Here is a 141,766-nt window from a genome sequence, read left to right on the forward strand (position 1 = left end):
TTAGACAGATTCTGTCAGGATCAGTGGTCCTCAGTACTTGGTGTTATTAACAACTGTTTATTGTGTGTAGGTTGTTATTTAATAAGTATAACGGCTCAAAGACTTATTCCACCGGATATCTCGCTATTGAACTTGTCAAACACGTGGTCAAATGGCTGTAACACGTTTAGTGGGAGAAGTGGCGGATTTATAGGACTTCTTGTTGTATCACAAATAACTGAGTACCGAGGATATGTTATTCTTGAAGACGTGTCTGGATCAATTATCCTTCTGAAGAGTTCCAGAGCTATGTCAGGATCATGAATCCTCGGTATTTGGTGCTGTTAACGGTTGTTTCTCATATGAATGTTGATATTTATCAACATTAACGGCTCCAGGGACCAAGTCTGCCTAAACTTTCGCTACAAGACTCCTTTATGCACGTGGTCAAAGATATGGAGTGGCTAGTGGAGGAGTTGCGGATTTTTAGGACCTGTTAGTTAGTTAGTTATTAATTATTTTCTTTATATACTGAGATTATGATCGATTAGGAGATTCATTCATTCATCACTGTATACACACACACTCAGAGCAGAACCGAACACTCTCTTTACACATTAGCAATTCTTGTAACATCGATCTAATCTCCACAACACTTGTAACCGATTTTTACCATTAATAAACTTGACGGTGATAGTTTTCACCGTACGGGGGTTTTTTGTGCCGGAGATTACTATAATCACGTACTATCCGACCAAAGGTTACCTCGTTGATCCTTGACTGAAGTGATTCGACCAAAGATTATCTTGTTAATCCTTGACCGAGGTCATCAAAGATTGCCTTGTTAAGTTTTGACCGAAGTAAGATTATCGTAATTAAGGGTTTTTTCCCTCGTGATCAAATCACGGTGTTCATCTCTATTTCGTTCATATAATCGTTGTTATCATTTTATCACTAGACCTCACAATTACGAATTTGGATACATTATCCTTAGCAGATTTTTGTCCAAAACAAAGACGGATTTGCGTAATCATTTGGGTGACGGTTATATGAATGATGCTTGCATTTGTTATATTGAAAAAGAGTTATTTTTCAAAGTCGCGTTGAAAATATCTTATTCAAAACATGAAGCGCGTAGAGAACAATAATACTGTCTCCGTCCCTTTTTAAGTGTCATAGTTTGAAAACACAAAGTTCAATGTGTATTGAATGAATAGTTTTTTTTTGCTTACCAAATGACAATAATACCCTTGAAAATTGAGTCCATAAATATTGTTTATTAATGCTAGTTGTGTGTGTTTAAGGGTAACGTTGGTAATTGACTAATATATTTTGAAAGTGGACACTTGTAATAGAACAATAAAAAGAAATACGAACGCTTTTATTGGGACGAAGTGAGTAATATGTAATATCTTTTTATTTAATATGACTTTGTATTTTATTGAATATTAACGATATATGTTTGTCATGGAAATTGTATTGCATTTTATTTATCTGACCGAATGGTAGACTGACCCGACCCATTCGGGCCCGAAGACTTCGTCACTGGAAAAAAAATCAAGCATCAAAAAATCCCGAACCCGTAGGAAAAAATTTATGGCTCCGCCACTGGTCCTAACATGCCCCCTTTCAAAAGTTTAACCCGTACAACATCTAAAATACTCCTTATTAAGAGATAAGGATGGAGAATCGATTACGTTATGGAATCAGGAAGCAGAATTGGAAAACAAACAACGCAAAACCACGGATACTTTTCATCAAGAACGATAGCGGGAGGGGGGGGGGGTTGTTAAGTGCTTGAAGATCGGAAAACACGATTTCTAGAATTCAGTGGTAGATGACACTCATGACAGTTATATTCTATAGCTACATAATTGTAACGAGAGAGAGTGAAACTATCCTCAACTGCTGCTTACAGAAGAGCTTTAACAACTTTATATGACTGAGATAAAAAGTTTTAAACGGTCAAGATTGTTCCAATTGTTTTTTCCGGATCCATATCCGGAAACAATAAAACATTATACTGGAAGCTACCTCTCCTACATAAAATAAAATCAAGTAATCAATCAAACATTCACCGGCACTAAAAAGGAGTCCAAACCCTATTTGTATTGCATTCACTTGGGTCAAGGTCAAACTCAAAAGCAAGTTCCGACCCATCCCACCCCCACTCACTCCACCGCACCCACCCAGATTCATCATCTTTGACTACCGTTAATAATAATAATAATAATAATAATAATAATAATAATAATAATAATATTATTATTATTATCATCTTTGAATCATCAATCAAGCAGTACAATTTAGTCACCTCAATCAATCAGTCCTCATGGCTCGGGACATCATACCTCCTCTGCTACTCATCATACTAGCAGCAACCTTCACATCTCCGGTCACTGCCAATTCCGACGGCGACGCGCTTTACGCGCTCCGACAAAACCTCAAGGATCCAGATAACGTCCTTCAGAGCTGGGATCCCAATCTCGTCAATCCTTGCACTTGGTTCCACATCACCTGTAATCAAGACAACCGTGTTACTCGCCTGTAAGTTCTTCTCCTTTAAAACCCTAATAATTTTACCCCCAATTTTAAGCTTAGGGTTGTAATTGAACATAAAGGTTACTTTTTTTAACCTAGATATCACTTATTTGTTGTTGTTGTTGTTGGTGATTTTAATTTCGTAGGGCTATTTTGGGTAATTAGGGATTCACTTAAAACCGAATGAGATATAGAATATACGTTGATAAGTGCACACTTGATCAATACTATTTTAATTGCTGGTAAAATCGGGTGGCTTGGCCGGTAGTCATGGAGGTTATAATCGTTACCGGTAATTACAGCGGTATATAACATTATAATTAGTACTAGCTGACTTTTCGCAGTTATATAAGTACCATGGGTATTTATGGTGGTTTTAATCTTATATTACTATATATGGCTTCATTTGGTCATCTCTCGTGCAGTATTGTTAAAATCGCTAGTCGGTAGTCAGGTGGTGGGGTGACGACCATCGATTAATTGGGATTAATCGGATCGAACTTTAATGCATATTTTTCAGTTTTATATATACACGCACACATTTTTATATGTAGTTCTCGGTTTTATACATACACAAACATATTTTGGCCAGAAATTGACTGGACTCTCACTGGAAACCGCTGGTTTATTGCTGGAATCTCGTCGGAAACCACAGATTTTGGTCAGAATCTCGCCTGAAACCGCCGATTTGGCCGGATTTGACCTTTGACCAATTAACTAGCCGACTAGCCAAAAATTAATCAGTGAAGCGGGGACTAGCGATTAATCGGTGCCTAGTCGGGATTTTTGCAACACTGCTCTTGGGTACACTCCGGTTCACACAATTCACAAAATACACATACCCGCTTATGTTAGAAGTATGCGTTTTATTCAATTGAAAATTCGGGAGAACCATCGTATTATTTTGATCTGAAAGTGTTTCACAACTCTCTGATTATCCAAGTGTCACGAATCCCGAATCCACAACATTTGTTAACCTAACCATTAATATGAGACCTATATAGTTATGATATTATTATTTATTTACAGGGATCTTGGAAATTCAAAATTGTCTGGCCATCTTGTGCCAGAATTAGGAAAGCTTGAATACCTGCAGTATCTGTAAGTTATTTTTTATTAGCTTTGTTCATTTAATGAATTAGTTAAATACTCAAATTAAATATATAATTAAGTACCATTACAGTCATGGTTTATGATATATCATATATGTAAATTAATTAATGCAGGGAGCTTTACAAAAATAATATTCAAGGTCCGATTCCGGCAGAGATCGGTAACTTGAAGAACCTCATAAGTTTGGATCTTTACAACAATAATATCACTTGCAATATTCCATCGACACTCGGGAAATTGAAATCTCTAGTGTTCTTGTGAGTCTGGCTATTTACGTTTTACAACAATGTCGATGACTTTATTGTAAATTAAAGTTGTTGATTTATCAATCATAATCTGCAGGCGACTTAATGATAATCGTCTAACTGGAAGAATCCCAAGGGAACTTATTGGTGTTTCAAGCTTGAAAGTGGTGTATGTATTTGTTCTTTTGTCGGTTTAGTATGTTTTATTATAATATGAAATAAAACAATTTTAAAACATGTTGCTTGCAGGGATGTTTCAAGCAACAACCTCTGTGGAACAATTCCTACCACTGGCCCGTTTGAACATATTCCTTTGAACAAGTAAGTTTTTTCCCATCTTGACGATAACTTTGGTTTTTTAGTATTTTTTTAATAACTGAATGGTGGTTGTGTTTTGCAGCTTTGAGAATAATCCTCGTTTGGAAGGGCCTGAGTTACTGGGACTTGTAAGTTATGATACAAACTGCTCGTAGAAGCGTGTTCTAGTTGCTTTGTATGTCAAGTTTGCTGATTTTATAAATCTGTTATAAGTTGCAAAACTCTTGTGATAACGTATAACATCTGGGTAGTTTGTGTTATTGTATGTAAAATCTATGTAACGAGTTGGGATTTATAATTTTAATATAAACTTTAAGTGGGACTTATAATATCCAAGTTATGGTTCGTTCATAGCACATTCATGGAACATTAGTAGTATACTTGTTGGTTATAATGGCAACATGAGTACTTAATGCATGATTCGAAAAGCTGAGATATTATAGTCGTTGGACAGCTTATTCTATTATAAAACCATATATTGTGCCTGACAGGTACTCGTTAGTCATTAACCATCGGGTTTGCAGGTATACATGTTTATGGTCTTATCTTCGTTAGAAATTACTTGTCGGGATGTCTATTACCATGAATTTGTTCGGAAAAGTCACTTTTAATGTACGATTTATTATATTTTTGAGATTATATAACATACTACTATGATACCATCTTTGTTTCGGTGTGGATACGAGTTTATAACTCACCCTGAATATTATGAGTTTTGTGTTTTTCTGTCGGGTTCTTTTTCCATTATGTGGCCTAGAAAATAAACAAAGCACATTTGTAATAGAACTTTTGAAGACATGCTACCTTTTAAATAATTATGTTTAAAGGTTGTAAACTAGTTAAGCTTAAGCTTGTCTCTGTTAAGCTTAATAGAGCTTGAGCTGTATTATCATTTGCCAAACTCGGGTTTCACCCGTTTATTATTTATTAATAATTAATTGACTATTATGTTAACAAACATGTATAGTTGTTTATATATATTTTATAGTTATTGTTTTCTTATAAATATAACACACATGTATAATATGGCTATAATTTATTTTTATTGTGTTACACACACACACATATCTATTATGTTAACTTATAGCTATTTACAAATAATATGTTTGTTTAAGCTCACGACATAGTGAAACTCGGTATATGAAGCTCAGGTTTGGACTCATTTTGTAAAGGGGTTTAAATTTAGGCTCAAACTTTAAACTAGGCTCTATTCAAGTTCTCGCTCTGATATCTTGTAACTCATGAATGGCTCGTCTTGTTTACCTCAAATAATATTTGCTTGATCATCAAACTTTTTAAGTGTGATATAAAGGTTTTTCATCATCTATATTGCAGATGGTTGTGGAATTATTATGTTGGGAGCATGGGTGTAACATCATTTGTTTTGGTCGAATGCAATTTACTTAATAAATGTAGATTAATACTTTAAACAAACACACACCACTAACCAAATTACATATAAAATTTTCTTACGTGATTAAGGCTAGTATGCGTGATGAAAATGTGTCATTTTCAATGAGTTTGAGAGTTTGAGTCTTGTGATAAAAATAAATAAATATAGATTTAGGAGTGAGTTTACTATCATGTGAGTTGACTGTTAAAAGAAATTATTCTTTTACCATTTCACAGTTTCTTTCTTTCTTTCTTTCCATTTTTCTTTTCATCTCTCAAAGACTCAAAAACTGGTTTTCTATAACCATAATAATTGATTAAGGTATCATTTTAAACTTATTTTAATCTTGATGGAAATCTCACAAATCTAGAAAAGAAAATCGATAAGAGTTATTTAATTAGTTACTTAAAAATGAATAAACAAACAAATAAATGATGCATTTTATAAAAAAATATGCTAAATGCAAGCCGAAAAATGTAAAGAACTTTTCAAGATGATTAATATACAAGATGATGCTTACATTTTTTCAAATACAAGGTATTCGCTCAATAATGCGTAACCCTAAGCCAATAAAGTACATGTATTGATAGTACATGTGAGAAATAATATTTGGTGGGGACTCTTCTCAATGGCTTGATAGTGACTTCTCTTCTTCTATTAGTGAAGATTTTCACTCATTCTTTTTGCCTGTGCCACGTCAGCTTAAATGGTCCTCTTCTATAACCGTATTATTCCTTTAGTAATGATTACCTACGACGTGTATATCATATCGTTTGAAACAGCTTCACAAATAATACATACCTTGATTTGTGAAATCTTATTATTTTGTAAACTAAAACATTTATGGTATGCAATATAGGCTAAGTGTTACATATCAATCTAAACATGACACATTTAGCTACACCTAACCCGAAAACAACCTTAATCGTTTTAAATAAAACAAAAACACAAACACCTAAATTCGATGTTATGTTCTGTGTCTTATTAGAAATTCAAGAAAGTCGGTGAAACACCAAGGGAGCAGTTTTCCGTTTTCAAGAATCAGATCGAATGATTTCTGTTTTTCCAATGTTTCTTTTTTATTATTAAAATCAAAATAAAACATCAACTTCCCAACTCATCATCTTTCCACTTGCACATTTTAATTCCACTTATAATATTATTATTAATTCCACCATTCTTTGTTCTTTGAGAGTACGAGAATCTAGAATGCTTCATGTATGTTGGATTACTCACATTTAACCCATTTCATTAATGGGTTCAAAATTGCTCACTGCTGCCATTATTATTATTATTATTATTATTATTATTATTATTATTATTATTATTATTATTATTATTATTATTATTATTATTTTAGGGGTTTTGTGTCTCCAGTGAGTTCTTCATTTTCCGATGATCATATTGTATTCATTTCATCAATTCTTGATTAAAGATATTATCTTTTTAAGTAATTAGTTGAGTGTAATAATAACAATGGGATCAAACGGTGAGCCTAAATCTGATGGATTAGGCAGACAAAGCTCAATATATGATCTAACATTAGATGAGGTTCAACACCATTTAGGTGATCTTGGAAAACCCTTGACTAGTATGAATCTTGACGAGCTTTTCAAGACTATTTCGAATGCTGATGTTCCGGTTTCGGTTTCGTCCCTGGCCCGCCAGTCGAGCCTCAGTCTCACTCAAGATCTTAGAAAAAAGACGGTCGATGAGGTGTGGCGAGGTATACAACAAGGTAGTCAAAAGACTCAAAACAATAATAATAATAACAGTAGTAGCGGTAATAATAATAATAATAATAATAATAATGATATAAGAGGTGATCGGGAGAGACAACCGACGCTAGGTGAGATGACGCTGGAGGATTTCTTGGTGAAAGCCGGGATAGTTTCAGGGTCGGGAACGAAAAATGTGGATTCAAATCAACAGTGGATGCAGCAGTATCAGGTTGCACCGATCCAGCAGCAACAAGTGTACGTGCCAGGTCATCATCCGGGTGGTCAACAATCTTTGAGTATTGGGGCGAACCCGATGATGGATTTGGGTTATTCTGAGACGACACAAATGACTTTATCTGATACGCAGACACCAGGAAGGAAAAAAGTTGTGTCTGGTGATGTGACGGAGAAGACTGTGGAAAGGAGGCAGAAGAGGATGATTAAGAATCGGGAGTCCGCTGCGCGCTCACGTGCGAGGAAACAGGTGTGGTTTTCGTAATTGAGTTTGATTTCGAGTAGGTGCTGTGAACATGTTGTAAAAGGTTATTTTTTGGTTAATAGGCGTACACACATGAGCTTGAGAACAAAATTTCGCGGTTGGAAGAGGAAAATGAAAGACTTAAGAAACAGAAGGTATTTTTTTTTATCTTAAGGAGTGTATATTTTTTTATCTTAAAGAATGATAACTTTTCTTTCTCTTAAAATATTATTGTTATTGCCTTTAGATAAGTATAGTTAGGATACGAGGTTATCATTGATAGTTACGTATTTTGCGCTGACACTGTCAGTCGGATGGTCTTTCCTAACTACTGTGGGTCCCATGTGCAGGAGGTAGGGATGGTAATGCCAAGTGCGCCGCCACCTAAACTGAAGTACCAGCTCAGAAGAACAAGCTCGGCTTCTTTCTAACAAGATATTTTTTGGAGTATTATTATTATGTTATTTAGAGGCGTTTTTTCAGTTTTACTTAGGAGACATGGTTATGATGCGTTGGGTTTGCTGCCGTCGTTTCTTAGTTGCCTTGCATTGGCCCATGATTGTGATTATGATTGTCATCGCGATTACTAGAGGACACTTTCCATGTATGTATTTATCTCTTTAATGGTTATTTGAGTTTTTTTGCTAACATGTTCCTTTCTTCCTTGATTCTGTAGTTAGGTTTACTAAAACCATGTTTTAATGCGACCTCTATTTAGTGAAATGAATCCGTATGTTAGTGAAATGAAATGGTTCCGGTTACCTGGATAAAACCATCTTCCCATCTGTTGGAACAACACAAACCATCACCACTCACCAACTAGAACTGTTCCGTTAAACTCTTAAAACTCGATCGGCTGGACTTTGTAGCAGCAACAACCATTAAAACTCTGTATGCCCAAATGACAAATCATCCCAAAACTAAAAAGATTAAAACTTTAATCAGATTAGAAAATCATCCTTGTCATTAAAAACAGCCAAACAATTTACAATGAAGTGGCAGGTAAACGGGCAACAAACTGCGCCACAACCCCCTTTTGGATAGAAAACCCAATCCTAGTAAGAACAAAGTTTCGGTTCTTATGGGCCGATAAGTTACTATGCACGACTTTCTGGACTCTATTCAAAAGGTTCACGGCATCCGGAGCTAAGAAACCAAAGGTGTCAAAGGCGAAGGGGATAAAGACGTGTTGATTCTCCAAACAGGCTTTCTCATGTTTAGAAAATATATAAAAAAGGCTAGAATCTGTATTACTGCTGAAGGCAGTTGTCACTGCTAAACTGAGTTGCACTAATCTTCACTATCAATAATGATCAGTAGCGACTTGCTACTAATAACCAGTATTTACTTAAGCCGATTTTCAGGCAACTTTTTATAAGCCATGCAAATCCGTAGCAACTTCCACTGATGATTTAGTGTTACCCCATCGCCAGGATCACAGCTCCTTGAAATCCCATGGTCTAGAGGTTCACTCTTAGAACCCTTGGTTCTATGTTGCCAAAATCAGAATAGTTCAGAACGAGTATGTACTTCACACCATCTCTAACCCCTGCTGAGACATATAGTTATGTAAACTTTCAGTTGGTGAAATATAAATAGGAGGGGCGTTTGTGGTTAAGAGATCGAATTCTAGTTTTGTTATATATATTGTCTGCAATGTATTTGCACATCTTAGATTTAGCATTAATATCCATTATATTATAATAATGTCATGGTTTCATAAAAGTAGACAACCATAGTACATAACTTTCAACTATATAACTTTACACTCGACTTGGACACCCCGACGGTCCATAAACCCCAAACAGCCCTAACCTTAATCTGGCAGGCTTTACATTCAAACCAAAATTAACACACGCACATGGTTCAAAGACGTGAAGAACCAAGAACCAACCCCTTTTTAACACCCGAAAAAAAAAACACAAAAAATCACTTAAAAAATTCATAATTTCAAACCCAACTGCAGAAAGCCTGAAGGACCAAAACCCAAAACCAATATAAAATAGCTTAGCACATAATCTTCAAATAATCTCATTCTTTATCTGTAATACTTGTTGATGCATTCTCTGTTCCATGGTTAACTGTTGTGGCGTTAGTTGAATCAGCCAAAAATGTAGTTGACACAGTCTCTTGGGACAAAACCACTTCATTGACATCACTGGCTACCTTTGACCCGGAGGCTACAGCTTGGAAAGCGCTTTCTACATTGACGTTGCTGATGTCATTCTCGTTCTGGGACTTCATTACTTCTGCATGATCTTGATCCGAGACATGTAGGTCCTGTTTCATCTCATTGAAAGCAGATTCTACATGCTTGGAGTAAAAGTTCTCATCTACAGAATAGAAAGTTTCAAGACGATGCTCCAACGCGTGTGAGCCTCCTTTCATCTCACTGAAAGTGGTATCCAAATCCTTGGAGTAAGAATCTTCATCTTTAAGTTGGTTGGTTTCATGATCATGATCCGAGGCAGGTGGGTCCTGTTTCATCTCATCCAAAGTCGATCCTAAATCCCTGGACTTGGGGTCGGAATCTTCATCTCCAGAATGCTTAGTTTCAAGATCATGACTTGAGTCACGTGGGTCCAGTTTCAAATTATCCAAAGTTGCATCCTTGGAGCAAGAATCTTCATCTTTAGAATGCTTTGTATCCTGACTTGATTCATGTGATTCCTGCTTTATCTCGTCCAAAGTTGCAGCCATGGAGAACGAGTCATCATCTTCAGAATGCTTGACTTCAAGATCCTGACTCGATTCATGTGCGTCTTGTTTCATCTCCTCCAAAGTTGCATCTTTGGAGTGAGAATCATCATCTTCATAATGCTTAGTTTCAATATCTTGACTTGACTCGTGTGGGTCTTGTGTCTTTTCAACCAATGTGGCATCCTTGGAGTAAGAATCTTCATCTTCGAAATGCTTAGTTTCAAAATCATGATCCGAGGTACGTGGGTCTTGTTTCACCTCATCCAAAGTTTCTTCCTTTGAGTAAGAATCTTCATCTCCCGAATGCTTGGTTTCAAGATCATGACTTGATTCATGTGGGTCCTGTTTCACCTCATCCAAAGTTGCATCCTTGGAGTAAAAATCTTCATCTTCCGAATGCTTGGTTTCAAGATCCTGACTTGATTCATGTTGGTCCTGTTTCAGTTCATCTAAAGTCGCGTCTTTGGAGTGAGAATCATCATCTTCAGAATGCTTAGTTTCAAGTTCATGATCTGAAGCATGTGGGTCTTGTTTAATCTCTTCCAAAGTCGCATCTTTGGAATAAGAATCTCCATCTCCCGAATGCTTAACTTCACGATCACGATTTGAGTCATGCGGGTTCTGTTTAATCTCATCCAAAGTTGCTTCCTTGGAGTCAGAATCATCATCTTCAGAATGTTTACTTTCAACATCATGATCCAAAGCACGTGGATCTTGCTCCATCTCTTCAAAATGCTTAGTTTCAAGATCTTCATCTCCAGAAACCATAGTTTCAAGATCATGATCCACAACAATCGGGTCCTGTTTCGTCTCTTCCAAAGCCGGTTCTAAATCGTTGGAGTCAGAATCTTCATCTCCAGAAAACTTAGTTTCAATATCACACTCATGTTTCATCTCGTCAAAAGTTGATCCTAAATCCCTGAAGCTAGAAACTTCATCTACATAATGGCTAGTTTCAAGATCCGCATGCCTGGTTTCAAGCTCATGCTCTGACGTATGTGGGTCCTCTTTCATCTCATTCAAAGTTGACCCAAAATCATTAACACTGAAATCACCAACAGCATCCAGTTCCATTAGTAAATCTTCATCAATCTCTTTAATCTCCTCCGCTTCATCAACGTTACTTTTAATGCTATGAGTGTCACTTGCACATGCAGGAATTTCTTGTGCTTGGGTTTCAATATCAGCAACTTCAACCACATCAGGCTCTTGTATTTGCAGATTGTCCAAGTTGTTGCTTGTGATCTGCACCAGAAAAGAAATTTATTCCAATGACAGTCAATCTCCTATGTGTGATAAAAATATCACAAAACCAATTTCAATAATATTTAAAAAAACCTTGAAGTTACAGTCTCACCTGCACAGCTTCAGGGTTATCTTCTGATGGTTCGTTCACAGATGTGTCTAACAAGGGGACTTCTTCTTGTGGTTGTGATATATCTTCAATGTCACGAGCCTGTTAATTCATAAAGAACTTCAAGATATGCAAATTGAGTATACTGTGTATCTAGATAGCTCCTAACATATTTAATGTTGATTTCATATAATTTTAGCCCTGACTGACTACTTTGAAAGAAGTTTTGTCGAACTTAAAGCTCAATTACCAACAGTACAGTACATAAATAAAAGCAGCGTGCTAATGTGATTATCGTCAAATAAATCACTTTAATCAGTCAAACCTGTTTTGGTTAAAAAAGATAATTTTTAGTACAAGTCAAAACGGGCCAGGTTGACCGTTGATCTGCAGACACTCTTTTGTCCTGATTTTACTACTACAAGTAACTAATTAACGAACTATGATTGCAAAAACAAGATTACCAGAATATAATCAACATTGTTGAATAAAATGATTTAGAAGAAACCAGTTTGACAGTTAAGATGTTCCATTTATAAATAAAAATTATCTGACCAAACAGGTCAAAATTTCAACCTGTGGAAAAAACAATCATACTCTTAATCTTCAAATATTACCTGTAGGTCTTCAAGATCCTCTACCAATGGCTTATCATTAGATCTCGATTCATCACCTGGTTGAGCCATTACATCTTCTTGGTGAAAGCTTTCATAGGATCTTGCAGCCAACACATGTTCTTCATTATCTGGTACAGCTGGCACCTGATTTTGAACATCAGTGTGCTGAAAGCTTTCATCTTTATGCAAATCAATAAGGATTGAAGAAGACGAGAGGTTTCTTGTAACAGATCGAGGGCTTAAATCATATACAGGCTCATTCGGCTGACTCGCTTCCACCAACAAACTCGTGACATCAGTTTCAGTCCTCTCAATCGAGCTACCACGATCCAAAAAATAAGCTGTTTCCGAAACTGATTCGGGTGCCACCTCATCACCTTCTTTCTCATTATATACTTGCTCACTCGCTTCATCAGATGATGACGAACTCGACCCACTGCTGTGCAATTCTTGCTGATGTGTCAGTGTCACACTTTCTACACTTGTTTCCGCCTCATCAGCTCCTCTTGGATCTTCTAACGAAATCAGATCTGGTTGTTGGGAAAGGTCAATATGGTCTTTATTTTCAACATCACCAACTGAAGAAACCGACTCTGTATCAGGTTCTGAACTCACTTTCGACTCACTAACTTCACTCAACTGTCTTTGAAAAGAAGAAAATCTCGTTTCGTCAACATGTTCAGGTACAAAGTATGGTCTTGCATGACTAACATGATCAGATTCATGCTCTTCTGCCTCAGAACCGTGTTCCTCTTCTTCAACATGATCTTTATTTTCAACATCAGAAGTAACCGACTCTGTATCGGGTACTGAGCTCACCTTAGACTCGCTAAGTCCACTAAACTGTCTTTGAAACGAAGCAACATGATCAGAACCATGTTCCTCTTCTTCACCATGATCCTTATTTTCAACATCAGAAGTAACCGACTCTGTATCGGGTACGGAGCTCGTCTTAGACTCACTAAGACCACTAAACTGTCTTTGAAACGAAGCAAAGCTTCGTTCGGGAACAAAATACGGCTTTAGCCTACTTTCCTGCCTCTCACTTCTAGAAGCCCCAAAAGAAGAGGGCCCCACGTTAAAACTTTCATGCCTACGAAACAACGGTTCTTTCGGTTGAAAAGTTGTGAATTCTTGTTGGAAAGTGTCGCCAACAAGATCCGGTTTTTCTTCACTTGAATCGTATGGAAGATCAAACGGGTTTCGTCTTTGCAATAACACGGATGGAGCGGACCCCGGGATGTCATCATTTGCATCATAATCAAAAGGGTTGTTTCTTGCAGTTGAAATAGGTGGAATATTCCACGCAAGGTCGGAACTTTCTAGATCAATTAGATTCCTTTCCGCTTGCATTCTCATGGTTTTCCGTGCCCTTCGTCTTGCAATAAGATTCTCCAACCGCCGGTTTCTTTCCAACTCCGATGTTCCCAAATTCATGAGATTCTTTTGATCATCTTCCGTCCATGTCATCACATCATCTTTGTCAATGCTTTCTTCATCTTCCATTTTCAAATTTTCATGGTTTTCAACACCCGTGTCTTCTTTCTGTGCCCTTCGTCTTGCAACAAGATTCTCCAACCGTCGGTTTCTTTCCAATTCCGATGTTCCCAAATTCATGAGATTCTTTTGATCATCTTCCGTCCATGTAATCGCATCATCTTTGTCAATACTTTCTTTATCTTCCATTTTCAAACTTTCATGATTTTCAGCACCTGTGTCATCATCATCATCATCATCATTAGACTCGCTACTAGTATCATCTGATTCAAGCGAATGTTCTGAAACCGCATCACGTGACACGTGAGACCGTTGATGCGTTTCTTGCTCTTCCGAAAGAAGCGGATGAAGCTCATCCAGCATCGGAATGATGTCAGCCATTGATGCATCCGGTGAAGAACTTTCTGCAATATCAGATCCCGAATCCGATCCATCATCATCCTCATCATCATCCTCATCGTCATCATCATTACCACCACCGCCACCACCACCATTAACTTTCCACAACAAACCAGAATTCGAATTCACCGGATCGGTCGAACCCTCCCACAACTTATCACTCTCCAACACAATATGCTCATCCTCCGACTGCTGCAGCGGCGAATACCGACTCCCCAACACCACTTTCTCCTCATCAATCTCCCCAAACCGCAACAAACCATCATCAACCACATCACTACCTTTCGCCAACTCCTCAAACGACTTCTCAACAACCTCAACTCTACTCCCATTCACTTCCTCACAAGGCAAACTCTCAACAGTTTCAATCCGACTCACACCCTCACTCTCCAACTTCCGAATCCGGGTTTGTTCCGAATCGGGTTCAATTTCAATTTCAGGCAAGTTTGGGTTACCAAAACTCAATAGGGTTCCAAGCAAAACAGCAGTGGAGACAAGAACAGGTGAGGCAGATACCAAGATCGAAAATAATAAAGGAAACAACTTTTGCATCAAGAAGAGAAAAAGAATCATACCCACAAGAAACGGATGATTAATAAGTGATCTGTAGCAGATAATGATTGAACTGGTGGCATACTTCCGGAACAAATCAGTACCCATTTTAAGTTTGTATGAACTGATGCAAGATAGATCGATCAATTAGTAAAGATCAAACAGTTGGTAGCTTAAAATTGAAAGATTTTTGTTTTGGGATTTTGGTGAATTAATTCACAGGTTGGCAATATGAGTGTTGAATTGTAAAGGTCATGAAACTGCGTGGGGCGGTGCCGGTAAAAGGATACCATTTCATTTCAATTCAATGTTTTCTCTTTTGCTTTTCAAACTTTTTAGAAAGGGTCAAACTACTAATTTTCATTTTATTAAACTATCATTCTTTGTTTCGCTAAAATTTTAGCGTTTCGTCATGATAGTGTTATTTTTACCGTTACGTAGACAATGGGCTATTGGAAGACAATAAACGATGTCCTTGGTTGAGACTCATTGGTGTAGTTATGATTTTGTGTGATGTGAGCCTTGGTTGGTCTTGGCTTTGTTCGCTCCGTTCTAGCATCTTGCGAGTTCGGTTTAGCCGTTTTAATGAAATTCCCCATTTCCACACAAAAAAAAAACGTAGGCAAATGGGCTTTCACTAGTTTTTTCATTTAAAACGTGTAATGGTTAACTAACAACACAATTATTATTTACTTTCTTTTTTCTATAAAATCCTGTTGGTTGAAAATCTAGCCAGATGATGATTATTAAGCAGGCAGTGGTTGACTTGATTCAGGATGGACATTTTAAGAAAAAGCTTGTCCATGGAGATTTTGTTTACTTTGACTTGTAAAGTGGACATTTTCGTCATTCTCCCTTTATAACGCTCTTGATCTTCTTTACTAGAGATAAGCAAATGGTACACAGGAATGGGTACCGAAATGGGTACCGGTTCGGTGCAAACTATTTGAGGTTTAGGGATCGGTACGGTATCGGTATTTACCGAATTTTGTCTACAATATAGGTACTGTATCATTATCAAACCGAACATTTTCGGTATCGATACCAAGTTTTTGAAAAATTCAGGATTGATACCAGTATGATACCGAGTTCATCCATATTATTTCTACTGGTGTACCGCATATGCATCCATTTTTACTTCCTTTATAGCGATTTGCAATATATTCACATGCAAAATGTTATGAATTTTCAATGTGAGTTACATTTAAGTCTTAAGTAAATAAAATTAGAAATATACTTGTTAGTTGTTACACACAACGTTATTTAACATGTTCAAATATTAAAAAAAGACGTGAGATTATTTAAGATTGGAGAATATAAGATAGAAGGATCTGAGACACAGATTAAATAGACATAAGTTTTCACAAATTTAGAAATTTTGAACGAGTCATTAGGCAACAAAATGTCGTGTTCGTCAATTCTGATGGTGCAGTGAACTTTTAACATGCTTCTTTTCTTTATACATTTGAAGTCCAAGTTATAAAACAAGAACTAAATGGGCATATGGCTAACAAAAATTTGTGCATCTTCTTCCTCATAGCAACAGTAGTGGCTCAATCTACTTGGGTTCGAGCAACGGATCTTGTTATACAAAGCTGCGGCCCACAAGATGGAAAATGCGAAGAGGTAACGGAGCATGTCGTTGGAGACGATAAGTCTTGGACCACAGGTGTTAATTATGCAAACTGGCTCAAGGATAAGGAATTCTTTGTGGGAGATGTAATTGGTATCTATATATATATATATATATATATATATATATATATATATTCTTATACATGATTTATTTGTTGTTACATATTATGCAAGTCTTTTATGTCTTGAAATTAATTAAACTATATTAATTGTTGATGTAGTGTTCAATTACTGCCCGAGAATACATAACATGGTGATAGTCGATGAAGCCGGTTATAATACATGCTCTGCTGAGAAGCCTTTGATGGAACTTAAACAATCCGTACATATTGCGTTGACGTTGTCAGCCGGAGGGACCTTTGGGTTTATTAGTAGCATGGGACAGGATTGTCAGAATGGCATGAAGCTTCTCATCAGAGTGAGGGAAAAAAATAAACTTACATAGGGACATGACATTCTGTTAAAAATGGATTAGACAGTATTATAGAAATATATTTAAGATTTGTCATCATTGATATCAATTGTTGAGAGTTTTCAGCATTTGTTAAATTAATGTTACAAGATTTTATTATACTTGTTTCAAACAGACATCCAACAAATATTAAATTCCAAGCCACCAAGACTTGTATAAATTCCTTTTTGTCTTCAAATAGTCATGTAAATTTGTATTCCACAGATAAACCGATCGTTGACAATTATTGAAACTATGGTGCATTTCTCTTAGATAAAAACGACAACTTGCAACCGTAGAAACTGTCTCAAAACTGTCACAATTGTTCCTTGGTGACAGGTTTAGGCAGTTGATAAAGCTTTGGCTGGAACTTACTTTTGTGACTCTTTTATGTGATCAATCTAGCGATCAAAATTTCGTCTCAAAATTAACAACCATATCTGTTTTGTGTCTGAACATATGTTCATATAAGCAACATCTTTTGCAGCAGATTATTTCAGTTACAAATATATTCAAGTTTCAAAAAATATATGGTTTGTTGGTGTGTTAGAAAGGCGAGAAATTAGGCTATCTTTGAAGATAAAGTAGTTGTGGCGTCTAAGATGATGAAAGATATCAAGTCTTTAGGTTTTGTTTGGATAAAATGTGGATCACCTTTTAGAACCTTAAACCGGATCGATTGGTGTATATTTTCCATTTACTTTGTTTCTATGTTGATGTTTTTTGCTCTAGCGTTTTGCTAGTTTGCCGGTTTACTAAAAGTTGTCATTTGAGAAAGAAAACTAATACAATATTGTTGCAGTGTAATTAGATTAATATATAACCACATAATCCACTAGTAACTGCAAATAATTTACACGGCAAACCTAAATAATATAAAAAATACATTGTGTAATTGGTTTTACAATTAGCTTAGGTCCTCGAGTATCTTGATCTAGTTGGAATATGCTTATTTAATCAACCTGTCAACATATATCAGTTAATTAGTATTAATAGTGTTGCAAACCCTACGAATTTCCCCTTGATTCCCAGTTTTTAACTCAATTTTACTCATCTTCACCATTGCTTTCGCGAACATCTTGTTGAATGCCGATTGATGCGATCTCCTAGTTTTAGTAAATCGTTGCGCATACTTTTGTGTCCGTGCATCGGTCCACAACATTGAATCAGTTTCAAGTACTCCTCGTCCGCTCCTTATGTTGTCGAAGAAAGAAGTATCAAAAGTGTTTACGCTATTTGTATCTAAGGCCACTCGCGTTGCTTGTTCACCACCAAGTGGACACAGGGTTCGGAGATGGGGAAGAAATGGTTGGTCAATAGTTGGGTCGGGTCCGTTGGTATTGCTGTAGTTGTATAGCCTGTGAATGAATGTACTGCATGCAGCTGTCCCAATCGTATGTCCTCCTGATACCCCAAAATATATATACAAGTTAAGTTCTTACGCATGGGTAGATCCGACCCAAATAATTAGAGAAAACTACGTACCTAAATAAATGATCTAAGACACACTAAAATGGACAACGAAAAAAAAGCAAAATAAGCATACCTATAGAATTGTGACACACAATCCACTGTCACAACTAGGCACTATAATAGCTCAGACGGATGTTCAAGCAAAAGTGATTTGACACCTCCCTTATATGACATTTAAGTGTCTCAAATGGGTCACACAAGTGCATAAACATAAGTCAGAGTCTAAGCCGGGGCCTTACCCCATTCCCAAGGAACATAAAAAAATGTGTCCGGCGCTAAACATGCTCAAGCAATGAAGGTGCGACACAGCATGAGCCTTAGGCTATGCGTAGTGGAGGGGCTACAAAATGGGGCGTTTTGCGCCGTGTGGCGCCCAGTGAGCAAGGATAGGCTTTTGTTTTTAGAGTGTAATGGTGTTGTAGACCGATATATATATATATATATACATATATATATATATCCCTCTCTCTCAATACAATATAATAATAATAAACAACACATTTCGCTCCCCCCCAACAAACAACACAATCCGGCGACAAAAGCTTGGCGCCCCCCCCCCCCCCCCACCCCCACAATTCGCCCCAAATTTCGCCCAGGGGGCGGTGTTGTAGCCCGTTTTCGCCCAAAATCGCCCAATCTTCACACCCACTACGCATAGTCTTATATCATTGCAAAGTTCCTCCTTTAATAATAATAATAATAATAATAATAATAAATATAAAAAAGTTCCTCCTTTAATAATAATAATAATAATAATAATAATAATAATAATAATAATAATAATAAATAGTCGTGTCAAGCCCCAAACTTGCCTAAGCGCTGAAGGTGAGACACCACCTTAGTCTTAGCCTCTAGCGAACAAGGCACCTTTGTAGCTTGTTTATTCACATTTAGATAGTTTTGTTAACCGGCACTTGTTAATTGTTATTATAAAGGAGATGTCAACTCACTTTTGCATGAAGTTATGTCCAAGCTACCTTGGTTACTATAGGTGCCCAAGTGGGACACGTGTTGAAATTGTGTTATTGAGTATGCCAATTTCGATTGGGTTTTTATTCTTTTCTTATTTTAAAGATTTTTTATCATGCCATTTTTATTAATTTTCTATGAAAATAACATTTCGTATATGTATACGCACCATAAGCCCACTTGCAGCGCCGGCTGCACGTTCATAGCCAACACCCCGTTTGTGGAATAAACCCAAATGTCTTGCAATGTGGCTTGACTCGCATGTTTGAGATGCACGTCTATAAAGACGCCTCAAATGCGGGTATGTTAAGCTCATTTAATTAAAAAAACATTATATGTTTGGATATAATGGGTTGTTTGCGAGCATAATAAGTATGATAGCGTTGGGGGTTAAATTAATGTCGAGAAATATTGGTAAAATCTGATGTTGCAGCTGCCTAGCTATGTTTGTGGAAAGAATGGCATCGTTGCGGATAGTTTAAAAAATGTAATTTTTTTTATATACAAGCTATTTGATCTTTATGATGTGCTATGTGTTTTAGAATGAAAATTTTCAGCTTCTTATTTACTTAAATTACATATTATAAAGATTTTCTTTTGTTCTACTGATTTCCCTACTATTTATTAGTTTTAAAAACATTTGTTAAATACCAATTATGCTTCAAATATAAAGTAATAAAACTAACATTTTTTTAAATAGTTAACTTTCTGAGGTGCATATTGTTTTTTTTCTTTTAATTATTTCATGTTTAGCTAACCAATTTTTGGGGTTAACTTACCAACGAGGATAACAAGATCTTTGACATTAAGACCTTTGCTAGCAAACACCTTTATTTGGTCATCCATGGAGGCCTTCGGACCAGGTATGTTGCTTTCTGCCTCAGATTTCAGTGAAACTAATCCGTCTCTGCGACCCGTTGGCACCGCCCAACTAGTCCCTCCAATCTAAAACGATTCAAAATTAGTAGAAACAATACAATATTAAACTTATCTAGCTAGAATCCATATAATGCATGAAACTAAACATGCGTTAAGCGAGTGATTAATTAATGAACTACCTGGACCACAGAATCACGAGTTGCGAGGGCAAGAATGTCAGCACAAGAGACCACCCCGGGGCAGACGGTTTCCAACATGGACTTTGCAGCATCTATGACATCAAAGCCTCTCAAGCGCAAATTCGTTGCTGCAGTCTTCTCAGAAAGATTACCATCAAGTAAAATAGATGCATCACAGCCATTGACAAAACAATCATGAAAGAACATTTGTAGAAAACCAGATGCATATGACTTGTTGGAACGAACGGCAGACTGGACCACATACTGCACGATGGCTTCCGCCTGTGGGCATGTAGTTTTGTAGAAACCAACTCGTGTGGAGCTTATCGCAAAGGCGGATAAAAGGAGAACAATCAAGGGTATTTTGATACGGCCGGAATAAACTTCCATTGCTTCAATGATTTGTGGAGTATCAAATTCGGGGTTAACAGATTTTATAGAAAGTGATATGGGGGATGAACACGTGTAGTGTTAATGGAATTAAATAAAGTCGGTCATGAGATGTAAAGGAAGGTGAAATCTACAAAATTTTGTAAATATACTTGTGACTTATGACTTATATGAGTATAAATTTACTTTTGTTTCTATGAACTAACCTTAACACTTTCATATATGGGCACATGTAGTTCATTACAGTAGCGTTACACATCACACACATATATATTGCTAGCTGCATTTGCTTGTTTATTATAAAGTTGTTGCATATTGCAACTTAGTTCAACATGTGTCTATTAGGCTATGTGTTAGATATGGGGCGTGAGTGATGGTAGCGTGAGAGGTGCAACGAGCTTTGAGTTTGCCATTAATGAGTTGATACACATCATTATCGCTTTCGTGAGCCTTGAGTTTGTCGTGACTAATTTGTGGCCATTACACTATTGTTGAGGATTGTAGTTACTCGCAATATATAGAAGAGATATTTCTGCCTTAAACTTAGTATGCTTGAGACATTTGGAGTGTGCAAATTTTTTATTGTAATTCGGCCACTAACCTTGTTGACACCAACTCTAAAGTTGGTCTTACAGCCCCTAGTTGATGGCTCCTCGTTATGTTATATCGCAGCCTTTCCAGTGCATTACATTACTTCACATATTTTCGACCATATATCTTATATGCAGTTCAACGTGCTTATCTATCACAATCTACGAGAATCTATATTACATTAAAGGCACTTTGGCTCATGGGTTACAACTAACCTCGGGTTTCATAGCCTTATGATCTAGCTACCTGTGGGTGTAGTTGTGTGTTCTTGGGTGATAGCTTGATATCTTGGTCTGCCAAAAGCCAGGCTTTAGTCTCTCTCTCAAGTGCTGAAGTTGAATATCACGGAGTTGCTATTGTTGTTGCTAAGACATGTTTGATACGTAATCTTCTTCTTGAGCTTCATTGTCCATTGCTTCAATCCACCTTTGTCTATTGTGGCAACTTTAGTACAGTCAATTTGTCCACTAACTCAGTATAAAATCAACGCGACAAACATATTGAGATCAACATTCATTTTGTACTGGAGATAGTCAGTTTCGCGTTCTTCATGTTTCATCAAGCTCTCCATATATGCTGACATTTTCACCAAGGGTTTTCCGTCATCACTATTTCTTGATTTTTGTTCCAATTTGAATGTTTGGCTTCCTCTTATTGTAATAGACATTGTAATAGGGATTTGTATATAATTAGAGTTGTTAGGATAAAACCCATCAGGCTTTTACCAACTAGAGTTATGTGGTCTCGGTCTATATTTATAACGGTCTAATTATTCCATAGAAAAAAAATAGACATAGTCAATCCTTTATAGATAGTAACATGGCTGGTATGATAGTCAGTGGCGGACCTAGGATTTTTTGTAACCGGGGTCCCAATTTTTTCGGTTTACAAAATTTTCGGGTCGTTCGTTATTCGGGTCGGGTCGAGGCGAGGAACATAATAAAACACGAAAATATGGTGACATCGGAAACGAGTAAGTAGAAAGGATCTAGATTTGACTTTTAACTTATTTTTATTCATATTCGAAAAACATAAAAGAAAGCTATATATATAGTCTTACATACATGACCAAAACCTGAAAAAATAACTTTAATACAAATAAATGATTAATTATAATATACATACACAAGATAAATAATAAAATAATATGCAAAACTCATGTTGCCATTATATATGTTGTAGGGTGATAATGACTATATGGGAGAAACTAAAGAAAAACACAAATATTCTAACTAAATAACTAATATTGACTGGTATATATAAAAAAAGAACATAAACATAGTATGGTGAGGCTTGAACTTGCAACCTCGCAAAGAAAAAGTAAGGGATTTTCCAGTAAACCAGTTCAGTTTTAACAGTATGGGTTCCAAGTATTAATTTTTATGGGGTCCATACAAAATTTAATATACTGTCTCTATGTAATTTTCAAAAAACATTGGTGTCCCGGGACCCCGATCGGATGTACGTGGGTCCGCCCCTGATGATAGTATATATATATTTTACCAATTGTGGTAAACTAGAGTTTTACCCGGCGCAACCAGGTCGGTTAAACCGAGCGGTTGTACAATCGAAGCCTTGTCGGTTCTAAATGTTAAGGCGGTAAGCTGACGCGAATTCGGTCAGCTTCGGTTATGTGCGCTATTGTACCGGAACTAAAACAAAAAAATATATATAAATTGAGGTGGACCAATGGGGTGACGTTGGTTGGTAAAACTTGAGCGTTGGTAAAACCTGACTATTGTCGAACCCTGGTGTTGAGGCGTTGAATATAAGCAAATTCGACCAACTTCTGTTATGTTCTTTACGGTATCAGAACAAAAAACAAATCATCATTCGGGTGGTTTCCGTTACGTTCGTTACGATGCTGAAACTCAAACAAAAACGGTGAGTCTGCACATGTGTTAAGGTACATGAACTAAAAAAGGCAAAAAAAATACAAAACAAAAACAAAATTGGCATTCTTTCGGTTTTCTCTACGTTCATTACATGTCGAAACTAAAACAAAAAAAATGTCTTGCACCACGTGTAGCCAAGTGGCCCAATGACGTACTTGTGGCAGTAAAATCTCTTAATTATGTTAACATATTTAAACAGAAAAAACACATATCAAGTAAATAAAAAACAAAAAAAGAAACCAAAAAAGATGTTTTCAAATAAAGAAGTTCTCACAACAAAAAATAAATAAATAACAATAAAATTTTTGGCTTTGGATGGGGGCTTGAACTTGCATGGTTTTTTCTAATTTCCATTCCTAAGCATTAAGAATCCTTAAAACAACTAACAAATCAAGACATCACAATTTGATAACCAACACACCAAGAATCCTTACAACGTTTTTTTCTTTATTGTCCTTAATTATCGTTACGTATCTAACCAATACTGACCGAATGCATGTCTTTGCATGCGACAACACGGCAATTTTGTTAATTGGTTATCAGTATTTTGAGAACCCATGTTAAAAGTTAGCATATGTACGTCATTTAATCACCTCCACCAATGGTATTATGGAAATGGACCCAAGTTGGCTTTGGAACCAGTTTAGCTAACGGACAGTAAAACTGAACTAGTGAGTAGTGACTAGGTGTTTTTAAGATTGTTTTTAGTAATTAGATTCTTCCATGTGAATCTTTAATGCGATTAATGGTATGTTGAGTACTTGATGTCTCTTTTTGTTGCCTAAAGTTCGGTTGCTAGCATGTTGTTGGTGCATGATGTCAGTAGTTATCTTGTGTTTATCTGTGTCTGTAATCATTTAGTTTGTTTGTTTCGTGTTGAACACTATTGATTTTGTATGTTCGCTAGTATGTTTAGGCGAACTTGATAGGCTAGCGAAGTTAAGACAACTTCACCTAGGATGTTAGGCGAAGTTGTCGAGGTTAATAAATACCTCAACTTCGGGTATTTTGAAAGAGTTTTTTTTGGAAGAACGAGTTGTTTTGGTGATCTTGAGTATCACGTGTTGGCTATTGCAATATATCAAGTTTTACAGTATAATCTCGTGTGTTTATATCCATATTCAACGTATTAATCGTCTAGACACTCGTATCGTATACGTGGGGATTCCGCACCCTCGTGTTACGAGATACTCCTGTGTAGATCCGGATGGGAACCTACAATTGGTATCAGAGCAATTTGCTCGTGATTGTGTGGTTCGGGATTATCACAAGGGTGTCAAGATTGTTCCGTTAGACCATTCGCGGAACGAGTTTACGTTGAAATACCTCGTTTTTGTCATTTGCTCCTCTTCCCTCATCAAATATACCTACAAATCACCCTCGCGTCCCTCGCTATCGACCTAATTAAACCTGAAAAACTCCAGTGTTCGTCAGGCGAAATTGCCGTCACTGAAACTAGGGTTTTCAGCGAAGATATAGGGTTTCAGCGAAGTTGTGAGTAGCGAAGTTGAGTAGTAGCGAAGTTAAGTAGTAGCGAAGTTTAAGTTCTGCGAAGCTAATCTCTAGCGAAGTTACAAGCTAGAGCGAAGTTATACTAACTTCGCTATAGCTGTTCACAGTATTCTGTTTTTGATTCTTGAATCACAATTCTTTCAACTATGACTTCGTTAAACATCACAGAACTGGTAAAGATGGAGGTTGAAGCCGGTTCAGCAACTAAAGCTCCAAAACTGCTTAAGGGTACCGATTTCGTTGCATGGAAAGATAGATTTGAACAGTATGTGAAGTATCAAGACGCAAAGATGTGAGTTTGCATTCAAGACGGGTGCATTCCACCAACGTCCATGTTTGAAGGTCGTGAACAGATTAAGAAGTACAGTAAAATGGAAGATGATGAGAAGAAAATGTATGAAGCAGAGAGTAAAGCGAATGCAGCTATTACAATGGCACTTCCACAAGAGATTCTTCATACCTTCAAAAATTACAAAACCGCTAGAGAGCTATGGGAAGCACTAGAGAATAGATATGAAGGAAATGTTGGGATACGTACCTCCAAGACAAAATTGCTAAAAACCCAATTCTCTGTATTCAAGTATCTGAAAAATGAATCACTTGATGACATCATCACACGATATTATCATTTGATGACCGAGCTAAATAACTACTCCATTGAATACAAGGAAGAAGAGATAGTAGAAAAGCTTCTTGATGCTCTCCCGCCAAAATGGGAGATGTACACTGTTCTGATGAGAGAAGATAAGGACTTTGACAAGATTGATTTGGAGACGGTGGTAAATAAGTTACGAAATTTTGAACTTAACATGGTATGAAAGGAGACACCAACTGATCAGGTTCAGGATCCGGGAATGTATGGTGCGAAAGTCACTCCAAACTCAAGTTCAAAATCAGAATCCACTGCCTACTACTCAAGGGGGAATCAAACTCCACTCTAGATGGTCATGTGATTCTCAATATGGATGGTGACATATGTTTCGTAGCCGGAGGTAGTGGTCCCACAAAGCCTCAAACTACAACTGGTAATTTCTCATCCAATGCTCCAAGCAATAACTACTCACAGATGCCCATGAGTGTAAAATCAGCTGAACAGCAGTTTGCTCTCTATGCATCCTTCATTGCATCCTATGAGAATTACATCAAAGGGAAAATAGTCGACCCTGCAACTTTGGATGAAGACTATGATCAGATCGATGCTGATGATTTGGAAGAGATGGATCTGCAGTGGCAGATGGCTATGATAGTAAGAAGGGTAAAGAGATTCATGAAGAAAACGGGTAGAAAGTTCGTTGGAGAAAGACCAGGGTTTGATAAATCAAAGGTTCGCTGTTATAACTGTCAACAAAATGGTCACTTTGCTAAGGAATGTACAAATGAAAGAGTCGAACGAAGTCAGAATAGGCCTGCTCAACAGAATGGGGGTGGTAGTGAAAATAGGGCTATGGTATCTTAACAGAACGGTGGATACAACTGGAATATACAAGTTGAGGAGGTGTTCGAACAGGAAAATCTGGTAAACATTGAAACTGGAGGAAGTGAAAGAGAGACGGGGGAAGATCAAGCATACATGGCAGAAGTGAATGATCAGCTCTCTGAGGTAAGTTCTGAATTTCATTGTGAACAATGTGAAAACCTGACTGATCAATTGAAAACATTAACTGGTCAGTTTGTTAGTTTGGATACTCAATTTAAAAACTTAAAAGAAGAATATCACTATTCTAAAACTAAAGAAAATAGTTACTCGGTAAAAATAAAAGCTAGTGAGAAGGATATCAGAAGTCTTAAAGCCACTCTAGCTGAAAAAATACAAGTGATTGATCTTAGTTATGAAGTGTTAGAAGAAAAGACCAAACTAATAGCTGAAAAAGATAAACAGATAGCTGATTACCAGGTAAAAGTGGTGGAACTGAACAGAAAAATTGAACAATTCAGAAACTCTTCTGCAATGTTAGATCACATCATAAGTGTTCAACGTTCCCCGGTTAACAAAGGGGGAATTGGATTTTCTGAAGTTCCACCACCATACAACAATAACTATACTTATGATCCTAGTAATCAGCAATCTGCAAATGTTGAGATTAGTCAAACAGTTCCAATAAAAATTTCTGCTAAAGAAGCTGAAATTAATAAGAGTGAAATAAGTAGGTCAAGTTCTAATGTCACAAGTTCTTTCTCGTCAAATTCGGACAAGTCGTCCGAATCAGGTGAGATAAAAGAAGAGGTTGTGTTACTAAAACGTGGGGAGGACTATAAGTTTGATGAAAAGAAATCTTCCTAAATCCGTTCGTCCCACCATATGTGAGACAAACGGATAGTAACTCAACCTCGTCATCTGCAACAACTCTTGAGACGAAAGTTCAAAACAGCCAGACTAGTTCAAACAGAAGTTGTTTTAGATGTAACAGGATAGGACATCTTGTCGCTGACTGTCCTCTGAAACAGAGAAAATCTAGAAATATGAGGCCTACCAAAACTGAGAATAAAACGAACACTAATTATGATGCCGGTAAGAATATGAACACACCAACTTTCAATCATCAGACTAATCCAATATTTCAAAGAAATCAGTCTTGTTTTTTCCCAGTTAATTACCAAACTAACTATTATAATTCTGCTAACTCAAGAAGGTTTGGATGGCCTCATAGCCAATCATCTAGAAGTTTCTCCTACATAACTTATGGAAACTTTCCACAAACTGACTTTGGGCAACCAAGGTACTGGATGCCGGATAACAGATTTAATCGACCCAAGACCAGAAGGTCTTGGGTCCCCAGATTTTAATCTATTTCTTTATTTGTGCAGAAACAGTCAAACAGGGCTATAAACAATATGTGGGTTGTTGACAGTGGCTGCTCCAGGCACATGACTGGTAACAAGAAATTGTTATGTGACTGGAAGTCTGTTCAAGGAGGAAGGGTTAGTTTTGCAGGAGAAAATGGAGGAAGAATTAGTGGTATTGGAACTATGAAAAATGGTAGAATATAGTTAGAAAAGGTTAATTTTGTTGAAGAATTGAAACACAACCTGCTAAGTGTCTCTCAGATTTGTGACAAAGAATACACCGTTCATGTTACAAAAGATGAGGCACTCGTACTTTATCCTGGTTTCAAGATACCAGTGGCATGGGTTGTGATGAAAGCTCCAAGAGAAAAGAACACGTATGTGATGGATATGAGATCAACTGAGATGACAACAGAAGAATCATGTCTTCTGTCAAAAGCAACAAAGTCTGAATCAGATTTGTGGCACAGAAGAATGGGTCATATACATCTTCGTAAGATGAACTACATAGTGAAGAATGGGTTGGTACTAGGGGTTCCTTTGAAGAATTTCAATTTTGAAGACCAATGTGTATCATGCAAGAAAGGAAAACAGCACAAGAAACCTCATCACTCCAAGAAGGTTAACTCAATTGTCAACACCTTCACATGGATCTCTTTGGTCCTGTGAATGTAAAGAGTCTAGGAGGAACTTCATACTGTTTGGTGGTAACGGATGACTACTCACGATATTCTTGGGTATATTTTATGAAGACAAAAGATGAGACAGTGCAGCTGGTGATTAACTTGATCACCAAGGTGGAAAATATTGTTGGGAGGAAGGTTAAGTACATCAGGAGTGATAATGGTACAGAGTTCAAGAACTATCAGATGGAGATGTTTTGTCTGCAGAAAGGGATAGAGCATCAGTACAGTGCCCCATATACTCCACAACAAAATGGAGTAGCTGAAAGGAAGAATCGAACTCTAATTGAAGGCGCCAGGACCATGCTGGCAGATGCTAAACTTCCCGTGGTGTTTTGGGTTGAAGCTGTTGCTACAGCCTGTTATATCCTTAATCGTGTTTTAACTGTTAAAAGATTAAATAAAACTTGTTATGAGCTTATGCATGGTAGAAAGCCTAATTTGAAGGGTCTTGAACCTTTCGGGTCCCCATGTTCGATATTAAAGACAAACTCTAAATTTGGTGAGAAAGCCGACAAAGGTATCTTAGTTGGCTACGTTGTTGGGAAACCCAACAGAAGAGTCTTTAATCTATCGAACAGCAAGGTTGAAGTGGTCTGTAACACTGACATTACTAGTTACAAATCACCAAGGCCTAGCATGGGACCGGTAGAGGCTTTCGACTATGATAAGCTATTCAAATCTTTTAATATGCCCTACTTGGATTTTGCAGATATTAATGAGAAAATGGCCTTACAGATACTGTATGACGAAGAGGAGACCATTGTGCAACGTCCACAATACAATGAAAATCAACCAACCTCGTCAAGAGCGGTTGAAAATCCAGCTGATTCGAATGAAGACGAATTCTATAATCCATTTTACACTCGACCTTAGCCTCACTCTGATGAAGTTTTGTCAAATCTTGAGAATGATCTGGAAGTCGGTCCGATACAGTCCACCAAAATTCACAAGAATCATCCTTTAGAGAATGTGATCGGTAATCCTTCTGATGGTGTACGAACTAGAAGAAGTTTGGATGAACACACGTGTGTTTATGCAAGCATAAAAGACACGGGTACCATAAATGAATGCCTGTACACCTGCTTCATCAGCCAGATTGAACCAAAGAATTATCAAATGGCCCTGAAGGATAACTCGTGGGTTGAAGCCATGCAGGAAGAAGTGGCACAGTTTGAGAAGATGGAAGTATGACAATTGGTTGAAAAACCGCAAGAAGTGAACGCTATCGGTACAAAGTGGGTTTTTAAATGTAAGAGAGATGAAAAAGGAATAATCATATGCAACAAGGCAAGATTGGTAGTGAAAGGGTTTAATCAGCTGGAAGGAATCGATTACAATGAAGTATTTGCTCCTGTGGCGAGATTGGAGGCAATACGACTGTTTTGGGCATTTGCTGCACACAAAGAGATGAAGGTGTTTCAGTTAGATGTGAAAAGTGCCTTCCTTAAAGGTAAAGTCGATGAGGTGGTGTATGTTGAACAACCTCCAGGTTTCCCTGACCCAGATTTTTGTAACATCCTAAAATTTTTATATTGATAAATAAAAGAAAGTTATGTTTAGTAAATTCACGTTTTAGTTATTTAATGTCGAGTAAGGAACGGGTCTTGGGCTTAGTCATTTTATGAACTCGGCCTGTCTCGACCCGTAGGAAGCCAACCCGAGCCTAACCAAACCCGTAGTATATAAACGAAAGTTCTTGACACTTCCACCATTTTCACCATCTTCCTTCACTTACACCCACCCAAACACTCTCATTTCTAGAGAGAGAAGCTAGAGAGAGAAAGTTCTCAAATCACAAATCCGAGTCCACAATCTTGTTCCTAATCGTTTTTGGTAAGTCCCTCTCGAAAATCATCCGTTTTCATAACCATTTCGGCCTCAAATCGAGCAAAAACGTAACTTGAGTTTTCGGGTCAAAAACCGCCTTGTTTTGGTGTCAAAATGCAAGCTTTTGTGTTTAAAAGTACTAGGAATCGATAGCCCTTTCAATCCCGAGCATTTCCATGTCAAAAACTTCGATTTTGGGTCAAAAATCTGGAAAATCTGGAAAACCCGTGGGTTTCTCCGTCGCCCAGCTTGAAGGAGTCGAATCAGACTCATTCGATCGAACCAGTCGATCGAATCAGTCCATTCGATCGAATGCGTAGATCGAACAAGTCCAGTCGACCGAATAGGGGAGCAACCGAATGGTCTCCAACTCATTCGATCGAACGTGTTCCTATTCGATCGAACGTGTTCCTGTTTGATCGAACGTGTTCCTATTCGATCGAACGTGTTCCTGTTTGATCGAACGTGTTCCTATCCGATCGAACGTGTTCTATTCGATCGAACGTGTTCCTATTCGATCGAATCAAGCCAGAACCAAGTTGTTTCCAAGATTCGCCTGAAGTGAAGTTCGTTTATGATATAAATTAAAAACCTAATGGAAAATGTGTTAAGGCGGTTATCGAAAATGAGTAGTAGTAATAGTGGTAGCAGTAATTGATATATGTAAATATTATTACAGTTAGCCGAGCCCAGTTAAAGAAAGGAATTACAATCAACGGCGAGCGTAACAGGATCCAGGTGAGTTTCTAGCCCCATTCCTTGTTATGTTTCCGGGGCTGTGTGCATACTTGATGTGTTGTTAATACATTTATCCAAAGTGATAAGTGTATGCCATAGGTGATATATGTGATATGTATGAATGATTGCTTGATGGTTCGTGAACGATCTTCGGATATTGCACGTACTGTCAGGTTGTAACGTTATAAATATGGCAAGTATGATATGTATGTTTATGTGTATGAACGTAAGAAAGTTAATAAAAGAAGGAAATGACGGTTGTATGGTTGTATGGTTACAAAAGGGGTACCGAGCCCTAATAATACTCGAGGTATGATGTATGGTTGTATGGTAACGAAGAGGGAATCGAACCCTACTAATATTCGAAAACATGGGACCAGACCCTAATAATATCTGTGATGTTAGGGACCAGACCCTAATAATATCTGTGATGTTAGGGACCAGACCCTTATAATATCTGTGATGTTAGGGACCAGACCCTTATAATATCTGTGATGTTAGGGACCAGACCCTTATAATATCTGTGATGTTAGGGACCAGACCCTTATAATATCTGTGAGGTTATAGGGCGAAAGGCTCTTTAAAACGTATGATTATGAATGTAAAGAAAGTATGTAAGTAAGAAAGAAAGTATGTAAGTAAGAATGAAGGTATGAGTACTTATGTGTGTATGAAAGAAAGTTATGAGGTTAAGTACGTATGTATGTGACAAGGTATTGCATGGTAGTGTATGTTTAACTAGAACTCACTCAGCGTAGCTGACTTTTAGTATGCACGCAGGTGAGTAGGTTGAGACAGCTGGCTTGAGTGGAGGACACATGGCAGAAGACTAAAGCCTGGCATCTGAAGATCCGATATGTTTTATAAGTTACGTTTTGATTTTGAAAGACAAGAGGAATGTTTAAAGACATGATTATGAATTGATATGTAATGTTTTATGAAAGTTTTATATTCCGCGTAAAGTTTTTAATTAACTCTGATATTTAGAACTGTGTTTATGAGTAAATCCAACACGAAAGTAGGGTTACCGGTAACGGGGCCTTACAAGTTGGTATCAGAGCAAAGTTCGAGAGATTTAAGCATCCTACATGCTTAGACTCGAACAGAGAATGGGATTTAAGTAAGAAAGGAAAGAAGATGCCAGTTCAAGAATGCCATGTGTCGCTCAAGCAAGATCAGTGAAGGTAAGGTGTATGATTAAATGATATATATTAATGAGAAAGGAAAGATATGTGAACGTCAGGGATAGGAATAATTGATTGTTTGATTTGACAAACTGCTTAAGTAGAACCAGCACAAATAGACTCATAAAGGGAAGTGTATAGGACACGGAAAGTAACGTGATCAGCTAAACACAACTGGCCACTGTTATTACCTGTTAGCCTTACTATCCTTGTACTAAATAGTTCCTTGAGTGATGATGTTTGTGTTTTCTCATATAGGATACTGATGGCTGGAGCTGGAGAATTTGTTGAAACTGGGGGTCGCACTGGGCGTCGTGGCAGGCCTCGTCTTGCCCGGCAACCCTCGGTGGAAGAAGCTTCCCACACCGAAGATGAGGGAAGCGCAGCTGGAGGAGACCAGAACAACAACGAAGAAGTTCAACTTAGCCCCGCAGTTCAAGCAGCCATCGTTCAGGCTGTAGTTGCTGCTGTGAAGAACCTGAATCCCGAAGGATCTGCTGGAAGCCGTGAGCGAACTGCTGACGGGGCGGGTGGTGATGGTAGAAGGGATGGGGAAGGTGAAAGAGGGGCCTCGAGTGGGGATAAGTCTGTGAAAGTCGATGATAGGAGAGGAGGACAAGGTGGGTGCAGCTATAAGTCCTTCAAAGGTTGTGACCCGCCTAAGCTGACTGGTTTAGGAGACGCAATCGCTACTCTCCAGTGGATAACCGCTATGGACAAGGTTATCCGCATTAGCGAATGCCGTCCCGACCAAGCTGTGGGTTATGCTACTCAGTCATTCGTAGATGAGGCTATGTATTGGTGGGAGAGTGTGGAGCAGAGGAAGACCCGTGAAGAGATCAAAGAGATGAAGTGGGAAGATTTGAAAGAGTTGGTAATGAAGAAGTTCTGTGCAGATGCCGAGGTTGAAAGAACGGAGATGAAGTTCCAGAATTTAAAAGCCGGTATGATGACGCATCGTGAGTATACCACGGAGTTCAACCGACTATCTAGGTTGGTGCCTGACATGGTTGACACTGAGGTCAAGAGAATCAAGTGTTATGTGAGGGGGTTGCCACAAAAGGTCCGCATGTTAGTCAGGGCGATTCAACCTGCTACTTTTGATTCGGCTGTTGGACTCGCGGAAATGGTCTATGCTGACGTGGCCGCGGATGATAGGGTGGAAAGGGACGAAGAGAAAGAGAAGAAAGGGGTCACTCCTGCTAAACGACCCGGTACTCAGTTATGGAACTCCAGGGATAAGAAACAGAAAGTGTGGGAGAAGAGATCGTGTAAGACCTGCGGAAAGAGGCATGGTGGTGAATGCAAGTGGGGTAAAAGTTCTAATGTTTGTCTCAAATGTGGAAAGGCTCATGGTGGAGAATGCAGAATGGGGTCGAATGCCTGTTACAAGTGCGGGAAGGTAGGGCATTATGCCAATGAGTGCAGTGCGAAGCCAACATGTTACAAATGTGGCAAGACAGGCCATATGTCAAGGGAGTGCACTGAAGGTGTAGCTGGAGGTAGTGGAAAGAAGGATGCCGATCAAGCTAGGCCCAGAACTAGAGCCTACATGCTGACCCAGGAACAAGCCAGGCAGATTCCGGATGTCGTCACAGGTACGTTTCTAGTGAACGATGTTTCCGCTTCTGTATTATTTGATTCTGGTGCGAATAGAAGTTTTGTAGCTACGACGTTTAGTAAACTAGCTAAAATGAAAGGCTGCCGAGTGTCTGAAACTTTTGTAGTAGAAACCGCAAGTGACACTTCGGTGAAAATAACAAAAATGGTGAAGAATTGTAAGATAGAGTTAGAGGGACATGAGTTCCCTGTTACTTTGTATGTTATGGCCTTAGGAGGGTTCGATGTAGTCTTGGGTATGGATTGGTTGTCTGAGTTTGAGGCTCAGATAGTATGTAAAAGTAAGATGATAAGGTTAAAGTCATTGGATGGTAGTGCGGTGACGGTTTATGGTGATAAGGAGAGTTATGGGCTTAATGTCATTTCGATGATAAAAGCCGAGGGTTTGTTAAGGCGAGGGTGCGGTGCCTACCTGGCGTATGTTGTCAACGCTACGGCCGAGACGAAAGAAATGAAGAATGTTCCTATTGTGCGCGACTACCCAGAAGTATTCCCTGAGGATCTTCCGGGGTTGCCACCTGAGCGAGAGATAGAATTTCAGATAGATCTAGTACCAGGAGCCCAGCCCGTCGCGAAGGCGCCTTACCGTCTAGCACCGTCCGAGATGAAGGAATTGATGTCCCAACTGCAAGAACTCCTCGACAAGGGTTTTATCAGACCGAGTGTTTCTCCGTGGGGCGCACCGGTTTTGTTTGTGAAGAAAAAGGATGGAAGTATGAGAATGTGCATAGACTATCGTGAGTTGAATAAGCTTACGGTAAAGAATAGATACCCCTTGCCTAGGATTGACGATCTGTTTGACCAACTGCAAGGTTCGAGTTGGTTCTCACGAATAGATCTCAGATCAGGCTACCATCAGCTGAAGGTGAAAGAGGTAGACATCCCTAAAACAGCGTTCCGAACGTGGTATGGACACTACGAGTTCCTTGTAATGTCATTCGGTCTAACAAATGCTCCTGCAGCATTTATGGACATGATGAATAGGGTGTGTCGACCGATGTTGGATAAGTCGGTTATCGTCTTCATCGATGATATATTGATTTATTCAAAGAGTGAGTCTGACCATGCCGAGCATCTGAGAGAGGTATTGGAAGTTCTGAAGAAAGAAAGGTTGTACGCCAAGTTTTCGAAGTGCGCGTTCTGGTTAAGGGAAGTGCAATTTTTAGGTCATGTGGTTAATCCGGAGGGGATTACCGTGGACCCAGCTAAGATTGAAGCGATAACGAATTGGAAGACTCCGCAGAATCCGACTGATATACGAAGCTTCCTAGGGTTAGCTGGCTACTATAGGAGATTCATCGAAGGTTTCTCCAAGATAGCCGCACCGCTGACCGGTATGACCCGTAAGACGATAGTATTCAATTGGGGAAAGTTTCAGGAGGAAGCCTTTGAAGAATTGAAGAAGAGACTCACGCAAGCTCCAATCCTTACTTTACCCGATGGTGATGAGGATTTTGTTGTTTGTGCTGATGCCTCGCATCAAGGGTTAGGTTGCGTGTTGATGCAACGAGGGAAGGTGATAGCCTACGCGTCTAGACAGTTGAAGGTCCATGAGAGTACTTACCCGACGCATGATTTGGAGTTAGCAGCTGTAGTGCATGCTCTTAAGATATGGAGGCATTATCTGTACGGCACTAAGTGTACTATCTATACAGATCATAAGAGTTTAAAGTACTTCTTCGAGCAGAAAGAACTGAACATGAGGCAGAGAAGATGGTTAGAATTGATAAAGGATTACGACTGTGAGATTAAGTATTACCCCGGTAAAGCTAACGTGGTCGCTGATGCGTTAAGTCGGAAGAATGAGGAAGTCCTTGCAACAGTGAAGTCATACAAGTTGATCATGAACTCAAGTCTTTTTGAAGAAATCATCAAAGTGCAGTCAGAAGTGTTAGTAGACGAAGGGTTAGTAAAGAAAGAAAGGATTTATGGCCAGCAAGATGAGTTGATGGAAAACACTCATGGAGTTAAAACTAGATTTGACCGTATGTGGATTCCACGCCATGGTGATCTTAGAAGTCGAATCTTAGATGAAGCTCATAAGTCAAGGTACTCAATCCATCCTGGAGCTACAAAGATGTACCAAGACTTGAAAAGAGATTACTGGTGGCCAGGAATGAAGAGTGATGTAGTGGATTATGTTAGTAAGTGCTTAACTTGCTTACAAGTCAAGGCCGAGCACCAAAAGCCTTATGGGAAGATGCAACCGCTAGAGATACCTGAGTGGAAATGGGAACACATCACCATGGATTTCATAACTAAGCTACCTCGTACAGCTAAGCATCATGATACCATCTGGGTGATTGTGGACCGTTTGACCAAGAGTGCTCATTTTCTGCCCATACGAGAGGCCATCTCGTCAGAAACGTTAGCAAGCTTGTTCATTAAAGAAATTGTAACCAAGCATGGAGTACCGTTATCGATCGTGTCTGATAGGGATACACGGTTTACTTCGAGGTTCTGGAAGAAATTTCATGAAGCTATGGGGACGAGGTTGAACATCAGTACGGCGTATCATCCTCAAACCGATGGACAGTCTGAAAGGACGATCCAAACCCTTGAGGATATGCTACGTGCTTGCGTGTTAGATTTTGGTGGAAGTTGGGATGATCATCTGCATCTGGCAGAGTTCTCCTATAACAACAGTTACCATTCGAGTATTGGTATGCCACCGTTTGAGATGCTGTACGGTAGACGATGTAGAACCCCGGTGTGTTGGGGTGAGATTGGTCAGAAGGAAATGGGAAGTATAGAAGTGGTTCAAGAAACGTCTTCAAAGTTCGATCAGATCAAAGCAAGAATGAAAGCCGCTCAAGACAGACAAAAGTCTTATGCGGATAAGCGGCGACGACCAATTGAGTTTAACGTTGGCGACTATGTGATGCTTAAGGTCTCGCCTTGGAAGGGGATTATCCGTTTTAGGAAAAGAGGAAAGTTGAGTCCGAGGTACATTGGACCGTTCAAGATTGTAAAACGTGTGGGTGAAGTAGCTTACAAACTGGATTTACCCGATGAGTTAGAAGGAATTCATTCAACCTTCCATGTTTCTCATCTGAGGAAGTGTCTAGCTGATGACACGTCTCACGTGCCATTAATGGACATTGAGGTTGATGAACAATTGAACTACATCGAGCAACCGATAAAGATCGTTGATCGCAAGGAGAAGCAGCTTCGTCACAAGATTATACCCTTGGTCAAAGTGATATGGAAACACCGCAAGGGATCTGATGCTACTTGGGAAGTCGAGGATGAGATGCGCAAGTTTTACCCTAGTTTGTTTATGTAATAGTTAGGTTTCGGGGACGAAACCTCTTTAAGGGAGGAAGACTTGTAACATCCTAAAATTTTTATATTGATAAATAAAAGAAAGTTATGTTTAGTAAATTCACGTTTTAGTTATTTAATGTCGAGTAAGGAACGGGTCTTGGGCTTAGTCATTTTATGAACTCGGCCTGTCTCGACCCGTAGGAAGCCAACCCGAGCCTAACCAAACCCGTAGTATATAAACGAAAGTTCTTGACACTTCCACCATTTTCACCATCTTCCTTCACTTACACCCACCCAAACACTCTCATTTCTAGAGAGAGAAGCTAGAGAGAGAAAGTTCTCAAATCACAAATCCGAGTCCACAATCTTGTTCCTAATCGTTTTTGGTAAGTCCCTCTCGAAAATCATCCGTTTTCATAACCATTTCGGCCTCAAATCGAGCAAAAACGTAACTTGAGTTTTCGGGTCAAAAACCGCCTTGTTTTGGTGTCAAAATGCAAGCTTTTGTGTTTAAAAGTACTAGGAATCGATAGCCCTTTCAATCCCGAGCATTTCCATGTCAAAAACTTCGATTTTGGGTCAAAAATCTGGAAAATCTGGAAAACCCGTGGGTTTCTCCGTCGCCCAGCTTGAAGGAGTCGAATCAGACTCATTCGATCGAACCAGTCGATCGAATCAGTCCATTCGATCGAATGCGTAGATCGAACAAGTCCAGTCGACCGAATAGGGGAGCAACCGAATGGTCTCCAACTCATTCGATCGAACGTGTTCCTATTCGATCGAACGTGTTCCTGTTTGATCGAACGTGTTCCTATTCGATCGAACGTGTTCCTGTTTGATCGAACGTGTTCCTATCCGATCGAACGTGTTGTATTCGATCGAACGTGTTCCTATTCGATCGAATCAAGCCAGAACCAAGTTGTTTCCAAGATTCGCCTGAAGTGAAGTTCGTTTATGATATAAATTAAAAACCTAATGGAAAATGTGTTAAGGCGGTTATCGAAAATGAGTAGTAGTAATAGTGGTAGCAGTAATTGATATATGTAAATATTATTACAGTTAGCCGAGCCCAGTTAAAGAAAGGAATTACAATCAACGGCGAGCGTAACAGGATCCAGGTGAGTTTCTAGCCCCATTCCTTGTTATGTTTCCGGGGCTGTGTGCATACTTGATGTGTTGTTAATACATTTATCCAAAGTGATAAGTGTATGCCATAGGTGATATATGTGATATGTATGAATGATTGCTTGATGGTTCGTGAACGATCTTCGGATATTGCACGTACTGTCAGGTTGTAACGTTATAAATATGGCAAGTATGATATGTATGTTTATGTGTATGAACGTAAGAAAGTTAATAAAAGAAGGAAATGACGGTTGTATGGTTGTATGGTTACAAAAGGGGTACCGAGCCCTAATAATACTCGAGGTATGATGTATGGTTGTATGGTAACGAAGAGGGAATCGAACCCTACTAATATTCGAAAACATGGGACCAGACCCTAATAATATCTGTGATGTTAGGGACCAGACCCTAATAATATCTGTGATGTTAGGGACCAGACCCTTATAATATCTGTGATGTTAGGGACCAGACCCTTATAATATCTGTGATGTTAGGGACCAGACCCTTATAATATCTGTGATGTTAGGGACCAGACCCTTATAATATCTGTGAGGTTATAGGGCGAAAGGCTCTTTAAAACGTATGATTATGAATGTAAAGAAAGTATGTAAGTAAGAAAGAAAGTATGTAAGTAAGAATGAAGGTATGAGTACTTATGTGTGTATGAAAGAAAGTTATGAGGTTAAGTACGTATGTATGTGACAAGGTATTGCATGGTAGTGTATGTTTAACTAGAACTCACTCAGCGTAGCTGACTTTTAGTATGCACGCAGGTGAGTAGGTTGAGACAGCTGGCTTGAGTGGAGGACACATGGCAGAAGACTAAAGCCTGGCATCTGAAGATCCGATATGTTTTATAAGTTACGTTTTGATTTTGAAAGACAAGAGGAATGTTTAAAGACATGATTATGAATTGATATGTAATGTTTTATGAAAGTTTTATATTCCGCGTAAAGTTTTTAATTAACTCTGATATTTAGAACTGTGTTTATGAGTAAATCCAACACGAAAGTAGGGTTACCGGTAACGGGGCCTTACAATTTTCCTGATCATGTGTACAAACTAAGCAAAGCTTTATATGGGATACATCAGGCCCCTCGTGCCTGGTACGCAACACTGTCAGATTACTTGCTAGAGAATGGGTTCGAGAGAGGAAAGATTGATAGTACGTTGTTCGTCAAGAGAAAAGGGGGAGATTTTCTACTCGTTTAGGTTTATATGGACGACATCATTTTTGCTGCCTCAAGAGTTACTATGTGTCAGGAATTTGAAGCGGTCATGAAGAAAAGGTTTGAGATGAGCTCCATGGGCGAATTAACTTTCTTTTTGGGATTGCAGGTAGATCAGAAGAAAGATGGCTTGTTTATTCATCAAACGAAATATGTCCATGATGTGCTCAAACGCTTCAAGATGAATGATAGTACCCCATTTGACACTCCAATCTGCGTAAACCACAAACTGGGTGCTCATTCCGACAATGATGAAGATGGGATCCCACTCAATATCGGGCAATCATAGGTTCTTTAATGTATCTAACTGCATCTAGACCTGACATTATGTTTGCAGTTTGTCTTTGTGCTCGTTTTCTGGCAAACCCAAAGGAATCTCACATGAATGGAGTGAAGAGAATCTTGCGGTATCTCAAAGGAAAGCCGAAAATGGGACTATGGTACTCGAAAGGGGGAGAACTGGATTTGGTAGCTTACACCGATTCTGACTATGGAGGTTGCAATCAGAACATGAAGTCAACCACCGGTGGATGTCAGTTTCTCGGAGGAAGATTGGTGTCATGGCAGTGCAAGAAGCAGACCTCTGTAGTCATTTCCACCTGCGAAGCAAAGTACATGGCAGCATCGAACTGCTGCTCCCAGGTTTTATGGATACAACAACAAATGCGCGATTATGGTCTGAATTTCACTCAAACTCCTATTTGCATTGATAATACTGCCGCTATCTCAGTAACTAACAATCCCGTTAAACATATTGACATTCGTTATCATTTTATATGGGATTGTGCTAAGAAGAAATTAATTGTGCTTGAAAATGTTGATTCACTGGATAATTTTGCCGATCTCTTTACTAAAGCGTTTGACCGATCCCGTTTTCAAAATCTTGTTGAGCTTAATGGGATGATCAATCCCGAGTAACCTTGTTTTCTGTTTTATCTTAAAAAAAATAAAAATAAAATAAAAAACATCACTATCGCTTAAAATTATGTCAGTTGCTCAAGTTTGAGGGACATATCCAAGGATATGTTTGGTCCTTACTTCTACGTGTAGATTATAAGGATAGCCATTAACCAGATGACTGAAAGTGACCGGGGCGGTTTATGATGGGTTTTATTCTTTCGCTTAAAATTAGTCGTTCATACTTAGTTAGAAGGACACATACTCGTATGTGGTCGGTCCGGCTGATCCATTGGATCTTCAGGATAGTCGTTTACCTAAAGACTTTGACTTGATCGGGGCGATAGAATTTAAAATTTTTTTAGGGAGATGATATAATTTTTCAAGTCTATAACTTCGTAAGAAGTTTCAATACGGTGTTAAAATGAAAATTGATCCAACCTTGGAAAGTGATAGCTAAACTGATTTTGTGTGCTTAACTGGTGAAGTTATTAGGCCTAAAAGACTCTGGAACAGTCATTGTATGTTATGGTAGCTTTTTATGGTGCGTAAAAGTAGAAGTGATACAAACTAAATCTTCTCGATTTAATGTGGAGAATCATTCTGAGTTGTGCATGTCTCCTTATATATCTTTCCGAATGATAGGCAGAAAAGTGATTACCCAGTCATACACGAGCCTGTGAGTGTTCTGATTCCCGCGAAGATAGTATTAAGTATCTGCAGTGATCCAGATTCGGGACTTGCAGTTTTCTTCAATTTGAAGTTGCATTAATGTCTTTGAAAAAAAAACTCTAGTTATTAAGCCTTCTAAAGCCTATTTTATTACAAATATCTATAAAGAGGCAAGAACGATTATTTCAAAGTATGAGAAAGAACGGGAAGAAAACTCCGAAGATTGATGTGTGCTTATTGATTAATCAGACACTACGGGTCGAAGTCAACTCGGGGTGACTTGGGAAAGCCAAATACGCTTTGAGAATAGATAGGAGGCATCACAATCTCTCATGTGATGTCCATCTAAATTTTGAGCTTAATTGAACCTAATCCGTATCAAAGAAGCGATGAAAACCATACTAAGCTTTATACCTGCTTACAACCTGTTTATTTATGTCATAATACTGCTGAACATGGATCTATGTGACAGCCACTTAATCAGTATGATTCCTGTTCGGATCTTTTCTAAAACATGCAGGTTCTCGTCAAGACTGAAATTTGATCCTGTTTATCTTGTTAATTAACTTTTGTTATGTACTTAGTCTTTTGTTTAACTTCTTAAACTTTTGGTTACTCGTTTTTGATTATTTACCTTGTAACTTTATTTTAATCAACTTCGCTAATGGCGAAGTTAGTTGACCTGGCGTAAAATGAGCGAAGTTGATTTTAGGCGAAGTTAAACCCAACTTCGCCTCTGGGGTTTCTATAAACTATATAATGTCAAGCGGTGGTCAATTGGTCAATTTATTTTCAAAACTCAAACCTTACGTGCACTCAAACCCTCGGCGAACTTATTCACCTGAATCAAAATCTTTATAATCTGTTTTTTCGTCTGTATTAAAGGTTCGTTGCATCCTTGTGTCACATAATTTCGTTTTATCGGTTGTTAATCTGGTCTACAACGAACGGTATTAAACTCGTCTTTCTGAAATCCCTATCAACACACGGTTATCGATTGGAGGATATGCTAGTAATAATAAGTCATCCATCATCTTAATCGCATTCGTATTCTTATCCTCCTTCGCTTTTCCTCTGATCTCACCGTGTTTTGATGAATCACATGTTTGATGCCTTTGTTGATCAGGGGCGATGTTAGGGTTAGGCGAAGTTAATCTTAACTTCGCCCTTCTTAAGACTTGTCATTTTTGTTCCTTATGATTCAATATGTGTAACTTCGTTTGGCTAGTGTTGAACATGGTACATCCTATATTTGTTTTCTACTAATCCAGCGAAGTTCTTTACCCAGCGAAGTTATCAACCTCGCCACATCATAACTTCGCTCCTGGTAAACGGCGAAGTTATGACTTGTTGCTGCACTGATCTAACCTGACTCGTTTGTTTTGCAGATATGGCTGCTGTGGCAGGTGCTGGTAGCGCTGGTAGTGATGAAGGTGGAGATAATAACAGACAGTTCTTTCCGGGTCACAACATGTACATTACCTTAGATCCGGATGCTCGAGGAATTGACGACTATCGTGAGATCATTTCATTTCTCGTGCGCTCACGTATATTTCACGCCATCACGACTACTCTTCCCATTTCACTACCAAATATTGAAGACTTTTAGGGAACCGTTGAATATGACTGTAGGGTTGATCCTCCGGTTATGCGCGCTACAGTTAACAATCAAGTGGTACAGTTCTCGGCCGAACAGATATGGGTAGCTTTACAGTTTGGGGTTGAAACTACTGACGATCATACTGAATTTTCGGCCACTTTCCGTAATGGTGCGTTCATTCGTATGGGATATTCAGGACCTTTGGCGGATTCTCAGAGAAGGAAGGGATTTTTGTTAGACCAGTGGAGGTTTCTAATGCACGTAATGATAGTGTGCATGTCTGGTCGTAAAGCTGGTACAGATGGTATGGGTGCGACGATGCAATCGGCTATGACTGCGCTAACCTACAACAAGCCCTATAGTTTCAGCCAGATGATATTTTATGAGATTGATTGTCAGAGGCGTGCAGTTTCTCGGGAAAGGTTTTTGATGTATCCTAAATTTTTACAGATGATTCTAAACCATGTAGCTTCCAATCTACCACAACGACGTCCCATTTCGTTTGTGGAGAGTGTTTCTAAAAGAATCTTTGCGCAGTGTAAGTCATCGAGTGCTCGTAGCAATCCTGAACTCCGTCCGAGACACACTGCATTGTTTGGTTATTTGGTGAATCCTTCTTATGTGGCTCTTCCAGATGATGAATTTCGTGATCCGGCACCGCAACAGGCCAATGTTCCTCAACCACCTCCTGTGGTTCAACCACCACTCGTGGTACAGCAAGCACTGCCTGCTGATCCTGTTGCCGCTCTGGAAGAACAGGTTGACCTTGAAGTTGCCTTTGGAGGGTAAGGGTTCTTTGACATGGAACAGATTCATCCAGCTGCTGAAGTTCAACCCTCAGTAGCTGAGGCGTCTGGGGTAAATGTTTCCATGGTCACTGCATCTGTGGCGGATTCGGAGAGAACTGACTCTAACTCCTCTACTGATGATGTCTTTGAAGCCCAATAAATTCTTGCTAGACAAGAAAGAATACATGGCAAGCGAAAGAAAGATTCAGATGATAGGGAATCTGATTATGAGGAGGATTTATATCGGATGGTACGAAGATCAAAGAAGGCAAGGGCTGGTGAAAGTTCAAGAGTTGGTGAAAGTTCGAGAGTTGTTCGTTTTTCTCCACCATCCTTGTCCGGTATGACTATGTTACCTGTTACTTCAACTGTCACACTGCCGATATCCTCAACTGTTCCTTTGGTGACCACGTCATCATCGTTTGGTACTCCTCCAACCACGTTTCAGTTTACTGCTCCTGAGATATTTTCCTTGCCACCTCCCACTCTTACTCCATCGGAGGTTGTTGCTAGATTTGTTGACTCAACGTTGGTTGCTACTACGGGGTTACCTGTCTCAATACCACCCGCGGTTACTATTCAGCATACCTCAGATATACCAGCTAGTTTGGGAATTCCTCCACCGTATGCTCAAGATATTTCTCACATGCGGTTTGATTTTGATGCTACTTTGTCTGACTCTGAAAGGATAGCGGCTCTTGAACGGGTAGTTGCTGAACAGTCAAGAATCAATCTCATCCAGACTCAAGCTATCCAGAGGCTTGTGGCAGAGAATCAGATACAATCGTCCCTCCTCGTTAAACACGGTAAACTCTTTGATGCTCTTAAACAGTTCTTAGCATCTCAAGGGGAGACGAGCTGCAAGGGTGATGAATTGAGAACCAAGAAGAGGCAAGACAGAGACGATGATCCCAATGCATCGAAATGTGCAGGTGGTGAGTTGCCAAGAACTGAACAAACTCTTGGGACTTCCACATCTCAGGGGGAGTCTGCTGGTCCGTCAGGTAGTACAGGTGGTGAGAATGTGGTGGTTGTAGATGAGGAGGAAGTGTTGGGAAATGATGATGAGTTAGTCGATGATGTGTTAACGATTGATGAGATTGAAAATATTGGGGAACATATAGAGATTGATGATGACTTAGAAAAAGGGGAGATTGTTGATGATAGTGTAAAGCATGATATTCCGAATGTTGATAAGGTGAACTTGAGTCAGGACGCAAATGTGTCAGATGAGTCTGAGTGGGAAGAACAGCCGAGATGGAAAGAAGGCTGTGCTCAGTGGTTCTTCAAGACAAAGAAGCCCGCGGTGCCAACAATGTTTAAGAAGAGTTACAACATCAAGGGGTATGCTGAGTCAAAGAAAGGTATTATTTGCTGGTTGTACGACGAACAGTTGAAGTTGTTTGTGAATAAGCGCTATGATGGGATTCAGTATTTTAAGAAGGCCTTGAGATCGCTTAACACTTTGCCTGAGTGTGAGGTGAAAGACTTGGCTTAGTTGAGATTGATTAATAGGAGTGATGATGACTTCGCGAGATGGGTTGGAAAGATTGTGTGGAAAGAGAGTGTTAAGGAGAAAAGGTTTGAGTTATTGAAGCCTCAAAAAGGGAAACTGATAGAAGATAAGGAATGGGGAATGCGGGCTGATGGCAAGCCCTGGATGGTGATGAAGTATAAGCCGATTCGTTGTTTGAAAGAGGTGCCGATGAAGATGATGCCCAAGGACGTGTTAAAGGATCTCAAGTGGTGGTATGTTGACTGCCAGACTGCTGAATCTGTTATGGAAGATGAGGACGAACAGGAGATCCTGAGAGTGTATGATCTCATGCACTTGGTTAATTTGTCCCAAGCTGATTTGCAGGTATTAAATGATAATAAGATATTCTACATTCCTGCGTGGAAGGATGAAGCCAAGGAGTACCAGAGGGTGGTCTCTGTTTGTGTAAGGCAGGGCGTCCATGCTTGAAGACGAGTGATACGAGATTTTTGGGATTACAAGACACGAGAAAGAAGATAAATATATGAAGCTACTGCCAAGGGGGAGTCTGTTGGTGCATGATGTCAGTAGTTCAGTATCTTGTGTTTATCTGTGTCTGTAATCATTTAGTTTGTTTGTTTCGTGTTGAACACTATTGATTTTGTATGTTCGCTAGTATGTTTAGGCGAACTTGATAGGCTAGCGAAGTTAAGACAACTTCGCCTAGGATGTTAGGCGAAGTTGTCGAGGTTAATAAATACCTCAACTTCGGGTATTTTGAAAGAGTTTTTTTTTGGGAAGAACGAGTTGTTTTGGTGATCTTGAGTATCACTGTTGGCTATTGCAATATATCAAGTTTTACAGTATAATCTCGTGTGTTTATATCCATATTCAACGTATTAATCGTCTAAACACTCGTATCGTATACGTGGGGATTCCGCACCCTCGTGTTACGAGATACTCCTGTGTAGATCCGGCTGAAAACCTACACATCTTAATTTATTTCTTGTTCTTAAGTTTTTAGATGTTACTTCTTGAATATGAAACAAAACAAAATTATGTTTTCTTTATTAAAAATTATTCTTTACAAGCATAGACAAAATAATTGTACTTTCCAGTTTATAATGTATTGTGGATGAGCTTTAAAGCCGTGTTAAAGTGCCACATAGGCAGTAGAGGTTTTAACCTTAAAGCCCCCGTCCTTTATTTTTGGGCCCCACCATTTGTCAACAATCCTCCCTTGCCGCCCGTTGAAATTTTGTAGCACCCTTCCTTGTCGTCCCATCCATGCAGCCCCGGTGTGGTGTTTGAGGTGGTAAAACATAGTCATGTCATTTGTTAAAGCCCCACAACATACTGCCTAACACGTATAAAGAGGTCAACTTGCAACCAGTATGCGCAAGTGTTTTCCGAGTTTACATATTTAATCCCTCGTTTTGAAACTGATCCTCACATTTTTTAAATCAAATTGGCCATTTGTCATATGTTTTTAAATCATGTTTGTTAAAAGATGAGGTTTAAAAAGTTTGACTTATGCAGCATAAAATTAATTAGGAAACTTCGCTCGTGTGTTGCATATGGGAGGTTAGGAAATGTTTGGCACTCACTGTAGAGTATTTGGCCACCTGATTCTCAATGACCAGGAGGATATCTTATTAGATACAAGACCTAGGCTAATATTGTAGCATAAAATAGAGTGTATTATATGTTGGACTTGGGCTCACATGTTAATTGGGTTAAGAATATTCAAGAGTTATCTTTAGTTTATTTTTGAAGATTCATTGTAAGAGTTCTATTTTAAGTTCCTTTTTATTTAGATTTCTTTTTAACTGGTTTAGGGTTTATTTTCTTTAAGTTCGGGTCTCCTATTTAAAGGGTATATTAGTCTTGTCTTTAATTGTACTCGGTTCATATTAATAATAAGGATTGATAATAGTTTTGATCAAAAACTCGTGTTTTCGTTTGTATTTTTCTTGAATTTGATCTGATCTGGCATGTGATGTTACTATAAATAGTTTAATTTTCATGTGCCCTTTAGATACTAAGTGAACTATATAGAGTAACCACAATTTGAGATTTCCACAACATCGTTCTAACATCATATAACATGCATATAAGTCTATTTTCTTATATGACGTAAGCAAGAGATATGTTCTAGATATGTATTTGTGTTAGTTAGAGCAAAAGGGGCGAAGATAAATGATGCACAAGACCTCAATTTGTAGGCCAAATCTTAACAAACAAGAAATGATGTTTGTCTAAAGGTCGCTTCCATGGTTGGTCAAAGCAACCATGGACGCCCATTCACCAGCATTATGTTTTATTGTGTTTTGATTGTTAGAAAACGTCCTGTCCACTTTTGTTGCTTAGTTTTCATGGATTTTTACTATCTTAACAAGGTAGATAAGTTATGATTTGACTCTATCACTTCACAAGAGATTTAACATGAACATTGATTAGTTATATTTGTATTAACAAAAGTAATTACTATGCTTATGCTTTTCCCTTTTTTTGCTTTGTCTTAATCCTTATTTTACTAGAGTATGTCTCCAATACAAGATCTAATGGAAGACTTATTCAAGGTGGTAAGTCCCTTCCAAAATTTATTTGAATTTTAAAATATTTTAACTATCTTACCACCCTACCAAAGTGGGAATGACACTCAGAGCACTCACAATGCTAGAATTTGTGGGTGTCGTCTGTCTCATGTGGCAATTCAAAAACGAACAACGACAAACTTTCGTTTTGTGGTCGTTTGTCGAACGAGTGGGGTTTGTGCATGCAAACTTGTCCAAAAACGGGAGTGGTGGCCTCTCTCTCTTTCACTCTCAGATACATATATATACACACATTATAAATAGTTTTAATAATTTTTAATGAGGTTTGTGGAGATAATTTGGTGTTATGAAAAATGTAGGGGTTTGCATAAAACTTTAGAATCTGATATAACGGTTTATTAATATTCAGCGTTGTAAATGCTTTTATCGTTCCTCAAAACTACGTTATATTTTGAGACTTATTTTACTTTGTAGGATATTTATCTTATTGGGGTTTGGGGATTAATTAGACAACATATCTCACAATACTTCTTTTTTTTTTTTGCCCGAGACTAATTATTAAGATTAAAGAAATATAAAATATTATTGAAACATTCAGCAAGCCTTTTATTTGTATTTAAATATTTCTAAATATGAGACACGTGTGTTATATAATACAAAGACGCATTCGTTTAGAGAATTGTTCATACTGAATATATCTTTTAATAATCGGCATATATACATACGCTCTAAAACACTTGCATAAAAGTATTATATATAACTGTTATTGACCTGTTAAACACTTTCGTCATGTGTCTTATTTTACATACGTTAAAAACATCCAAATAAGAAAACGTATTATAAAACTCTGATGCTTGGTAAACATCAATAGAGTTTGAATATATTGTTAAATTGAACTAAGGCGGGGCTGAAATATAAAATATGGATTTTCTAATATGTGCTATACATGTAAGAAACATTAATTATGAGAATATTCTTGTTAAAACTATAATTTTATATTGATTACATTCATCTCTTAATAATTACAATATTTAACATTATATTTTTTATTTTCTAAATCTTATCTCCATTGATGACTACTAAATAAAATTTTTCTCCGTTCGTCCGGACTAGTGACCGGCTCGGGCTACCTTTAGCCATTGGGGGCCGCGTACCCGGCCTTATTTCATCGAGCCACCTTGTAATGCTTGACAACAAAACTTATGTCGTTTTCTTTGCAAGCCGAATATTGAATCGCTAGATCAAGCTGATCTTGACTTGATTCAACACTTGAAGACGTTATAGGAATTTCAAAAGTTACTTTCATATTTGAATATTCTTTACATATAAATAAATATAAAAATTGTGGGAGATGAAATAGTAATTTTAAAGGAAATTAAAACTTTTTTATCTAGTAGTCATCAATGAAGGTAAGATTTAGGAGAAAAAATACAATGTTAAGTATAGTAATTATTAAGAGATGAATATAGTTAATATAAAATTATAGCTTCAACAAGAATATTCTCATAATTAATGGTTCGTACATGTGCCTTTAGGACGTATGCTAGAAAATCCCTATAAAAATGGAGTTCATAGTGCATGTCTTCTTTTGTCGATGTTATAATAAGCAATGTTTTAAAAACCGGTATTTTACTTGTACCGGATTGGACTAAAAAATGGTACAACCGGTTGAACCGGGTTATACCGGAAGTTTCAACCGGTTGAATAGTTTACCAAATAATTTTCTATAAATGCAACTTCAACTCCAAAAATAATTTAAAAGTAATTGATTCCATAACAAAAACTAATCCAAAAGTTAATATATATTAAAAAAAATAATACAAAAACACTCAATCATAAATAAATAGTACTAAAGTTTACACTTTTGAATGTTAATTGTTGTGTTATAAGTAATTTTGGAAAAATATAGGTCGCAAATATCAAAAACTTCTCGTACTTAAAACCGGTTTGCCGGTAAAAATCGGTATTTTAGGAAAAAACCCACCGGTACGATGTTCTAGCAAACCGTCCAAATATACTGGGCTCAAAATACCGGCCTGCAGTGCGAAATCCGGTTTGAACCGGTTTTTAAAACACTAATAATAAGGGGTCTTGATTATCATGTATCTTTATGTGTGTGTTGGGGGGGGGGGGGGGGGGTTACTTAGTAAACTGTCGCTTTTTTATGTAAACTACAATCTACCTATATAATAAAAGAGTGAATTTCCACAAATTTCTCTTTTATATTTAATCAAATGTCTTCAAAGTGCCATATGACATTTTCTAATTTTTTATTTTATTAATTTTTTTTTTAAATCTTTACCTATATGATAAAAGTGTAAATTTCCACCAATTTCTCTTTTATATTTAACCAAATGTCTTCAAAGTGTCACATGATATTGTCTAATTTTTTTTATTTCATTAATATTATTTCTTTTCAAAATCTCTACCTATATAATAAAATGGTAGATTTCCACCAATTTCTCTTTTATATTTAACCAAATGTCTTCAAAATGTCACATGACGTTTTTTAAATTTTTATTTCATTAATTTTATTTTTTTTCAAAATCACTACCTTTATAATAAAAGAGTGGATTTTCATCAATTTATATTTATATTTAACCAAATGTCTTCAAAGTTCCACATGACATTTTCTAATTTTTTATTTCATTAATTTTATTTATTTTCAAAATCTAATGATCTGAATCATACATTATTATTTGTTTCTTAAGAAAATGTTAAAAAAATAGTTTTTCTAATTTTTTATTTCATTAATTTTGGTTCATGTCAAAATGGGTCGCTTTAAAAAAACATATATTTGGTTCGGGTCAATATGGTTTCTTAGAAAAACGTGTTCAAGTTAAAATGAGTTCGATTCAAAACAAGTCATTTTAATATAATACATCTATTTGTTTAGGCTTAACTTTTGTGTTGACTGACCATTTAAAAATGGAATCTTGCTACTAATTTTATAAATATAAATTTAGCCAAATATCGGATCAGTTTTTAACTCATGACATTTTCTAATTTTTTATTTCATTAATTTTGGTTCATGTCAAAATGGGTCGTTTTAAAAAAACATCTATTTGGTTCGGTTCAATATAATTTCTTAATTAGAAAAATAAGTACCGATTAAAATGAGTTCGGTTCAAAACAAGTCACTTTAATAAAATACGTCAATTTGTTTAGGCTTAATTTCTGTGTTGACTGAACATTTAAAAATGGAATCTTGCTACTTATTTTATAAATTATATTAATCTAGCCAATTATCGGATCATTTTTACTCATAGCTCTATAAATTAGTACTTGAGACTTGAGAGTGACAACTTGATATTCCCTTTTTTATTTTCTCCAATGCAATCGAGAATCTGAATTTTCTTTTTTATTTTATTTTTTCACTTTGCAAATAATATTGTATACAAGTGATAATCTTATATTATAGTGCTTATATTTTTTATTTCTTTCAGATTTTTTTAGATTATTATTATTATTATTTTACTTTTTTTTCTTAAAGGTTTCTCAATTTTCATTTTTTGTCAAACCAAAACAGGTATCATCCTCAGGTTTATGATTTAAGGTGGAGATATTATAAATCATTACGAGGTAGCTCATTTCGAGATGAAAATTACAAAATTAGAGTGTCTTATTTAGATTTTTGACTTTTTATTACTTTCTCTACATTTATAATCTGAAAAGAAAGATAAATTTGTTATAGATTTTATTCTTTTTTTGTTATTGACAGGCAATACCACCTGCATATGACGACAATAGAAATAAGTATTTTTCATTGATGGAGCATGTTAAGTATTAAAGTAAGTTGTTAGAAAAAAAACTATAACTTTGATGTTTATGAATAAATGTCGTAACTTTTTAGTTTTCATAATTCTATGTAATGTAATATGTAATTTCATTTATGAGATGAAGTTAAAGATTTATGAATTATATTTGATTTTGACAGAATTACAAATTTTGTCCTTTAAAATAAGACGAATTACGGTTCGTGTCCTTTTCTAAGTTTCCTTGCAGGCGGTGTACTTTAAACTTTTTTTTCCTACAAGTTTTGTCCTTTACGCTAACTGGGCTAGAAAAAGTCAGTTAAATGCCCTCACGTGAGACGCATGTGAGGGCATTTTTGTCTTTTCGTCTACCTGCAACTTCTTCTTCCTCTTTTCTTCTTCCCCCTATCTCTCCTCTCATGTGCATCCACCATCACCACCAACCTTCTTCTTTCAACATCCAAAACCCCACCACCACCTGTTGCCGACTGCCACCACTACCCACCACCTACCGCCGCCACCATCACCTGAACAACTGCCGTCATGTGTCTAATTCAAACATCTCTACAGCAATCTCCCGCCGCCGGTCACACAATTCCTTCCATCTCGAATACTCTCCGTCAAATTCACCATCTCTTGTTGCGCTGTCTCGTCTCCAGTGACCTTCGTTAACGGCAACGTTGATTTGAAAGCGGTGGAGAGGTTGATCTGAAAGCGGTGGAGAGGAATGAGATTAGGTCAGGCTCCTTACAATAATAATAACTGCTCAGATCTGAGGATTCTCCGCCGAAATAGATCCGACAGGTCTCCGTTTAATCTGGTTCAAGACCTGATATCAATCAACCAACTACACCTCTTGACTCAAAACCTGAAATCGAACTATCTGAAACTGATTTGAACCTTCAAACGTATTATTATTGCTACAATTAATCAAGCGGAAGTAAGGAAAAATCAGAAACCGTGTTTGACCTCGTAAATACCGACGCCCCACAAATTGTTCGCTGCCACAAGCCTTCTAACCAAGCACATCAGCAATCGAGTCCAGCACCATTCAGAAGTAAGTTTATTGTTGATTTGCTCATTTCCATTTACCGATTCAAAGCCCTATGATCTTGATTATCCTCTGTTACTTTTGTACTCGAATTTTAAAATTGACATTAGGGTTCAACTAGAATGAAGAAGATGAACTCTTTTATCACCATTTTTTTATCTTGTTGCATCCCAAGTTGACCAGAGAAGGTGCTGCTGCTTCTGATGATGCCCAGAGAAGGCGGTGGTGGTGATAGAAAAGGTAGTGGTGGTTGGTGGCATCTGTTTTAAAAAATGAAGAAGAAAGAGGAAGAAGAAGTTGCAGGTAGACGAAAAGACAAAAATGCCCTCACATGCGTCTCATGTGAGGGCATTTAACTGACTTTTTCTAACCCAGTTAGCGTAAAGGACAAAACTTGTAGGAAAAAAAAGTTTAAAGTACACCGCCTGCAAGGAAACTTAGAAAAGGACACGAACCGTAATTCTTCTTATTTTAAAGGACAAAATTTGTAATTCTGTCTTTGATTTTTTTGTGCTTTTTTTGGATAATGATAGTTACTTACAAATATTTAGAATTTAGATCATATTATTAATGTTATTATTATTATTTTGTTGTTTTTCTTTATTATCTACCATCCCGTGTAATACACGGGTTCTAACCTAGTAGTCAATAAAAAGATGCATGATTACTCGAAATTGTGTGCGAAACACCTCCACCCCCTTTCTATAAAAACTGGAGTTAGTTCAATCATTTGTATCAGGAACCAGTCATCTTATTAATTTAGTTCCTGAACAGTCAGTTGTGTTGTTCTAACCATTCATAACAACATTTTTAAGACCAAATACCGCAAGGTGACACCCTGCCACCTCACCCACCATTTCACAACCAAACCATTACAACCCAAATGTGAGGGGGCGTTAAGGGAGCATGAGCTCCTTGGGGTTGTATGTTGTTAACGATGCAAAGTCGCAAAGAAAGGGTCATTCACTTTCTAATTAACCAAATAAATTCACCCTTTCAATACTTTATATTAAAAAAATAAAATAATAATTTTGTTTTTTGTTAACCATTATGCGTTTTTGAATGAAAAGTTAGTGAGAGCCCTCGTGCATACATGACCGTGACTTGATTATCGTGATATGACGCTTTTCTCTTTTTTACTAAACCACTAAACATAGTCTAAACTTATTTTATATTAAGATGATTAACTTTTAGAATTATTTTTATGTTTATGACGCTTAACGTTTGAGTTTAACAGTCATAACTAATAAAACATGAGAACTGAATCAATGGTCCCCACCAAGCTTAGGTGAGGAAGCCCAAATGCTTATGATATTATCATTTTACCATGGTTAGAATAATTAAGATCGTGTAAGATATTGTGGATGAATATCTTCTATAATTAATTGCTAATCATATTATTTTATCATGGCATATGTCATATAAAGTGTTGAATGAGAGGTTATTCAAATGGCAAAAGTCCAAAACAATAATTTGATTTTATAAAAAAGTAGGAGTGGTTGGTTGTCTGTATACACCTCCTTCCACCTGCCCCGTGATTGACAAAACAAAAAGCTATGTGAATTTGGTGGCCCGGTTTATTTGACTCAACTCTATGTACACGTTTCATTTTTAGGACAATTATTGAGACTAATCATTACTTATTACCCGTTAAGTTCGTAGGAATACCTTTAATGATCCTATGTGGTTATATGTACTTGCTTGAATTCTTATTACTCGAAATCTAATCTTAAACTCACATAAAAACCAGATTAAGATATCAAATACACAACTACAACTATGGTAATTCTAAGTTTTTAATAAATTCAATTTTCCAACATCTTCAATACACAATTTTTTATTAAGATTATACAATATATTAATATATTCGGTCTTAATACGGATAAACATGTATGAAATTGAATTCTGGTAATCAAATGTGTATCATTAATGTCATGCTCATACCAAACCCAATAAAAGCGTTATAACTAATCTCACATGTAAATAACTATCCCAAATGTTTATAGTTTTCCCATAAGGTTCAGTTTTATAGTTATCCTTTATAAGCATTCAAAAATCTCTACATATATTAGCAACACTTATTTATTTTTTAAAGTAAACTTTAAGGCCATGTGCACCATGTTACATTCTTACTTGTAATTAAAGAAAAAGAGTAAATTACAAGTTGTGTCCTCTATCTTATATGAAAACTATAAAACACACCCTTTAAAAAGTATAATTACATTAGTTGTCTTTTTCCCATTAATTTATAACATTCTTGCTCTTATTGTCAAACAATCATCCAACCAATCCATTAAGTCAAACCATATGCATGTCTCGTGAGCACTAAATAGTTCTTTTACTACCTCTTTATTCCACACAAAATAAAGGGTTAGTAAAAAAGGACTATCGTACCCTCATGTGACATGCATGTGATCTGACTTAACGAATGACTTAAACGACCGTCAGACAAAAGGGCAATGATATAATAAAGCAACATAAACGACAAAGCTTGTAATTTATTAAAAAAATAATAATAAATAACATAACCCAAACATGAGGGTGTTTAATACAAATTCACCTCTGTTTACACATTTAAAAATAACAGCTCTTTGTTTCTTGACAGAATTACAAATTTTTTCCTTTAAAATAAGACGAATTACGGTTCGTGTCCTTTTTTAAGTTTCCTTGCAGGCGGTGTACTTTAAACTTTTTTTTCCTACAAGTTTTGTCCTTTACGCTAACTGGGTTAGAAAAACTCAGTTAAATACCCTCACGTGAGACGCATGTGAGGGCATTTTTGTCATTTTGTATGTACCTGCAAACTTCATCATTCACCACACCAAAATCAAATCAAAACCCAGATTCAATCTCCATCCAATCATCAAACCCATCTCTCAATTCCCCCAAATCCCCAATTTCTAAGGTTTTTCAAATCTAAATCCTCAAATCTCCAATTCATCCTCCAATTCGATCCAATTCCTCTAATTCAATTAGCCTCATCAGAGAGGAGGTGTTTCCGGCGGTGGTGGCGATGGCCGTGAAATGGTGGTGCCTGAACAAACACGTGTGAGAGAAGAAGTTGATCAACAACAACAACATATAATGGCTATGCCAGATAGACCGTATAGGAAATTTATTCGGTTATGTGAACGCCAACGACTGGATCTTAACAGACAAGTACAAGCTGCTCAAAGAACCATTAGAAAGAACTAGTTGAAATCTCTTTTTCAGTGGCGTAAGAAGCTTCTAGAATCTCACTGGGCTATTCGTGATGCACGGACTTCACGTAACAAGGGTGTTGCTAAGTATCATGAGAAGATGTTGAGGGAATTCTGGAATGAAGATGATGATCTAAGTAAAAGAATGGAAGCTTTGAAGAATAATGATGTTGAGAGGTATAGAGAGATTCTTCTAGAGCAACAAAATAATGTTCCCAGTGAGGCTGCCGAGAGATACGAGGTTTTATCCTCGTTTTTATCTCAGACTGAAGATTATCTTAACAAACTTGGTGGCAAACTTACGGCTGCCAAGAATCAACAGGAGGCTGACGAGGCTAATTGAATTTGAGGAATTGGATCGAATTGGAGGATGAATTGGAGATTTGAGGATTTAGATTTGAAAAACCCTAGAAATTGGGGATTTGGGGGAATTGAGAGATGGGTTTGATGATTGGATGGAGATTGAATCTGGGTTTTGATTTGATTTTGGTGTGGTGGATGATGAAGTTTGCAGGTACATACGAAATGACAAAAATGCCCTCACATGCGTCTCACGTGAGGGTATTTAACTGAGTTTTTCTAACCCAGTTAGCGTAAAGGACAAAACTTGTAGGAAAAAAAAGTTTAAAGTACACCGCCTGCAAGGAAACTTAGAAAAGGACACGAACCGTAATTCGTCTTATTTTAAAGGACAAAATTTGTAATTCTGGCTTGTTTCTTTATATTAAACAAACTTGATCACAATATTCTTCCATTATTATTATCTCCGGCAAAAATGGATGAATCCCGGCAGCCGGATATCCGTATCAAAGTCAACTCTAGACGCGGGTTTGGAGGCGGAAACATCATCCATCCGGTTGCAGTCGAATCATCGCCTGCAGTGAATCAAAGTCAAACACCATCTCCATTGCGAGAGGTTAAGCATTTTAAGAAGTGGTTCCCATGGTTGATCCCAAGTTTTGTGGTAGCAGATACTGCGTTGTTTATAATTACTATGTATGTCAATGATTGTCCTAAAAACTCGGTTTCTTGCATCGCTACCTTCTTGAAGAGATTGTCGTTTCAGCCGTTTAAAGAGAATCCGCTTCTGGGACCGACTTCTTCGACGTAAATCTCTTGATCTATGTTTGGAATATCACAATTGGTTAATTGGTAGATTGTATAGGCAATAGATTAGGAGTGTAAGCCCGAGTTTGACTAGGCTCGTGTTGACTTGTGCATCTCGAGCTTGGTTCGTTTATTATTTATTTAATAATTTATAGATATTTTTAATTTTTTATACATTTTGAGCAAAAAAAACTTATATAAGTTTAAGCTCGGCTTGAGCTTGTGAAGTTAATACATGGAAGCCCAAAAGATTAAACCTAATAATACATGAGCCTCGTTAAGGCTTGACGAGCCTAAACGATCATCCCATACAAGGTTTGCGTTCAGGCTCAGTAACTAAACACACTTTATTTGAGGCTAGGGTTCGGATTGGACTCGACAAGGCTCAGATCATTTCGATCTTTTTATCGATTCGATCTCGAGTAGCTCGTGGCCTCATGTTAAAATTTATCTGGTGATCTGTTCATAACTTCATATGCTTCTGTTTTCTTACCATCAATTTGCTCTGAGTGTGTACTTTTATGGCTGCGTTGACTTCTACGGTTTTGTCATGAATTCTTATAGCAATTTATCATAAACAAGTAAACAACCATCTAAACAAAACATATAGTCTAAATAAGTTTATATGGTATATATCTTTGTATAGCAGGGGCTTTTAAAGGTTGTTCATATACTGGACATCTGTAAATTGATATTTATATCTTTGTTTTTAGGCTAGAAAAAATGGGGGCTTTGGATGTGAGTAAAGTGATGGATGATCACCAGGTTTGGCGTTTGATTACGTGCATTTGGTTGCACGGTGGACTGTTCCATTTATTGGCAAACATGTTGAGTCTTTTAGTTATTGGCATTCGACTTGAGCAAGAGTTCGGGTTCAGTAAGTGCATTAGCTATGATGTTAAAGCTTATTCATCATCAATATATATATCTCATTACTTAATAATTAATATAGAAATCATTGTTAAAGTAACCTTCTTATTAAAGATAAACGTTAACCGAATTTATTAATTTTCTTGTATATTTGCAGTACGCATTGGGTTGCTTTACGTGATCTCAGGGTTTGGTGGCAGTTTAATGTCTGCACTTTTCCTTCAGTCCAATATATCAGTCGGTGCTTCGGGTGCGGTTTTTGGGTTGTTGGGTGCAATGCTTTCTGAACTTATAACTAATTGGAGTATATATGCTAATAAGGTATTTGATCAAATACTCGCATTTCTCAACAACTGCATTTTTAAGATAATTTGTCTAAAAGTTTGTTACTTTTATGTTCAGGTGTCAGCATTATTGACTCTGGTGATCATTATTGCTATTAATCTGGCTGTTGGGATTCTGCCACATGTCGATAATTTTGCTCATCTTGGTGGGTTCGCTTCTGGTTTTCTCCTCGGGTTCGTGTTTTTGATGCGTCCCCAATTCGGATGGGTTAGCCAAAGATACGCGCCTGCTTATGCTACAGTTGGAGCTAAACCTAAATACAAGACGTATCAACGTGTCCTTTGGCTCGTTTCACTTATCGTTTTGGTGGTCGGGTAAGAAAGTGGTTAAATATTTTAGGAATTAGTCACACGGATGGCCCATGTGGTTTGGCCATATTGCAACTTCAGTACACAAGTTATTAAATATTACAACTTTAGACTAACTGAGTAACTGTTTGCATGAACGTAACATTGTATGTCCCTCGAATGGTTGGGCGTTCACTTGTTCCGTTCAGTGAGTGTGAAATGACCAAATTATTAAGGGTATTTTGGTCATTGACTTATTTCACACCCATTTAAAGCCCATCCATTCTAGGGACCAACAGTACGTTCGTGCAAACAGTTGGTCTAAAGTCGAAATTTTTAAAAACTTGTGGACTGAAGTTGTAACATGGTCAAACCACACGGATTGTCTGTAATTAATTCTTACTTTACATATTTGACCTGTTTCATACAGGATGATTGTTGGGCTTGTTTCGCTTCTGCGTGGAGTCAACTTGAATGATCATTGTTCTTGGTGTCATTACATGAGTTGTGTACCTACTTCACGGTGGAGTTGCAACACGGATCCTGTATCCTGCATGGTGAGTTATTAAAGCTCAAACACATTTGTTTTACATTTAACTTTTATTAAATTTAATTTGGATTTGGTACTGATGAATAATGATGTGACATGACAGTCTGAGCAAACGGGTAATCAGTATACGTTAACGTGCTCTGGTAGTGGTAGAAACGGGACCTATACGTTGGACAACCCAAACCAGTCTAAGATTCGAGGTCTTTGCAGTCAGCTTTGTCGGTGATTGCTAGTGGTGGTACATATGTTTGTTTACAAACACTGTATTTGTATGATATGATTCATTTTATTATTTTGTTATAATACCGAACACTTTTTGAGGGATATGGTATACCAACTTAAACGTATCTGTATTTAATGGTTTTGATTCACATTCTACAGTTCACTTCCTACAGTATGTATTTATGTTAGGTCTCAGTCCTCATATACTTGCTACAAATAGAGAAGTGTAACACATTGCATAAAGTTGAAAGATTTTTGTGATCAAACATAGGCATGTAAACAAACATGATTGGGGGCTTGTTAGTGTTTTGGTTAACTTTAACCCGAATGAAGTACACTAAAAGAGATGGATTTTCTTGTTCGTTTTTATGTTTGTTTGTTAATATTCTGAACAAAATCACTAACGATGATTAACGAACACCGATAAAAGTAGACAACAATATTCATAGTCTATATACCATCATGATCACATGATTTAACAATATCCATCATTTTAAAAGTAAACAATAATATCCCAGTTATAGTTATATACAAGCTTCAAAAACAAATGAATATGCAAATGAAGGTCAATTAGTATTACTAGTAACTAAAAAATAAATTCAAGAAATATGTTAAGTGAGCAAAAATGAGCTATCTGCACACGTGTTCAGGTTTGTTCATTAAGTTAAATAAACAAACTTCCCGAAAGATGGTTCACTAAACATTCGGTTCATATACATGCCTAATCTACTTCATCAACTACGGTTATCTTGTAGCCAACTGCACCCCGAAACTTTCTTCAATCCTTTACCTTTCATGGCACCTCTTATGTCATCAACCTCGCTCCAAAAACCAGAATCAAAAGACACATTAGCAGATATCACATAGTTTGACCCAAGATCCGGCTCAATCTTTAACAAAAGCTTCACCAAATTGTCATCAAAACTAACCCTACTTCCATGATTCTTATATGCACTAATAAAGCTCCTTAAAATAACAGAATTAGGTTCCGTTGGCATGGTTTTCAAAACATGATATGCTTCTTCAATCATCCCAGCTCGCCCAAGCATATCTACCACGCATCCATAATGTTCCATTGTCGGTTGAATGTTGTAAAGATTCACCATTTGGTCAAAATACCTTTGTTGACCCGTTTCAACAAGACCCAAGTGACTACAAGCAGAAAGAATCCCAGAAAATGAAATGGTGTCGGGTGTGAATCCAACATCTTCCATTTGGTTAAACAATGAGATTGCTTCTTCACCGTGCCCGTTTTCTGCAAGCCCGGTAATCATTATAGTCCAAGACTGCAGATTTCTGTCATTCATGGAGTTAAAGATTATTAATGCATTCTCAATGTAGCCACATGCTGAATACATCTCGATGAGTGCTGTGGCTAGTGACACATCCAAGTCGATATCGTTTGTGACAATGTATGAATGGATTGACTCGCCCATTTTGATGTTGACCAAATGAGAACAAACAGACAACAGGCTAACCAAAGTTACAGAATTCGGCTTTACATTTGCTACCTTCATGTCTTGATACGCCGATAATGCATCCAATGGATACTTGCTGCATAATTTGGTTTGTTAATAAGTCAAACTGTAAACGAACCAAACGTTCGGCGGAAATTTCATTTGTTTAATAAATGAACGAACATGACAAGGAATTTCGTTCGATTAAGTAAATGAACGAACACGAATAGAGGCCATGTTCGTTCAATTCTGCTCGTGAAAGTTCGATAAAGTGCTTGTTTACGTCCGTTTGTGTTCGTTAATGCTTGTTCATTAAAGGTTCTTTAATATTTTTTATCAACTTTTCTAACCTTATCATATAGATTTAAGCAAATTTATAAGTATAAAACGAAAAAATATGAGTATTGTGTGATTAATTTATATGTGTATTAACATATGAATATTAATGTTAGAAAAAACACCAATACATACTTGGTAGCCAGACCGAACCGTTGACACTGACCATTCCCGGTCAGCCGAATCAAATAAAACATTGTTTGTGTTCGACTGTGCGTTTGTTTGTGCTCGTGAACCATTCACGAACAAGTTCATTTCCATAATGAACAAACACTAACAAGATATTCCATTCAGTTGGGTGTTCGTGAACCGCTCGCTTGTCCTATAAAAGCTTAACGGAATTCAGCCCTATAATAACTACTAATTAATCAACTATAGACTGTCGATCATACTAGTGTTGCCACTGATAAAAAAAGTACTTATTTAATCAATGTGAGATCTAGGAACAACATACAAGTAAGATAAGCAGCAATCATACAGCTCCAAGAAACCACATCTCTCTCAGTCATTTCATCGAACACCTTGTCGGCACACCCGATATCTCCAAACGCAGCATACATCCTTACAAGGGTATTACTTATATACCGATCCGAATCAAAACCCATCTTTAAAACCGCCGAATGCACCGACCCACCAGCGGTAAACAGCAAGCATCGTCCACACGACTTGAGAACAAACGGGTACGTGTATTTATCAGGTTTACGATGAGTGGTTCGTTGAAGCTGGGTAAGAAGTTTGAGTGACTCAGATGGTGTTGGGCTCTTGGAGTAGTGGTTAATAAGGGTGTTCCAGGCGAATAGAGGTGGGGTTACTGGTGAGTTGTCGAAGAATTGTCTTGCGAGGTGAATGGAGATTGTGGAAGAGATGAGGATGAAGTTGGATACGATGAATTCGTGGTGATTGAGTGCGGTTTTGAGGATTAAAGAGTGGATTTGGTGAAGATGAGTTGGGGTTTTTGATTGGTGGAAGAGGAGTTGAAGATGGTGGAAACTCATGTCTGTAAAAGTATAAAACAAACCGCTTTTTAAGATTTATAAATTTCAAAACACGCTGGTTTGTAACTTGACCAACAGCCGAAAACCGAACCACAACTGAAACCCGAATAATTTGATCCGAATACTTATTTGGATATTAGGATTGGATCCGAATAACTAATTCGGATTCGAATTGTGATTTCAAAAGTATTCTGATTTTTCGAATATCCAAATAAATAACATGTGTTTTAATTATTTTAAGACTGGCTTTATTCGTAGAACTATGATTCATCGTAGATTTAATTAGACTTTTGTTTAAAGATTGACTTTTGTTTGTGTACGTTTCCGGTTTTGAATTTGCATTTAATTATACGTTTCTGTGAATGTTTGTTAGAGCATCCACAGCCCATTTCATATATTTTTTCCTATAATTTAGCTAAAAAACACTATTCCATAAATTTATCTATCATTTTACAAAATTCTTCCACATTCTATTCCCTATTCGTATTTTACTTTTTTCTCTTGTCTTGTTATATAGTGAATGATGATTGGAGGATAGGTGATATATTATATGGTATGGATCAAAATTGAGTCCCTATATTTAGGGTTTTACTTTAGTTGCCATATAACTCATCCATATAATAGGGAATGGATTGGAGAGGTGATTTTGATGGTTTTCTTAATATTTACCATAAATTATATGGTTTAACAATTTTAGAGAATGGGTTGAGAATGCTCTTATATGGTTTATTTCGGGTTATTCGGATTATCCTGAATCCAAACCGATTCAAATAACAAAAGTCAAAATCAAGTAGGCATGGCACTGGTACGACCGGTTTGAAACTAAGTTTTAACCGGGTCAGGTCAGGTTTGACTGTTTCAGTGTATGCGGTCACTACCTGATTTCAGGATTTGGATGTTCCAGCCGGTACTTGCCAGACCAGTTTCAATGCAGGTTCCGATGGTAAGAAGAGCATAATGAACTAAAAGTCTAAAAAACATGCATACCAGAAGCAGATGCCTTCTGTTCTCAGCCTGAAATCACTCCTGAATTCATGGAAGCATATACAAAGTTACAAACGAATGAACAAGCATGAGACGACATGCAAATAACCACATGTAAACAAATACAGAAAACAAAATCAAATGCTATTTAAATAAAACTTACAATTATTATATACAACAAAAAAAGAAGACATATAATGAAGACCACAACTCATCAAAAAAAGTTTAATCAACCTATCATGGATGCCAATGTTAACAACCATCCAAATTAAAGATGCCTTGCCAATCATGCACATCAGCATAAAGATCACAGTACATCAGAAAATTCCATCCATGAAAGAAAGCTGCAGATCCAATATAGGATCAACAATAAGAAAAGATAAGGACTGTCAAAATCAAAAACGCCTACAAAAACAAAAGCAAGCACACAGTTTGTGAATAAAAGAACCGCTTTCATGGCATCTCAAAACTATTCCTCAATAAACAATAACCAAAAACCAATAAACAGTGCAATCATATGAATCTTGTAACAATAATAAAGATTTCCCATTCGAGAATCCATGATACAAATCTAAAACTTGAACAAGAAAATGCAATAGTGTTGTATTCTACACTTTACATTCTCAGACTCTCAGATCTAGCAAGTATCTCAAAAATTCACTAATACAAACAAAAATCTGTAGCGCCAAAAACACCATCTGTTGTCATCTGCAAAACAGCCTCATTTAATGTTTACACCCTCTCATGTCTTGTCGCACGAGCATAAGAAACCTATGGGTTTAAACCTGCAACAAATTGTCAACTTAATTAACATGCCATTCAAATCAGTTAATTTCAAATCACACACTTTTAACCTCAAATTTACAAACCTGCACATAAGTTTGCCAAATTGTAGCCAAGTCTTGCTTCCGCCACCAACGAATTCACAACCAACTCGATCGATTCCACCTCTTCACGAAACTCGGGATGCATCACCAACGAAGTAAAATGTTCATCAATCACCAACCCGAAACACTTGGTAACATGTTCAAGCGAAGGAACTGATTCCAAAACCTTCACCCCATGCGTACCCGAACCTTTAGAAACCGAACCGACTTGAGGAAACTTCTGATACTTAACCAACCACTTCTTCAAGTACCTCACAAACCTCATAATCTCCACACCATTTAACTTCCCAACACAAGCCAAAAACATAACATCATCCACATTCGCCGACGCAACCAAATAATGCAAACACAATTCGTTGGTCATAAACCCATCATGCGCCATCATGAGCAAAACCTTAATACTTTTATCCGTTACCGTTTCAATAGCCGAAACCGTCTGCGTCTCCCACTCTTTCCTTACAACACTCATACCACTATAAGCATCTTTACTCGGAGAAAGAAAAAACTTCAACACCAAAAGCATGTCCGAAGCTTCAAGATTCGAAACATGCTTCACACACAAACACACCAAATCAGCCCTATTTTTCTCAACCAAATTCCGAACCAAATTATCCGAAACCGAACCCGACCCGTTAACCAGCCCACTAACAATCAAAGTTTCAATTATCTCCCAAATCTCAAACTTAAAACAAGCTTCCAAAATTAACCCTAAAACATTATCCCCAATCAAAAACCCTAATGTTTCTAACAGTGATTTGGTATAACCTTCGTCGCTAATTCCAGATACGACTAAATTACCGAGTTTATCGTTGTTCTTCTCGAGATGTGAATTCAATAACGTGATGAATTCGGACTTACTGAACGAATTAGGGTTTTTGAGTTTGATTTTGAGAGTTTTATTGAACGTTTGGTTTAATTCGATAATATCTGAATCTGTTTGGGATATTTTCCAGCCTTCAACGCGTTGGACGATTGATGGGTCGGTGGGTTGTTGGGTTTGGGGTTTTAAGTTGAGTAGAATCGGGTCCGGGTTGAGGCCAATGGGGTATTGTGAATTGGTGGTTGAGTGGTCTGAAGAAGATGAAGCTTTGGTTATTAATTCGAGCATAGACATGGCTGGAAGTGAAATTTGGTACGATTAAAATGATTCAAACGCAGGTGTTGAAGAGAAAGTTGAATGAGAGTTATTAGGGTTTATGGAGAAGACGATGCGGCAGTGAAGAAATGTAGAGAGGGTTTAGGATATGAAGGTGTAAAATTTGGATGGGCTTTACTTGGGCCTAAGACTATAATCTCAATAAATTACGGAGTAATAACATTGGGATCGGGATGTTTTGTTAATTTAACGAGATATTATTATATCGATATCAATATAGATTAATAATTATTGTTTAAAGAGCATGGATGACTGGGTTGCTTTTCAAAGAATATGTTCGTTGGCTAAATGATCAAATGCATGGTCGGAAAATTCTTTTGGTAGTGGATAATTGTCCAGCTCATTCAAAGAATATTTAAGGGCTGCAAAACATCTAAAACCCGAATCTCTATTAAATTTTTTATAAAGATTAAAATTCTTGAAATTAGACTTCTTAAAATTTCGTATGGAACGAGTTAAAAATGCTATATGTTTAAATTTTCTTGTTCGAAGCTGGTGATCCAGCCTTTGCATTGAGTTGTTTCTTCTATAGCCAAACATGACTTCAAAAATTCAACCATGTGATGCTGGGATAATTAGAGTATTTAACATGTATTGCCGTAAAAGGTATGTCGAAAGATTTTGAAAGGTTATAAGTTGGGCATTTCATCTCAGAAAAGATTAATGTTTTAGATGCCATCTATTTGACATGAGATAACAAAGTAAGTGTGGATTTACACATGTTTACAAGGGATGACAATCGAATTCGAACTCAATGGGCAAATTCAAAACCCGAAGCATACGAGATTGATAATGAGACATCGCTTGAGTATGAGACCGGATATAAGAGCAGGGGAGCATTGTCGGTACCGGTATTGATTTGGTACCGTCGGTACCGAATCGATACAAAGTTTTTAGTTTTCGATATCGGTACAGTTCGATACGGTATTAGTATTTCTCTAATTTTGCATAAAATATCAGTAATGTACCGGTACCGAACCGAATTCTTCGGTACCAATACTGGTACAAATATTTCGAATTTTCAAGCTCTCATTCTTTAATAGGAGTGATATTTACGGTTATTGGCTTTGGCTTCCAGCCTGCCGCTAATCTTTTTGGTAGAACAGTGGGCATAAACCCTAGACTCTCAGCTCGTTGAATCCTTTTCTTGGATCTATCTTGTTACACAGGTATGTCAAATCTATCACCAGTTGTTTAATCATGCTTACGTTTCTCAATTGTTGCCCTAATTCATCTTTCCGATCACAGGTTCCATCGAGCAAAGTACATGTCAAATTTCTTATTATTCAGATGACTACTTCCATTTCTAAAAGTTTAATATTAGCAAGAAGAATCTCTAAAGCTTCTTCTTCTTCATTAAAGTGTGCACCAGATCAACCATCCTCTTCAGTCTTATACTCAACCGCCGCCGCCGCCTCTGTCCCTGAACTCCAACCTGCAACACCGCCACCGCCTCCGCTGCCAAAGCCAACGTCGACTTCTCGACATCAAGGTTCATGTCTTGCTTGCATTTTATTATCTTTAAATTATCATTCTGTTTGTGACTATTGCACTGTTGTTCAACTCGATCAATCAAATTCACATATTTATATGTAACCACATCTCGACCCATTCAGGACTGATTAATGTTGCCTATTATTAAAAATTTAATCACGGTCGGTTGCCAACTAATCACTGATTTTGTAAAATCTGGAAAAAAGTTGGTGATTAGTTGCCAACTGATCGCTACTATGTTGGTTTAATTTTGGTGTACTTAGAACATTGGCTACTGGTTATAATTTCCTGAGATCTAATGATTGTGTAAATGCTTAGTGATCCATTGATTTTAGTTCTGGTTAATTTTTTATCATAGCTCTTGCTTGATTTTGGTAGAGAAAGTGAATTAGTTCTTAGCTGGTGTTATTTTGTGCTTTAGTTGTTTAGGGACACGTTCAACACATGAGCCATGTTAAGTGAAGAATCACGAAAACAACGACAGACACTTGCACTTAGTGTTGATCACATTAGTGTGAGAAAGAGATATGTATTGAAGCAATTGGTACACATGTTTCTGTTGTAGTTTTTACGGTTCTTTACTGAAAATCAGTTATGTATCAAATGCCTGTCCAATTGCTTATTAGTTCAACTTTAAAGCTTTCACTGCATCTTGAACTAAACATTCATTATCTTTCAGAGAAGCAAAAAGGATGGACAAGGTTCCTTCTTTTTATTCCAGGAGCTATCACTTTTGGACTAGGCACTTGGCAGATCTTCAGAAGACAAGATAAGGTATGTCCTGCTAAATCTACTAACTTATTTCTACGCGTAAATGTCAAATTGATTACATTTTATTATCAAAAGCCACAGTTTTTGCATAAAACATCCACAAAATGATGCATAGAATTAAGTTAATATGTACTTTTGTAACATAGTGCATGTGATGACCATGTAGATTAAAACGCTAGAGTACAGACATAGTCGATTAGAAATGGAACCAATCAACCGCAGCCACATCACTCCTTCGAGTGAAAATCTGGACTCACTGGAGTTCAGGAGGGTAGTCTGCAAGGGAGTTTTTGATGAGTCAAAATCCATTTATGTGGGCCCACGTTCTAGAAGCATATCAGGAGTGACTGAAAACGGATATTACCTCATTACACCCCTTATGCCACTCCCAAACAGTCCTGAAAGGTCGGTTCAGCAATATTAGCCATGTTTTCCCCTAATAATTCCATTTATGTTACAAGATGCTGAAAGCTTGAAGCTTTTGTGCAGTTTGCAGATGCCAATCTTAGTCAACCGAGGGTGGGTCCCACGGAGTTGGAGAGACAAGTCTTTGAAAGCTCTAGAAGGTGATGGACCTGGTCAAAGTATAGAAGCTAGTCGGTCTACTGATTTCCAGGAAAGTGGCTCTTGGTGGAACTTTTGGTCTAAGAAGCCTAATACAACTGAGAAGGTGTCATTTATATGCTTAAGCATACTTGATATATAGAATACATAGTTCATGTCGAATACAACAAAAAATTATTTTTTTAAAACTATTTTTGATCTGCAGAAGGATATTCCACAAGTAATGCTAGATGAAGTTGTTGGAGTTATTCGTGGAAGTGAGAAACCTAGTATTTTTGTACCAGCGAACGACCCAAATTCATGTCAGTGGTTCTATGTTGATGTTGCTGAAATTGCTCACAGTTGTGGGCTTCCTGAGAACACGGTGTACATTGAAGCAGTAAACGAAAACGTCAACCCCAGTAAGCCATACCCAATCCCAAAAGATACTAATGCATTGATTCAAAGTTCAAGAATGCCACAAGATCATCTCAACTATACATTTACTTGGTATGTTATGATATTGTTATCACATTACTGCGAGCATGCACTCAAAGTCATTACTAATTTTACTTTCACTTGATAAAGGTATTCTTTATCAACAGCAGTTACATTTATGGCTTTCAAGAGATTACAGCCGAAGAAGATAACGAGATGATGAGACGGTGTTTAATGATTTAAGTGCTGATTATAGTTTTGTTGCTGGTCCAGCTTTTCAATTTACTGGAGTTTAGCTGTTTGTTATGTTGATTTATATATCTGGCTCTAAATACCAGAAGTAATTTTGGTGTAAGAATTTCTCTCACACATTTTTGTACAAACACAGAGATGTGCCTTTTTTCCTCTGTGGAGTCTTATGCTCATTTTGTAATAATAAAGATTTACGGAAAATAAATTATCATTGAGCAGAGATCAAAGATTGTCAACGTTTACTTACAAGGCCGATTCATTTATTATTCTAAATGTTTGGTTTCAAACGATCATCAAATTTACGTTTTAGAAAACGAAGACATAATAGTCTCGGTACTATGTCGACACACCTACAAGGCATAACATAAACAGGTATCTAAAAATATACCGAACACGTGTATAGTTCTTTAAAATAATATTATATTCATACACATGTTATATGACAATCATAAATTGACACTTTTCAGATGTGATATACTTTTATAGTTATGTCAGAACAATTTCACACGTATAGTAGAGACTAAAGCAACCTTTGGCCTGTCTACCCCCTTCATTCGTTTATCATCAATTTTTCATCACAAGTGCATTCATTCATAAATACAATTTCATTTGTGTATCATCAATATCATTGCTAGTGCATTCATAAATACAGTTCTCAATGGTAGTTTAACTGAAAAATATTAATTGTGTACATGATATAAATAGCTATTTCATGGTTCATGGTTATTTTTTGTTTGTAAACTTCTATCTTCTTGATTACATGTCTTTTTAACCAACTGATTATGCAATTCATCAACATGGGTATCGAAGCTGGTATTACATGGACGGGCAGCGCTATTTAAAACTAATTAAGTATTGTCACATGTCCCTGACGGGTGGTCCATGGGACAACCCTTAACTGGTTTAAGTTTGTTAATAATCATGCGCTTAGTTGGTTTATTTTGTTGAATTAGATAACTACGTTTACTCGTGTAATGGCAGGTATGAAAAGCTAGATGATGGAAATACGAGAACGTAGGCGAAAACGGGGGCGAAAACGGACGTGGAATGAAGAAGTTAGAACGAAAACAGGGAAGCCATGTTAAAGTCCACCGTAGCTTACGGTAGCCATCGTAAGCTACGGTGGGACCCTAAGAAAAAAACACCGTACAACAGTTTTGGGCTACCGTTGGATAATTGGAAGCCACCGTAAGCTACGGTGGCCACCGTAGCTTACGGTGGAGGCGACACTGCAATTGTAACTGCCGTTTTTTACTTGTATTTGGGACGGCCTTTGATATTATTATCATATCTTTTCATCTAGAGACAACCTTGGGGCGATTTTGAGAGCTTCTTGATCAATATCAAGTGTGGTAATCATTAGAAACTTTATTTTGATTCTTATGCAAACTATAATTGAGGGGATGATAAACCGAAACATGTGTGGCTAAATTCCTTTGTGTTTTCCCTCGGATTGTAAGGTTTCTTATGTTTGTTTGGTTGAATGTTTATGAAATTGCTAAGATATTAGTTTGATCATATTGATTAAATTATTATGGTGTTGATGTATTGATTGATAGATTATTAGTTTATCGATTTTGTGTTCTAAACCGTCAGTTCTTGGTTCTTTTCTTGGTTCTTTAAGTAATCGAAATTAATCGGGAGAGATTTAGGGTTGGATAAACTAATTGGTTTTTGATTGATCACCTTGCGTTGTATAATCCAAGTACTTGATCTTCATTTATCGCATTCGTTTACATAAACACGAAATTTACCTATTGTTCATCCCAGTTAAATATTAACTGTAACATTCATGGAAACCTGAAACCGAGGGAAGACATATTTTCGCATATTGATTAAAACTCGTTTATTGCTTAGTTCTTTTTGTTATCAAAACCAAACAACCAAATTTTTGAATTTACTTTTTGCATTTAGTTTAATTTAGATAAATTACACAACTACTTGGTAACACAATTTCCACAAACTCCCTGTGTTCGATACCCGCTTACCGCTATCTAATAGTTGTAATCGGTTTATTTTTGAGTGAGTCTTCGACCTCACGTCAGTCTCAACATGGGCGGAAATGTTATTACAAGGTCCGATGACAATATTACTTGGGCGGACGACGCTATTACATGGTGGACGAGGACGACCCTATTTCAATTCCTACAACTACAAGATCAAGGGCTTAAATATGAATTTTTTAATTTTACATGGGCGGACGACACTATTAGTTGTTTTAAGTAGATGTCTTTTATTGTAATCCACTCAAAAAGAGTTATCAAGGATTATAAACAAACCATTCCTGCAAATATCATCCACATTCCTTCAAAGAGTTATTACAAGGACTTTCTCCAGTAGCATTTATAAGTCTTTAAAAAAAACCCAAGTCATTGGCCATTCAGTCAAGGTTATCAAAGTTTTCAAGCAACAATGAACTGATCCAGATTCTTGTAACTGTATATTTCCTGAGTATGCCCAAGATTCGGGTCGAAATTGGGTCTGTATCAACTGACTATGACCTCTTTGTATCGGTACAAGGCTACAAATCTCTGAATGCTGAAATTATACTCAATTAGTTGCATACTAACTACTGAAGAAGATACAATCTCGGGCTGTTTAAACAGGCGATTTTCATATCATATCCATTGTTTTGTGGTTATACCAGTACACAATCATCAAGCTCATTTCAAAGAATGTAAACATACTAACCCTGTGCACACAGAACGCTTCTCATAACTGACTAAAACATCATCTAAACCGCTGCATTTCACAAATGCAATAACAAGTTCCCATTTGGCAAGGTAACAAGTCACGGTCATACAAGAAACATGATTCCCATATCTGGTATATTACTAATCACAAGTGAAATATATGTATAAAAAAAAGTCTCGGCTCGAGATAAATTTGGGAATTAAACTCATTTACTCTTCGAATCTTGACAACCTTAAAAACTTACATGAAGATAGTTAGCAAGAACTCTACAACTCAAAGGGTGCAATATCCCTAACTAAAATGATTCAACTATAACATCAGAAAAAACCTCAACGGTAATACCTCAATACGGACTTACAGAAACTGAGAACAAGTGTAGTCAAAACATCATTAGATTTGTCGACGTCCCGACCACAAACGGTTCCATCAACACACGCGTCAAGAAGTAGAAAATGATCCCCAAAGCTATAGAAATCGGTAGAGCCGGCAAAGCTTGCCTAAACACCGACAACAGTATCAAAGTGCACCCCAGTCCAGATATAATAGCAAGGTAACAAGCGTAAACCGTCATCAAATCATACATCGCAGCTCTCCCCACAAGCACACTGTAAAACACAAAGTCACCTAACCCGAGCTTTACCCCTCGAGTCATCTCCTCACGAACCTCCACGCTCGTTTCTTGCGGTCCCACCTCATCCCTCATACCCAACATCGCAGAAAGCGGCGTCCTTTCCCCTTCCCCTTCATCTTCCACAATCTCATTCTCTTGATCATTCGGACTCAAAGAAACCGAAAACTGACTACTCGTACTCGCCACCAACGGCGAAGTCTCCTCATCCATCATTTCACCTGACTCACCATCTCCCGAATTACCATTACGTCGCGCCATTTCAAGCTCCACCGCATCCGACGACACACCCCCAACCAAAAGCCCCAACCCCGACCTCCTCCTGGATGAAACCGTTGGTCTCGCCTCGTAAACAAGCGCCGGAAGATCATCATCCCTACTCGACGCCAGCTCCACCAACAACTTAAGCGGTCCACCGGGCGCCAACACCGCAACCAAATCATAAACCGCCAACGCGACAAGCAAGGTCCACGTCGTCCATTCCGGCAAATTCGTAAACCAAGCCGCCACGATAATCCCCAACACCACCATGTAAACCTGTCGTACCACAATCGGGATCGGAATCCCATCCGTAAAATTAAACAAAAGCACGAAACAAGTGATCACATCGACCGGAATGGAAAACTGTCGAATAATGGATAAAAAAATCGAACCGCCGAGGACGAAGAATGCGGAGAAGCGCATGTAGTTTTTAAGGAAGTTGGTGAAGTTGTAATAATATAGGATGACGAGCCAACCAAATTTGAGTGTGATCCGACCAAATGTGTTTGAGTTCCGAGTAAGCTACTTATGAGGACTGCTATAATTTGAACTTATTTGTGAGAACCGACGGAATTTGTGTTTATGTAATATTTTTTTTTAATTTTAATCATTTTAATATAAAAACAACAAAACTTTAATGAAATAAGTTATAGTGTTGTAATAAAATATGTATAATAAATTGAAAAGTAAGTGAAGATTACAACGTCAAAGAAAATATTTAAAAGATTATTATGCAAAAGTTTTAAAAAGTTTTTTATACATAAAAGAGAACAAGTGAGAGAAAACAATTTGCATTTGATTTTTAAGTATAGGAAAATGTGTAAAGTAGAAGTGATGAGAGAGAGAGAGAAAAAAGCAAAAGTGAAACACATGAAAAAGACTGAAGTCAACACGTGAACGTGTTAATAAATCAACCGACGAAACTTGAACCTTAAAACTCTAAACTTGTACATTTGATGAATAGTAACATAATGTGGGGAAAAAGAGTTTTCACAATTAATAGTTTTTAATTGTTCTTATTTATTTATTATTATAACTTCGTTTTTATTAACTTTTGGTAAACACTAGACATGAATACATGACAAGGTGGGCGTGTCTAGTTGGGCCCGCTAGCTAACAATTCTAAACAAGCTCAAGACAAATTAGAGTCTAGGAAAAACTCTATAACAAAACAAGGTGGGTTCAACGATTATATTTGCTTTTATGTTGCCTAGCGGTGGCAACTATGGTAGTGGCCTTTTGGTGGCGACAACGTTAATGTTGGTATCAGAGGCATTGGTGCTGGTAACGCTGCGCAGGACGACAACAATGGAGGTGGAGAGCCCAACAGTAGCTTGGTGGTGCCCATCAATTTGGACTAATTTAACATTTAAGTAATATTGATTTATAAACCAAAACCGAGTTAATAAGCACTGCGCACCTGATAACATCAACATATTTATAAACCAAATACAAGTCAACTCATTCGCAGATTGCAGCTTATCAAAAATGCCATCCTTTTTGCACCAACTAGCATTACATACACAGATTAAACCCAGAATACATCAAACTGCAGAAACAAATAAACCTAACTTTTAAACAACCATCAGCATATTTAACCAGTTTCTAAAGCTCCAGAATTGGTACTAAATTACCTAAAAACTACAAACCACAGGACTTTTAAGATATTCAATACAGTCAAACACAAACAGAGCTTATTTTTACAAGGAATACAGAATAACAAATTAGCATAATCATGTTAGATCGTATCCACAAAAGAATGATCGGTCCTACAAAAGAAAGATTCCACCAATGAAGCCACATAACCTACGCAAACGGATTCCCTCCAACTGAAGCTATAGGACCCTGCACTTTATTACTCCTACAAAATGAACCAAAAGATTTTACCAGTGTGATTAGCGTATTACATAAATAGTGTAAAATAAAATCATATGGAAGGTGCTTGCATGCTTGTCGCTTGCCCTGCCATTTATACCAAGGCATCTGCAAATCATGTTAAAGTACAAATACTTAAATATATTTGAATAACGCAATAAAAAAATGATTTGTCTGTTATGATCTTACCTTGTGAATCACCAGGAGCAAATGACATATTATAATTGCAGCTCATGTCAAACAACTGCAGTTGAAAACAGAACAAATTAGTTGATAATTTGATGCCAATTATAACTGAAGTCTTATTACACCACCAACTTACCATGTTGCTAGATTCAAGGTCAGCATCACCGGGCAAATCGAATGGATTGCAAGATTTAATATCAAGTCCATGTGATTGTGTTCCATCCTGAATACATAAAAAAATTAGTAATAACAATGCAACGGTTATTTTCTATTTAGCTAACCTAATAAGTAATACCTCTGATAATTCCTATGCCAAAAAAGGATTAGCAACTAAGGGATCTTATTGACTCGGTTGTGCTTGCAAAGGTGTGCCAAAGGTTGCCCACCCTTCATTTTTCTGAGTCATCATATCCATGACAAGACGCCCTTCAATTTAAAGCCTGTGTCAAATTTAAAATTCAAAGAATCAATTCTTGCTGGATTGTCAAAACAAATTCAAGTAAACTCAAGGGTATCTGTCAATTTCCAACTCTAGAAGTAGCAAAAGCTTTAAGTTCACGGGTATTCTGTCATTCCACAATGTCCAGCAAGATTCCCAGATTGATACTTAGGTGACCTCTAAAGTTGTTTTAATGTTTGAGTAACCTTTGTATACATCTTCTCTATAAAAATATAAAATATAATTAGACATGCATACTATTACTACCAGTGTATCTCTAGGAGGTTTTCTGGACGCCTTCGAAGCGAAAAACTTCTTATCCACGTAGACACTCTTTATAAAATCCCGAACTTTGTCCACATTACTGTAATAGAGAGCACGCATAATAAAAAATAAAAAATCAATTTAACATTCTTCCTATTTAAACAATAAATTCAAAAGGATAAAAGTGCATCACCTGTTATCCGGAAGTCTTTGTTCTCGTGTCCCAATCTCTAAGAAATGTTTCCCTTGCACGCTGGAGAAGTAAACTTAGACAGTGACACGGATTTAACACAGTGAGTAAACTCATGGCTGTGAAATGCATTGATACATATTATGTTTGATGTTAAACAGTGACTAAAGAGAAACAGTAATGTTCTCAAGTGTTGATAGGGGCCCATATGAATGTAAACTGAATCCAATACAGACATGTCTGAATTTGTATTCATTAGTAAACTAAATTTGGACCAGAACTTGAACTTGATGGATCCTAAAAATCGAAGTTCAAACTGGAATTATCAGACGCCTATCGAATTTGGATTCGTATTGAAATTAAGTTTAGCAAAGTGGTCCATATATCATATATGAATATCTACAAGTAAATATTTTAATCTAGCTACTAAAAATGAGAACTAAAACTTTAGAAATTAATGAAGTGACATATGATAAAAGTCATAAAACTAGATGAATTTAGCTAACATACCACAAAAATTTAAAATTTTGTAAAAATCAGCAATTTTTAAAATAAGATTTATTAGTTAAAAGAAAATATACTTAAGTGTCTAAGTGGGTAGTGAAGGGTTGTTTTATGCCTAAAAAATAGAATGTGGCTCTTTTTGAATTTGATGCTTGTTTTATGTCAACATATATAATTTATTAGTATTGAAGAATTATAGTTATTTAACAGGAGGGATAGTTAATCAAATTGAATATAACTATATTAGAATTTGTACTTGATTAATACCTTATGGATACACCATTTAATTAAAAAAAAACACATATATAAATTTTTGGTGAAATCCGTGTTGCATTTCAAATATATATATGCTTCATACAAATTATATATTACACTGAATGGGGATGTCTATTTATTTCTTTGGCTCAATTATTCTCATTTACATGTGCTCTAGAGTCTAGATCAGTAATGACAGTTCAGATAAATAAGATAGATATTATTTAGGGAGAAAAAAAAAACTGTTGAAATATAACCGGAATGTTGCAAATATGTTTTACATAAACATCCATAAGTTTCTCCAGTATTCATGTACAAAATATCATTCAGTAAAGAAGTTAAACTGAGTGGAAAAACTTACTGTATCCCGCTACATGTCATGCACACGTATTACGGTCCCTGAAAATTGATTTTATTTAGATATAAATATGATCAAGGGATATAAATTTTATCACCAAAATAAACATGAAAGTTTTCATTTTAATCCCTGGTATTATGGAATTAGACAATTCCTACCCTATAAGTTATGAAACATGGGTACAAAGCTAAGACTTTATGTGGAATTCGATTTAATAGATTGACAAAATGACAATATGTCTTGTATGTTGAGCGGGTTGGTTGGTGTTCTGTTCGATCACTCCCATCAGGTGAAAATTGTTTGGCCGGTTGGGTGTATAGTATCTAAAAAATAAAAAGAATGAAAACTTAAGTTTAGTGAACCAACTTTGATCATCGACTTAAAGTAGGTTGGTAGCTAACATACACAAAATGTTTTGCAATATAATTTTAATTGAATTCTGTATATAAAATTCTAATAAATTTTATCATTTAAATATCATATCTTATTTCACTCAAAATAATTAAAAAAAAACTATCAGAATTCATTAAAAAATTCTTATTTATAGAGTATAATGTTGACTTATTTTTATACCATTTCCATCAATTCAAAGTTTCATATAACATATATGTCCTTATCCGATCCATTCCTAACTCTTCACAACTATCTTTAATGATGTATTAGCATTTCAATCACCAAATGCGTATTCATATAGTGAGTCCAAGGATTGATGTCACGCTTACATGATACAAAGTGCAAGATCACCAAATGTTTCAATGCCCGCTCAATCCTTTTAATATTGAACAAGTTTAGCATACAACAAACAAAGTTGAGTCACGTTGTTCACATGATCTACGCCTCTAATGCTAGTTTTAAGATTGATAAGTGCAATACCCCAATGTCGGTTACCCGGAAGTGACATTGAACAAATCAGGGATGCAAAATATTTCACAATTGTGACTTTCTTATACATGTTAGAAGGTTGGATACTTGCCAAAGTGTTACATATGAAATTTCATGTAGAAACACTGTTAACATGATCCTTAGATACATAGCTTGCTATAAGTCTATAACAACTAAATTGTTTGGGGCATGTGAATAGAATATGATTTTGATGATCAATTCCAGTTGCTTTGATAAATCTGATTTTGACTTTTTTATTGACTATCTTAAAAGGTCAAAACCATCATATTATAATAAAAAGAGCTTTGGCTAGTTGACTCCATATCCAATTTAGATTCGGGTCATCCTTGTTTAGTAGATCAGGTTCAAAAAATGCATGCTCAGATCATAAATGATAAAGAAAAACATACAAGAAAACAGAAATGTTTTGTCAAATCGCCACTAGAAACCATGATTCCCATTGATCATACTTCATACCAAGAGTGTCTCCACACGATCAAATCCTGCTTTCCCGTGCATGTTTCGATACCTAAGAAAGGACACAAATGCATTCGGTACACAAGTTTCTAATTCGTTCTATCAATCATGGATCCAGGTCTCCTTGTTTGGTTTCGAGACAATTGAATTTTTTACCACGAAAATAGATAAACTGAATTAGAATCTAATATGATGTCAAGGATCAACAAGTTTATGTTATAAAATTTGATCATCATTATTAAAAAGCATTGTTATAATTTTATAACTTTCAAGGATACAAAAGTATCAAGCATTACACACCCGCTTGATTCCACCACCCATGGAAGATTCGGTTGTATTTTTGACCACTCCATGCTGCTCACAAGTATGCTATAATCATTGATAGTAATAAGATAGTTCAGCAGAATGTTATAATTAATAAGCAAACAGTTTTCTTAAACTAGAAGCCAACGAAATGTGTGGTTTCAATGTTTCATAAGCAAATGAATGTGACGAGCACTTACCTTGCTACATAAGTAGAGTTTCCAATAAGAGCGAAGACAAACATTAGTGGATTTAGACCCTGCATATTGATAACTATGTGAACTTGCTATATGCATGCTTAAACAATTTTAACCACATGACCCTAAAACCAAATAATAAATAGGAAGAAGATGAAAGATTTATGCTTACCTGGGCATTGCCCCTTCTGATCTGCAAACATAAAAAGCAAAAATAAACATGTTATTCAAGCTTAAACACACACACATCATTAACACCGATCCAACTTCTATAACTAAGACATGAGTGCACATCAGCATTACAAAAGTGATGCATCAGTGACCTTTATAAACATTTTACAATAAGATCATTTCTTCCTAATTGATTGTGTGTATAATATATATACAAACATATGTACGTAACAGTCATGACAAGTGGATTCTTACATTTAAGAAAATTTGTGGAAGACTGCCATTCCCCAACCAAGGTAGGTCCCAATCCCAAGACTCTCTGTACCGTTATTACCTTCCAACAAACTGCCACTTACCTGCAATAAACATAACAAAATGTTGATGAAATAATTTTAAGATAAATTACATTGTAGCAAAAGTTCATATTCATAAACAGAAGTGATAATACATCTTCCGTAAACAATTGCATATGCTAATTTGAAGGACCAAAAAAGATGTCTAGGATACAAAATTGGTTCCTTACCTGTAAAAGCCTTCTTCCCACTTGCATGACAACACCATTATGTGATTTTACTGAATCTAAATTGAGATAACTGTTTCTTTCAAGTTTGAGATTGTATGTGCATAGAAACATTGTCACAGTAAAAACCTAATCATGGAAGAACAAAATCATCACTGCTTCAGTAACAGTTAAAGTTTTTAAAGACAATACATTTTTCCAAATTACTCACCACACATAACATAGTCTTGGTTTCTGAAGCAGGAGGTGACTGTCCCGACACACGCTCACCAAGCAATGGTTCTTGAACAGTATCCTCATCATATTTATTTGCATTTGTTCGTGAGTGAAAGAAGCTCACAGTAGGAGTGTGACTTCTAGATAAAGATCTAGCAGAACTGCACCATAAAAGATACATAAAATAAGATGAATATATGCATTCAACTTAATAGAAGTATCATTCGTGAATAAAAATGTTTATACCTGTAGTATACTTTTTCAGGGGTAGAATTGTTATCAGGAGATGGAATTTGCACACTTGGAGTGAATTTTGATAGCACAGGAACCGTTAATTCTTCTTGGCTGCCTTTTATGTTTTTGTCTACTGACTCAATCTGGATAAATTATACAACTTGTAAATTAAAGTTTACAAGTCGAAATGCAAAACAACATATAAGAAGCTAATTCTTACTTTAGGAAGTTGTCTCTTAGATGTCTTATGAGAAAAGTAACCATAGTAAGTTGCTTGAGTGGCAAGAACTAAAGTAGTCACCAAGTACAGCTACATTCCAAATTCCAATAAAATTATGTGAACCTTTTTGCTCTAATTTATTAAACTTACATAACAAAAAGTAAGGATATTAGGTTATAAAATGCTTACCACTGCTGTATAATACTGTGTTGGAAGCTGCAGAATAAGATAAGATGAATTAAATAATAGCATGACATAGATGAAAAAAATGCATATTTAACAAAAACACAATGTTCACTCACCGTTGCTGGTTCTAGCAAACAACCTAACACATTCAGAAGATCTCTGCCAAATAGAATAAAAAAAGTAAGCTTGAGAAAAACTAAATAAGAAAGCATAATGTTATAAATCATTAATAGTACATCATATAATATTACCCGAGTATCCATGTGAAAAGGAAGCCTAAAGCAAGACCTTCAGAAGATTTTCCTTTATAATTTGTGATGATTTGAGGTACCTCTGCAACGCCCCAACTGATTACACTAACTATTCCTAGTATTAGTGAAATCCAATCCTTTTTAGTGCAAAGACAATAGTTCATGTAAGTTTTAGCCCACTGGAGCATTGCTGATCTGCAGGGCACATCGGTAGATTACTTGTGAAGAGCCCCATTGCATCAAAGAAACTGTACATGTGCAAAATACGCAATTGCATTATGTGATTGTAGATAACATATTGACATGACACCTGTCACAAAATATTCCAGCTGCTTTTTGGAAAGAAGTATATTCTGACATTTGGTGACAACGAACTAACTGCTTTTCAAATCCAACAAGGTATTGAACTCTAAATGACTAAACCATAATAATTTGTAACCACATCAAACTTTGTCAGAGAGATAGTATTGCAATTTTGCATGTAAGAGGTTGTGACATATACTTGAGGGCTTTAAATTTGCACCAACTTCAATCAAAAGGTTATTTCTTTAATCAAGTAGTAGTAGTATACAAAACTGCAAATTTTGTATGTTTTCTTGACTGTAAAAAAAAAACCTTTAAACAAAACATTTCTACAATTAAAAATTGTTTGAAATCCTTCAAAATTGTTATGTTATATCAATATTTATTTAAAAATTACCAATTGTTCTTGACCCCATGCTAGCTCTAAAACTCTTCAAAATATCTATGCACCTAGAAATATGGGTGCAAAAGAGCCAAGCTGTTCACGAACTACTCGAAATCAAAACAAGCCGAACCCAAGCCTCAAATAAAGCCCGTTTGGTTATCGAGTCCGAGCTCAAGCGTTGTATGGAAGCTCGTTTAGGCTCGTAAAACCTTAACAAGCCTTGTGTATTTTCAAGTTTTGCGTCATTTGGACTTCTATGTATTAATCTCACACTGTACAACTAAGCTAGGGCTGAGCTTAGACTCATTTAATGTTTTTTCTTATAATAACTAAAAACGGATATTTAATAGATAATAAACGAGCCGAACCAAGCCTAAACTTGAAAAAACAACTTACGAGCTGAGCTCAAGCTTTAGAAAAAAGAGCTTAGGGTTCGGCTTGACACGGGTCGTTTACACCCCTACTACTAGAAATACGCATGCATAAGCATAATCAAACATTTTGTTGTTTTTATAACAATACAAAGCCGCAAAACAATCACTATGAAGGTATAACACCTTCAAATGAGTATAGAAACATGATAATAACATACAGCAGTCATACACACAGTCCATAATAAATGTAACCTAAAAGTCCGATATTTTCGCGCTAAAATGAAAAATTCAAACGATAACGATGATAATAATAAATCAAACTGCCGCCGCCGCCGCAGTAACAGTAAGATTAATTCAAAATGAAAGAATGCTAAATCAGCAGCAATAGCAACAGATAGCATGAGTAGAATTAGAATAGAAATTAATGATAACTAATTAAGTATTGTAAATGAACAGACTGTAAAAGCATACACTCGATTGAATTGAATTGAAGGAGAGCGTGCAATGGAAAGCTTCTTCACAGCGAATGAATGGTGGCAGTGGCAGTGGCAGGCGGGTTTATAATGTCATCGGCTACATGGTGTGTGTGCCATTAGGGCGACCATACACCTTGCAAGCATGGGCTACCTTCTTAACCCCAAAAAGGAAACTATTTTCATATTGTTATTATTATTATTATTATTATTATTATTATTACTTTTAAATCATGTTATATCAGTTATTATTTCAATAACTAATAAACACGTGTATCTGTTACTTTTTCTTAACGCCTTTTATTATAAGAGTAGCTAGCAAAATTTAGGAACGTAACAAAAATACGGTTGGTTACATGGCAAGGGAATGATTTTCTAGTCTCTCGAAAAAACTAGCAATTATTAATTTTTTCTATCTTTATCACTAATCCATCAAAACAAGTAATTAATAAGAGATTCGAAAATTAGGTATTTTCTCGTTTTTTCATTATATCTTATGGGAGCTATGTACGATGTATAAGACTTATACAACGTTTATATTATCTACCTAAAGTTATTTATAGTTTTCTACAATCATGCTCTTGATGTGCATATATGAAACTTGAATTAACAAATTTAATGATACTTTTATACTTTTAGTGTAATATTTTTCCTATAATATATATATTTTGAACTTTTATCCAAGTTGATGTTAAAAGATATATTATTTTTCGAATAAAGCAGCTAAAATAAGAAATACTATCATTAAATTTATGTGTGGATCCTAAAATAAAATAATAACTTTATTCTGATACTATGGTAAACATAGATGATATTTTTTTATTAATTGTTGTAAACAATTTGGGTAACAATGGTCTTGGTAGGTAATCAATCATTAATTACGTGCCAAAAGGGGATAAGTTACGTGGGATAATGAGACATAATAGTCACAAAACACTTACTAAACAATTCAACTTAGACATGATTATATAAATATTAAAAAAGAGAAAGAGTGAGTGAATCAATAGATTCCTTCTCGGGAGTAGTATTATATTACAAATACTTAATATAGTTAAAACAGTAACATTAGTATAGTTATATAACTACAACAATAAATAAAACCTTAATACTAGAATTGGCCATTTTAGTCAACTAAAGAAGGGTTTAGTCACCAAAATTAAAAACGATCATAGGGGTAACTTAGATTCCCGATTAAAAGGTTTTGAATTAGTGACGACAGAAAAAATCAAATAAATTGAGATAACCATTTAATAATACCGATTGTTTAGTTAAACGACCTTCTGATAACCGACTTTGTAGTCTAGTTTCTGTTATGGTTTTATGATTACTAAATAACTATAACACTGATAAGTAAACCGGAAACACAATTAAATCGAACTAAACATATATTAGACCACTAGTCGTGGGGGGCATGAAGACGGGGACATCGTGTCGGGACTCGGGACATGAAGTCCCAACGGTAAAGGGTGGGCCTTTAACGTGTTAACGGGATGGCAAAGAAGAAACGGTGGGCCAAAATTGTTTTAACTAGAAAATAGTGGAACTTTAATGTGGTAACGAGGCTTTAAACAACAACGTAGTGTTAAATGGTGTGTTATCTAATTCTCTATTGTTTACGTGACAGTGATGTGACGCTTTAACTTGATGTTTAAAGCCCCATTACAACAACCAGCCTTATAAATAACACGAGACAAGCCAAACCAACCCTAAGAATCCCATGAAATGCTTTTATTTTTAGATAAATATCTAAATTATACTCAGTTAATCAATATTATAAATTAAGAAAATCACATTAAAACACAAATCCATTCCATTTCCCATCTTTATACTCATCTCCTTAATTTAAGAAAAATCATGTTCGTCCCCAAATTTACCTCACTCAATTAAACATTGACACATACATGTTATTTAATTATTCAAATGTTATCAAAAGAAAATAATTAGAAAAAGAAAGTATGGGAAATGGGATGTGACGATACTCCCACTACCATTTCACTTGATTATCATTATCAAATGGTGTCCAATCTGGGATTTCACTTTGGTTAAGCCTAATCCTAAAAAATGTTGGGTACAAAATTCTCCACCAATTTAGTTTTATTGAGTACCATGAATGAATTTAAATGATTATTTATACTTTCAGCAGTGTATTTAAATAAAACATATTAAGCAAATGAAGCTCAAATTCACTCTTGGATGTTTAAGCATGATCAAATGCATATGAATACTTGGTTTTAGACAATTATAGTTGAATTGATGACTATCTTAATTGTAAGTTGTGCTTAAAAAGCACACAGTTGAATTTGGGGTGACCAATAGATAAGTCATACAACTATCACCAGGAAATGAATAACCATTTGGAAATATCTAAACTTTTCCACCAACTACAATTCAACATAAATTTAAGCTAAATGTCACCAAAACAAATGCAACTAAACTGGAAAATTTTGCAGAACGTTTAAAATTGAAATTGCATATCCGGTGAATATCCCAGAGCATCTAGATGACCAGCCATGGCCTTGTTCATTGGTGGCGGTCCACATCTTAGAACCTGCGTGCTCGAAAATATTATTCATTTTATATTTAGGGAGTGTTTGAGATTGCACATTTTCAATAACTTAAAAAAACAAATGATAAAGTTAAAAGTGTGTTTGGGACCGTACCTTAATATCGGATGCGGGTGCAGGACAATGGGTTTGGATCATTTCTTTTGATACAAAACCAACACCACCTATCCATTCCTCTGGTGGCTACAAAAGTATAAACAACAAATTGTAACACATATGTATATGCAAATATGCAATGTGTATACATGTATGTGTATATGTATATGTGTATGTGTATGTGTATGTATATGTACGCATACATGTATGTGTGTATCAGTGTATGTATGTATGCATGTATTTATGTGTATTTATATGTATACAACTGCACATGTATGTTTACATGTCTACATGTATGTATATATAGACGCCCAATGAACACATATTCATACAAATAGCAAACAATAATCAAATTTATCTGAATACCTGGTTCAATACATAGTACACATGGAACCTATCAGGGTAATCAACTGCAAGTCCATCGATTTCTTCCTGAAAATTATTAAATAAGTCAATTACAAACAAGTACCAACCATAACCGTTCATGCAAACAAATTCTAAAATGTGGACATATAGAAAACATTAATACTTACCTTAAGAAGGATGTCTTCATATGCAACATTAGCATAGATAAGATGCACCTCAGTCATGTCTTTTGGGTTTTCTAGTATAGCTCTAGCAACCTAAATAAAAATCACAAAATAAACAAATAACTCTATATAATGTTAACAATAAGATTCATGAATGAATATATACCTGAAACATTGGAGTGATTCCCGAGCCCCCAGCAATCATTCCAAAAGCTCTAACTTGGCCAGGTTGGTACTTGAAACGCCCCTAGGAAAAAGAACAATGATGCAAACCAAGTATAAATACTCATTATTGCTATCAATCCCAAACGATATACAAGATTAATCAAATTATAACTATTGACAAGTGAATGTACCTTAGGTCCCCTCACAGCCATATAGTCACCTTTGCGCATTTCTCTGAAGTGGTGGGACATTCGACCTTGTGGGTACATCTATACATATAGTCATATACAGCATTAAAATTAATCATTTATGTTAGAATGTTGAATCAAATTTGAACTTTGATGTGTACCTTAATAACCAACTCAAAATATCCCACATCAGTATCTAAGGTGGTCGGGGTGTATGGCTTAATAACCTCTTCCCCTTGGCTGTCTTTACCCCTGAAGTGGAAAGTAAGGTTAATGATACGAGGAACAAACACGTTAACGTTTTTTACAGTGAAGCAGATGTAGAAAGCAGATTATAATACCTGAAAGATAGTAACTTTTGGACTTTTGAAGTCACAGTTTTCATGAATAAAAATTGGTATGGTTTATTACCAAAGAGAACGGATAATTTCCTATTTGAAGTGCTTTTCGTGTAGTTTATTTTGATTAGGCATGCAAAGCGAATTGAACGAACACGAACAAGGCATGTTTGTGTTCATTAGTTAAACTGATAGAAACCCAAAAACTAAAATATATATTTTATTGAGATAAAAAGATAGTTGGCCCGATTCGAGAGGGGCTAGTCTCCCATTTAACCAATTCGAGATGGTAAGTCTCCAATTACAAGAACTTGATAATCATAATAAAACAAGACATTGAAAACTAAAACATAAATGAAATACTTATAACATAATTTAGGTAATTAATATATCCTAACATTCAGCCTTTGACCGTCAATGGTCAACAGTCAACCCCCCACTAATTCAGCCCTAAACCTTTGCTCCTGGTTGACTGGGTAACTGACCACCCAAGACCTTTTGGACCCAGATGGGTTGACCCGCTGATAAGGTGGAGTCTTATCATAAACTTTAATCGAACAATCGATCGAACACAAACAAATAAACGAATGAGGTTTTCTTGTTCATGTTCGCTTGTGAAGAAAATGAGTGTGTTCATGTTCGTTTATGTCTGTTCGTTAATAGTATAAACAAACGCATACGATACAATTGAAAATAATTGAACATAGATGAACGAACATAAAAGGACATAACCGAGCGAACAGTCGAACTGTTGGGTTCGTAGGCCTTGTTGGCCCGGTTTATTATATGAAGTCAAAAGAGGAGACGGGTGTGGGCGGTCGGGCCCAAGCCCGGCCCGGTTTAGATTTCTTGCATAATAATTTACTAACCCTAGTTCAGTCTCTATATAAACAACATTATGTACTTGTAATATTTGGTCACTCAATAAAGATATACCTAGTTGCCACCCGTGGACGTAGGTCAGTTTAGACCGAACCACGTTAAATCCTCGTGTTCGTTTATTGCTTTCGTGTGTGTGTTCGGTTTCGTGTGTGCGTTTAATCCTAACAAGTGGTATCTAGAGCTTAGGTTCGGATCACACGAAGAACACGGGAACCAACCTTCCGCCGCCGCCACCCTACTGCGCTAGGGTTCGGCCGTCATCGTTTTTTCGCCGCGAGAAAACTTTGATGTTGCTGTCGCAACACCGCTAGAGTCTTACCGACTCAGCCGCAGGGAAGAAAGGGGTGATCTCCGGTAGGGTTCCGCCATACCCAGTCGCCGGAGTTGTTCAGCAAGAACGAGTTAAGACAACAAATCAAGATCCTATTTTTGTTGAAGAACAGTTGTCAAGTCATAAGAAGCATTAAAGAAGCAGTGAACCAGTGTCAACCGCGCTTGACAGGTTTTATCGTTTCAGTTTAAAGTTTCGGTTTCTGATTTACAGTTCGTTATTCCGCTGCACGTTAAATAGGTTGATTGTTTAACAGAGTTCAGTAGAACAATCGTTAAGTTCAGGCTCGTGTTGCTGTTTCTGTCTCTGTTTTTTAATCCAGTTTTTCGTTTTAGTCATTGTTATGGCAGAAGACGGAAAGGTTTCGATACAGAAGTTTGACGGACAGAAGTTCGGTTGGTGGAAGATGCAGATTGAGGCACTACTTTGTCAGAAAGACTTGGATGTAGTGTTCGAGGATGAAAAACCAGAAAAGTTGTCAGAAGCAGATTGGAAGAAGTTAGACAAGAAAGCTAGGGCTTGTATTACATTGTCGTTGTCGGAAGATGTGGCGTTTAACGTCATGAAAGAAACCACAGCCCGTGGTATGATGGACGCACTATCCAACATGTATGAGAAGCCTTCGGCAGCGAATAAGGTCTATCTTATCAGAGAGCTAGTGACAACTCGAATGAAAGAGGGTGGGTCAGTTACAACTCATATCAATAATCTTAATTCGATCTTGTCCCGCTTAGTGTCAGTTGACATTAAGTTTGATGATGAAGTTCAAGGCCTCTTGTTATTATCCTCTTTGCCCGACAGTTGGTCGCAAACAGTGACTGCAGTTTGTAGTTCGTCTACAAATATTACTTTCGATGGGATTCGAGATCTGATTCTGGGAGAAGATTCAAGACGCAGAAGTTCAGGTGAATCATCAGGCAATATGCTAGTCACAGAAGGTAGAGGTAGGGGAAAACAGCGAGGCAGTGGGAGCAGGAAGAGGAGTCAGTCTAAGACTCGTAAGGATATTGAATGTTGGGGTTGTAAAGAGAAAGGACACTTCAGGAATCAGTGTCCGAATGGTAAGAAAGAGGTGAACGTTACAGAAGACGACACAGATGACGGGGTCAGTAGTGATGAGGCTTTGGTTTGTAGTGTTGAGAGTAGCGTTGATGCTTGGGTGATGGATTCTGGTGCATCGTTTCATGCCACTCACTGTAGTGAAACGATGAAGAATCTTAAATTTGGGGATTTTGGAAAGGTTCGACTAGCGAATGATGATATTTTAGAGGTTACGGGTATGGGAGACGTTGATTTGATAATTTCAGCCGGTACTTCTTGGACTTTGAAAGACGTGAGGGTTATTCCAAGTTTGAAGAAACGTTTGATATCAGTTGGGCAGTTGGATGACCAAGGGCACGATGTTAAGTTCGGGAATGGGCAGTGGAAAGTAGTCAAAGGGAATCTCGTGGTTGCTCGTGGCAAGAAAATGGGTTCGTTGTATATGGTCGATATGTCACCGAAAGGAGTGGATCCAGTTTTGGTGAAAGACAAAGTCCGGTTCACAGAATCTCGTGGGCAGAAGAAGGTTCGTTTTGCAAGTAACAAACCCAGAGCCAAAGTGAAGATTCAGGATGAACGAGCTAGGAAGGTTAAATCAGTTGGGGGACATCGTGACAGTGGGAGCACAGGTCGTGTTTCAGTTACAGTCCCAGGTCGACAGTGGATTAAGAAAACCAGTATTCCAGCTGTAAAAGTCTCTCCAATGAATTACTTGCTGAATATGGAGAGTGTTTGTTCTCAGGTTATCTCAGGATCCGGTAGTTCGTTACAGTGGGAGCCGATAGGGACAGAGAACGGGTCAGGGGCAGTTTCAGCCATGACTGACGTGTTGGAGCTCCGGGGAGCTTCAACGGGCCTTCAGGTTAATTGATGAGAAGGCGGTGGCAACTAGAAGAAGTTTAATGTTCAGATTACAGAAGTACAATCAGGAGTGCAGACGAGAGTACTCAAGGCCTCCGAGTGGGAGATTGTTGGGTTCGTAGGCCTTGTTGGCCCGGTTTATTATATGAAGTCAAAAGAGGAGACGGGTGTGGGCGGTCGGGCCCAAGCCCGGCCCGGTATAGATTTCTTGCATAATAATTTACTAACCCTAGTTCAGTCTCTATATAAACAACATTATGTACTTGTAATATTTGGTCACTCAATAAAGATATACCTAGTTGCCACCCGTGGACGTAGGTCAGTTTAGACCGAACCACGTTAAATCCTCGTGTTCGTTTATTGCTTTCGTGTGTGTGTTCGGTTTCGTGTGTGCGTTTAATCCTAACACGAACACCAATCAAAAGTGAGCTTGAAAAACAATTTGTTAGAATTAAAAATAATAAAACTAGACTAATTTTTAATGGATGATATTTTAATTTCATAAAGCTAGACTAAACTATAATATGCATAATAAAGATCTACATTGATATATAAACGAATGTAAATGAACAAACTTATACAAACCTAAACTAACGAATATAAATGAATGTAATTGAGCGGATGAATATACACGAACACTCGCAAACATAAATGAATGGACAGGGCACGTGCCCATGTTTGTTCGTTTAACTAAATGAACAAAGCCTTTATTTATAAAAATAAACGAACTTCCCGCCGAACGGCTGACTCTTGACTTACATTTAGTTCGTTTACAAGCCTAATTTTGGTTATCTGTTTCCCTAAGATGCCAGAATTCACATCAATTTTAAAGACAGAAACTAACATGTCAAGCATTAGAGGCAAAAAGTGTATAGAATTGATGATATGGATTTATCAGTTAACAAGAAGCACTATAAATATACCTGCAACTTATGTGTTGACCAATAGGAAGGCCCAAAACTGAAGTATGTGTAGGAAGTGCAAATCTAAACTTGGCCACGTTATGACTGAGCTGTGTGCGCTTTGTTGGGCGATGTGGTATCCCCGGACCCACATTTAGACAACTGCATATTAAAGGAGTTAGGGAGGTTATTTTTTTAGCCGGCCCTAACCCTATTGGGCCCAATTGGGTTCTAGCTTGTTTAGCAAGGGAGTAGCCCTAATATGCGGTCTATAAATAGTCTCTTGTACTTGTTATTATATATCACCAAAAAATAATACAAACCTAATTACCCCGTGGACGTAGGTTGTACACCGCAACCGAACCACGTAAAATTCTCGTGTTCTTTATCGTTTTGATTTCTTGTTCGTGTGTGCCTTTTGTTCCTAACAACTGGTATCAGAGCAAGGATCACACTATAAACCCCAGCCGCCAGTCGCCACCAAACCCTAATCAGAAACCCTAGCCGCCGCTACAGTACCGCCGCCGCTACAGTACCGCCGCCGTGTGAACAGTGCGCGCTACAGTACAATCTGTCTTTTGACCAGAAGAGGTCAAACAGTTCTGATCAGTATTGCAGGTTGCTTCCGTTAGAAACTCGGTAAAGATAATGACTGAGGACGGTAAGATCAGAATCGAGAAGTTTGATGGGCAGGATTTTGGATGGTGGAAGATGCAAGTCGAGGACTTGTTATGCCAGAAAGATTTGCTTCCATGTTTGAGAGGTCAAAAACCCGAGAATATGAAGGATGAAGAATGGGCCGATCTAGACAGGAAAGCCCTAGCAGTCATCAGATGCATGTTGGCTAAGAACGTTGCTTTCAATATAGTGAATGAGACCACTGCCAAGGGTTTGATGACCGCGTTGTCAAACATGTACGAGAAACCTTCCGCGTCTAATAAGGTATTCTTAATTAGACAATTGGTGAATACGCGTATGCGGGAAGGTGCGTCTGTTACCTCTCATATAAATGAGTTCAATTCTATCATATCCCGGTTATTATCTGTTGATATTAAATTTGATGATGAAGTGCAAGCTTTGCTATTATTGTCCTCGTTACCTGAAAGTTGGTCAGGAACAGTCACTGCCGTTAGTGGTTCAGCCGGAACCACCAAACTCACGTTCGAGGGTATTCGTGACTTGATCCTAGGAGAGGATATCAGGAGAAAGAATGCAGGTGAATCATCCAGTACTTTGCTAAGTACTGAGGGAAGAGGTAGAAAGAAAGATAAGAGGGTAAGTAACAGGGGAAGATCAAAATCAAGAGACAGAAAAGGGAGTTCAAAAACAAGAAACGACATAAAGTGTTGGAACTGTAATGAGAATGGTCATTTCAGAAGTCAATGTACAGAACCACCCAGAGACAAGAAAGAAGTGAATGTTGCCTCCTCAACAGCATCAGATTCTGATGATGCATTGATCTGCTGTATTGAGGATATAGTCGAGTCCTGGATTATGGACTCAGGTGCGTCGTTTCATGCTATCTCAAGCTCGAGAAAGATGAAGAATTTCAGACGGGGCAATTTTGGTACTGTAAGTCTTGCTAATAACCAAATCTTGGAAATTACTGGGTTGGGAGATATTGACTTGAAAACAAGTTTTGGAACAATTTGGACATTGAAAGATGTCAGGGTAATTCCAAAATTGAAAAAAATGTTAATTTCCATTGGGCAATTAGACGACCAGGGTTATGATGTAACATTCGGGGGAGGACAATGGAAGGTCGTCAAGGGTAGCATGGTAATTGCCAAGGGAAAGAAACGGGGTACTTTGTATATGGTTGAGGTTTCTGCAGGTAGTGCTAATGCAGTAACGAGTGGACCGAGTCTATCAAAGTTGTGGCATCAACGACTCGGCCACATGAGTGAGAAGGGCATGAAGATGCTTGTCGCCAGAGGAAAGCTTCCAGATCTTAAAAGGGTTGAATCTGAATTCTGTGAACCATGTGTTTTTGGAAAAAAGAAGAGGGTATCTTTTGTGAAGACAGGGAAAGCACCTAAAGCTCAGAAATTAGAGCTTATCCATTCAGATGTTTTCGGACCAACACGTGTTGAATCCTTGGGAGGCTCGAGATTCTATGTGACTTTCATAGACGACGCCACACGCAAGGTATGGGTTTACTTTCTTAAAAATAAATTTGAAGTATTTGATGTTTTTAAGAAATGGAAAACTGCTGTTGAACTTGAATCTGATCTGAAGGTAAAGTGCTTGAAGTCAGACAATGGAGGGGAGTACATTAGCTCAGAGTTCACTAGCTTTTGTGCTGAGCATGGCATTCGGATGATAAATACAGTTCCAGGTACTCCTCAGCAAAATGGAGTCGCAGAAAGGATGAATAGAACGTTAAATGAAAGAGCCAGAAGTATGAGGATAAATGCAGGGCTCCCTAAAATGTTCTGGGCAGACGCTGTTAAAACTGCTGCCTATCTTATCAACCGAGGTCTATCAGTTCCGTTGGGTTACAAAACACCTCAAGAAGAATGGAAGGGGAAAGCGGTTAATTATGAGCACTTAAAGGTTTTTGGGTGCAGTGCATATGACCTAGATCCGAATGCTGACAAGATAGATTCAAAAGCCAAGAAGTATGTTTTCATTGGTTACGGGTCAGACAAGATGGGCTACAAGCTTTGGGACTCGAAAAGCAGAAAAGTAGTCCGCAGCAAACATGCTACATTTAATGAGGCTGAGTTGTACAAAGATGTGATAAATCCAAACTCTAGGGTTCAGAAGCAACAGGTTGAATTCAAAATTGAAAACCAGAGATCTGAACCGATCCCCGAACCGGTTCAGGAACCCGCTACAGAAACTGAAGTCGACACAGTTCCTGAGTTTGAAGCTGGTGGAAATAATGAGTCAGAAGAAACTTCTGACAGTGGGAGTTCAGAGTCTGAAGACGAGGAGATCCCACAACAGCCTGACCAGACTGAAAATTGGGTCAGGAGATCCACCAGAGTTACTAAACAGCCAGAAAGGTATAGTCCCGGTCATTCCAATCCTTCAGTTAACTATATTCTTTTGACAGAAAACGGTGAACCCGAAAGCTACTCTGAAGCAGTCAAGATGAAGGATTCTCGCCAGTGGGAGAATGCTATGAAGGATGAAATGAGCTCTCTAGAAAAGAACAAGACATGGGACTTAGTCAAGCTTCTGCAGGATAAGAGAGCGTTGCAAAATAAATGGGTCTTCAGGGTCAAAGAAGAACATGATGGGTCTAAACGATATAAAGCCCGTTTAGTGGTCAAGGGTTTTCAACAAAAGAGAGGAGTTGATTATGATGAAATCTTCTCTCCCGTGGTGAAAATGACTACCATCAGACTTGTTTTAAGTCTTGTAGCAGCAGAAGATTTACATCTAGAGCAACTAGATGTGAAAACGGCATTTCTACACGGTGATCTTGAAGAAGACATTTATATGATGCAACCTGAAGGGTTTCGGGTTGTGGGGAAAGAAAATTGGGTCTGCAAACTAAAGAAGAGCTTGTATGGTCTGAAACAGGCGCCTAGACAGTGGTACATGAAGTTTGATAATTTCATGGAGAGGTCGGGGTTTAAAAGATGCCAGATGGATCATTGTTGTTATCTGAAGAAATTCAACAACTCTTATATCATATTACTGTTGTATGTTGATGATATGTTGATTGCAGGATCTGATATGAAGGAAATAAGCAAGTTGAAGAAACAGATGTCCCAAGAGTTTGAAATGAAAGACTTGGGTGCAGCAAAACAGATACTGGGAATGAACATCACTAGAAACAAGAAGGCAGGTACTCTAACACCATCCCAGGAAAAATACATAGGGAAAGTGTTAGAAAGGTTCAAGATGAATGATGAAAGAACCAAGCCTAGGAATACTCCATTGGGAAGTCATTTGAAGCTCACCAAAGATCAGTCTCCTAAAACTGAAGAAGAAAGATCGAAGATGACCAAAGTCCCATATGCATCAGCAGTCGGGAGTCTAATGTATGCAATGGTTTGCACTCGACCAGATGTTGCTCATGCCGTTGGGGTTGTTAGTCGGTTTATGTCAGATCCAGGAGAAAAACATTGGGAGGCTGTCAAATGGATACTTAGATACTTGAAGGGTACTCAGAAGATGGGGTTATGTTTCAGAAAAAAGGATGCCATACTCAGAGGTTACACAGATGCTGATCTGGGTGGTTGTAAAGGGACGTTCAAGAGCACTACCGGGTATGTTTTCACAGTGGGAGGGACAGCAGTTAGCTGGATGTCTAGACTTCAGAAAAGTGTGGCTCTGTCAACTACAGAAGCAGAATACATGGCTGTTGCAGAGGCCAGCAAAGAACTAGTTTGGTTGAAGACTTTTCTTGAAGAATTAGGAAAACAACAACCCGACTACTCATTGTACTGTGACAATGAGAGTGCAGTTAAACTTGCAAAGAATCCAGTGTATCACGGAAAGACAAAGCATATAGGGATGAGATATCACTTCGTGAGGGGGTTGATCAGTGAAGGAACAATCAGTCTGAAGAACATCCCAGGTGCTAAAAATCCAGCTGATATGTTTACCAAGTGTGTGGTGCTGGATAAGCTGAAGCTTTGCATAGCTTCAGCTGGTCTCCAGGAATAATGTTGAGGAGACAAGGGTAATTAGGATGGTTTGAAGATCAGGAGGGATTTTCATTTACAGAAGTACAGAAGAGATGGTGCATTTCTAGGTCCGAAGACACCAAGTGGGAGATTGTTGGGCGATGTGGTATCCCCGGACCCACATTTAGACAACTGCATATTAAAGGAGTTAGGGAGGTTATTTTTTTAGCCGGCCCTAACCCTATTGGGCCCAATTGGGTTCTAGCTTGTTTAGCAAGGGAGTAGCCCTAATATGCGGTCTATAAATAGTCTCTTGTACTTGTTATTATATATCACCAAAAAATAATACAAACCTAATTACCCCGTGGACGTAGGTTGTACACCGCAACCGAACCACGTAAAATTCTCGTGTTCTTTATCGCTTTGATTTCTTGTTCGTGTGTGCCTTTTGTTCCTAACACGCTTCACAAGCTTGAATTCCTTAAAGTTTTCAGGATTGATGCTCCCAACTGACAATATAGAAGTTACATGATTCAGTTATACGGAATTTAAAAATTACTGGATACTAAAATTCAGAATATGATAGTTGCATAAGACTTGAAGTTGTGTTACGATAAAAACACACCTTTGGTTTTCTTCAATGAATAAATGTAGGCTGTCGTGGCAACCACAGCAAGAATAGCAACAGCAAGGCTGACCTGGATCTCCTTTCCCAAAAAGTCCATTGCTGCAGTAAAAGTGTAAAATTAGATGATTTTCTTATATACTGAGATTGATCTTATTACGAAGAAGTCGCCACATAACAGATTCCTCATGGTATGAAATATAAGTTATGTGACATGAGACAAACAAATAAAAATTTAAATAAATAATTGTCATCACATGACAAACAGATGAAAGAGTCTATTGTAGCTATAAATTATGTGATGGAGTAATATTAGTTAAGTTGAGCTATTAAATAAGTTTGTAAAATGTAGGGCTGTAATCGACCCGAGCCAAGCCAGGGCGAGCTCGGGCTCGAGCTCGAACTTAAACAAGCTGGCTCGCGCTTGTCTCGTTAACTTTATTGAGCTAAAAAATCAAGCTCGAGCTCGGCTCGTTTAAAGCGCGAGCCAAGCTCGTTAACGTTTTATTTTTTATATGTTTATTTATTAATCTTTTTATCAGATATTGATATATAAACGACAAAAATATAACTTTTAACGTCAATTTATGTTAAACTTATAACCTAAAGAATTTATAACATTATACGTTTTATTTTGTTATTTTTTATGATGTTTTAGAGGTCGAGTGGCATAATATATGTATTTGTTTTTCTTATTTTGCTATGCTGTTATTATATTTTAAAATTTAGGGTTTAATAAAAGCGAGCTAAAGAGCTGAATCACAACGAGCCAACCCTGGCTCATGCTCGGCTCATTTAGATATAGATTCGAGCTTTTTTCAAGCGAGCCGTGAGCCACAAACTTTTTGAACAGCCCTAGTAAAATGTAAGAACTAATTAAGCTAAGTACAAGCGCAGGATATAATGTTGTTAACGATTAACACTTCTGTTTACAGTACTATGAATTGAAACAAACTATAAAAATCAATTTTAAAGATGTAAAATTGGGAATTGAAACAAGTGATTTGAAATTTGAATGGATGTGAGGTTTTGACCTAGTTTGATATAACAATTAGTATAGTAGTTTCAACGTTAAACGTTATACAACGCGGTCTAACTTGTAGGGATCCGATTGAATAGAAAGAAACGATGATTGCAGATCATAATCAGGTAATAACAACATAATAATAAAAGTATAAAACGATGCAAAATGTAAGTAAGGTTTAGTTTACCTTGAACTTGTTATCGGATGGAAGCTAGATGAGGTGGTAGGTGATTAGTATTAGAGGAACAAGTCCTTTTTGATGAAATCAATGAATCCCAAATCCACCCATTCACACACTCTCATTCACGGCTGACTTAGTTTACTCGCACAATCACACTTTTTCCTTTAATACTTTCATATTTTTTAAAACTAATATTATATTATTTTATATCATTTCATATCTATATCTATATTATATTATTTAGGAAGAGCGAGGGAAAATGATGGTAATTTCACAATTAAAAAACGAGGGCATGAACTACATCACACAATTGGACAGAAAAAATAATTTGTAACCCGTACTTCAAGCCTTCGATACAACTTGATAAAGCCTTCATGTTTCGTGAAATTGCTGCTCCTCGGTCGTAAAATGATAAGATCAAGAGCTTTATTATCTGTTTTCCTTCATTCAATAATCAATATATTATAAATGACCCTTAACTCTCTTAACAACTTAATTAATACTATCCCCGCCAAATTAATCAACAATCATTCAAGGCAATCCGTTAAAGCCAATTGACGATTAGGGTTCTTCCGTCTTCCTCACTTTACTTTACTGAGTTAAGGTACCATCCATTATAATGATGGATCGATTATTCTTATTTCAATCGCTATGCTATTTAGTTATCCCATTTCTTAGTCGATTAGGGCAGCGCATCTACTATTCTCCAATAAGTTCCAGGTTAGTGATTAGTATGAAATTTTTAATTGTGCTCACATGTTCTGTTCAATTCAAGTCTAATTTGATCCAATAATGATTGACACACTGTAATTCTGTATCGATCCTAAACAAGTGGTGTGCGAGTTCGTGAAGGTCAGACTCCTCCAAACACAATCCAGGTATGTCTGTCTTGTTCATTCTCCATTGAACTGTAAGCAGATTCTTAATTTGTTCCTGGTTCCCAATTGAACTTTACAATTTTACCAATCCGAATGAAGATGACGGATTTAGTTTTTGTTTATAAGGTAACTATGAGTTTTGTGCAAGGATTTTAAAGTTCTTTTCCGTTACTTTATGTTATTGTTCTTCTCATTCATATGAGTCATACTGAATATTATTACTATTATCAATACTCTGTTGAGCCTTTGATTATATGATATTGTTGGCCTATTAACAAAATATTATGAAAATTCTTGATTGTTGTGAAGTTTTTTTAGTATCATATAGGATCATGGAAACTGCCAGAAAATAGCATTGGGAAATTGTTGTGTAAAATGAATAACAAAGGTGAAGTATGGTATTATGTTAGACATAGATTTGTAATTCTCGCTGGATGTTTTCTTACTGTGTCCCCAGAGTCATAATCCAGCTATGCATGCTGCTGTAACCAACACGGTAGTTAGTTATAAAGTTATTAAATCCTCAACTGAATTCTAAGTTCATGTTTGGTAAGTTATGTTGAATTCTAAGTTTCTTCCAAGTTTTCTTAGTGTAAAGAAATGGTTGTAGTAAAGTAATGTTTATTACTTGAAGGTGTGTTGAATACATAAGCAACTACATCTATATATACACAACTAAACCCTAGCTAACAGCCCATAAAAGGCCCATGGGCTTTAACCAACAATATGGGCTAAAACCCTAACTAAAATACAATTAACACTCCTCCTCAAGTTGGAGCATAGATGTTAATCATGCCCAACTTGTTACAAATAAAATCTATCTGAGCTTTCCGGAGCGGTTTAGTTAGAATGTCTGCTAGCTGGAAATTTGTCTTCACATGAACTGGTTGAATGGAAGGAGGATCAATTTGTGTGCCTACTACCCGATCTCTGATAAGGTGGCAGTCGACCTCAATATGTTTTGTCCTCTCATGAAATACTTGATTCTTGGCTATGTGAATAGCTGACTGATTATCAGAGTATAACCTCATCAAGTCATTAGAAACAACCCCGAGCTCTCTGAGAAGACGACGAACCCATGTCATCTCTGATGTAACATCTGCCATGGCTCTATACTCCGATTCGGCACTCAACCGGGAAACCGTGTGTTGCTTCTTACTCTTCCATGATACAAGGTTTCCTCCAACAAACACACAATATCCGGTGGTAGATCGTCGAGAAATTGGACAACCTGCCCAATCTGCGTCTGAGAACCCTGATATCCGACCATCTCCTTCTTCCGTGAAGGCACCTACACGACAATGACCCTGTTCTGAGTATAATATACCCAAGCCAGGTGAGGTCTTAAGATATCTTAAGACACGAAGGGCAGCATCCCAGTGACCGGTGTATGGTGTAGCCATAAATTGGCTCAGAACACTGACAGTAAAGGAGATATCCGGTCGTGTGACGGTTAAATAATTAAGTTTACCAACCAGCCGTCTGTATCGCTCAGGATCTTTCATTGGATCTCCTTCTTTTGGGAGGAGTTTCTTTGTAGGAAGCATTGGGGTATCAACAGGTTTACAACCCAGTAAGCCACATTCAGTTAACATATCAAGAACATACTTTCGTTGGGAGAGAAGTATTCCTTGTGGAGAGCGGGATACTTCTATGCCAAGGAAATACCTCAATCGACCTAAGTCGCGGACCTGAAACTGAGACTGAAGAAACTGCTTGAGTTTGGAAATCCCGACCTCGTCATCACCTGTGATTATAATATCATCAACATAAACAACTACGATAATCCTCTTCCCTTTCTGGTGTCTAAAGAAGACAGAGTGATCGTAGGCACTCTGAGTCATCCTAAACTGTCCCATGACACTAGAGAATTGACCAAACCATGCCCTGGGAGACTGTTTAAGACCATATAGAGAACGACGTAGTCTACAAACTTTCGAGGCCTCCTCCTCAACGACGAACCCTGGGGGCTGCTCCATATATACCTCCTCCTCAAGAACACCATTAAGAAAGGCGTTCTTGACATCAAGTTGGTGGAGCGGCCAATGATTAATGGCAGCAAGAGCGATGCAAATACGGACAGATGGCATTTTAGCAACCGGAGAGAAAGTTTCATCGTAATCAATGCCATATGCCTGAGAATACCCTTTTGCAACCAACCGAGCCTTTAAGCGGTGTAGGGAGCCATCCGGGTGTAGTTTAACCGTAAACACCCAACGACAACCAACAATACGCTTCCCTTTAGGAAGTGTTTCAAGATCCCATGTATGATTGGACTTTAGAGCCCCAATTTCATCTTCCATAGCCTGTCTCCATCCTGGGTGAGCGAGAGCGCTCGTCACATTTTTGGGAATCGGGTAGGAATCAAGGGTAGTGGTGTACGCATGAGATTCAAGAGATAGGTGGGTGTAGGCAACATAGTCCTGAATTGGGTAACGAGTACATGTCCGGGGTTCCTTGCGAAAGGAAATAGGTATATCGGGAAGTGGGGCACCAGGAGGATCATAAACAGGTGTGTCAGAGGTTGGTGGATCGGGTAAGGATGTAGTAGTGAGAGGTGTGGATTGCTCAGATGTAGGCGGAGTATCGGAGGGTATTTCGGGGTCGTGGCCAGGTTGTGATTCAAGAGTCGCTGATGTTTGACCCCTCCCTCGCCTAGCATATGTGAAAAGCAGTGGCGGAGATTCTATCGGTGGGTCAGAATCAGAGGAGATTGGATCGGTAGAAGGAACTGACACAGGAATGGTGGGGATGAAGGGAGATGTGGGTATATCGAGGTCAGGAAATGGGTCAGAAACAGGAGTGGAACACTCAGGAAAGTAAGGACAGGGCTCATTAAAAGTGACATCGGCACTAGTAAAGTATCGGTGAAGAGAAGGGCTATAGCACCGATACCCTTTTTGAACCCGTGAGTAACCAACAAAGATACAATGAAGGGCTCGGGGATCAAGTTTGATTGTTTTCGGACGATGGTCATGAACATAGGCAACGCAACCAAAGACTTTAGGTGCGAGAGGAAAAGGAGTACCAGTGGGACATAGTACAGAAAACGGTGTTTTACCGTGAAGAACGGGTGTGGGCATACGGTTAATCAGATATGCAGCTGTGAGAACGGCATCTCCCCAAAAACGATGAGGGACACGTGATTGGATCATGAGTGTGCGAGCAACATCCAATAGGTGACGATTTTTGCGTTCGGACACACCATTTTGTTGAGATGTATATGCACATGATGATTCATGAATAATACCGTTGTTTTTCAAGTACGAAGAAAAGTCGGTGGAAAATTATTCCTTAGCATTATCAGATCGGAAAGTTTTAATGGTGGTGTTAAATTGGTTTTGAACATAAGCATTAAATTCTTGAAATATGGAAAAAATTTCACTACGAGATTTCATCAAATAAATCCAAGTGGTGCGAGAATAGTCATCAATAAAGCTAACAAAATATTCAAAACCCAAAGTAGATTTGGTAGGGCATGGCCCCCATACATCAGAATGCAAAAGTTCAAAACAAAAACTGACTCGATTAGACACTCTAGGGGGATAGGGACGTCTGGTATGTTTACCAAGTTGACACGACTCACAATGAAAATTAAAAGACGAAAGTGGTAAATCTGGACGCATTTGCCTCATAACCGCTGTAGAGGGATGACCTAACCGACAGTGGTCCTCCCTGACTGAGGCAGTTGCTGTAGAACATGTAGGACCTGACGGGAAGATTAAGCGGTAGAGGCCTCCAGATTCAAAACCTGTGCCAATCAGACGGTTCGTCCCTAGTTCCTGAAAGATACAGTGAGTAGGATAAAATTTAGCAGAGCAATTGTGTTGTTTAGTAAGTTGGCTTACCGAACAAAGGTTATCGGGAAATTTAGGAACATATAGAATAGACGAGAGGTTTAAGTTGGATGAGGTGTTAATGGATCCAACCCCCAGTACAGGACAGGAAGACCCATCAGCCAGTCGAACAGGTTGGTGGGAGATTTTATTAAGGTTGGACAGAATACCCGAGTTCCCAGTCATGTGATGAGTGGCACCCGAATCAATAATCCAAGATGAAGAAGGGCTAGGAAGCGTACCTGAATCGGCCGTATTGGCACATGGGGCAGGAGCAGGAGCAGGAGTCTAAGAGGCTAGAAGCTGCTGGAGACGACAATAGTCTTCTTCGCTAACTGTGTAGGAGAGAGTGGCGGTTGGACCTGAAGTCTCACCAGCGGCAGCCAAACGAGCTTTGGGACGAGGAGGTGGCTAACTTCCAGGAGGGTGGTTCGGGCAGTCCCATTTCGTATGACCTGGTTCCTTGCAATAGTGACAAACAAGACCACCGCCCCGTCCAATACCCTTTTTGTGGGTCATATGAGAACCTCGACCAGTAGATGTATAGATAGCCGATGTATCAGTAGGAGATAGAGTTGCACCAGGACCATACATTTCCCGCAACAGGTGAAAGGTTGATGCAACTGAAGATGTGGCAACGGAGTTGCTCAACAGTAGGGGTCGGGCGCTTGAATACTTGGGCGAGATTCCGGCAATGAAGGTCATGACATCCATCTTGGCGTTTCGCTCCTCCTGAATCTTCAAATCAGTAGTGGGTGGAAACATAGTGCGAAGCTCATCTCGGAGTTTGCAGAATCGTGTGAAGTAGTCGGTAAATGTAGAATCACCTTGCTCGGCCCGACCATAGGCTTGAACCACAGAATAAGCATGAGAGACAGACTCCTTAGCCGAAAAGGATGAAGAGAGGTGATCCCACATTTCCTTTACGGTGGAAAAGTTTTGAGCAATAGTAAGGATTTGTGTATCCATAGCATTCCATAGGGCCATTAAGATTCCGCTATCATCAATTTTCCATTCTTTGGTAATCGGGTCCGGGGGTGGTTTAGTGAGATGATCGTCTTTGTCCAAACTTTCAAGACCCTTTTGGACAAAGAGACTCCACGAACCCCAATTTTTTGAGTCAAGTTTGACCGGAATGCGAAGAACAGCTGAATAATTAATAATACCTGGAGCAATCTGAGTTTCTGAAGCCTTTTTATCAGCCATTGGATCTGAAAGTTTCTTATTCGAACGAATACACACGCGAACTGAGACAGAAAACTAAAAGGTCCCGAATTGAAAAACTAACAACACAGGGTGGTGCGGAAGCAAAAAATAAGTAACCTGAAAAAAAGGACGGCGGCCGGAGGGCGGTGCACGCGGCGGCGCGTGGAGGGCAATGGCGGAGCAGAGGCGGCGCGTGGGGGCGCGTGCGGCGGCGGATCGGCGGCGGAATTTTAGGGTTTGCTGATCGGAGGTTGGTGGTGACAGTGAGAGAGGCGGTGACGGCGGAATATGTCTCGAAAAAAGATTTCGAGATCTGGACAGGAGGTTCGGTTTCGGTTTCAGATCTAGGGCCGGCTGGTTCAGATTAAGTGGCGGCTAGGGTTTGGATCGAGAGCCGTAGCTCTGATACCATGTAAAGAAATGGTTGTAGTAAAGTAATGTTTATTACTTGAAGGTGTGTTGAATACATAAGCAACTACATCTATATATACACAACTAAACCCTAGCTAACAGCCCATAAAAGGCCCATGGGCTTTAACCAACAATATGGGCTAAAACCCTAACTAAAATACAATTAACACTTAGATCTATAAGTTCAGAAACAATAATCTATATATCTTATTTGCTTAACAAACTTATCATTCATCAAATTATTTTAAATTATCTTTTCCTTCTGACAATTGAAACACAATTATCATAGTTTTTTTTATTGCAATTTGTTATCTTGATTAGCTGTTGTTCCTTATGGTGTAATTTGTGTTTCATTTACAACTAAAGTGACTTTCGATTCAAAAAATTCTTATCATTGATTTTCATTTTGAATTGTTTATACAAACTGTTAGATTGAGGTATTGATAATTCTGGTGTTGACTTGCACACTAAGGTACATATTTACATCTTTTGGCATCAGGTGTAATGGAAAGATTGCATGTTATGTGACTGTCAGGGGAGACAAGGCAATGCAGCTTTTGGAGAGTGGCTTGAAGGTCAAGGAATACGAGCGTTTGAGAAGCATTGGTTTCAACTTTCAAGTAAGTTTGTTTTATTAAATCCCTTGGCTTATTTATTTGATATAGTTTCTTCATATTCCATATAATATTTGGTATAATTATGTTTCATTAAAAAATCTATATGAACATTACTAAGGATTTAAAACGAGTTTTGGTTGACTTATACGCTTGTAAGTGAACCAAAAGTACACAAACGGAACATGTTTATATTGGTTCATTTAACTTTAACCGAAGAAGCAACTCAACACCGACCATTGAATAAACGGAGTTTCTTGTTCGTAATCATTCAATAGAAAATGACCATGTTCATGTTTGTTTGTGTCATTTGTTGATAGTGTAAACAAATGGTTCACGAACTTGAACCAACAGAGTTTCTTTTTGGTGCTCATTCATTAAGACAATTAAGTGTATTCTTGTTCGTCTGTTGATATTGGTGTTTTGATAATGTTACTATGGATGCTTTTTTTCCTCACGAGTTTTATCTAGATTGATTTTTTTTAACTTAAATCAAAATGAAGTTTGCCCAACATCAAACTTCGCTTTCCGTTATGACCCGTATTAGTTATTTTATTTTAAAAAAATTTTAGAAGTCATTTTGACTTGAATCAAAATGACCAAAAATTAAATTTATAAAATATGAAGACATGAACAAACGATATTTGTGTCCTAACCAGGAAATTTGCGTTTTAAGTGGTTGTACGTTTTTGTGCATGCAGTAATATTAAATTTGATTCTTGACTTCTTGTTTCATGAACTGAATATGGACAAAAAAATTTGTTCACCTTATCAAACGAACGAACATGAGCACGCGTTTTGTTCATTCTTTTATGCTTGTTAACGCCCGGTTATGTTGTTCAAGAGCAAGTGAACCAGATATAAAAGCTCAAGAGAAGGAATATGAAACATTAACTTACAAATTTTCCAAAAAAACAGGTATGTCTATAGTGCTGTTAATGTTGTCTTTTATCTATCTTGTAGTTTTAAAAAGCCTCTACCAAATTCACAATTCAAAAAATCTTTGTCATCTGTTGCATCAACCCTTCAATGGCATACCATAAATCCATTCCTCCTCATTTGTGGCTCGAAAATACAAAAAGTTCCAAATAGATAATAACATTATATTCCTAAACTTCTTGGATATCACAGCCCAAAAAAATAAAACAAAATTTGAAGTTGATTTTTGGTTCTAACTTTGGTCTGGATCCAATCCCGATTTTTATATATGGTTTTGGTTAGATATCCAGATTTGAGTGTCACTCAAACTGAACAACAACGATAATATGATTCAAATCTAATTCAAACAAAAAACTGACCAATGACTACAAACCAGTAGTGTGAAAGTAGAAACCTGTTACATCTACTATTATGTTAAACCGGTTGATATCGGTTTTATTTCTCTACATGTTTCTCAGAACTGGTTTTGAGGAGAAAATTTTCAATGTTATTGATTTTTGGTCGCTATCAAGTGTCACCGTTAGATTTTGTCCACGGACATGGGTTTTTATTATTTAAATGGCACCATATTTAAGCATTTGTTTAGATACAATGAGTATTACTAGGTAAATGTTCCATTTATGCTGTATACTTGGTTCAGTATTGACTGTATTACTCTTATATTCAATATAAAATAAATGGTTACGGGTTGCGTTATCTCAAACGTGTCAGATGGAACGGGTTGGGTTGGTCAAGTCAAATTGACAAATAATATTGGATGTTTTATCATTATCTTTTATCTACAATATGTCTCATGTCTCATTTTCATATAAAAAAATGTTATCGCTTTTATCTCTTAGAAACTGTTTTATATCTTTGGTAGGAGAATTCGGATCTTTCCATTGTTGGCTTCAAGTTCAAGCCGGTGAACATTATTTGTCTTGGGATTCTTGGTGAACAAAAAGATGTGCTTATTCCTTCCTACATTATGTGCTCGACAAATGATGCATTGATTCATTGTATACGTTTCTTGGTGACTACATGTATACTACTAATACACTATCTGTGTATAAAGAAAGTTTCTAGCTAATGATACTAGATAATGGATTTTGACCTTTAAAGTCACTTCAGTTTATTACATGTATACTACCAATACAATTTAATTAGTAAATTAGTTTTAAAAGGGCGTACCCGCCGCGAAGCTTCGCGGCGGGTATTTCTGCTAGTCTTATCAAAACTAGGGATGAGCATTTTGTCTCAAATACCCGCACTACGTACATGTACCCGTACCGATTTAGCTTATTCGGTACGATATTGGTACTCATTTTTGTCGAATTTTGGTACAGGTACAATCGAGTACAGGTACGGTACGAGTACATTTGGTATTTCGTACCTGTTTGAAGTATATAAAGGTTTAATTGGTATACTTCATATTTAATATATATAATAAATTCTCCAACCATGTTATTATTGAACATGTACCGAACGTTTCTCCAAAATTAAATAATATAACATCCAAGACTCGAACCAACAAACAAATCACTTAAAGTCGGCGGCTGAATTAGGGTTGTTCAATACTATCGTATCTTTAAATTGACGTCCAATTTGATATCTGTACTAATTTGGTACCTGTCACGTACCTGTGAAAGTACCGATACCCGAACTAGTTCAGGTTGTTTGTTACTCGTATCGGAACTGGTTTCAAGATCGTCGAAGATTTAGAAATAAAAAGGCAAAGTGGTACAAAAACGGGTGCTGTACCGAAATACCCGTACTTGTACCCGTACCATACCAAAAAATTTGGTACGAGTATTGGTGCGCGTTTTTATTGATTTTTGATACGAGTACAACCAGGTACGGATACAGATACGGGTACTGTCCCACGCTCATCCCTAATCAAAACATATCATATAGTAAAAATCACCCCTTTTGCGAGTTTGTGGGGTTCAGGTAGAGCCCCAATGAGGCACGGATGGCAATGAAACTCGTATTCGATGGAAAAAACCAAAACCCGACACAATTGGAACTGGTAATACCCGACCCGTTAGGGTTTAGGATTAGTTTTGAAATATTTCACGGGTTTGGGATTTGTAATATACCCGATAACATTGACTCATTTACCCCAATTATGAGATTACTCGATGTACCAGACATAGCTTTTTTTATGTAGGAAAATTGGATTATAATAATTCAAACTATTAATTAGTGGCCATTATTAATCAACTAACAATAAAAATATGACCGGCAATAATTTAACTTTAAGTTTTATTATCAATAACAATCCCTGTCTAACAAATCATTAACTCCGTTAGTTACATTCTTTTAAGTTAAGGTCAAATGATTGAAATGCCCTTACTATCAATAAATAATAGACAGAATTACAAATTTTGTCATTTAAAAACAGCTAAATTACGGTTCGTTTCTTTTTTTTAGTTTCTTTGCAGGCGGTATCCTTTAAACATTTTTTCCTACACGTTATGTCTTTTACGCTAACTGGGTTAGAAAAACTCAGTTAAATACCCTCAAGTGAGACGCGTGTGAGAACATTTTGGTCTTTTCGTCTGTAACCAAACAAAAACACTTTACTATCATCTCCATCCTTTTCAATTTCCCTCAAATTTAAAACCAATTCAAAACTAGATCCAATTCTTCATCATCCACCACACCAAAATCAATTCAAATCAAAATCAAATCAATTCAAAACCCAGATCCAATCTCCATCCTATCATCAAACCCATCTCTCAATTCCCCCAAATCTCCAATTTCTAGGGTTTTTCAAATCCCTTAAATCCTCAAATCTCCAATTCATCCTCCGGTGGCGGAGACGCAGGTGGTACGGACGACGGTGTCTAGGTCGTGGGTTAGGGTTTTGGCGATGGACTCGAGCTCGGTGGCGGCGGCGGAGTGGGTGTCGCGGTCGGAGCTTTGATAGGCGACAAGAGTTTAACTCGACTGCTTACGGGAGCTTTGATAGTTTTATGAGCGGGTACAATTCGATATTTAACAATCATGAGGGTCATGAAAAACATTACTTTGGCACAAGTGATATAAGCAACTGTGGGTTGCCACCGCTGCCCGGAGAAGAAATTGGATGGCCGGAGTCGAATATTGGGTGCCCAGAAGACGTTTTAAACCCAAGGACTGGACCGGAAGGCCATGTTTCAGGTGAATGCTCTGTGAAGATGTTTGGATTGCCGTTTGATTTTGATTTGAATTGATTTTGGTGTGGTGGATGATGATGAAGAATTGGATCTAGGTTTTGAATTGGTTTTAAATTTGGGGGAAATTGAAAAGGATGGAGATGATAATAAAGTGTTTTTGTTTGTAGATACATACGAAAAGACCAAAATGCCCTCACATGCGCTTCACGTGAGGGTATTTAACTGAGTTTTTCTAACCCAGTTAGCGTAAAGGACATAACGTGTAGGAAAAAAAATGTTTAAAGGATACCGCCTGCAAAGAAACTAAAAAAAGGACACGAACCGTAATTTGACTTTTTTTAAAGGACAAAATTTGTAATTCTGTCTAAATAATAATAAGTTATTACCTTATAATTTTTTATACCTTTATACACCATTTAATAACATTTAATAAAATTAGTTAATGAACACAAACGAAAAAATATAATACATTTTGTATGTTATGCACCCAAAAGTACATGATTCATTTAAAAGAAACAAATCAAATAAGTTGTTTAGGGTGATACAAACAACAACAAACACATCCCGTTTATTTATATGTATTTAAACATGAATAAACGAACTTAAATGAACGAATAAAACATGTGTTCATGTTATAAACAGTCCTGCCGTCAAACGGTTCACCGAACGTTTGACTCGTTTACATGAAGATATTTACTAAGGAAAAGGACCGAAAACACGGCTGTATCCGAGCCACGATATCCTTTCCCCGACCACCCAACCCAACCAACCTCCTCTCGAATCCTCTTCAAATCACCCTTCTTATGTCAAAATTGTGTCTCTCTCGATCCAACCATGGACTATTACAAAATCCTAGGCCTGACCACCAACGCCACCAAAGACGAGATCAAAGAAGCATTCCGAACCATCGCCAAGCAATTCCACCCGGACAAGCACTCCGCCTCCCCCAAGTCCGTCAGAGACGGTGCCACCCTCAAGTTCAAACAGGCCTCCGAGGCCTACGAGGTCCTAGTCGACGATCACAAGCGTAAGCATTATAATAATAATATTCGATCCAATCGAACCAATCAGGGTTACGGGTATGGGAATTATGGATACGAGTACACGTATGATAACAGGACGAAGAGGAACTATGATTATTATGGTAGTAGTAGAAAGGCGTCTGTTTCTAGGGCTCAGATAGCTCTTGGGTATATTAACAGCCGTGCCTTTCTTCTACATCTTGTTTTTGCCGGGTATGGTTTCTTCTCTGTTTTATCGCTTTCTAGATTAACTTGACTGACTTTTCATCGTGTTGTAGAAATAGTAGTCGTAGGGGGTGTGCACGGTTTGGTTTGGTTATTGAAAAACAATAACCGTATGGTTTTGGTTAGTCGGTTATTAGCAGTTAATTTCGTTCGGTTTGTTAAAATTTTTACTAAAATTAAAACCATGAACAGTATAAACAATTAACTTATACTAGTTAGTTCCAAAATACACAGGTGAAGCTAGCTGTCAAAGCCATTGTATAAGAAAATAAATGTAATTTAAAGCATGTGTTGTTCAAAATGAATTAATACATGTTACTGACAGAATGAAATATCCAAGATCAAGAATACAATGGTCAAAGAAAGTATCATTTTGAAGTATTGGAACAAAATAATACATTAATACATTAGAAAAAGATAATTGTTATGGATAAAGTATTGGTTAATTGGTTCGGTTCGGTTATTAATAAATGGTTAACCAAACTGAAAAATCGGTTATTTAAAAAATTAACTGTCGGTTCGGTTTTGGTTTGGTTAATTCGGTTTTATGCTCACCCCTAGTACTTAGGCGGTACCAACTAGCTATTAATATGATTAATACAATGGGAATTTCTTACATGTAATTTTCAGTTTTATATATACACATTTTTATATGTTAAAGTTCGAGTAGACAGGTTTTAACCCCTCCTCGACCCCTTTAGGACCGAAATCGCCGCTTAGGGACGTCTTTGACCTATTTTGACCCACTAGCACTTTTGTCGCTGATTAGCCAAAATCGAATCGCGAGGGCTCTGATTAGCGAGTCGTCGATTAATAGCTTTAATTCACAAATTGAGATCAGTTTTGTGCAATATGGTATAAATTTACTAATAATGAGATCTAAGCTTAAAATCAAGTCAAAAATTGTATGTAGGGTTTCGAAGAAATTATAGAGCCTTTTAGAGTCAAAATGATATTTTGATTAAAAAATTTGGATTGTTTATCAGATTTCTTGAGGCAGATCCTTGCTTGATTAAAAAAATGTGATTATTTTGTTGCTAAGAGTAAGTGACTTTGATGATTGTGACATGATTTATATTGTGAAACCTGTTTGTTTGATATGATGGATAATATTTCTGCAGGGCTATATTAAGTGGTCTGGCAGTCGTTGAAATAGGTAGAGATAAAATCTGGAAGATGCAGAATTCGGGTGTATGTTTCTTGTCCTTTGTAACCATGTTTCAAGATACTGAATTTACAGTTACAGCTCATAACCGACAATTTTACTGGTTTATATTGATCTTAACAATTTTTTGTTTTCATCTGCAGAAATCGTTTGAAGAAGCAATGGAATCTATACAGAAGACAAAAGTAAACGAAAAGGAATAACAGTTACTTTCTTTTATTATACAGAAATAGGGTTGTGGATGAACACATGATTTCATGGTGTGTTGTAATGTGAGTTCATGTCTTGCATGTGATTTCTTCGTTTTCTTGTTTTTTTAATTATTATTCTGATCATATGTAGCTGCTGCATGTTGCAGATCACATAATTCACAAAGATAAAGCTGATAGGGAATTGAAGGCAGAAGAAACAAGTGGATGATGTTTTCTGTACAAAAAGACCAACAACCGTTATGAAATCCTCTCTGTACATTCATGTTGGTGTTGGTTTAGTGAAACTGATATTATAGTATTATAGAGTTTTCTTCAACTTATTTTAGGCTCAAATCCTGTTGTGAGTTGGTAAAAGAATAATGTTGTTATAGTTATTTTATCTATTTATCTTATAAAAGCATTTGATACTCATGTTTCATGTGTTATTTACGTATCTGACCGTTTGATGACACTGATTAACTGAACATTGTCAAAGAGTGATATAAGTGATGAAGTTTGATGATGACAATAGGAAGATTAATAAATTTAATTTGTTTACTTGATACTTGTTTGAATACGAAAAGTCGAGTATTTATAATGCTGTGATAAAAGGAATACAAATGACAAGACAAGAAAATCTGAAAATCTATAATGTACAATGAATCGCCTAATAAAAATTTGAATACTGAAACATACTTGTTTGACTAGAAAAAGTCAACCAGCTCATTTGTACAGTTCTGTAGTAATAAATTCTTGATTGTATGAAAACATGTCATCTTCAGTTAGTTTTCTGTTTCCCGGGTTTTGAACCGCGTACAAGCAACCTAAATGTCCATACTGCCAATAGACACGCCTCCATCGGGGCAAGCCAATAAACAATTATATGCTCTTTTGTTTTATGAATGCCAAGAGCATACGCCCACCCGACAACCTAATTTTGTAAAAATAGTAAATGTAAATATGCAAATTTCAAGAAAAATGTTGCAAACAAAGGTTTCCTGAAGGAACTTACAGCAGCTGGATTCATGCATCCACCGGTTAAATCTGATCCAAGTGTATGTAGAGCGAGTTTTAAGATGCTACTAATCCATGTTTTCATGAAGAAACTTCCATCATCAATGTTTCTATCAAGACCAAGTGTGATCAGCACGTGTACAAATGTTAATAATCCTTCTGTTAGTGCACCTTGATGGAGGTTAATGACAAGCTCTGGCCCGTACCATAATTCAGGAAATGTCTCGAGGATAAGCCTCACCCCTATGATTGACCCGAGCACCTGATAAATCAGACATAAATGAGAGAAAAATGAACAAATTGTAATCCAATTGTTCTGATGGTTAATAGGAAGATACGATTAAATAAAACTTAGTTGATCATGTGTATATAATATGTTGGCATCTAGTTAATTGATATTGCATGCTACAGAAAAGAACCAAAGAAACTGAACTAATTGAAGGTTTTACTGTATATTGGATGGATAATAACGAATTTGCATATTGACTGTATTGTTACATATTGTTAGGAACAAAGCGGCGCGCGGAAGCGAAACAGCACACACATGCACAACGATAAACACGCATAAACGAAAATATAAACGACACAAGAATTTAACGTGGTTCGGTCCCCGCGAGGGGACCTACGTCCACGGGCTGCAACTAGGTTTTCTTATTAGCTCAGAACCAAGATTACAATTACATGATGGGATATATATAATAAACAATATTATGGTTAAACATAATTAGGAACCAAAACTGGGCCTCCTAATAAAACCGGCCCAAAGGCCTTCATAACCCAACAATCTCCCACTTGAAGGCCTTGCGATAAATTCCAGCCTGCCATCCAAGTAAATATAACAATCTCATTCATCCAGTAACTCTAGTAATCTTCAGTAATAGAAATCAACCAAGCCTCCAGTTCCAAGAACAAGCTAAAACTTCAACAAAAGAAGTTCTCCAAGCCTCCAGTTCTCTAGGAACAAACTAAGATTTCTACCAATCCACACCAGTTGCAGCGCCCCTTCCCATCAGTTACCTGAAAGGCCCATTGAAGCTCCCGAGAGCTCCAATCCGGTCATCACAGACCCAGCCATGACAAAACCCGCCAATGGCTCATCCTCAATCTTAACCGGCCCTCACTTACTCACACTACCGGCTCCAAAGACTTCCAGAGGATAATCACTCTCCAAAAATCAGCAGACTATACCAGGAGAGATTTTCACATTCGGATTTCCCAGTCTTCCGAACTCAACGTCCCTTTGGAAACAAACCTAGAACACACCGCGTGCTCCCACTGTTACCAAAACCCCGAACATGTTCAGACCTCCGAATACGCTCAAGCTAACATCACTGTGGCTCCAGGCTTCATGTCTGCAAACTGAAACCCCTTAGCTCTACCCGATTCAGCGAGCCAAGACCTTATAACTCGGAAGTTGGTTCACTTCTTCCGACGATACAGAGACCGTATCTTCCAAAAGTCTTTAACTAAAAGATTCAACAAATGCTTCATTGAAGTGAGTAACAAGAAATAAAGCAAACTAGAATCTTGAACCCAAGAGTCTTCACCGCCTTCACTGAGTCTCAATGCATCAACCCCAGATACATTCTCAAAAGCAGAATTCCAAACCTTTCGACATCGACTCTTAAAATGTCCCACCTCTACGCAACCTACCAAGTCGACTATGCCCAGCTCCCACTGTTCCTGTTATCCCAACCCATGCCACACCAACACTCCATGAGATGAACCCCACTCGTACTATCCCGGCAAATAACTTTACCCAACACGAAATTATGAACCTCTCAAATGGTGTACCACTGATCACCACCAAACAAGATATAACTTCACAATTCCAAACGAACAAGAAGTAATAATCACAGTTTCGAACCAGCTAACAGGCAAACAGCTATAACAACAGTAGAACTTTCATGAAATCAAGCGGTACCAAGGGTTCTATGACCGTACACACGATCAGTTAACTCAAACCCTAACCGAAAGATCATCCAAACGAGCAATAGTTAACATGACTTGCCACTAACCTCATTTTTTTTTTTTTTTCACTTATGCCGTCACCAGCACACCCGCTGGTTCCATTTTCTCCAAGTTTATCCATCACCAGTACTATATCCAAGTTCACATGACAAACCAATCAACCAAAATCCAAACCGTCAAACATTCCGATCATAACCACCTCGTCTTCAGTTATAACAATAACAAACGAGAACAAATCGAAAACAGTGAACAGACACAACAAGGGCACGGGCCTAAACTTGACGATTGTTCAACAGAACACTGCCAAATAAACCGATTTGCTCTTGCAATAACCGATAAATCAACTAACTGTAAATAAACTATATAAAGTTACCTCAGACTAATCTCTTGCAAACAAATCTGAACCCGAACCTAAATGGTCTTCACAAAACCCGGTTCCCTGAAGCCGAGCAACCTCCAAAGAAAAACCCTAAAACCCGAAACACCCGACCCGGTGCTTCACCTGCAACGCCCGAGTGAAACCTGCAACTCCAAGAAGTCCAAAACAGGAATTCTAATTGCAAAATCACCCGGAAAACCGTCCCAAACAGCCCTGAAAAACAGCCCCGAACAGCCCTGTTAACCAGAAAAACGAAGATCTCTGACAATACTGTTCACCGCCGGAATCACTGTTCACGGCCGGAAACACTGTTCATGCCGGAACTGTTCACCGCGGCACTGTAGCGGCGGCACTGTAGCAGCCCTTCTCAAACCAGCCTCTTCTACCTTTTTTTTTTTTTCCGATCGATACCCGTGCAAAACCGTGTGTAAACAACGAGCCAAAGCTCTGATGCCACTTGTTAGGAACAAAGCGGCGCGCGGAAGCGAAACAGCACACACATGCACAACGATAAACACGCATAAACGAAAATATAAACGACACAAGAATTTAACGTGGTTCGGTCCCCGCGAGGGGACCTACGTCCACGGGCTGCAACTAGGTTTTCTTATTAGCTCAGAACCAAGATTACAATTACATGATGGGATATATATAATAAACAATATTAGGGTTAAACATAATTAGGAACCAAAACTGGGCCTCCTAATAAAACCGGCCCAAAGGCCTTCATAACCCAACACATATCATGTTACTCTCTCCATCATAATACTATGGGTGTGAATCTCTTACATGGCATGTCTGGTTTAGTCTAAACGGGTCAGGTTCAATTCTACCTGGCAAATTTAGACCTCTTTAACCTGCTCATTTTTGTAACTTAAAAAAAATGGTGTTTTATGTCATAACTAATTTCAAGTTGTATGTTTTGTTATAGATTTGCAATTTACAGTTCTAATATGCAAAAAGAGACAATTTTACAGGTCAAACAGGCCGTGCTTGTGTAAACTTTTCGGGTTTGATCCGTCAACCCGTGTACACGACCCACAGTCAAAAAGCACCTAAAACTACAGTCATATAATAATAATAATAATAATAATAATAATAATAATAATAATAATAATTTTCTAATCAGGATCTATAAACACAATTCATAATCCTCAAATATTTAATTGCATAACAACACTTTCATATTTCATCAGAAAATAAAAAAAAAGCAAGTAACCTGAAAGGGTATTCTTCCAACATTTAAGAGAAACGTGATAAAGTTTCCATTAACGGCGGATGTGACAACAACAATCGGATTGTAAGCTCCGCCATTGGTACCGAGTTTAACCAAGTAAGCAAATAAGAACATGTTTGCAAGGGAGAGTGAACACTTACAGAACTCATAAGCGTTGTTACCATACCTAAACCCTAACAAAAATTGAACGATTATTCTGATTATTACGCTTGCCCAAACCCACATGAAAGACAAAACCGTATCTGTAACAATCAATTGCCCAATTCCCGCCATTTTCCAAGGATTATTGTCTCGATTTCTCAACCCTTTTTCCGCAAATTAATTTGAATGTGACAAAACATTTGTGGTTTTAGTGGAAGTTTGATATTAAGACCAACACCCAGAAACATGCCTAGTAACATAATGCGTAGTCAAAAGTTAAAACTACATAATCTCATGCGTTTTTACCCCATGGGATGCCTAATTAGCATTTAAGTTTTGCAAAAGATAAGTATAGTGAAAAAAATGCTCACAACTCTCCTATAATCATTATTTTATTGCTAATCTCTCTCTCTCTATCTCTCACCCACACCCAAAATATTATGTACAATTGTACATAACGCCGGCCACAAATTTGAATACCAAAACGTTGTCGGGGAGGGGGGGGGGTCCCCGACATTTTAGCCCAAAACGCCACAACGACTACAGATGGTCTAATAAGAAAACTCAAGAACATTGTCACATCATCACCACATTTTACATTTATTTTAAGGGGCAACTTCATATAATAGCAACAAAAAACAGCTTCTACATATTAGTGACCTCTTCTAACGATTCATTTTGGTGTTCGCGGATGGATGACGAAAAACAACTTCATACGGTCAATATAGCATAAGACCCCCCCCCCCCCCAAGATGATGTAAGAAGAAAGACGTGTACACCTAATAAGTAATAAGATTAAGCAATTACGTAAGATTATTGTCATTCTACCTTGCTCGACCAACATTCATAAAATATGTGGGAAATGCATTGAGAACATCTACATTTTCTATATAGAGTGAATAAAAAAGCACTATTAATAATAGTTTTAAAAAAAATTATTTTATTTCTGTAATTAAGTATATATAACAAGCGTTGCCCATTCTTATGCCACATCACATCCATTCACACCCCAAACCTGTGCCCCTCCTAGGTGAAGGGGGTGTTGCCCCTTCTTCTACGACCCATTGGCGGACGGAGGCATATGTTACCCCCCCCCCCCCCCACTCAAATTTTGCTAGGTTATGTTAATATTATATTATTTAAGTTGTGTAAAAAACTTTTTGTATAAAAATAAGCTTAAAAATGTCTCAAGTGAGGCTAGAACCTACAACCTTTCGGTTGGAGTCAAACTCATTTGCCACTAGACCAAGCTAGTAATTGTACAACTAGGGTAAAACATTAAATATACATATTACTTTTTCATAAATATAAATATATAAATATATATATATATTTGACGTTATTTTACTAATCTCGTCAAAATAACGTTAAAAGTGGCGGAAGGTTAATCAAGCATCATGTGGTGGTGTTGATAGCCGAAAGACAAGGGTACATGCACCGATCAACCAGTGTTCCGATGATTGAGTGTTATGTGCCTTATGTCCAAGGCTTGATGCAAAACCACTATCGAGCCGGGGGTCTCACCGGAAGCAGCCTCTCTATCCCTATGGGGTAGAGGTAAGGCTGTCTACATCTTACCCTCCTCGGACCCTACCATAACTTTGCTATTGGTGGGATATACTGAGCACGATGATGATGATGATATATATATATATATAAATTTGTGCCCCTGAAAATTAAGTGCCCCGACCGGTCGCCCACATTACCTAGTAAACATTATTATTACTTGTGCCACTGTCAAGAAATACAAACCATCATAGCAACATTGCTTTTGGATTTGAAAATTTATTACTCTAACTGATAGCAACCTCATAGGAGATTCAAATTCGACACTAGCCGATATCATCGAAGGCGGGTTATCTGGGTCAGCAGCAAACGGGTCCACGAGTTGGATCAACCGGGTTGGATTGTACACATGCAAAAGTGGCTAAGAACACAAACTCATGCAGTTGCATCCCACATTTCCATCATTGCCCAAATTTAGTATTTTCAGTTTTAATCTTTTATTATTGTTGTTATTGTTGTTGTTATTATTATTATTATTATCTGTAATAGTGGGTTTCCATTTCTTGTTATTTTAGTGAGTAGGTAGTTAGTAGTTTAATTCCCTAAAGGCTAGGAACGTGGGCAGTTTTCTTTTTATTTGTTCTATATGTATTCGAACCTAATGAATGAAATGGAAGAAGGTTTATTATGTTTTTTTAATTTGGTTTTTCCCTACTGGAAGGCTAAATATTCCATTGCTATCTTAAGCTTAGAAACTTGAGAGGTGAACTTTGGATACCTACTCGTGACAGGTGGTGAGTCTGTATCTTGTTACGGGTTCGTTTTGCTCTTCGGTTACAATTCGGGTGGTGAATCTGTATCCCGGGTTGTTCGTTGTAATTATCTTTGTTTGATTTCACAGTTTTGGTTAGTCGTTTGAAGCCGAGTTTATAACACTTAGATATACAAATAACATCACTTTAAGCCCAAACAAATTCGTTGTGTCGTGTCTAATCCGTTTAAAGAACATGATACGTTTTCTCAGCACTAAAATATCTCAAACTACCACAATATGATCTTGTGCCAAAACAAAGTTAATAACATTCTATACATGAAAGCAACACCACCATTTACCTCTCTACTCAAATCTTTTTCATGTACAACTATTTAGTTTGATTCCTACATCGCTATAAAAACCTGAATCTCAACGATTAACTAGAAATCATGGATTTGTTCTTGTGTGTTTTTGGCTTAACTGATACCTTGTTAATCTTTACCGGCAGCAGAATGGTTGGAAGTCTTGTCGTTTGACAACATTTCGTCCTTTTGTTGGAAGATGAAGATGCTCGGTTCCCTATCTAACTTTGCTTTTGAAGCACGCATAGATGCTGCACCAAATCTTTGTGTACACGACCCAACAGCTGAAGCAGTATCATCATCTTCAACTACCACCCACTCTCGAAAGTCGATAGGGGGTGGCAATTTAGAGCATATTACATCCTTAAAGTTCTTAAAAAACCCTTCATTAAATGGATTTTTCTGTTTTTCGTACCGATACCGGAAGTTCTCATACGTTGTCTGCAAGCACAACAAAGAAAAAAGATGGCGCTTTTAGGACAGTTAAGAATTCACCAATGTGGTTAAACATGTGTGTGAATATTATAACCTGGTTTGTGGAAATGAGATAAAAATGGAAAATGCTAAGCCCGCCAACGAACCACACGCTTATGAAGCAGTATGAAGCAAGCATAACCGAAACCACATCTTTTGATAAACTATCCCAAAAGCTACCCTTTTGACGAATAATATCAAATAATGAAAACACGAAGACATATACACACAAGGCAGTCGAAGAAGTCACGAACAGGATAAAAAACCGATAGTTGCGCTGCAAATGCATTAACCATTGTTACAACCAACTACGATAAATTCAAAGGTCCCATTAAGATTTTAGACTCATTTATAGGTTTAAGAGTGATTTTTTATAGACGTGAGACAATGTCACCAAGAAACTTACAAACCTCACCAATATTCCCGCTAACCAATTAGACAAGGTGAAAAATGTTTGCAAACGTGTAAGATTGATCGAAAAATAAGGTTGATGGACTTACAACTCCGATACACTGGCCTACCCACGGGCAATGGTGATCAAACCGTTGCACGCAGTTATTACAAACGGAGCAATGAGAAGCACGTGGAGGGCGGTATAGCATGCACGTGTCACAGTATTTGACTTTGACCGAGTGGCCATTGACGAGCATATCTTTGATTCTTGGTCGCCTCAGGCTCATGGATGGACCATCTGACCATTCCAACGATTGTGACCGGAGATTGAAAGACTCTTCAACTTCCGGCGGTCGTTTGTTCTTGCGAACTATTCCAGGATTTCTTGCGGACGTCATGAAGAGAAAAGTTAGAACCTGCTTATAGTAACCTCGGTCAAATTTTTAAGAACTTCTAAATCGCTTTATTATATTTTTAATGAAAAATATGTTATTGTTGATTCGGGGGTGATTGGATTCATTTCAACTAGCCCGTTTAACCCGTTTGAGACCTCTAGGAGAAATGAAGGTTAACGTACCAAAAGGGTGAGGGCGATTTCTATGATGAGTTCTGCGTACTCAAAGGCGTTTCTTCCATCTTTTCTCAGATCAAGTAGAGTGTTGATGCAAAAAGTTATCGCAGGGGCTCCGATAAGGAATGTAGATAGAAGTATTGAGCCCGCATCAGGACCGAAAATCAATCTACCGCCGCAATAGAATTTCTGTACAAAGTTCAACATATGTAACTATATGTTGGTCAAGATAAGTTCATGTCATCTTTGACTTACAAAGTCAAAAGTTGACTTTTTTATAAAGAATGGTTTAAAATCCCTAAATGTAACACACAAAGGAGTTAATAACATGATGCAGTGAAATAAATATGAGATTTATCATCAAATAACAAAAGTAATAATGCGTTCATGGAGATACATTCCAATCAAGTATTGGCTGCTCATATATGCCCACAACAATACAACATCATTCATTATTCAATGCATAAGGACAAACGAAAACCCATAATTATAACACAAGAGGGATGGAAACATTGTGAATATGAAATGAAATTGAGATTTATAAAATTACATATGTAACAGTTAATTTGATCCAAAAAAGTCAAATGTTGACTTTCTTAAAGATTTATAGAAAGCCCATAATTTGCACACAAAAAGGTGACGACAATATGATAGCCATTTGAGATATATCAAATGCCCATGAATCAACATTGACCTTTCCCTATCAGTATCATCCAAATGTTGACTTTAAAGTCAAATATTCATTTTTTTTTAATATGATTCTCATAAAAAACAAATGAAGTGGATGATCATCAAATCAATTTATGGTTTATGGAACTGCAGAATAATAATAATAATAATAATAATAATAATAATAATAATAATAATAAAATGTGGGATGAAAAAGAACTCACATTACGACCTTTCCAAACTTGATAAAGTCTCTTGGTGTTGGTGTTGCGAGGAGGAGGCAGGGAGTTGTTATTTTGTGACTCCCTCATCATCATATATATGTATTAGCTACAGTTCAAAACCCATTTAAACAACTCAATTTTCAAACCAGATATATTATATATGTATATATGTAAATAAAGAAATATAGAAGAAGAAGACGGGGAGATTGGGGGCGTTTGTTTTGTTTGTGGATTAACAAATCAACTCTCCTTCTTCCTTCTATATCTCTTTCTTTTGTTTTGTTTGTATGTATGTATCTGTGTCAATCTGTTTGTCTCTATATCTCCTCGCTTTGTACGATCAACATTCTTCCTCTTTTCGCCCAAACCCCAAAAGCCAAATGCCTTCCATCTCTACATTTTGTCACCAAATTCCGTCCATTTCGTCCTAATTTGGTTGGTGGGTTATGTCATACACACACCATATTTATGGGGTGCACAAAATTATTGTTATTTTCTTTTTAGAAAGCTACTTTTTTTTTTGAATTTGTGTTTAGCCGTCCCCTCTCTAATTTTGAGAGCCCCGGTTATCAAATTTCCACCAGGCTATCTTGTCTTAACTAGTCTCACGTTGGCTTTAGGTTTGGCTTGGGCATTCCCCACGAAACCATACCGTCAGCTAGAGATGGCCAAAAACACCGGTTGGGGAACTGGTTTACCGGTTTAAACCGGAAACCGGTTTTTACGAAAACCGGTTTTTTAAAAACCGGTTTGACCGGTTTACAAACCGCCGGTTCGTCTTTCGGTTACAAGTTCTAGATCCAAAACCGGTTAACGAACCGGTTAATCGAAAAACCGGTTTTTTTTATTAACCGGTTATGGAAAAACCGGTTAACCGGTTTATAAAAAAACCGGTTTTTGACCGTTGTGGAAAAACCGGTTTTTGAACGTTGTATAACGGGTATATGCCCGTTTTTTTTGTTTTTGGACCGTTTTTTTTTTTTTACCATTTTACCCCCACAAACATCTATATATAGTTTAGGTTGGGTATTGGTTAGATCACACTCGATTATACAACTCCAAACGCTCTAAACGTTTATTTCATACGCGATTATTTTGTTATCTCACGCTCAATTATACGACATTACCACTCCATACGCTCTTATTTCGTAGTCGTTTATTTCATACTCGAGTATACCACTCTTATTTCGTAGTCGATTATCATGGCCTCCCAAAGTGCTGCTTCATCCGTCAACATGGGTGCCTCGAACACGGGAGAAACGGTCGTTCGGGTCATCCCCACGAAACGAAACCATGATGTTTGGCAACATTTCGACCTATGCGAAATGTCTAACGGTAGCCAAAAAGCTCGATGCAAACATTGTTTGAAGTTTTATGGCAAAGATGCAAACTCCACTTTAAAAGCGCATGTACAAAGGCCCTTTTGCAAGGCCTTGAAGGACGAATCGGGAAGTAGTTCGCAGCCAGAGATGACGAATCAAGGAGCGGTGTTTACGTACGACGTTGAAGCGGTACGTCAACAGTTTTCAAACTTTGTGATTCAACAAACACTTCCTTTCAACCACTTCGACAACCCTCAATTCACGGAGATGATGCGAAACTATGTTCAACCACGCTACCAACACGTAAGTCGTTCGACCCTTAGAAGAGATTGTCTTAAAGCATGGAAAAACGCTAAATCCGAACTAATTTCATACTTTTCAAACTTACAAACTGGTGTAAACTTAACAACGGATGTGTGGTCGGTACCTCATGGTTCGCCCGACTCATACATTTGTGTGACGGCTCATTGGGTTGACCCCGAGTCGTGGCAAATGATGAAACGAACCGTTGCGTTTCAATTGTTTGATTACCCGCTCACGGGTAGAAATATTTTTCAAATCTTGGATAAAGTCATTCGACAATACAAGATTGAACATAAAATCTTTTCAATTTCGTTTGATAACGCGTCCAACAATACGGCCGCGGTTGGCCATTTAAAATTAAAGTATAAACCTATTTGTGATGGAGCGTTTTTTCATAGCCGATGCATTGCACATATTATCAACTTGGCCGTGCAAGATGGGTTAAACGTGATCGAAACGCAAAGAAACAATTTTAAAAGAATGTTACGAGATGTTTTTAGCAACAATAAAACATTTTCAAGATACAAAAAATTTTGTGTAGAAGCTAATTGTCAATGGTTGGGGCCAAATTGGGATTGTCCAACAAGATGGAACTCGACTTGTAATATGTTTGAGAAAGCCATCCAACAAAAAGAATCATTAATTGTGTTTCATCAAATTTTGTCAAGTATGGGTAAATGTGCACCGTACGATCCTAGAAACTGGTTATTGATTGAGATCGTTACGGAGGTCCTTCAAATTTTTAAATCTTGCACAACTAGTTTATCCGGGGTTTACTATCCAACAAGCCCCATTGCTTTACCAAAAATTGATGTCATGTGCACAAAGTTGAGTGAACTTCATTGTAGGGGTGCACCTTATTTTGATATGGGTGTAAAAATGAAAGAAAAATTTAGAAAATATTTTCAAGAACTACCCGCTGTTTTGACATGTGCTGCTGCGTTAAACCCTTGCATCAATGTTGGTGGTGTTGAAGCTTTAATAGAAAAAATTTGTGATGAGCTAGGGTTAAACGACGATCAAAACCCCTATTATAGCCAAACTTTAAAGAATGCTTTCAACACCACCTTGTCAAACATGTATGATGTCTACCTTACAAGATACGGGTCGTCTTCCCAAATTCATGACTCGTTAAGAGCTGTTGCCCAATCCCAATCCCAAACCGACCTTGAAATGGGGATGTACTACATGATTTGGGAAGACGCCGGTAAACGTCAAAAGGTAAACACCCCAAGCAGTGAACTTGGAAGGTATGGTGGTACCAACTTTGTGAAACACATGACTCCGGCTGAATTTAGAAGTTTGATTTGCTGGCTTGGTGGAGAGGTAAGGAGGATGAGTTTCCGATCCTCGCCGCCATGGCCAAAGATTTACTAACGGTCCAAGCTTCCACGGTAGCTTCGGAGTCTGCTTTTTCTGTTTCTGGCAGGGTTATATCGATTAGGAGGACTCGACTCACTGCACCAGCTATAGAGATGTCGATTTGCTACAAGGATTACTTGGACTCTTTAGATTGGGCACAACATCAACGCTCACTCGAGGGGGAAATGGAGTATGAAGCGGGCTTGTATGAAGACGAGGTCAATGAAGGACACACTCAACCAATGACCGATGAAGAAGCCGCGTACGACGATTACCTAAGAAATAGCTCGAGATCGGGTAGCGAAGAAAATTAGTTAAAGAAACAGCAAACATGGAGGCAAATCATGAGTAAGAAACAGCAAGTTGTTCATGTAATCGTGTCTAAGCATTCTTTTTCCTAATATGTGCTCTTATTTACTTGTTGATTTGGATTTTTCTAATTTAGTTAAAGAAACAGCAAACATGGAGGCAAATCATGAACAAACTGCGATTGGGAACAACAGGAGCATCTGCTAGTTCACGATTTAATGTTTGTATTTTTGAGTTAAATCATGAACAACAGTTCTTGGCAGAGATTTCTTCAGTGTTAATGATTTAATGTTTGTATTTTTGAGTTACGAATATGCGATAACGATTTAATGTTTGTATTTTTAATGTAAAAACTATAAATGAAAGTTATGTGTTTTTAATCTTTGGTTTGTTGAAAACACATTCACCAACACACACTCATACTCATCTTCCAAGCAAAGAACCCTAACAACGAAAGCAAAGAATGGCTTCGGTCAGTCCGTTTTGCCTTGTAGTTACCGTTTTGCCTTGTAGTTACCGGTTTGTTTATACTGTGAAAAAATAATGGTCTTCATTAAGTACAAAATATAAAAAACAAATATTCGTATTTGAAACCGCGAAATTTAAAAAAAAAAAAAAAAAACCGGTTAATAAAAAAAACCGGTTAATAAAAAAACCGGTTTATTAACCGGTTCTAACCGGTTTCTAAACCGGTCCTAACCGGTTAGACCGGTTAGGGTATTGACAACAAAAAACCGGTTATTAACCGGTCCGGTTATTAACCGAACCGGTTTTTTTCCGGGCCAAAAAAAACCGGTCCGGTTAATAACCGAACCGGTTTTTTTAAAAAAACCGGTTTGTGCACCTCTACCGTCAGCTGCCACTTGACAGTCCTTGTGGCATCACGGTGGAATGAAAACCTCATGTGGGTTCGGGATTCGAATTGACAACCTCGCAAGGCCTAACTCAAATTATTTATTGTCAGTTGCCACCCAAAGTGACACAAGTGGAGGTCAAACTTGAGTTTTTACTAAAGAACACAAACCTTCTTACCACTAGACTTTGAAATTAGACCTGATGATTATTGTATGTGGTAGTTAAACCATTATAACGATTGAAATCAAACATTGCAACGATTCATAAGATAATGTAACATATGGTGGTTATAGTCGTTTTAACAATTATCACTTGGTAGTATGACTTTTTTTAGTCACTTTATTATTTTTGTTAGGTTGTCATAACATATCGGACATGACACAATAAGGAACTATGGCATGTGGTGTTAAACACGAACACAACACAATAACTAATCGTGTCATTTTATTCAAACACGAACATGAACCCGTTTATTAACATGTTAACATGTTAAAACCTGTTAAGAGACTTGTTTTATAACAATCCACAAAATTAATTAAAGGAGGATTATAGAAATAAAAGAAGAAAAGTACATCCCACATTGGTGGATGAAAGAAAAGGAGAGGATTCCACCATGGTATAAATAGGAGTGTAAATTCTTGTCCCACATCGCTAGATTATAAAACTAGTGAACTCTTTATAAGAAAGAAAACACATATGTTAATATTCTTATAAAACAAATCACACGTCATCGCGTAGGGTGCCCCGCACGCGCACGGGCGGAGTGTTGGGCGCAATGTGGCTCACTTTGCACTTCGCGCATAGTATTTTTGTGGAAAATTAAGATTTATAATAATCCTCGCATAGCGATACGCGACAGGTTTAGATTATCCTCATCGCGTTACGCGATGACGTGTAAATTATCCAGAAACTTTTGCGGCGTCGTGATACGCGACAACCTATTAAAGTAAGACATCGCGTTACGCGACGTGGAGGTTACGCAGACGAGGCACGTAGCATGCCAAGTGGCATGCCACTTAGCATGCCTAGGGTTGACTCTACAATGCTATAAGATTCTTCGCGATACGCAATGACCTTTGTTTATGACCATAACGTATCGCGAGGGGCTCCAAAATTTGCTATAAATAGATTAGAAACGGGACATTCCTCTTCGTCCCGTATCACTTTTTCTCTCTGAAATTTCTTAAGAATATGGTATAATACCCGAGTGATCGTAGCGATATCCTATCCGATCGAAAGAAATGTCACACCCCGACCAAAGGCGGCGGAACATGCCGGGGTGCAACGTTGGTTGGACAAAAACACAAGACACTATTAAAGTGTTTAAATTTAATCAACTCATTTAAATTTCACATAAATCATAAAATGTCACATAACAATATTCAAGAGATAGTCAATACAAAATATAACAAAATATAGCAAATCAAATATTGTTCATTTTTGCTAATAACTTAAAGGTGACATTCGTTTTCTCCACAAGCATCGAATCAACCGAGATGTAAACCTGTAACATTTTATAAAATAAAATTTGTCAACACAAAGGTTGGTGAGCAATTCATAAGTTTGAGCAACAATAGTATATAGTGAGAAAAGCCACAAAACTAGTATACGAAACAATAAATAAGAGCTATAAACTTGGATAAAATAGTTATCGTTAACAAGTTAGCGACACCCAACTATAAGGGGATGCCAAATAGTTTAGGATTTTATAGTTATCGTTAATTGCATTACGTTAACGACACCCTGCCATGAGGGGTTGCCAAATGGTCTAGGATTTATAGTTCCACCATCCAAAAGCGATAAACACATAGGCAAATAAGCATAGAACACCAAATCGAGCAATTATTCAAGTAATACAACATTTGTGGTTTAAGACCCAAGTATAAAACATTTAGTTTAGATAAGATGAAATGTCACCCCCAAAACAAAAGATAGAAAACGGGGTAAGAAGTTACTCACATTCAAGTAATAAACTTGAAAGATTGATTATTTGGAGATTTGCCTGAACGAAGAGTTTAACGTATGAAACCTAAATAAAAGAAAGTCTTGGATTTAGAAAGGTTGTCTTGAAAATCTTTAAATAACATAATTGTCGCAAAAAGTAAACAATTAAAGTTCAAGGTTTATAATGTAACTATTTAAGAATTTATAATAATAACCTTTTAAAAATGTAAGTTTGCTCGAAACCGGGTTAAAGTATCTAACCTTAATATTTACTTAACCTATGTTAAGTAATAAGGTGGGAAAAATGCTAAAGCAAGTTCCTTTGGGACAAAGATACTAAAACGGGTCTTTAACGAGTGTTCGGGTTGTTGGTTCGGGTCTTGATAATTGGTCAAACCCAAAGTCAACTTTCCAAGATATTAAATGTTATGAGATAACTCATAAAACTTATTAAGACTTAACCAAGTATGTAGTTCTATTGTTTTAGAACTAACAATGCACGTTAAGCGAATGTTCGGTTTTGACGGTCCAAACTATGTTATGAGATCAAGTTGGATCCAACAATTCCAAGTACTTAAGAAAATAATTAAAATCGGTTTGTAAACTATTTTTAAAGAAATATACAAGTCTTGATAGCTAAAAACACACTTGTGTGTCTTAAGCGAGTAAAGATCGGACTGGTTCGGCTTCCATCTCACAATACATTCCTTGATGGTTTCCATATGCCCAAATAACCAAGAGCTTGTATAATAATGCACAAATGAAAATACTTAAGTTTTACAACCAAAAAGTTAACAAACAGGTATTTTAAACGAAAGTTCGGTTTGGTTCGGGTTCCATCTCACAATATGTTCCTTGATGGGTTCCACATGCCCAAATATTAAATAACTTGTAAAAATGATTTTAGAAACTTAAATCTAACATAAAGCATGTTCAAAACAATCATTTAACAAAAACTAGTAAGCAAAAGTTCGGTTTCCGATTTGGACTATTTACGGTTAAATCGAGGTTAGTCTATACAAACCCACACCATGGAACTTCATAAATGTGACAAATAAACTAAAAAGAGTAGACGTTAGTCATGGTTATTATGTGCAAACAAGTTATGTGTGTGTGTATATATCAAGAACACGAAGTCCTCTATGAAGCCTTGCCTTATGAGGTCCGAAACTTAACCAACCGGAGTCGGAGAAGTAACTACCGAAGGTAACAAGGGGTGCGTATTATATATATGTTGTACCACCATATTCAAGTGTTAGTAATGTTAGATGAACAAGTTAGAATGAAAGACTGTGGTTAGTTTGACTTGAGAAGTCAAACCTTCAAGAATACATAATAAATAACAACCTTGAATCGATAGAGTTTTGAGAGACAATTTAGAGATGTAGCAAGTGTAAAAATGAAGGAGATGAGTGTGTATATATAGTGTAAGGGTCAAAGCTTATTTACAAGGTTCTCTTTTATGTTTTATATGAAAATAGGTTGGTTAAACAAACAAGCAAAGCACAAAACAACAAACAAAAACGAAAATGTGTGCAGGTGACCCTAGATTCCGCGGGGCCTCCCCTTGGCCCCTTGATCGTGCGGCGCGGCGTGCCCAAGGTGGCTGGCCCAGCTCGTCTTTTGTGGTTCGTTTGTGCTTCCGGAAGTTCGTTTTTGATGTAATTTGCTCGTTTTAAGTCCGTTTTCGAATCCGTAAAAGAGGTTTTTCAAATTAAACAAATGGGAACAATTTGGTAACATAAAAATCTAATATTTTATATATCATGAGTTTTTATTTACAAAACGGGTCGGTTTACAACATAAAACAATGCATATACGAATACAAACAAGACCCGAAATTGACGAATGTCACAAGAAACTTATATACGCGAATCCAAAAGTTCTGCCTATTAAGATAAGACATTGTGCCATCGTGTAAAGTTTCTAATCTCGTGATTATTGTTATAATTGTTGGTTTTATACTAATCTAGATATACTACATTGTGTTTAACCTAGGTGCTTAATACTATGAAGCGTTCTTTAATTGTAAACTTGCAAGGTGAGATATTCGAGTTTTTGTACAACTCATATTTGTGTGAGACAACTATTTTTCCGACACTGTCATGATAATTTCAAAACCTATAAAACTCATGGAAGATGGTCTAAATGTTTTTAAGTATATTTTTAAAGTATTTTAAATACATTATAGTGATTAAGTCTCTATAGACTTACGGGATGGTTACTACTGGTATTGTGGGGTTTTGTATACAAGGCTTGCCTACTGGGATATTACACGTTACTCATTGGACAAGTGTTAGCCAATGAGTAATATGACCACAGTCATAGATACGGTCGAGAAGCAAGTACCTTTCGGTAATTTGTAAGCAGGCAGATGTAAAAACATCTTAATGTTGTAAATGTAAAATGTGTCATTTATAAATGAATGTACTCACCAATATTTCTTGTTGATCAAATATTTTAAACATGTTTCTGGTGACTTGTTAGAGACAAAGGAATGATGCCTGCAGGCTTCCAGCTTAAATAAGTGGCATGTCACCAGAATAAAGAAACGTGTTTTGTAAATTAGGTTTATCCCTATAAAGTTTATGTTTGTATCAAAATGGGTTAAATTCTCAGTTTATAATAATAATAATTATGGTGTTTTTATAACTCTGATCATTTTTTCTAACTACGGTTCTGATAAAATATTTCGCTACAACATAATTTAATAAACACCGATACCACCAATCAATGTTCACGGCTTCCCTCCCAATGCATGGGGGTCAGGGGTTGTGACATGTTTAAAGATACAATGAATAATACATGTGTAAGAAACCAAAATGAGCATAAGTATCTTAATTAATAGATAATCCATAACATATTTGAAACAAAAAACCACAAATACATAACATACTTGAAATAAAAAACGACAAATTCATAACATAATTGAAACAAAAAATACCACATAAGAATCATAACATCCATAAAAAAATATAATATCGGGTTTTTGACGGACATTAATGAAATGTCGTTTGTAAGTATGACTTTAGAGTTAAGACTTTAAGAGTGTGTGTATATATATATATATATTAAAATAAAAATCTACACAGGTTACTAACAGGTTAACAAGTCTTTAACCTGCTAAGACACAAATTTAAACATGTCGACATGTTTAAGACACGAAACCTGTTAATCTCAAACCCAAATCTGTTATAGCCCGTTTCGTGTAAACAAGTCGGTGCCATGAATTGACAACCCTAATTTTTGTAACTCCTTTTCATTTATATAAATCTAATGTGTGTCATAGCCACTTGAACATCACAAGAGACTAATCGCTACACCTTGCCCTCTTCAACCTTAAATGCTCCTTAGCATTTGCATTATCGAAACAAGGTTCATGTCGAGCTAAGGCTTCGCCAGCTTTCATTTAGATTTCTACCTCGAGTGTATCACAAGCGTACATAAGTGAACCAAGATGAACCATCTAGGATACCAATTTATATAAAAGAACAATAGAGTTATCGTCCCTGATGGTATCTTTTGTGACTTAAGTCGCCTATTTTTTTAACTTTTCAACGTAGGAGTGGAAAAGGTTGGACGATGAAGACTAGGGTGAGTGCTCATTTAAGAGTATATCAAAAGGTTATTTTTTCATTCATGAGGTTTGGTCATCATAAGATTGTCATTTTCATCCAAATAGGTAAAAAGACAGAGATGCCTCTGACATTTAAGTTTTAAGTTAAAAGTAGACAGCGATTTGGATGAAATTGACAACAATTGTGAAACCTAAGGAGTCCAGTTGCAATTAAAAAAAAGTTCTTTTAATCAAAAGTCGTAAAAATTCCTAAGCCTCATAGACGAATTGACAGATTACTCAAAAGTTACACTTTAACAAATTAATTAATTAATTTCTTAATTATTTAATTACTATAATTGAGAAGTTTTGTGCTACAAAAGATATTTTAAATATTTTATTAGTTTAGTTTTATTTTTATGTAAATTATTTTGACATTTCAACAATTGTGATAACTTTGCATGTTGGTTGTTGATAAGTTTGTTAGAGTTTAGGAAAGGAAACTAGAAAAAAGAGGAGTGTGCAAGTTCAGCTCTCATCAGTAGCATCTAATTAGCATAATTGAGAAGTTTGGTGTTACAAAAGACTTTTTTAATATTTTATTAGTTTAGTTTTATATTTATGTAAATTATTTTGACATTTAAACAATTGTGTTAACTTGGCATGTTGGTTGTTGATAAGTTTGTTAGAGTTTAAGAAAGAAAACTAAAAAAAAGAGTGTGCAAGTTAAACTCTCATCTCTAACATTTTTTGATAATTATTTTGGTCTTGTAGATACTTTAATCCTTTTGTTTTTTTTACTATTATTTTATTTGCATTTTGGTTTAAATATTTTAGTTTGTCAAAATTATCATCCGGGTTTATTTCTGATATTGTAACGAATCTATTTGATACCCATCGAATTCGTGTCGATTCGATGCCGCAACGTTCGTGTTTTACCGATCACAAAAATGTCATTTTAAACATGTTGCTTTTAGTATCATAAGTTATACGATGGTCGCTATTATATTATACTCACATCGGTTCTCCGCCTCAAAGTGTTTTTTTTAATATGTTAATTTGATGTATCTTGCCCAATATTGGTATGATACCGGTACCGAAACTCAAATACGTAACAAAAACAGACTAAATTCATGTAAACTCACTGCATCAACATCCGGGACTGACAATGCTAGTGTTTGATTTGGTTTTTTCGTTTTAGTTCCAGTACAATAACAAACGTAACGAAAACCGACCAGATGCCAATTTTCTTTTTTATTTTGGGTTTTAGTTCGGGTACTGTAACGAACAAGAAATAAACCGACCAAATTCGCGTAAAGTCATTGCCTTTTGTTTTGGTTCCAGTACCACCGTAACGAAAACCGACCAACTGTCATTTTTGTTTTAGTTCTGGTATCGTAAGAAACCGACTGAATTCACGTCGATTTATCATCTCAACGCTCTAGACCGACAATGCTTGTGTTTTATCACAACCCAAATTTTACCGACCTGTTGCGCCGGGCAAACTCTTAGTTAATTATATTTTAACACAAGTAAAAATGAAAAAAAAAAAAAGAAAAGAAAAAAAAGTAAAAAAATTTGGGTTTAAAGGAAGGCAGGCGGTGTGCTAGGGTTTTGCGGTGGTCTATTCATTTCTTTTCTTTTCGGCGTTCTTAAGTTTCTTTCTTTCTTTCTTTCATTTGACGATAGATACCATGGCTGCTGCTCCTACTCAAGAAGAGCTTCTCGCCGCTCAACTCGAACAACAAAAGATCCATCAGGTATCTAACATAACATTCTTCTCTTCGATTCATCATCTCTTATTATTATTATTATTATTCCACCAAACTTATTTTGCTTCTAATTCATGTGCATATGTGTTGTTGTGGACCCTATTAACCATCGATTTGTGTTACACATGCGATAACAGTTGTTGATTTCTCAGATTTATTATCCAATTTTATTATTTCTTACAAATTATCTGATGCTAGGGTTTGTTACTTTGTTTATTTAATTACTTGATATTGATCTAGTCTTCTGCTTTAGGTTTGCTTATTTAATTTACTTTTGTGTATAAATAAAAAGTGATTGCTTCAAGTCAAATTAGGGCATGAATCTGAACGGTGTTTAGTTCGACTAGCATATGACATGCACACAAAGGTTGATTATATGTTTGAATGTTATTTTTATGTAGAATGAGGAGCCTCTGGTTGAAGATGATGACGAGGATGATGACGACGATGATGATGCTGATGAAGACGACGTTGAAGGTAAACGGCATTATATGCTTGAAAACTATGTATATGTTTGTTGTGTATTGGTATCTTATTCGATGGGTTTCATTACCCGAGGCTAAAACATTTAAGATTTTTTTTATAAATCTGTTAGTTTGATTCAGTATTCATTAACCGATTTGGTTTATTTTGGCATTGCCATCGTGATGCTTTGTTCAAAAATTGTTTAAAACAGATGGATGTTTTTCACTAGCTTTTTCATGAATTGCTGTCATTCTATGTCACTCATGTTAGAACCTAAGTGTAAATATGTAATTTTTTTTAATCAACACCTTCATGTTATTCCTGTGATAAAAAATTTAACTGCACGGTATGTATTATGTTATGCAGGACAAGGAGATGCAAGTGGCAGGTCTAAACAAAGCAGAAGCGAGAAGAAAAGCCGGAAGGCTATGTTGAAACTTGGAATGAAGCCCATTCTTGGAGTCAGTCGTGTTACCGTTAAGAAGAGCAAAAATGTAAGTTTAGTATAAACAAACATGTAGTGGAATCAAAAAGTTATTAAATAGCTGATACTAATATAAATTTATACATTTTGCAGATGCTGTTTGTGATCTCAAAGCCAGATGTTTTCAAGTCCCCAGCTTCAGACACATATGTAATATTTGGTGAAGCAAAGATAGAGGATTTGAACTCACAGTTGCAGAGTCAGGCTGCAGAGCAGTTCAAGGCACCTAACTTGAGTAATGTGATATCAACGCCTGAGCCGACAGCTGTGGCCCAGGATGATGAAGATGTGGATGAAACCGGAGTGGAGCCCAAGGACATTGAGTTGGTCATGACTCAAGCTGGTGTGTCAAGACCGAAGGCGGTCAAGGCTTTGAAAGCCGCAGATGGTGACATCGTTTCTGCAATTATGGAACTCACAAATTAGTAATCTACTCTGTTATTTTCCTTTGATGTTCCTGTAATGTTTTGAGATTGTTTGGTCATTTTGTGATCTGTTTTGTTAAGTTTGAGGATTTGAGGAATGATAAAAAGGAAATGGTTTGCTTTATCTTGGGTATTTGATGAGTGTTATATTTTTATAATTTCAATTTCAAAGATGTTTTGATTAGGGCCATAAACGAACGAACGTCTGATGCACAGTTCGATTAGAAGTTAGTTTATCTTCGATCGTTTAATAAATTAACGAACATAAACACAAAAATTTCGTTTGGTTAGCTTAACAGACGAACGCAAACAAAGGTTGCGTTCATTTAATAGTGTTTGTGAACTGTTTGGTAATGTGTTTGTTTAGTTAGGTTCGTTTTATGTCCGCCCGGTTAGGTTTATATATTAATATTTTTATTTATTTGTTTTTTTTACCCTCATGTTTAAACAATTTTGAAACCCTTCTGGTAGTGTTGTTTATGTTCGTTTGCTCGTTAGAGTCGTTTATGCTCGTTTGTCCATTAGTGTCTGTTAACGTCCATTCACGCATGTTTGTGTCCGATAGTGTTCAATAGTGTTTCATTGTGTTTGTGTTTGTGTTTGTTTATAATTAACGGACACGGACGAGCGTGAATAAGATCAGTTCCATAATGAACTAACACAGTCCGTTTGTCCGAGAAAAACTTAACGGACTAACACAAACAAGATCTCGTTCGGATCGGTGCATTTACAACCCTAGTTTTGGTTGCTATATTTTAGGGTCAAAATGGTGAAGTGAAAAAAAATTTGGCTAATAACTAGTTACATTTTAGGGTCAAAATGGTGAGAAATGCAATAAGTCAAAAGGGGACATGAGACTTGAACTAAACACATGCTGATAAACAATTCCTGGTAGGTTTTTGGTGTGTTTAAAGTGGGTCAATGACTAATATGTAGGTTTGAAATTAGAAGTTAACCAACACATAATACTGACTGATTATAGTGGTTCGGAAGGACATTAACTAAGCCTCCTAACGTTTACTCCTTAGTATGCACTAAGAGTTTATCTTATGTAGTTTTTTGTTACTAAACAAGGTATTACAAATTACAATCTCCTCTTTAAGAGGGTCGAGATCACCACAACTTCTTCCTTTAAACTATGTGAAAGGAATCTCCACTATCATCTCACTGATCAGGTAGTGATCATCCATTTCGTCTTCTCATTAACTGGGTAGTGATCATGTCTTTCTATCTTTATAGGGATTCACTCACAAACCTAGATGTTTAGCACGAATCTAGACCGACACTTAACAACACCTCTCGCAAACACATTAGGGTCTTGACGACTAAAAATATGGCAAATTAATCTCTCATAGCAATCTCTTCTTGCATCACCCATCTTTCTATTGAGGTGAGTTTTTTTCAGCTTAAAATCATTTGGATTAAATGAGTATACTCTGGAGTAAACTCATTTTGCAAGATGTTGAGAGAAGCAAGACATATGTCTAGCAGTGGTAGATACATGATCAGGCTGTGTATCATGACCATATTAGCGGAGTTTAAGCATTAAGAAATCAGCGGGTTTGAGTTGATTACTTCTTAGTATTTAACTAAACTTGCTATGTAGCCTATATTTTAACAATTCAAACATACATTATTTAAATAACTAAAGTAAAAATATACAAAACAGAAATAATTAGTAAAGTACACAGTAAAGCCAAGCACATTCACACTTGGCATTTTATACTTCTATCACAATGAGTACCATCCACATAAATACTAATTCCGAACAAAATTCAAAATCTAATAAAAAACAATACAAAACATGAAACAAATCAATAACTGTAGTACAAAGTTTCCAGTTGAAACATATCACTATAAAAAAAGCATTACCACCCACTGCCCCATCCAGCACCACTCCCTCCTGTCTGTGATTGCACAGAACTTCTCTTACTACCCCCACTGTCGCCACCAGAATAACTCACGTCTCGACTGTTATATGACCCTCGTCCTCCTCGCCCCCCTCGCCGTCGCCCACCACTACCGCCATAGGGACGTGGCAAACTACTTGGATGTTCGTCATGACCGCCACCATTCCTATAATCACTCCGACCTGCGATATTAATTCAAACAAAGATATAAAACATTACTGTGTGTTTTATACAACTTGATAAACAAGCATTATCCAGATTCTCACATGTTCTAGATCCCGGAGTAGATGTTCTTTCTCGATCCCCAGACGGGCCCCAGCTACCAGAACCGCCTGTTGCAGGGCTGCGCATTGGCACCATGGCAGCAACCGACCGTATTGACGGGCCCGCGTCTTGCGGGTCATCAATATGTCTCTGAAAATAAGCCACCAGTCTATCGATTTCCTCAAACATCTTCTTGCGGAATTTGAACCCTTTTGGATACAATCCAACATATTCATGATGCGGATTTGAACTCCTTATATAAGTTAAAATAAACGTGCCCGGATGCTCATACGATATCCCAAACGAGTACACAATCCTTGATGGGTTCTCGTTTTTCTCTTTTCTTAAACTTTCATCCACTTCAGCTTTACCACCGTCTCTAAACTTCCGGTACGCCAGCATGGTTTTCAAGTGAGTTACTAGTGGGTCAACATAACGGTCAACTACCTGTTAATAAATAGAACATTATAACTTGCAGTAAATTAAAAAATATATATATAAAAACATATATAGATATACATATAAAACCGACCTCATCAAGATCTTCAAACACATCATCTCCTATTTTCAAAGTTTTCCCGAGACGCAATATGCTGGTAAAATCCTTATTCTCCTTTCCGCCTTCAATTATATCTTTGTGCGCATAAACGCCGTCATAGATTTTAAGTGTTAACGTTAAGTAGGAGTGCCCACGTGAGCTCGGTCGAATTATACTCTCACCAGGTTCCTTATCAGATAACATCTGTCAAATATTTTTTTATAAAAAACATCAATACAAATATCATTTAACATAAATACATATATAATGAAAATAAAGTTTGTATACACACCTCCATTGCCTCATCAGCTGTAATATTCTGAAACCGAGGGTGAACGATCATTCTTGGTTTGAAATGTTTCTTTGCTAACTCTTTAGCTTTACGGGCCTTTTCTTTCTCGTTATCAAAATTATCACGGTCTTCATGATAGTAAGGATCCAAGGCTTTATTGTTTTGGGATCGGTCATCTCTTAAATCACTTTCTCTACAGCTTAAGAACACCTGGTGTCGGGCTTTTTGAATTGATTTTATTTTACACGTTAAAATCTCGCCTTCAACCAACTTCTCGGTCAAATCATTGTCTCTACGGTCTTCAGTATAGTCTTCTTTACTGAGCAGACCGGTCAACCCCGAGTCAAGAACACATATTGCTTTTTGAGGTTGAACCCTACGAACAGTCGCTTGGACGATTTTACCCTCTGAAAGCGTCTCCTCCGTCTCCCCAGTTATCATATAAAATTCTTCATCTTGAGTCGGTTCGGTATACGGTTTACGCCAATCTTGAAACCCTTGAATCAACTCTAATTTCGTATGAATTAACGTATCTTTTTTATTCTCGCGTTTTTTAGACTTCGCGTATTCATCGACTTTGAGACTTTTTAACCTATCAGGGTTTTCTCTCACGTGCTCGATCGCCATTTCAAGCACATCTTCATCGTTTACATCATCTTGATCATCATCTGCAGTGTAAATATCTTTAGCTAATTCCTGTGCGAGACTGTACGATTCAGGGTGGATCCGTGTATCGTCTAGTAAGTCAATGAATTGACTACTGCTAGCAGCGTTTCCGCTTCGACGGACCCGTATGAACCCGACTGCGTTTACAAACACTTTTTTACCGAGCCCGTGGTTCAGCAAGTCTTTACGGGTGTATATGGAGCTAGCCCGAACTAAGGACCGTTGTAATGAGGCCGCCTTTCTCGGCCCAAGCCCGGATATGAATTGTAAAGGAGCAAATAACCATTCATGACTTATGGCTAAATTTATATCTAGACCAACTTGGTTAGTTGCCTCTACCATGATTTGTTCAACCATGCTGTATTTTTCATCAGGTGTTAGAAAATTTTCTAATGGAGTAAGTTTCCAAGATAATATATCTTTTGCGGGCCCACATAAAGTAGCAGTCATTGCTAATGGATTTTGAAGGTAACGTCCGAGAGCCACAGCACGCTTAACAATGCCTGAAAAGAACGATAAAAGTTAGATTTGATATTTTGAACATGTTATTTAACAAAGTGAATAAATAAGTCAGTTATTAATTACCCGTTTGTGGTTGAAGCTGTTCTGATGATATTCGTGAGTTTTCATACAAATGTGGGAGTGTCTCATCACCATATACAATGTTTATACCATCCATTTCATGCCCAACATCTCTTGGGTTATCTTCTACCATCTTAAAAATGATCTGATGAAAAGATAACACAATTAATAAGATTGTATCCATTTAAATTTAATAATAGATGAGTTAATTTCAATTTTGGTTTTACCTCAAAAATATCCTCCTTGAGCTTTAAACAAGATAAATTAACAGCACCAAGAACAGCAACATGAGGTTGATGATCTGTCATGAACTTAACAACACGTTGTTGGTCATTCTTTTTACGTTGTTGATCATTAGCATTTTGACCACGTAAGCTTAAGGATCCCGCATACAGCACATCAATAACTTCACCATATGAATCCAACATCACAAACGTTGTCGTGAGCTTCCCCGGGCCCCAACAGCAAGCCATAACTCTCGGTGCAACATCATAATCATCAGATGAGTTAACATCATGGTCTTTTTTCTGATAAGGTGCCACCGAGACTTTATCCCATAAACGCCCTCCGTATTCCATCAGTAACCAGTTTTTAGCTCTACTGGTTAACAAAGCTCTTGCCTCTTTTGCCATTGAAGGTAAAAGCAAACCATCAAACGCATCATTTATTATCTGCTTTCTTTGTTCATTCCATAACTGAGCAGATTTACTCACGCCGTCACTAAGGTAATAATTATGGGCATCATTAATTAGTTGAACATGGATAGATGATGGAAGCTTTACAGAAACTTGTATAAGTTTTTCTTCTTCAGCCTTTTGAATAAGAAGCCACTGTGCATCATTAAACTTAGTCAACGGTTTGTTTTTTAACCACTTGATCCCTGCAAACTGATGGCGTGAGTCAATTGACACGTTTCCATCAGCAGTGGGATTGGTTGACACCACAGCATTATCCATGAAGATGCTTCTAACATGCCTCCTGACACATGGCTCGCAACTAATCTCAACTGCTGCCTGTAACAATAAGCAGAGTTAAAATATGTCACAACAATGTAGAAACGATAACCAGAAGGGGACATATATAGTAAATACCATATGTCTAGCACCCCTGAGAACAGCTTGAGGATCCTCAAACATTGCACATGTGAATCTTGAAGCGACTTCTTCTGGTGTTTCCTTTGCATCTTCTAATTCATCAGTTCTCTGCATAAAGCAACCATTAGCATAAGTATTCTGTTTCGCCATTCTGTAAAACTGTTAGATTAAAAAGGTCATTTTACTAACCATTTCTTCAAGAGATATCAGCAATCCAAATTCTTCAGAGCTATAGCCAAATTTGCTGGCAACTTCCCATAATCCAGATTTACTACAAATGCTATACTGTGATTTCCTCTTGGGCCTCTTGAACTGTGAGTTCTTATGTCTCTCATACCGCCCTTCATCCACAGCCACATCAGCAGGGGGGAAGTGAAGGTTAAACTTTGCGTCCACATCATCAATTTCTCGTTCTGACTCAGCGACTTTGAGAGACTTTGTGATTGAATCGAACAGTTTTTGATTCAAATGAAGACGTGTTTCATCGTATATGCTTCTTTCTTGTTCTCGATTGTTGTAGTACGATTGTAACGCACTTTTTCGTTTTTGAAGCAGTAACCACTTTCTATCTAACTCCAAGATAGCCCAAAGTAGCTGTAAAACATATCCATAAGTCATTAACTCAAATAAAGTTAAGCAAAAAAATCAATACAAGTATACTCAAGTTCAAATGTTCAATTACCTTGTGCCACCTCAGCATGGGCTTTTCTTCAGGATTATTATCTTGTGGCTCTTGATCTTCAAAAAGACTACGGCACTCTTCCTTCCTGTACATAGCAATAAATGGTACCTGACAAATAAGGACATTACAAGTTAAATAAATCCTAACAAAAAAGGATGCCCAAGCCTGTGGTAGATAATAAGATAACACTTACATCCAACTTCTGAACATGCATAAATTCCAAAAATCTAGAAATATCACCCTTGTCTACTGCCAGTTCATGCCCTTCTTTGCGGAAAAAAGGTACCATACCCGTTCCAAGTTGGTTAAGAATCCAAATACTCTCATCATCTATACTTAATGCATCTGTTGGAGGTGGGCCCGTGCTTTCCTCAGAAATCTGCAACACAATCATGTAAAACAATATGCAAAACAGAATATAAAGATAATATAAGGAGTTCACAACTTCACATAATCACCTGCATTCTTTCTGGAATATCAATATCTCGTATAATATCATCTTTTTCAGTCATGTATTTTTCAGAAAGAATAATCGGTTCAAACTCGTCTTCTAGCCTTCTTTCTCTCCCTTCACCCCTTTCATCATACCTGCTGATTTCAGATTTTCTTTGCCTCAAAAGCTCATCCACATCACCAAATATGTCATGAGCCTCTTGAATTGCAGTTGATGAGATCCCTGGAGCCTGCCTGGATTTTTTCCTGTTAACCTTTCTTCTCCTGCATTGTGTCAATTATCAATAACGAGTTTTGTTAAAGCAACCATTAACGTGTGATTAAGAAGATACAAACGCACCTTGTTGGTTCTCCATGTTCATCAACCTCTTCTTCATCGACAATAAAGTCAGCCATTTCGTCCTCTTCCTCACCAATGTCGCCATCTTCATCTTCAGGTTGATCCTCTTCAGCAATATCCTCTAATGGTGGACCTAAAAGTTATGTTCAAATTACAGCTTATCAGAATGAAAGTTTTTACAATAACAGCATATAAAAGAATGGATTTTATTTTAAGTTTAAGTTACATACCATCATCGAATAAACTACGCTTAATCTTATCCTCTGCACTCCGCCCTCCTTTTCCAGTCATGTCATATTCCTCCTCATCAGAGAATCCAGATTGCCCGTCATCAGCATCAGCCCTTGCTTTCTTTAACCGCTTAAACTTTTTACTCTCCTGTACAACATTAAACATAGAGAGATTTAAGAAGTTGTTCAAACACCATCAAAATTATGATTTTTGAAGTGAAATAAGAAGAAGTGCAGACTTACAACTTTCGGGCGTCGAAAACCGACGTTATCTTGAAGAAGCTCATAATCATCTTCATCAAGAACATAGTTCTTTTCCGACTCTCTTAAAAATATAGCACAAGTTAGAACAGTTTGAAACAAAAACTAAAACTGAACACGAAATTAGTCAAATCACCTCTTCTTTCTTTTCTTCTTCCTTTGTCTCTCCTCATCACTATCCGCCCTATCTTCTTCCTCCCCATCCTGGTCATCTTCATCGATATCGTCCACTATAAAACCATCCTTCTCATATTCATCCTGCCCTTCTTCTGATCAAATCCATGACCAAAAGCACATTAGAATCCATGACTCAAAAGAAACAGAAACAATATCAGTAGTTCTTCTAATGTCAAATAAACCTGATGAATCATGACACCATAACTTAGATATTATTACATTTACAAGCCAGTATTACAAAACCTAGCATTAAAACTTAATCCTATTTAATGATGCTAGAAAGATGAAAACTCTCATTAGCTCTGAAATTAATTAATTTTGTCCCAAAGATATATAATAACTTTTGAAATTGGGAGAAAAAACGAGAACGAAACCCTAGCCATCTTTCTACAAACTTTCAATGTCAATATATCACATTCACAAAACCATAATTACATAGCCTAAGCCTAAATATAAATAACCTTCAAAACTACCAACAAAACCATTAATTAGTATAAAATTGAAAACTTTCATCATAATTTCTCCAAATACATATAATTTCTAAAATTGAGAGAAAACCATAAAAAAAATTGAGAACGAAACCCTAAACATCTGTGTACAAAACAACATCAGTGATTCTTTCAATGTCATGCATCACATTTACAAAACCATAATTACAAGACCTAAATCTAATTACCTTCAAAACACCCAAAAAAATTAAATCCTAAACCCAAATATAAGATAAACGATTAATATTAAGTTAAAGAGCAAAACCTAACCGTAAATGGTCTTCAAAACGCCCAATAAGTTAAAATTCTAAACTCAAATATAAGATATAAAAGACTGATTAATATAAAGTTAAAAACTTCCATTATAATTTCTCCAACTATACCACAACTTCTGAAATTGGGGGAAACCATAAGAACAAGACCTAAGCCTCTTTCAACGTCTCTCGAAATATATATTATGATTTATAAAATTGGGGAAGAACATAAGAACGAGACCTAAACCTACATGACCTTCAAAACACCCAATAAAATCATATCCTAAACTCAAATATAAGATAAAAGAATTATTAATTAACATAAAGTTCAAAACTTTCATCATCTCTCCAAACATATATATTATAATAACTTCTAAAATTGGGGGAAAACATAAGAACAAGACCTAAGCCACCTACAAAACATCCAATATATATCATAATAATTTGTGAAATTGGGGAAAAACATAAGAACAAACTCCAACCCTAAATGGCCTTCAAAACGCCCAATAAACCCAATAAGCTTAAATCCTAAACACAAATATAAGATATAAAAGATTAATTAACATAAAGTTGAAAACTTTCGTTAGAACATCTGAAATTGGGGAAAAACATAAGGAAACCCTAATAATCAAATTGAACAAATTTCATACCGTCTTCTTCATCATCCTCATCTTCACGATCATCAGGCGCAACATCTTCGCCTTCAGGCTCTTCTCTCTCGTCCTCTTCAACTTCAATCTCATCTATAATCAACCACCCGGCAAAAAGAAACAAAAACCCATTAATTAAACATACGAATCGTGGGGAATGGTTGCGAATTGAAAGATGAGGGTGATAAGAATACCTTCTTCGTCGGATAATATGGTGTTTCCGCCCATTGTTATTATTATTATTAAGCTGCTGGTGGTGGTGAGGCAAAAACCCTAACCCTTGAGGAAGAAATATTATTATTATTATTATTTATTTAGCAGTGAGTTTGAAGAAGAATGATTTCGGAGTCGCTGCAGCGTCGTTGATGAATATAAATATAATTATATATCGTCAATTTGATTGATTACAAGGTGAGAAATAAAATCTTTGTTTGCTTCATTACCATACCACCTATTCTATTGTATTGTAGATCTATTTCTCTTCTCTTCCAGGTGGTATATTTTTTATTTTATTTTAATCTTTTTTATATCTATATATAATATATATAAACGAACATCTAAAAATCTCATTTGTCGCGATGTGGTCGCTTCCCATTTTTTGGAGTCACCAGATTTTCTTAATTTTTAAATGGAGGTTTCTCATGCATTTGACCTAAATTCATGGGTATGGATCTTACCAAACCCATATATTCTTAAACGGGTTATAACATCTCATAATAAAAAATTATTCTCACCAAATTATTGATGTAGAAAATCCTATAAAATATGATACACTAAAAATTAATATCTTATTTATTTTAAAAAGATATATCTTATTTAAATTAAAAAACCAATTTTATAGTAAAAAAAATAAACGGGTCTTAGGTCTCATCAAACCATAAGCATATTATTAACTTCATATATATTATTTATAATTAAAAAAAACAATTTTATAGTAAAAAATAATCGGGTCTTGGGTCTCATCAAAACCATATAGCTTTTAAGCCGGGTTATAACATCTCATTTATTTGTGAAATAATTTATCATCAAACCATAAGTATATTATTAACTTTGATACAATAAAAAAAATATAAATTCAAAAAATAAATAAATATTAGAATAAACAATATAAAACAACCCCTGTAATACGGGGGATAAAAACTAGCATATAAATATAAATATAAATGCCTTTTTATGGATGGTAATTTAATTTAATTTTTTCTTTTATTTTTTATTACAACTTGGGCTTTGTTCGATATCGGGTTTGGATTAAATAAATCCAACGCTGGATCAGAGATATAATTGATTAAAATTGCATCGAATTACGACTTTGGTTTTCGGTTTTACAAGATCTGAATTTGATCTTAATGAATAAGATACGATAGTTATTTAATTTTAATTTGTCGTTTAGGTCTTTTTAGTTATGATGTTAACTAAATCTTATTTAACTTAACGCTATCAAATAACAAACAATGCTAAAAACATATAATAAAGAATCAAAAAAGGTATTCGATCAAATCTGAATTGAATTCAGATTCAGTTTTTAGATCAGTTTTGAACTTCTTCAATTCGGTTATTAGTTATCATGCCACTC

At 37.1% G+C, this 141,766-nt stretch overlaps 14 protein-coding genes, 1 long non-coding RNA gene and 3 pseudogenes across 19 annotated transcripts; 8 read left to right on the plus strand and 10 right to left on the minus strand.

Moving 5' to 3' along the window:
• The first annotated feature begins 2,268 nt into the window (after positions 1-2,268).
• LOC143574272 (leucine-rich repeat protein 1-like) lies at positions 2,269-4,532 on the plus strand. Its single transcript, XM_077058930.1, has 6 exons — positions 2,269-2,526; positions 3,550-3,621; positions 3,747-3,890; positions 3,976-4,047; positions 4,128-4,199; positions 4,279-4,532. The coding sequence occupies exons 1-6, from the start codon at positions 2,312-2,314 to the stop codon at positions 4,349-4,351; spliced, it is 648 nt and encodes a 215-aa protein (XP_076915045.1). The 5' UTR covers positions 2,269-2,311; the 3' UTR covers positions 4,352-4,532.
• A 2,481-nt stretch (positions 4,533-7,013) lies between these two features.
• On the plus strand, positions 7,014-8,425 carry LOC143574273 (ABSCISIC ACID-INSENSITIVE 5-like protein 3). The gene is made up of 3 exons (XM_077058931.1): positions 7,014-7,794; positions 7,872-7,943; positions 8,139-8,425. Exons 1-3 carry the CDS (start codon positions 7,066-7,068, stop codon positions 8,217-8,219), a joined length of 882 nt encoding a protein of 293 aa, XP_076915046.1. The 5' UTR covers positions 7,014-7,065; the 3' UTR covers positions 8,220-8,425.
• A 1,394-nt stretch (positions 8,426-9,819) lies between these two features.
• On the minus strand, positions 9,820-15,802 carry LOC143574265 (uncharacterized). Its single transcript, XM_077058926.1, has 4 exons — positions 12,460-15,802; positions 11,846-11,944; positions 11,254-11,733; positions 9,820-10,980 (listed from the first exon to the last, which is right to left on the minus strand). The coding sequence occupies exons 1-4, from the start codon at positions 15,013-15,015 to the stop codon at positions 9,820-9,822; spliced, it is 4,296 nt and encodes a 1,431-aa protein (XP_076915041.1). The 5' UTR covers positions 15,016-15,802.
• Positions 15,803-16,410: 608 nt separating this feature from the next.
• Positions 16,411-16,987, plus strand: LOC143574267 (mavicyanin-like). Its single transcript, XM_077058927.1, has 2 exons — positions 16,411-16,633; positions 16,764-16,987. The coding sequence occupies exons 1-2, from the start codon at positions 16,411-16,413 to the stop codon at positions 16,985-16,987; spliced, it is 447 nt and encodes a 148-aa protein (XP_076915042.1).
• A 904-nt stretch (positions 16,988-17,891) lies between these two features.
• Positions 17,892-21,038, minus strand: LOC143574274 (peroxidase N1-like). The gene is made up of 3 exons (XM_077058932.1): positions 20,494-21,038; positions 20,215-20,380; positions 17,892-18,397 (listed from the first exon to the last, which is right to left on the minus strand). Exons 1-3 carry the CDS (start codon positions 20,881-20,883, stop codon positions 17,973-17,975), a joined length of 981 nt encoding a protein of 326 aa, XP_076915047.1. The 5' UTR covers positions 20,884-21,038; the 3' UTR covers positions 17,892-17,972.
• Positions 21,039-56,104: 35,066 nt separating this feature from the next.
• LOC143574260 (RHOMBOID-like protein 1) lies at positions 56,105-58,794 on the plus strand. The gene is made up of 6 exons (XM_077058921.1): positions 56,105-56,446; positions 57,160-57,323; positions 57,474-57,637; positions 57,719-57,975; positions 58,379-58,505; positions 58,602-58,794. The coding sequence occupies exons 1-6, from the start codon at positions 56,115-56,117 to the stop codon at positions 58,722-58,724; spliced, it is 1,167 nt and encodes a 388-aa protein (XP_076915036.1). The 5' UTR covers positions 56,105-56,114; the 3' UTR covers positions 58,725-58,794.
• A 486-nt stretch (positions 58,795-59,280) lies between these two features.
• On the minus strand, positions 59,281-61,521 carry LOC143574275 (pentatricopeptide repeat-containing protein At2g01510, mitochondrial-like). Its single transcript, XM_077058933.1, has 2 exons — positions 60,964-61,521; positions 59,281-60,274 (listed from the first exon to the last, which is right to left on the minus strand). Exons 1-2 carry the CDS (start codon positions 61,506-61,508, stop codon positions 59,455-59,457), a joined length of 1,365 nt encoding a protein of 454 aa, XP_076915048.1. The 5' UTR covers positions 61,509-61,521; the 3' UTR covers positions 59,281-59,454.
• Positions 61,522-62,872: 1,351 nt separating this feature from the next.
• Positions 62,873-64,587, minus strand: LOC143574261 (uncharacterized). Its single transcript, XM_077058922.1, has 2 exons — positions 63,362-64,587; positions 62,873-63,277 (listed from the first exon to the last, which is right to left on the minus strand). The coding sequence occupies exons 1-2, from the start codon at positions 64,491-64,493 to the stop codon at positions 63,264-63,266; spliced, it is 1,146 nt and encodes a 381-aa protein (XP_076915037.1). The 5' UTR covers positions 64,494-64,587; the 3' UTR covers positions 62,873-63,263.
• Positions 64,588-66,617: 2,030 nt separating this feature from the next.
• LOC143574262 (surfeit locus protein 1-like) lies at positions 66,618-68,320 on the plus strand. Of its 2 annotated transcripts, XM_077058924.1 has the most exons (6): positions 66,618-66,803; positions 66,967-67,205; positions 67,290-67,470; positions 67,570-67,853; positions 67,932-68,024; positions 68,055-68,320. In XM_077058924.1, the coding sequence occupies exons 1-5, from the start codon at positions 66,624-66,626 to the stop codon at positions 67,999-68,001; spliced, it is 954 nt and encodes a 317-aa protein (XP_076915039.1). In that variant the 5' UTR covers positions 66,618-66,623; the 3' UTR covers positions 68,002-68,024; positions 68,055-68,320. The 2 variants fall into 2 exon arrangements, with proteins under 2 accessions (XP_076915039.1, XP_076915038.1); XM_077058923.1 differs by having other exon boundaries at positions 67,932-68,316.
• Positions 68,321-70,316: 1,996 nt separating this feature from the next.
• Positions 70,317-72,039, minus strand: LOC143574268 (presenilin-like protein At1g08700 pseudogene; annotated as a pseudogene).
• A 5,113-nt stretch (positions 72,040-77,152) lies between these two features.
• On the minus strand, positions 77,153-79,676 carry LOC143574269 (vacuolar lysine transporter YPQ1-like; annotated as a pseudogene). Its single transcript, XR_013142561.1, has 12 exons — positions 79,345-79,676; positions 79,210-79,252; positions 79,097-79,123; positions 78,908-78,997; positions 78,700-78,830; positions 78,449-78,614; positions 78,241-78,366; positions 77,973-78,073; positions 77,719-77,739; positions 77,550-77,608; positions 77,325-77,415; positions 77,153-77,230 (listed from the first exon to the last, which is right to left on the minus strand). The product of XR_013142561.1 is annotated as a vacuolar lysine transporter YPQ1-like (transcript).
• Positions 79,677-83,198: 3,522 nt separating this feature from the next.
• LOC143574276 (NADH--cytochrome b5 reductase 1-like) lies at positions 83,199-94,088 on the minus strand. Its single transcript, XM_077058934.1, has 10 exons — positions 93,989-94,088; positions 93,823-93,872; positions 88,799-88,896; positions 84,584-84,674; positions 84,426-84,503; positions 84,236-84,316; positions 84,073-84,162; positions 83,906-83,971; positions 83,540-83,626; positions 83,199-83,427 (listed from the first exon to the last, which is right to left on the minus strand). Exons 1-10 carry the CDS (start codon positions 94,086-94,088, stop codon positions 83,335-83,337), a joined length of 834 nt encoding a protein of 277 aa, XP_076915049.1. The 3' UTR covers positions 83,199-83,334.
• A 1,853-nt stretch (positions 94,089-95,941) lies between these two features.
• LOC143574278 (uncharacterized) lies at positions 95,942-104,057 on the plus strand. Its single transcript, XR_013142563.1, has 3 exons — positions 95,942-96,075; positions 101,997-102,144; positions 103,940-104,057. It is a non-coding gene; the product is annotated as an uncharacterized LOC143574278 (long non-coding RNA).
• A 2,960-nt stretch (positions 104,058-107,017) lies between these two features.
• Positions 107,018-109,137, plus strand: LOC143574279 (chaperone protein dnaJ 72-like). Of its 2 annotated transcripts, none has more exons than XM_077058936.1 (4): positions 107,018-107,452; positions 108,586-108,655; positions 108,773-108,920; positions 109,012-109,137. In XM_077058936.1, the coding sequence occupies exons 1-3, from the start codon at positions 107,052-107,054 to the stop codon at positions 108,830-108,832; spliced, it is 531 nt and encodes a 176-aa protein (XP_076915051.1). In that variant the 5' UTR covers positions 107,018-107,051; the 3' UTR covers positions 108,833-108,920; positions 109,012-109,137. The 2 variants fall into 2 exon arrangements, with proteins under 2 accessions (XP_076915051.1, XP_076915050.1); XM_077058935.1 differs by having other exon boundaries at positions 108,773-108,901; positions 108,988-109,130.
• A 347-nt stretch (positions 109,138-109,484) lies between these two features.
• Positions 109,485-113,695, minus strand: LOC143574280 (putative aquaporin SIP2-1). The gene is made up of 3 exons (XM_077058938.1): positions 113,404-113,695; positions 109,833-110,096; positions 109,485-109,751 (listed from the first exon to the last, which is right to left on the minus strand). The coding sequence occupies exons 1-3, from the start codon at positions 113,692-113,694 to the stop codon at positions 109,599-109,601; spliced, it is 708 nt and encodes a 235-aa protein (XP_076915053.1). The 5' UTR covers position 113,695; the 3' UTR covers positions 109,485-109,598.
• A 2,567-nt stretch (positions 113,696-116,262) lies between these two features.
• On the minus strand, positions 116,263-118,667 carry LOC143574270 (putative protein S-acyltransferase 1; annotated as a pseudogene). Its single transcript, XR_013142562.1, has 5 exons — positions 118,516-118,667; positions 117,629-117,811; positions 117,159-117,467; positions 116,714-116,935; positions 116,263-116,625 (listed from the first exon to the last, which is right to left on the minus strand). The product of XR_013142562.1 is annotated as a putative protein S-acyltransferase 1 (transcript).
• Positions 118,668-130,305: 11,638 nt separating this feature from the next.
• LOC143574281 (nascent polypeptide-associated complex subunit alpha-like protein 1) lies at positions 130,306-131,436 on the plus strand. The gene is made up of 3 exons (XM_077058939.1): positions 130,306-130,415; positions 130,770-130,897; positions 130,981-131,436. Exons 2-3 carry the CDS (start codon positions 130,832-130,834, stop codon positions 131,311-131,313), a joined length of 399 nt encoding a protein of 132 aa, XP_076915054.1. The 5' UTR covers positions 130,306-130,415; positions 130,770-130,831; the 3' UTR covers positions 131,314-131,436.
• A 1,591-nt stretch (positions 131,437-133,027) lies between these two features.
• Positions 133,028-140,620, minus strand: LOC143574263 (transcription elongation factor SPT6 homolog). Its single transcript, XM_077058925.1, has 17 exons — positions 140,388-140,620; positions 140,194-140,286; positions 138,761-138,893; positions 138,607-138,688; positions 138,364-138,511; positions 138,134-138,266; positions 137,799-138,057; positions 137,534-137,719; positions 137,341-137,448; positions 136,848-137,252; positions 136,656-136,766; positions 135,792-136,577; positions 135,568-135,709; positions 134,317-135,485; positions 134,019-134,228; positions 133,489-133,933; positions 133,028-133,404 (listed from the first exon to the last, which is right to left on the minus strand). The coding sequence occupies exons 1-17, from the start codon at positions 140,419-140,421 to the stop codon at positions 133,181-133,183; spliced, it is 4,668 nt and encodes a 1,555-aa protein (XP_076915040.1). The 5' UTR covers positions 140,422-140,620; the 3' UTR covers positions 133,028-133,180.
• Between the last annotated feature and the right edge of the window lie 1,146 nt (positions 140,621-141,766).

The sequence above is a fragment of the Bidens hawaiensis genome, unplaced genomic scaffold (genome assembly GCF_021521415.1).
Source record: "Bidens hawaiensis isolate Kalapana, Puna unplaced genomic scaffold, B.hawaiensis_p1.1 tig00026875_1, whole genome shotgun sequence".
NCBI lineage: Eukaryota > Viridiplantae > Streptophyta > Magnoliopsida > Asterales > Asteraceae > Bidens > Bidens hawaiensis.

Coding starts and splice junctions, on each gene's coding strand:
- LOC143574281 (XM_077058939.1), top strand. CDS start 130,832: ATGTTGAAACTTGGAATGAAGCCCATTCTTGGAGTCAGTCGTGTTACC. Junction 130,898..130,980: donor CCGTTAAGAAGAGCAAAAAT/GTAAGTTTAGTA, acceptor TACATTTTGCAG/ATGCTGTTTGTGATCTCAAA.
- LOC143574267 (XM_077058927.1), top strand. CDS start 16,411: ATGGCTAACAAAAATTTGTGCATCTTCTTCCTCATAGCAACAGTAGTG. Junction 16,634..16,763: donor CTTTGTGGGAGATGTAATTG/GTATCTATATAT, acceptor TTGTTGATGTAG/TGTTCAATTACTGCCCGAGA.
- LOC143574280 (XM_077058938.1), bottom strand. CDS start 113,694: ATGGCGGGAATTGGGCAATTGATTGTTACAGATACGGTTTTGTCTTTC. Junction 110,097..113,403: donor TTGGAAGAATACCCTTTCAG/GTTACTTGCTTT, acceptor CTGATTTATCAG/GTGCTCGGGTCAATCATAGG. Junction 109,752..109,832: donor GATGCATGAATCCAGCTGCT/GTAAGTTCCTTC, acceptor TTACAAAATTAG/GTTGTCGGGTGGGCGTATGC.
- LOC143574273 (XM_077058931.1), top strand. CDS start 7,066: ATGGGATCAAACGGTGAGCCTAAATCTGATGGATTAGGCAGACAAAGC. Junction 7,795..7,871: donor GCTCACGTGCGAGGAAACAG/GTGTGGTTTTCG, acceptor TTTGGTTAATAG/GCGTACACACATGAGCTTGA. Junction 7,944..8,138: donor AAAGACTTAAGAAACAGAAG/GTATTTTTTTTT, acceptor TCCCATGTGCAG/GAGGTAGGGATGGTAATGCC.
- LOC143574265 (XM_077058926.1), bottom strand. CDS start 15,015: ATGGGTACTGATTTGTTCCGGAAGTATGCCACCAGTTCAATCATTATC. Junction 11,945..12,459: donor AGGATCTTGAAGACCTACAG/GTAATATTTGAA, acceptor ATGAATTAACAG/GCTCGTGACATTGAAGATAT. Junction 11,734..11,845: donor ATAACCCTGAAGCTGTGCAG/GTGAGACTGTAA, acceptor TTTCTGGTGCAG/ATCACAAGCAACAACTTGGA.
- LOC143574272 (XM_077058930.1), top strand. CDS start 2,312: ATGGCTCGGGACATCATACCTCCTCTGCTACTCATCATACTAGCAGCA. Junction 3,622..3,746: donor CTTGAATACCTGCAGTATCT/GTAAGTTATTTT, acceptor TAATTAATGCAG/GGAGCTTTACAAAAATAATA. Junction 4,048..4,127: donor GTTTCAAGCTTGAAAGTGGT/GTATGTATTTGT, acceptor TGTTGCTTGCAG/GGATGTTTCAAGCAACAACC.
- LOC143574263 (XM_077058925.1), bottom strand. CDS start 140,421: ATGGGCGGAAACACCATATTATCCGACGAAGAAG. Junction 140,287..140,387: donor CATATTATCCGACGAAGAAG/GTATTCTTATCA, acceptor GGTTGATTATAG/ATGAGATTGAAGTTGAAGAG. Junction 136,578..136,655: donor TCAGGGGTGCTAGACATATG/GTATTTACTATA, acceptor TTATTGTTACAG/GCAGCAGTTGAGATTAGTTG.
- LOC143574275 (XM_077058933.1), bottom strand. CDS start 61,508: ATGAGTTTCCACCATCTTCAACTCCTCTTCCACCAATCAAAAACCCCA. Junction 60,275..60,963: donor GCTGCTTATCTTACTTGTAT/GTTGTTCCTAGA, acceptor CAAATTATGCAG/CAAGTATCCATTGGATGCAT.
- LOC143574261 (XM_077058922.1), bottom strand. CDS start 64,493: ATGTCTATGCTCGAATTAATAACCAAAGCTTCATCTTCTTCAGACCAC.
- LOC143574279 (XM_077058936.1), top strand. CDS start 107,052: ATGGACTATTACAAAATCCTAGGCCTGACCACCAACGCCACCAAAGAC. Junction 107,453..108,585: donor CTACATCTTGTTTTTGCCGG/GTATGGTTTCTT, acceptor ATATTTCTGCAG/GGCTATATTAAGTGGTCTGG. Junction 108,656..108,772: donor GGAAGATGCAGAATTCGGGT/GTATGTTTCTTG, acceptor TTTCATCTGCAG/AAATCGTTTGAAGAAGCAAT.
- LOC143574262 (XM_077058924.1), top strand. CDS start 66,624: ATGTATCAAATGCCTGTCCAATTGCTTATTAGTTCAACTTTAAAGCTT. Junction 66,804..66,966: donor TCTTCAGAAGACAAGATAAG/GTATGTCCTGCT, acceptor ATGACCATGTAG/ATTAAAACGCTAGAGTACAG. Junction 67,206..67,289: donor CTCCCAAACAGTCCTGAAAG/GTCGGTTCAGCA, acceptor GCTTTTGTGCAG/TTTGCAGATGCCAATCTTAG.
- LOC143574276 (XM_077058934.1), bottom strand. CDS start 94,088: ATGGACTTTTTGGGAAAGGAGATCCAGGTCAGCCTTGCTGTTGCTATT. Junction 84,317..84,425: donor TGGCTGTGAGGGGACCTAAG/GTACATTCACTT, acceptor TCTTTTTCCTAG/GGGCGTTTCAAGTACCAACC. Junction 84,163..84,235: donor GAATCACTCCAATGTTTCAG/GTATATATTCAT, acceptor ATTTTTATTTAG/GTTGCTAGAGCTATACTAGA.
- LOC143574274 (XM_077058932.1), bottom strand. CDS start 20,883: ATGGAAGTTTATTCCGGCCGTATCAAAATACCCTTGATTGTTCTCCTT. Junction 20,381..20,493: donor CTCGTGATTCTGTGGTCCAG/GTAGTTCATTAA, acceptor GAATCGTTTTAG/ATTGGAGGGACTAGTTGGGC. Junction 18,398..20,214: donor AGATCTTGTTATCCTCGTTG/GTAAGTTAACCC, acceptor TTGGGGTATCAG/GAGGACATACGATTGGGACA.
- LOC143574260 (XM_077058921.1), top strand. CDS start 56,115: ATGGATGAATCCCGGCAGCCGGATATCCGTATCAAAGTCAACTCTAGA. Junction 56,447..57,159: donor CTGGGACCGACTTCTTCGAC/GTAAATCTCTTG, acceptor CTTTGTTTTTAG/GCTAGAAAAAATGGGGGCTT. Junction 58,506..58,601: donor CGGATCCTGTATCCTGCATG/GTGAGTTATTAA, acceptor GTGACATGACAG/TCTGAGCAAACGGGTAATCA.